Raw genomic sequence first — 144179 nt, forward strand, 5'->3', positions numbered from 1 at the left:
AAGATAGACACCTGCAGACCCGCTTCACCGATTGTAAAGCGACTCCCCTGCAGGTGGGGAACTGGGGCTCAAGTTTTGTGCCACCCCGTGCTGCTGCCTGACTCCCCAGGGTCCAGATTTTAATCCTCAGCACCAGTTAAATCAGAATTGAGCTATGCTCTGGTTTCTTTCATCTCATTCACTTTGTCTCTCTCATGATAAATAAATCTTAATATATATATATATATATATATATATATATATATATATATATATATATATATATATTTGCCTGTTCCAGAGAGGAACTGTCAGACCCTCCAAACTATCAGTCACAGATCAGTTTTTGCTTTTCTTTTACTCAGAGAGCCCATTTCAGCTTTATTGGAGAACAGAAGGGGCACACAATTGCAAAAATTGTGAGTATTTGACCACACAAACCCTAGTTTGTTGTTGGATTAAAATGACTGCTTTTGTTTATATCAACACAACACAGAAGTGATTGAAATTATTATTTTACCCTTGTTATACAAATGCACACACAGCATTGTACCATATACTTCTCTCTGGAGAGTAAGCACATTGGTCAAAATAGAAGGAGGATACTCATTCAATGTTCTAATCTAATCACTTCCACCTGAGAGTTACAAGCACCTGCAGAAGCTGCTCCCAGCTGTTTAGGGAGTGGTCTAATGAAATAATTTATTCATGAGGAGGCAGAATTTTCAGTACTTTACATAGTTACAGTCAACCTAAGATCTTCACTGTACTCATCAAACTCTGGCCTCCATTCCTAAAGAAGTCATATTTCATCTCTATACCCAGCCTGAGTCTCAGTCATACAAATCCAGAATTAGCTGGGTGTCAGGTATTTGATGTTTTACATAATAAAGCAAGACTGCAATATCAAGTATCATGGATGGAGTTTGAATACCTTGGATTGATTACGTTTCCAAAAGCCAGAAATACCTGGTTGAAGGATTCAAAGAAGCAGTGAAACAAAGAGGATATTTCTTTCTATTTCTCTTGAGTTTTTCTTGGGCTAGCCAAGCAATCAAATTGTTGATAGCATCATACAGATTAGGAGGAGAAAAATGGACAAACTTACTAATCAAGAAAGTTGGACTTGGATGTGGAGTCTAAAATTAATAGGACAAAATAAGGACTGATTTTGTGAGTTAAGGGGATGGCCTAAGGGCTTGGGACTTCAATTGGAGGGGGTGGTCTTGCATGATGAGAATATGGCTGTGTGTGCTCAACCAGTGCACAACCACCCAGTCCCTAGTCAAATTCTTTTAGATGCAGGCATGGCTAAGGGAACTGGAAAGAACTGGAAGAGAACATGAGTATCTAACAAACAATGCTCTTTAATTACAAGTTTACCCTGCCTGGTAGGCAGGTTTCTCTAATAGGAAGCTTATTTCTGGAAAGAATCCTAATTCTGAGTGATGCTCCCCATCACTTTTTACTCTTTTAATAGAAGTGTCAAATTTCTCCTGAGCCTCCAGGACATTGACTGACTTCACTTGGCATGTTAGCTGATAGTCCACAGGCTTAAATGACCCCTACTCTGAACCTATTGGGGAGTTTGTTCTTCATATGGAAGCTATGTTCACCTGAGAGGCACTTAGTTATTCATTTACTCAACAGATATTTATGAGAGACCTATAAGGAACACCTGGACGTTTGGTAGGGCCTGTGTTAGTAAAAGCCTTCCCCACCTGAAAAAATCCCCTCTTATCTACATGAGTGAATGTGGTCTCTTCCCTGCCTAGAGTTTTTCAGGAAACTTCTTTTACCAAGATATACTCTGCATTATCTTGATCAGGGAAGCTGCAAGATGGCTCACTTGGATAGTGAACTTGCTTTCTCATGTGCACAACCTAGGTCCTTGATCCAGTATACTGAAGGAAGCTGTGGTATCTTTCTGTCTTTCTGTCTGTCTCTCTATCCCTGTCTTTCTGTGTCAAAAAAATCCAGCCAGGAGTGGTGAAACTCCAATGAGGAAAAATAAATAAATAAACAAATAAATAAATAAAGGAGAAAGGGGGAGGGAAAGGAACTGAAGAAGGAGGCAGAGGAGGAGGAGAAATAATATGTAAATTTGTGTCTGTCTGGAAGCAGTTACTAGAGGTGACAAGAAAGTCATAGTAAATAAGGGCTTCTTTAAGTTCAGCCTTCTAATTGATAAGAGGAGAATTGGTCTTCCCTCTCCCAATCTGCCCAGCCCCTTCAGGGTTAAAGTATAACAATACAAAGATTTCTTTTAGAAAGCAAATGTCTCTTACAAAAGGGACTATAAAACTTCTACTCAGTTTTCAGAACTTTTCCAAAATCCAATGTTCCATAAAAAAAGAAGACTAGCTCAAAATAATCCTCATGCCAAAGGGAGATATTTGAGGGGGTGGTACATTCTGTTCCCTGTTTTTGCCAGGTTGAGTTACCCTGCCCTTCCCAACCTTGCCTTTCCAGACCTTGAAAGGGTGAAAAAGCACAGAGGACCAGTGCTAGTGCTTTATTAGTTCTTTTCAGTTCCCTTAGCCATGTCTGCATCTAAAAAAATTTGACTAGGGACTGGGTGGTGGTGCACTGGTTGAGCACACATTATAATACACAAGAATCTGAGTTCAAGCCCCCAGTCTAAACCTGCAGGGGGAAAGCTTCACAAGTAGTAGAGGAGATATTCAGATATCTCTTTCTCTCCCTTCCCTCTCAGATTCTGTCTCGATCCAATAAATAAATGGATAATAATAATAATAAAACTAAATAAAAAATTAAAAGGATTCAACTTTGACTCTTTCAAAAGGATGTATTTATTTATTTTATGAGAATGAGAGACAAGAACTATCATATGCAGTGCTGAGGATTGAACCCTGGACCTCACAGATGAAAGGAAGGAACTCTACCAATTGAGATACCCCCTGATACATGGAACCATTCCAGTCCTGTCCCAGATACCAGCCCTTTGTTCCCCTGTTGCACAGCACGTGTGAGCAGGGGTTGAGCATAGAGCAACAAGCACTAAGGAAGGTTTAGGATGGGGATGGGGAAAGTGCAAGGCAACCTGGGAGGAATGCCTTGTTGCCTTAGGCACTGTCAGGTTAGGGGATGGTTAAAGGGGGGGCGGGGAGGGACTAGGGGAGCTGACTCATTGTCTGGGAATGGCCCCTTGCAGACTCCCGGGTTTACCCATACCCCAGAGAAGTTTCCCCTGCAGGACATGTACTCATTTGGCTTGACTTCACTGAAGGAAGTTTAGAGTTGTGGCTCTTCCACAGTTCCTTATTCAGTCAGTCCTCTTAACAGCCTATGAGTAGGGGTGCTCTTCCCATTTGGCAGATGGGGAAATGGTGGCCCTAAAGAAGGGAAGTCTTGCCAGTCACAGAACTAGTGAAGTAGTCTCCCAGTTCCTCCCTCTTCCAACAGTCTGTTCTGTATAAATCCTTAGAGTGTGCTTAGAGACTAGCTGGGACACAGAGGGGTAAACAGATGACATAGTAAAGCTGGGAAGAGGCACCAGTGAGAGGGCTGTGTGCTCCAGAGACCCTGTGAATGGTAATAACATAAATGGTTGGGTCCTAAAAGCAAAGCATGATAAATTGGGAGTGAGCTTGGCTTAGACGATGAGGGCATGTCCAGCCTCTATCATGAAGGGCTAGAACCCAAGCATCACCTTGTTGCCCTAGGACACTGTAATCCGAGTACTTGGTCATTGGGCATCCAGACTAGGCCTCTGACTCAGCAGCCCTTAGTATCTAGAAGGATAGAGCCCCCATAAGTGCCAAGTACAGTGCTCCCAGGAGTCGTGCAGAATTCTACAGAGAATATGAGAGTAGTCCATGCTAATTTAAAAAAAAAATGGAGGGAGTTGGGCAGTAGTGCAGTGGGTTACGCACACGTGGAGCAAAGTGCAAGGACCTGTGTAAGGATCCAGGTTCGAGCCCCCAGCTCCCCACCTGCAAGGGAGTCACTTCACAAGTAGTGAAGCAGGTCTGCAGGTGTCTATCTTTCTCTCCCCCTCTCTGTCTTCCCCTCCTCTCTCCATTTCTCTCTGTCCTATCCAACAACAACGACATCAATAACTACAACAATAAAACAACGAGGGCAACAAAAGGGAATAAATATTAAAATAAATAAATACATAAATAAAGAATAAAAAAATGGAGAAGGGGTACAGCTGGCTGGTAAATATTTAAGATCAGCACCAAAGTCCTTGTCTGGCACTAGGTAATTACAGTCACTAGTATTCTTTCTCTTTCCCTCCCTTTTGCTCTTTACTAGCTATAAGACCTTGGGCAAAATTATGTGAGTGATTTAAGCACCTGCATTTTCATCAAAAAAGACATTCATCTCTGTGAGTGGGTGTTGTGAGGATCAAACACTGGAATGTCTGTGCACAGCATTATTTACATAGATCAAGATTTGGAAACAATCCAAATACCCACCCATGTATGAGTGCTAAATATGTACAAAGAATTACTACTCATATATATATATATATATATATGAATAAAAATATATATGAATAAAACAGATTTTCCACCAATTTGAAACATGAGGTGGACCTAGGAAGTATGCTTGGTGAAATAAATCAGTTGGAGAAAGACAAACAATATGATTTCACTTGTATGTGGAAGATAAACAAAACTAATGAACAAGAAAACTCTCAGACTATAAAAACAATCTAGGGGTAACAAGAAGGGAATGGGGGTTGAGGTGGTGGTGGGTGAATGGGGAGACAGGATTAGGTAAAAGTTGGATAAAATTAATTATGTGGTGTACTGTACAATGAACCTAGATGTTTTGATACTTTTTAAAATATCTATAGATAAAGGAGCAGAGACAAAGCAAAGAATTAAAGATATCTCAGCACCAAAGTATCTTTCAATATAGTGAGGTCTGAACTATAAAAGAACTTGGATTCCCAGCATATCTGGCAAAGCATGTGTACCCTGTGAGCTATTTCTCTGACCCATGGAAAACAGACTTTTGGTGGCAAACATCACACTGATTTATAAAGTTATATGTTTGAGACCAGTGAAGTGTCTCACCTGAATCATGTACAACTTGATTTTACTATGTACATAACACAGGTTCTAGTCGGGCCCCCACAGCACTGGAAGAAGCTTTTGTGTTATGATCTCTTTCACTATCTCTCTTCAAGAAAGGAGGGAGGGGTTGGAAGCAAGGAAATCAGGAAACAAATAAGCAAAGAAACAAAGAAAGAAATATATTGGGAATTTATATGAAGTTAAAAAACAGTGTTACATAATACATAATATTGTATGTTTGCACACAGGTGATCTTGGGGAAGTCTTTCCTGCTACCAGTACTTTAATAGGGATAGTACCCAGGACCATACCCTCAACTCAAGACAGTAGTCACAGAAAAGAAAACTAGGTTAAGATACCATTGTGTCACTTACTAATCTGTTCTTTGTGGATAGCAGAACAAATAAAGACTGTCAATTAGCACTATCATATGTGAACGGAATGTTGGGAAGAAGAAAGATAACAGAATTTTGGACAGATAACAAGATTGGTAAAGTAATCAGCAGAGGAAAATAAGTATATTTCACCGGGGTACCAGACAATAGAAAACTTCAGGAACTGTCCTCAAATAATTCATCCTGAGGAAAATTGGGATTCTGAAGGGCAAGGCCACTATGGGCCTCCATAGGGCAGAGGCAGTAAATAAGGGAAAGATGGGAAGAAGCACATTGATGTCAAAAAGCGTCACTGCTAAAAATATCATTTTTTTAAAGCATAAACCATTGTGTTAATCTCTTACCCCCATCACATCTCATCTAGAGTTCTGCTTTGGCTGTGTGTTGAATGGGATCTTCAGAGAAATAGCAAAATGGAAATGCAGTGGAGGGATGTATGAGTGGATGAAAGGATGATGGGTATAGGCATGCACAGATACACAGCTGGATAAATTTGAAGGAAATTATAGGGACTGGCAAGTCTGAAATTGCTATGACAGTCTTCAGACAGAATTTCATCTCTGGAAAATTTCACTTTTTGCTTTTTGGACTTTAAACTGATGAGATAAGTTAACTAAAAGTCAACTGCTCCTAAATGATAAGCAAAGTTAACATCATCTTCAAAATAGCTTCAGAACAATGCCTAGATTAGTGTTTGGTCAAGTTACTCACTGGGTGTGGCGGTCTAGCCAAATGGACACATAAAGTTACATTTGCCTTGAGATGATCCTTGAATTGACTAAAGAAGGTGGTAATTTGTGCTGTTCAGAAATGAGCCTGCTCCTGAAGGTGGCAGTAAACTGAGGATGTTTTGTGAAACATGACCTTTTCCAGTTAAAGGGAGAGTAGATTAGAGAGTGGACCCACAAGAGAGGTGCCCAGGAAAGTGTTCTGGATTGAAGGTCACTTGTTAGGCACTATCAGTGCTTAGGACTGAGAAACTGAATAGCCAAAATTCATAGGCTTTCATAGCTTTTCATAATTTTTTATCTATGCAGTGAAGGTTGAGTAGCACAGTTTCAGGGAGGTCTAACAAAGGGGGTTGGAGAACTGACTTAGTTGAGGGAAATGCTTTCTCTCTCTCTCTCTCTCTCTCTCTCTCTCTCTCTCTCTCTCTCTCCACCAGGATTACTGCAGGTTTAGGTGTCCACAAGACTCCACTTCTCTTAGTGGCTATTTTTCTCACTTCTTAAATATAGTCTGAGAGATAGGTAAAGAAAGAGAAGGAGAGAGACAGGGAGAGGAGAGACAGTGCAGCACTGTTGCACTATTTATGAAGTATCCCCACTATGGGCACTTTTCATGGCCTAGGGCTAGAACCCAGGTTCTTGTGCATGGTAATATGTGCTCTACCTAGTGTTCCACTTCCCAGCCTGCAAAGGACTTTTTTAAGGGAAAGGTATGTTTTGAGTGAATATCTCATGATAAGGTTGAAAATCTTGCAGTTCTTGGATGGAGGTAGAGATGCCTACATGACTTTTGGAAACCACTGTGGAAACCAAGAGGTAGCTTTATGATTCCTGTGTATGTGGGACCTCTGGGTGACTTGTTACTAGTCCTTAGGTGACCAGAAATGTGGTTCCATTTGGTTATAGAGACAGTAGCCTTAGAGGGGGGTCAGGAGTCAGCATTCCTTTATAATGTTTTCAGATGCCAACTTTCTTCTTTTTTTAAATTAATCTTTATTTATTTATTTGATAGAGACAGCCAGAAATCGAGAGGGAAGGTGGTGATAGAGAGAGAGAGAGACAGAGAGACACCTGCAGCCCTGCTTCACCACTTGTGAAGCTTTCCCCTGCAGGTGGGGACTGGGGACTCAAATCTGGGTCCTTGTGTACTGTAACATGTGCGCTCAATCAGGTGCACCACCAATGGCCCCTCAAATGCTAACTTTCTGAAACTGTAAGAAACAGGAATCTGATGACGCAGTGGTGGGTCAGCACCCTCCAACCTCATCACATACATCCCTGGTGCCCATAGTTAGTTTGTTTGATCACCAGCCTGGCCACATAGTGGATCCAGCAGGATCAGAATTGATTGGGGCTACTTCTGAAGCTGATACTTAGTGACCATGTGGCTTTGAACAAAAGAGTTAGCTCTAGCTTCCTTATTTGTAAAATACAAAGAAGGGTTGCTGTGAAAATTAGTGTAGAGAATGCGTGCAATGCCTTAGAAGGCAGTCTGGATGTACAAATCTATTTGTAGCTCAGGGTCTTACCTTCTTTCCTGGGCTTCTGTAATCTTTTATTTCTAAAAATCTTTTCTTTTTAAATTAAAAATATTTTATTTATTTATTTATTTATTTGCTAAAGACAGAAATCTAGAGGGAAGGGGGAGGCAGAGAGAGAGAGAGAGACATCTGCTGCATAAGTTCATCTTTCATGAAGTATTCCCCAGGCAGATGGGAACCAGAGGCTTCCACTTGAATCTTGCACACTGTAGCAGGTGGCCTCAGCTGGGCCCCTGCTATCATTTTAGTAAGTTTCTTCTGCCTGGTAGGTTTAAGAGTTCCCTTCCAGCTTCCATAAGGTAGTGAACTGTAGGTCTTTGACCACTGCAGCCAGGACTCTGCACAGGCTTTGTCTTCTGTTCTCACAAGTCTCTGGGTTGACAGCAAGCAGAACATGAAGAAGGGAAGAGTTAATAGGTTTCCTGGGGTCAGGCACCTACCTGGTTTTAAATCTGTCCTGCATCCTGGGCTCTGAATATTTCTTTCTTTCACTCTCTCTCTCTCTCTTTTTCCCTCCTTCCTTCCTTCCTTCCCTTCCGTGTGTGTGTGTGTGTGTGTGTGTGTGTGTGTGTGTGTGTGTGTGTGTGCGCGTGTAGAACCAGAGAACAGAGAGTATCTGAAACTGTGCCTGGCACACAGCAAACACTCAAAACAGTTTCGTAAAACAGACAAAAGACCCGTTGCATCCAGCTGTAAACTGCAGCTCTATGAGATGAAACAATTTAGCTAAGAGTCCAGCTCCTAAGTGCAGATTTGAAATCTGAAACCTTGGGTTCCCAGTCCTTTCCTCTCAAGTCCACAGAGCCGCACCTTGAGGAGGGCTGCGCTGGCTGGCTGCCGCGGGGGTGGGATGGGGTGTAGGGGCTCAACCGCCAGGACTGGGTGCCAGAGGTCCTCGCCCCGCCCAAGTCCTCCGGGAGGTGGGGGTGGAAGGGAGGAGCCGGGCGCATGTGCACAGCTGGCGTCCCCCCCGCCCCAGGCTCACAGCTGGGACCTGGGCCGCGGCCAGGCGGGCGGGCGCAGTCGCTAGCGGGTCTTGGATTCACCGGCCCTCCGCTCGCTCCTGCGCCCCAGCGCCTCGGCCTCCGTCCGCGCCGAGGGCCATGGCCGCGCGCCCCGCGGGTCCCGCGCACCGCTGGCTGCGGGCGCTCATGCTGTGCTGTGCCCTGGGGGTTCTGGGCGCTCTCTCTCAGAAGCCTGGCGCCGGCTGTCCCAGCCGCTGCCTGTGTTTCCGCACCACCGTTCGCTGCATGCATCTGCTGCTGGAGGCCGTGCCCGCCGTGGCCCCGCAGACCTCCATCCTGTGAGTGCAGCCGGGGGCACTGTAGGGAGTTTAGGGACAGAGATGAGGGGCGTGTGTGTGTGTGTGTGTGTGTGTGTGTGTGTGTGTGTGTGTGTGTGTTTGTGTGTGTGTGTGTGTGTGTGTGGTGTGAGGGGCGTCCCTGGAACCTAGAGAGGTGTGTGTGTGTGTGTGTGTGTGTGTGTGTGTGTGTGTGTGTGTGTGTGTGTGTGGTGTGTGTTCATTCTTGTCTGGAGGGTGTAAAGAAGATCGTGACTCGGACGTGGGGGATAATAAGGGCGTCGGGACTCGGGGCGGGTGTCCAGCGCGCCTTTGTCCGACCTGAGCGGAGCGCGGACTTGAGCGCTGAGCGCGCGGCCTCCCATATCGCCTTTGTTAGCAACCGGAATCCCCGCCTGGACTGGGAAATGTCGGGATCAGCCCGGGAAATCCCCGCACGCCTCCGACGGGCTCCCTCCAGCCAACATCCCCAGCCCAACGCCTCTTCTCAGACCCAGACTCCTCCTGCTCGCTGCGCTTCTCCCTTCCCGGTTCTCCTCTGTTCGCCCTCTCTGCACGCCCCCCTCCTCTCCTAGCGCGGGACACCCCTCCTCCGCTCGGTCCAGAGTTCACTTTCCCCCTCCTCCTCTCCTTCTCCTGGAGGCCCCCCACCCCTTGTCTTTTTCCTCCCACTCCGGTTCCCATTTCCTCCTGCTCCTGGATCTCTCCACTTCCCTGTCCCAGCTCCAGGGAGCCTCCTTGGTGGACCCTTGGTGACCCGCGGCTTCGCCCATTTCCGAGTGTAGAGTCCTGGGGTGTCACCCAGGGCGCTGAGACAAGCTCGGTTTTCTCGGGCTTTTCCTGCACCCAGAGTGAGTTCAGTAACCGACGCTCCAGGTCTCCGGGTTCTAGGGCGACTTTCCTGCCCTGCGTCTAGCTGAAGCCAGGTCCGAGCAGAGTTCTGTCCCGCCCAGGTCCCTTATCTGCAGCCAGCGCTCTGCTATTGCGGGAGAGCCAGGTTTCCCAGGTCTTGACCGTTCAAGTTGCTACATTCACTAGACCATCCTCGCCCCTGGCGGTGGAACGCGCTCTACCCCCCTGCCCCCTCTCTCGGTGCCCCCTCCGCCTGCTTCCCAGGGCCCCCCGAATGCCTCCAGAGTCCCATTTAAGCTTCCTGGTGTTCGGGTGTGACTCTGAATCGAACATTTCAAAGCTGGCAAAGCAGGCATGTGCTTTAGGCGCCGACAATAATTCAGCGCCCTACAGCTGCCCTTCTGGATGCCAAAAATAGTTTTCACTCTTCTTGGCTTCACTGCAGTTAAGTACTTTTTGGCATCGCTGAAGAGCCTGCAAAAGTTGTAAAAGTTTTGACTGAACTACTCAGGAAGTGGGCGGTTACTGTTCTTCGTTTTTAAACAAAGCGCATTGACAGACCACCTCTCGAGTGGTCTTTGAGTTTGCAGGCAACTTCCTCTAGTGGGAGAAAGAGAAAGAGAGAAAGCAGGAGAGCCAAAGCGCAAGAGAGGGAGTTTCCCTTGCAGACTGAGCACGAGGGGTGTCCTGCTCTAGAGAAACTTGCAGAGCAGCGCGAATATAAGGCTCTTCTGGATACGGATACAGTTATTTTTCCAGTGAGTCAGTGGGAACAAAATACTTCTTGGACCCTGAAGCCACTTTTCACATCTGGCTGATGTCTAGTAACTAGTTATGTGCTTTGTCCTCTTGTCCTGTAAAATAGCAGTGTGCCAGAAGTAAAAAGGGGGCCTCAAGTCCTGCAGGGGGGGGGGGGCTCTACAGAAAATTCTAACAGTATTTGTCAAAGCTCCCAGAGTACCTTAGCAAGGTGACATGAACATTTGCAAAATTCCCAGGAAGTGTCTCTTTGCATATACTTAACACTTTATGTTTTCAGGGTGTTTGTAGTTTTCCAAGATAGTCTTTCATCTTGTAAAGCAACATTTCCTGAATAAAAAAAAAATAACATTTTGTGTATACACATAATGTTCAGATGTTTTTAAAAGTGTTGTGACCCAAATTGGGTCATATGGCTCTGTGAGGCTGAGAGAACTGCTCATCTCTCCAATCCCTAACTGCTCTAGCAGGGCATTAGGGCACAGTTTACTTCCACAGCCTGATAACACCTTCTCTGTAGGTACTGGGGGAGAATTCTGAGGCAGGATGTGACATTTTTTGCTGGGGGACATTTCATCTGTCACATCTTTTGCTTCTGGGTACATAGTGCAGAGGTTGCAGTGATGGGGAATAGTTTAGAAGAAACAAGAGAAGTGAGTTCCAGAAGTCAACCTGTAGAATGATTCTAGGGAGATGCAGATAGTGGGGGAGGCCCATGCTGGGATTTCATGTTGACTTGGTCTTTGGGGTCCCTTTGAGAAGACTTGGGGTTGCTCAATAGCTTAATGTCACATTACAAATCCCACTCACACAGAAATATTTAGTTTTCAGTTTCTACTGCCTTCCTAAGTCTCTGCTACATGTATATTTTTTCTTGCCAAAACTATACTACCAAAAACTTATCAAAACACATCTATAGATACACATATACATACGTATTTTGGGTAAGAACTCAGGACATAGGGAGTCAGGAGGTAGTGCAATGTGTTAAGCACATGACCGGAGTAAGGATCCGGGTTCCAGGCCCCTGGATGGATCCCCACCTGCAGGGGAGTTCCTTTGCAAGCAGTGAAGCAGGTCTGCAGGTGTCTATCTTTATCTCGCCCCCCCACCCCCACCCCCCACCCTCACCCCCTGTCTTCCCCTCTTCCATTTCTCTCTGTCCTATCCAACAATGACAACATCAATAACAACAACAATAATAACTACAACAACAATAAAAACAAGGACAACAAAAGGGAAAATAAATAAACAAAACAAAGCAAAAAGATAGTCATGTTACCCTAGCACATCATTTCTCTGCTTTCAAAAATCCTTCTGTTGCTTTGTCTCTTCCTTCAAAGACTGAAAGGAAACCACAGGGGACAACTGTAAACCTTTCTCCATTACAGTTTCAGGACTGTGCTTGAGCCACTGCCTGCCTGATATAGGATTGTTTTGAGTTGTGGTTGGGCTTCAGAAATCCTGGTCTAAGACTGCCTTTGTGATTCAGGTTTGATCTGGCTCTTCCCTGCCAACTGGGAAGTCTAAAGTGATGTAGAAACACTTGTGAGTTCAAATCCTAGGCCATTGTTCAGTGGCTTGTGCTCTGTACTCTTTCACTCCTTCACCCTCAGGTGTGAGCTCAGAAGTTACTGTAAAAATACTTAAGTTTTGGGAGTCAGGCGGTAGCACAGCGGATTAAGCACAGGTGGTGCAAAGCACAGGTGGTGCAAAGCACAAGGACCTGCATAAGGATCCCGGTTCGAGCCCCTGGCTTCCAACCTGCAGGGGAGTCCCTTCACAAGTGGTGAAGCAGGTCTTAAGGTGTCTATCTGCCCCCCCCCCCCCCGTCTTCCCCTTCTCTCTCCATTTCTCTCTGTTCTATCCAACGATGATGGCATCAATAACAACAATAAAACAAGGGCAATAAAAGGGAATAAAAATTTAAAAAACACTTAAGTTTTGGGTTCTATTCTCTGTTCAACCCCATGATAGGTAGACATTTTTCCCTGGGATAATTAAACAGATACCATTGAAAAATAAAGTATGATATTCTTATTGCCTCCTCCTCCTCCTCTCTCTCTCTTTCTCTCTTTCTTTCTCTTTCTCTTTCTATCTGTATCTCTATCTCTATCTCTCTCACCAAAGCACTGCTCAGCTCTGGCTTATGGTAATGTAGAGGATTGAACCTGGGATTCTGGAGCCTCAGGTATGAGGGTCTGTTTACATAACCATTATGCTAACTACCTCTGCCCCCTCTTGGTATATTCTCAATCCCCACCTTGTTTAGGAAGCAGCATTTTTAAGTGTGCACCTCAGATGTCTTTCTGCCCTGATGTTCTGGCCTTGGGCATGTGTGACCTCTGATTCTTTCCCCCTCTAATTTTTCCCATAGCCTCCACCATACAGTCATAGAAATGAGCTCTGGGAATTGGAATCCATCTGCCAGGTCAGCCATGACAAGTTACAGCATTACCCCATAGTGTGGTCAGGTTATCAGATTGTCTACTATGTGACTGGAAACTCTGGTGCCCAGAACCTCAGGATGTTGACCTGGGAAGGATGATGACCTTGCAGAGATCCACAAACTGACCCCAGAATAGGCAGGACTAGGGAGAGCATTCTTGCTCATGGGCTTTCTCCTGGGGCATGGTCTATCTGCTGAACAGCTGTTCACCTCTCCAACATTCTGATCACTTGCTCTGAGTATTGACCTCTCCAGGTTTTTACTGTCGTTCATGGAGTGCCCATTTAGTTTGTGACCTGAGCGGGGGGGGGGGGGGGGGGTCTGCCTCACCTGAGAGCATATCATCCTGTGACTTTAAATCTAGAAGGCTGGGGGCTGGGTGGTGATGCACCAGTTAAATACACATTGTTAAGTGCAAGGACACAGGTATGAGGCCCTAATCCACACCTGCAGGGAGTCTACTTCATGAGTGGTGAAGCAGCTCTGCAGGTGTCTTTCTCTCTCTATTTCCCTGTCCTCTCTCAATTTCTCTCAGTTATCTCTAACAAAATTTTGTTTTTAATTTTTTATTTACAAAAGGATTAGTGAACAAAAACATAAGGTAGGAGGGGTACAACTCCACACAATTCCCGCCACCCAATCCCCATAACCTACCCCCTCCCATGTTAGCTTTCCCATTCTTTAGCCCTCTGGGAGCATGGACCCAGGGTCATTGAGGGTTGCAGAAGGTAGAAGGTCTGGCTTCTGTAATTGCTTCCCCGCTGAACATGGGCGTTGACTGGTCGGTCCATACTCCCAGTCTGCCTCTCTCTTTCCCTAGTAAGGTGTGTCTCTGGGGAAGCTGAGCTCCAGGACACATTGGTGGGGTCTTCAATCCAGGGAAGCCTAGCCAGCATCCTGGTGGCATCTGGAACCTGGTGATTGAAAAGAGAGTTAACATATGAAGCCAAACAATTTGTTGAACAATCATGGATCCCAAGCTTGGAATAGTGGAGAGGAAGTGTTAGGGAGGTACTCACTGCAAACTCTAGTGTATTTCTGCTTTCAGGTATATATTTTGCAGTATTTATTGATACGTGTGCACACAAGCTCTCTCTCAAAGAAACTGGTGTATATATAGATTATGGGACTTAGTTAGAAAGTGAACTACCTGAGATGAAATTAGAGTGTACTATAAAAGGAAAGGTCTCACCCGAGTATTGAAGTTGAAGGGTTGTCATTCCACACGTGAAGTCTCTGGATACAGTCTGAGGTGAAGCATGTTGAGGTGGCAATCGTTGCTTTGGTTAGGTTGTGATCGGCGGATGCAATATTATTTGGTTTGGATTGGGAGATGCACACGGGAAAGTGGGCCCTATCTAAGGTTCCAGGACTGGGGGAAGTAGGGGCTCTATAGTGAAGATGTGAGGTTCCTGCTGTCTTAGGGTTCAAAAAGACAATCGATAGTTAATATTATCATCACATTATTTGTTAATTGGGTTAACTTTGAAAAGTCCCTTTGTTATGGTTTGCTGTACAGTACCCAGTATCTTGTATATAGCTGTGCTATTGGATGCTCTAACAAAAATTTTTTAAAAATAGGAAGAAAAAATATCCAGAAGGCTGCATAACTTCTGCTTGACTTCATCTTTTGTCTATGTCACTCTGCTTCTTTCTTTGTTTTGACTCAGCTTCTCTACTTGATAATAACAGGCAGCTCCAGGCTTGCATTTCATAGAGGGTTCTATGTCATGCAGCAAGGGAGGAGATGACTTGCTTCATGATGAACATAGGTTATCAGTCCCCAAACAGAAAAAGAGATAAATCCCGAGAGACCCCTTAGTCAAATAACAACTCATGTGACTACGTAGGAGCTATCACTTGTTTCATGCATTATTTTGGTCTGTTTTTCCTGGCTCAGTTACAGGGCTGGTTATCCTCCTTATCTTGTGGATTAGCTTCTTTATTCTTTTTTTTTATTGGGGGGTAGAGACAGAGAGAAATTGAGAGGGGAGAGGGACATAGAGAGGGAAAGAGACAGACGCTGCAGCTTTACTTTACCACTTGTGAAGCTTTTCCCCCTGCAGGTGGGGGCCAGGGGCTTGAACCCAGGTCCTTGCAGACTATGGTGTGTGCATATAACTAGGTGTGCCACTGCCTGTCCCCAACTTCTTTACTCTTGAAACTCTTCTGTCTCTCTTTCAATTTCTCAGGACCCTGAGGGGTAGAAAAGTGAGAGACTGACCCCCAAACAGTGTCACCAGATCATGGTTGAAGAATGACAGGACCATCCTTTGTCTGCCACAGCCACTCAGTGTCCTTCTGTAGGAGGAACTGCAGACCTCTTCAGTGGGCTTTGTTCCAAATCAATCTAATGGCTCACTGGAGACAGGAAGCATACCCAGTGCCTGTCTGGAAGTTCAACTTCTTGGAAAGTTCAGAGCAGAGAATGAGTTTAAGTGAGCAAGCAGCTGAATCATTGTTTGTTCCTTGTCCACACTGAAAAGCTCATAAGGCTTAGAAGGAGCCAGTGGGATCACCTCATCATTTGTTCTATATAATAAGGTCTGCAACAGAGGCTTAGCTAATGACCATTTCCTTATTCTCTTTGTCCAGAGGAATTTTCTTTAAAGACCACAAAAAAAAGCTGAATATATAGCGGTAGATACACAGAGCTAGAGATCTAGAGATTGATCTCTGCCAGTGTTTTTGAGACATAAATTGCTAAGCAAGTGACATGGCTTTAACAGGGCTCCAGCATGGTGGCACCCAGGTGAGGTAAAGTACAAGGACCTGCTGAGGTTTTCTGCACTAGAGAGACTGATAATAGAAGGAGAGAGCATCTGTGTGAGAGCCCAGCCTGAGGTGAGGCAGAATGTTGCCAGAGATAGTAGCCATCAATCAAAGCAATTACAAACTCAGTACAGTTGCAACTTTCTTGAGAGCTTGTATGGAGGCTCTAGCAGGGGAGCACAGCTACTTGTATACCTTCTACCGAGCATACCGGTCAGTCACTATTCTGGTAAGGCCTTCCTCTTCGACCCAGCACACATAGGTCCCAAAGACCCAAAGTCTTTAGGAAGGACACACATGGAGTGGCAAGGGAGGAAGGGGACACTTGCCTAGCCATCTAGACCAGCTAAATCAACCCTGATGATCAATGACATGACAGATGTCTCAGCCAGATCGCCCTCACATCCAGCCACAACTTTCTTAAGGGAACAGATGCAAGCCAGGCATTACGTGCTGAGACATGAAGGCATTGAGGCACAGTATCTATGCTGTTTTGCTTGGTTGTTGCCAGTGGTGGTCCGGAGAATTATGTGAGTAGGAGCCAACTGCTCCTGGTTTTGGAAAAATGTCGATTATTGCCTGCTCTCTTAGTGTCACTACACACATTCCTATTCATTTGTAAAATAAAGACCACAAAAGAGTCCAAGGAAGTCTACAGTGACCTCAGTGGAAAAGAAATAGTGAATGGTTTAGGACAAAAGCTCATACTGGAACTGGGCAGTGGTGCTCCATACAGAATACACACATCACCACGTGCAAAGACCTGAGTTCAAGCCCCTAGTCCCCACCTGCAAGAGGGTGGGGGAAGGAGATGCTTTACAAGGTGAAGCAGTGTTTCAGTTCTTTCTCTCCCTCCCTCCCTCCTTTCCTCCATCCTTCCCTCCCTCCCTCCCTTCCTTCTTCTCTACTCCCCTCTCTCTCTCACCCTCCCTTCTCAGTTTTTCTTTGTCTCTATCCAAAAGAAATAGGAGAGGGGGATAATAGGTGCCCTTGGGAGGAGCAGGTTTCTTATGTGGGCACCAAGTCACAGAAATAACCCTGATGCCACTAAAAAAAAAAAAAAGACAAATAAGAAAAAAAAAAATACTGCACTTGAATTGGGTGGAAATAGCATGGTTGAAAGAGTTGAAGCCTCAACTCTTACCTTCCCAATCTCCTTCTAATAGAGGAAATGATTTCCTCTGAGTTTGAGAACATACTTTTAGAAAGTGTTTACTGAATAGAAGCTATGGACTACCAACATTTTCAAAAATTGTGAAAACACAGATGAGTAAAACATTTCAGAAATAAATAACACTATGAGAATAGCCATGTAGATAAATATTCATTACTTGGGATTCTTCCTGACATTTGTGAGAACATTTTCGAGTAAAGGTCACTATCCAGAATTGTTTTCTCTTTATTTTTTTAAAATTTATTTATTGGATAGAGACAGCCAGAAATCAAGAAGGTAGGGGGAGATGGGGAGGTAGAGAGAGACCCCTGCAACACTGCTTCACCACTGGCAAAGTTTTCCGCCTGCAGGGGCCTCGAATCCGGGTCCTTGCACATTGTGACCTGTGAGCTCAACCAGGTGTGCCACCATGTGTTCCTCCCCACCCCCTTGCTTTCAATCTAAGGAAAAGCTCTTTCCATACTGGAAGGCAGACAAGTGAAAAAACACAATTTAGATGAATGAGAAGAAAGTCTGACTTTTAAAGATATTACGTATATAGTTTAAAAGATTAGTAGACAGATGGCATTTAAAAAAGTCCACAGGGGGCTGGGTTATACATACAAGTTCTCATATTTTGTGCTGGATGACCCAAGTTCAAGCCACTTGTCTCCACCTGCAGTTAGGAAACTTCATAAGCATTGGAGCAGTGCTTCAGATATCTCTTATTTTCTCTCTCTCTTTCTCTCTCCCTTTCTTTATCTCTCATAGCCTATTACTCTTTATCAAAGAAAGACACATACACATACCAACAAGCAGGGATAGTGAGATTAGCAGCATTATGCAGACTTGGAGCCCTAGCAGTTACCCTGGTGGCATAAATAAATAAGTAAATATATTAATAAAATAAAAGTATATACATTTTAAATGTATAAGCTTTGGTGACATAGACCTTCTAACATAGACCTTGTTAACATAGACCTTCTATGGCTGTGAAACTATCATGACAGTCTAGGTAAATGAACACATTCTTTTCCCTCCAGTGGCTCCTCTTGTCCATGATGGTCTTCCTTCCTCAGTAGTCTGCCCCTTGAATATGGAAGATGAATTTGGAAAGAGATGATCTTTCCTTGGTGGTCTTCTCTACCATTCTGCTGTTGGGGACACTAGTGCTGTGTTCAGGAGGGATTTTGGTCTTTGCCCTTCTTAGAGTGTCTTTGCTTTAGCACAACAGGTAAATCTTACTGTCAAATGGGTTGAGTGTTTTGGAAGAGCAGGGGTGGAATTGACTAAATCGTCCTTAAACATTTCATAGAACTTCCTAGTGAGATCACCTGGGCTTTGGGTTGTCTCTGCTGGGAAAGTTTTGAACTATAATCTTGATTTTAAAAAAATAAATAAAAATGGTTCAGGGTAGCTCTTTCTTCTTGAATGAATTCTAGTAGATTGTGTCCACCAAGAAGCTTCTCAGTGTCACAGAAGTTGAATGGGTCTTCATTATCCTTTATTATTTTTTTCTTTGCCATCATGGTTCATCATGGTTATTGTTGGAACTTGGTGCCTGCATGATGACTCCATCATTTCCAGCAGTCTTTTTTTTTTTCCTGAAAGATATAGGGAGAGGAAGAGAGACACCTGCAGCAATACTCCACTGCTCAGGAAGCCTCCCCCCTAACTTCGTAAGTGGTGACTAGGGGCTTGAATCCACATTCTTGCTCATGGTAACATGTGCACTCTACCAGGTCCCTACTTAGCCCCTCAAAGTCCTCTTAATAACTGGGATCAGCAGCAACACCACTTTTCTTGTTACTGTTCTGATCTATGTGTTTAGAGTTTTATTGACTTTAGCAAATGTTTTGATTCATTGATTTCTCTTGTGCTTTGCTGCTTTTTGTTCTGGTCTTTCTTATTTTTCTTTCTTAGACTTTGGCTTTTATTTGCTGTTCTGGTTTGCTACACAACTGTACTGGTCAAATACACATACATACATACATACATATATATTTAAGATAGAGATAGAGGAAGCAGAGACAGTGAAAGAAACCACAACACTGGAGCTTCCATCAATGTGGTGGAGGTCTGGCTCAGACCTGGATCTTGGAGCTTATCTTGGAGCTCTTCCCTTGAGCCTTGGAGTTCTATCTCTGGGTTCTGTTTTATAAGTCCTAGCTGCCTAGTCTCTCTAGGTCAACCACATCTTTTTCTCCACAGCAGTGACCTGGAGCAATGTGTACTCTGTTTGTTTCCAATCTCTTAGTAGTAGTTTCCATTGTTGACTAATGAATGATATCTTTAAAACAATTGTTGTATGTGTTTTGGCAGCTTTATTGGTGGTTATCTTAGATAGGAGGTAAATCTGAGCCCCATGACTCTATTTTATTCAAAAGGGAAAGTCCTCATTCACCTGGATATTAGGGCAGAATATTAGGAAGGCCTCACAGATGGAGGTGCCTGCTGTGCCATGTGCTGGACCCAAAGTAGAACCCAGCCCTCATCACATGCAGGGGAGACGTGGCCCTGTGGTTTTTTTCCCGTTGCCTGTCTCTCTGTATCTGAATAAATTAGCTCGATACAGTGAAACCCTAACCAAGACAGACAGACAGACACACACACACACACACACACACACACACACACACATAGATTTCTTTGAATTCATTTAAACAAGGTGTAGTGAGAAGAAAATAACCAGGCACCAGGCTGACCACATATGTTACCATGCTCCAGGATCTGGGTTCAAGCCCCTGGTTCCTACCTGCATGGGGGGGGGGTGACTTTTTATGAGTAGGAAGCAGGTCTGCAAGTGTCTCTCTTTTTTCTTTCCCTACCTTCCCCTTGCCTCTCAATTTTACTCTGTCTTATCAAGTAAAAAGAAGGGGAAGGGAAAGAAATGGTCTCCAGGAGCAGTGGATTCATAGTGCAGGCACCAAACTCCAGTAATAACTCAGGCCACAGGAAAAAAAATCCAAGCAAGTAACCATGAGAATAAAATAATATCTGAGTTCACATGCTCAAGTGGAGATTAAGAAAAAAAAAATCTGTTCACCCCTGCTGTGTTCAATTTTCCTTTGGAATGCTGTTGTATTAGTCAGGGTAATTTAACTTTAGCTGCTATAATAAACAATCACTAAACCCAGCAGATTAAAACAATGTGAGTTTCTACCCCACTCACAGAATCCAGTGCAGATGTGCCCGGTTGGACAGCTACCAAAGGAGGCTCTATTCTCAACCCTCATCAGCAAACCTTGGCCAGGTCTGCAGCATTGAATCACTCCTTGTCCTAGGATCAGGTGGTGGCATACCTGATCCTAATTCAACCTGATTCAACAGGTTGAAAACACCTGTTGCAATATGTTAGGACCTGGGTTCAAGCCCCCAGTCCTCACTTGCAGGGAGAAAGCATCATATGTGGTGAAGCAGTGTTGCAGGTGTCTCTCAGTCTCTCTTCATCTCTATCATCCCCTTCCCTCTTGATATCCATCTGTCTCTATCCAATAAAGATAATAACAATTTTTTTAAAAAAAAAAACATGCCCTGTCCTTTCATTCACATTTGACTATGGCTGTCATCATCTCCTCCTCTTCCTCTTTTACTTACTTCTCCTCTGCCTCCTCTTTCTCTTTCTCCTTCTCCTTCTTCTCTTCCTCCTCTCCTTTCTTTCTTCTTTTTATTGCCATCAGGGTTACTGTTGGGACTTAGTGCCTGCACTGTTCTAGTCAGGCATTTTTTCCCCCATTTCTCCCCTTTTATTTGATAGAACAGAGAAATTGAGAAGACAGGGGAGACAGATAGATACACTTGCAATATCGCTTCAACACTTTTCATGAAGCTTCCCTCCTTCTGGTGGGACTCAGGGACTTGAGCTTGGATCCTTGTGCTTGTTAACATGTGTGCCCAACTGGATATGCTCCCACTCAGCCCCTTGTGGCTGTCTTTTAACTACAAAGGTAGGAAACTAAGCTATTCTCAGCCCTGGGCCCTTCTGTCATGGATGGGGAAGCTGGATGGTGAAATTGAGAAAGGTTTGCAGAGAAGACATGATTTCTGCTTATGTTGTAAGGAGAATACTGACTGCATGTTCCAGTCTTAACACCAGTGCTCAGGAGTGTCCCTGGAATGGAGATGAATTTTGAGCATATTATCCATTTCTCCCCAGTTGTGCAGGGCTTTAAGAATTACTGTGCTTTCTCTTCAAACAGTATTTAACTTCCTTTTCCTTCTCCTTCCTTTTCCTTCTCCTGTGCTCTTCTCTGTGGTGTGATACTGTTTGCACATTCTAGAGTGGTTCCAGCTCCCGTCACTTTTCTAACTAGATGCCTGCAGTGCTGGTGTTCCCTCCTGTGCTCTGTAGCCCGTGTCTTCACAGATAAAACCTCCCTCCCTCTTCTCACAAGAAGGACGTTACTGTTTATCAGTAGCAGTAATCAGAGACTATCCACTCATCCTTAAGGCCTTGCCCAGTTTTCTTCTGTGACTCCTGGGGAACCCTGCCCATGTGGTAACCCAAAGATCAGATGTCTCACAGCCAGCAAACTAACTGGAGTCTTCTTCAAGGGACAAGACACCCTTGGCTTTGATATGATGTGCAGTCTAGACAATCAGAAAAATAAGGGTGATGTAAAGACTGGAAGGAGCAGAACTAGGAGAAATGCTTAATCCTCAGATTGCATTCTTAGCTTCTGGGAACCAGACTGGCCCTTGGAATAGGATCCCTGAATCTCCTGCCGCCTGCATGCCAGTCACAGGACGTGGTGTGATCGCTTTTGCTCCTCTTTGCTGGCTGAGGATCCCAGCTTTCCTGTTTATTTCCCATAATTCTACATTGTGTATAAATGCGCAAGATCTCTGGAAAGTTGCCCCCTGTCTCGGTCTGAGGTCCCTTAAGTGCTTCATCATCTTCCACCTCCCTTGGGCAGTGGGTTTGGTGAGATGCGCAGCTGTGTAAAATTAGCTATTCCTGCCAGGAGGAGGGCTGTGCAGCTGTTCTCCATGAACTGCAGCTCCGGGGTTGGGAAATCCGCCCTCTCTTCCACTTCATTGCACCATCCTGCTTATGTTGTTCTTTTATAATATTTGTCAAAAAAAAAGAGACATTTTTCATGCATGCTATTCATGTTCATGGTAGAAAAATGTGGAGATACAGATAAACATAGAAAAATAAATTACTCGTGACCCTCTCACTTGAGGAAAGCACTGTGAGGGTTTGTCCTTCAGATCTGGGAGGTGGTGCAGTAGGTAAAAAGCACTGAGCTCCAGAACATGAGGTCCTGAGTTCAGTCCTCAGCAGCACATGTACCAGAGTGATTTGGTTCTTTCTTCACATTAATACATAAGTAGAATTTTTAGAAAATTAGAGGAAAATATTGGCAGAACTCTTTTTCACATAAATTTTAAAGACATCTTCAATGAAACGAATCCAATTACAAAGAAGACTAAGGCAAGTATAAACCTATGGGACTCCATCAAATTAAAAAGCTTCTGGGCAGAAAAAGAAACCTCTGCCCAAACCAAGAAACCCCTCAAAGAATGGGAGACGGTCTTTACATGCCATACATCAACAGGAGTTTAATAACCAAAATATATAAAGAGCATTCCAAACTCAACAGCAAGAAAACAAATGACCCCTCCAAAAATGGGGAGAGGACATGGACAGAATATTCACCACAGAAGAGATCCAAAAAGCAGAGAAATACATGAAAAAAATGCTCTAAGTCTTTGTTGTCAGAGAAATGCAAATAAAGACAACAGTGAGATATCACTTCACTTCTGTGAGAATGCCATACAACAGAAAAGGTAGCAGCAACAAATGCTAGAGAGGTTGTGGGGACAAAGGAATCCTCCTGCACTGCTGGTGAGAATGTAAATTGGTCCAACCTCTGTGGAGAGCAGTCTGGAGAACTCTCAGAAGGCTAGAAATGGGCCTTCCATATGACCCAGTAATTCCTCTCGTGGAGATATATCCTAAGGAGCACAACACACCCATCCAAAAAGATCTGTGTATACTTATGTTCATAGCAGCACAATTTGTAATAGCCAAAATCTGGAAGCAACCCAGGTGTCCAACAACAGTTGAGTGGCTGAGCAAGTGTGATATATATATATATATATACACACACACACACAATGGAATACTACTCAGCTATTAAAAATAGTGATTTCACTATTTTCAGCCCATCTTGGATGGAGCTTGAAGAAATCATGTTAAGTGAAAGAAGTCAGAAATAGCAAGATGAATATGGGATGATCTCACTCTCAGGCAGAATTTGAAAAACAAGATCAGAACAGAAAACACAAGTAGAACCTGAACTGAAGTTGGTGTATTGCACCAAAATAAAAGACTCTGGGGTGGGTGGTGAGGAAAGTACAGGTCCTGGAAAAGGATGACAGAGGAACTAGTGGTGATTGTATTGTTATGTGGAAAACTGAGAAATGTTGTGTATGTACAAACTATTGTATTTATTGTCGACTGTAAAACATTAATGTCTCAATAAAGAAATTAAAAATAAATAGAATTTTTAAAAAGGACACAAACATATACAACCACTGATGTATAATTGCATGTGCAAAGAAATACCTGTATGACTCTCCCTACATCTATATTTCTCTACTTAGCACACACTTTCCTCTACTTATTGCTTATTTTAATTTTATTGTTTTTATTTATTTACTAAATATAACCAGACAGAAATTGATAAGAGAGGGGAGATAGAGAGACAGAGAGACAGAGAGACAACTGCACCACTGCTTCACCACTTGTGAGCTTTCCTCCTGCAGGATTAAACTGGGAGCTTGAACCCTGGTCCTTGAGCATTGTAACATGTGCTCAACCAGTTGTGCCACCACTTGGCCTCTCCCTCTACCTAGCTTCTGTGAATCACCTCTCTATCTATCTATCATCAGCTGTCTATTAAATTAGTGCTAAGATTTGCATCCTGCACAGTAGTGTACATAGCACATTATTAAGTCTAGTAGCACATTGTAGCAATATGCAATATAAAGTGTTTGCACCACCATTGCTAATAATAACCACATCTTATATGCCTGGAGTTGCCAGACTTCAATTTTTCTTTTGGGTCATATCATTGCTTCCACTTCTCTGCTTCTGTAAGCTTTTCCTGCCATTGCCATTACATACTTCAATAAATATATTATCATTTGTCTTGATCACATTAAGAATCATTTCTCTAATCTGCTTTGTCTTGGTCTATTGCAAGAACTCGGATTGGCATGCCATAGCCTTTTTCTACTCCATTTCGTTCCTAAACACAGGCTATATTTTGGTAAAGTAAATGTTTTCCATGATCTGGGCACTGATGTTTTATTTACTACAGACCTAATTAAGTCAAATCAGAGCAAGTGAGCCTCTCACAGGGGGAAGAGAAAGGGCACACAGCATAGAGGGTGTCTCTCTTGCACATGATATCATGGACATGTCACATTTGAGGGTGTGTGTGTGTGTGTGTGTGTGCGTGTGTGTGTTTGTGCCCACTTGCATGTTGTGTAAATGTCTTTTCTTACCCAGCAACTGCATTTTGGTTATTATGATTTATCTCCAAAGGTTTTGTACTTAGCATGCACTGAGTTAACCCAATCATCAGTGTCTTGATATGTGACAGAGTGGTTACTGTGTTGGACTGTTTAGCATGCATGCCCTAGTTTGATCCCTGACATCATATGTATTAAAGTCTTTGGGTCTCTCTCCTCTTGCTTTCTCTTTGTCATATATATATATATATATATATATATATATATATATAATTTCTAACCATTCATCAAGGTTGTATCCATCATTAGACTGAGGTGGCAGCTCTGTCTTTCTTTTGGATCCTGACCCTGACATTTCTTGGATTTAAAAAATAATTAATTAATCATTATTTATTATTGGATAGAAAGAGAAATTGAGAGGGGAGGGAGAGATTGAGAGGTAGAGAGACAAAGGGACACCTGCAGCCTGCTTCACCATTTGTGAAGCTTTCTCCACTGCAGGTGGGGACCATGGGCTTGAAACTGGGCCCTTGCATACTGTAACACTTAACCAGGTGCGCCACTGCCTGGCCCTGACAGTTCTTGTTTATGATTGCCTTTTTCTTGCTTGGTCTCTGCATATAGGGTTGACTATTCCTGTAGGACCTACAGTCAGTAACAATTCAGCAAAGACCTGAAGAGGGAGCACTAGAAGGGAAGAGGACAATGACTGTACACATACATATATGTATACACACACACACACACACACACGCACACACATATATGTATATATGCATACAGGGTCATCGCTGGGGCTCAGTGCCTGCATTAAGAATCCACTGTTTGAATGAAAATGAAGACACAAGCTAACAAAATATTTGGGACACAGCTATAGCAGTACTGAGAGGGAAACTCATAGCCATACAATCACATATTAGAGAACAAGAAAAAAGTTCAAATAAATGACCTTACTGCAAGCCTTAAGGACATAGAGGAAGAGGAACAAAGGAACCCTAAAGCAACCAGAAGGACAGAAATCACAAAAATTAGAGTAGAAATAAACAACATCAAAAATAAGAGAACCATACAAAAGATCAGTGAAGCCAAATATTGGTTCTTTGAAAAATTAAATAAGATTGACAACCCCCTAGCCAGACTCACTAAAAAACAAAGGGAGAAGATTCAAATAAAAAAATTGTAAACAATAGAGGAGATATCACAATTGACACCATAGAAACCCAGAAAATCATGCAAAACTTCTGTGAAGAACTATAAACCACCAAGCTAGAGAATCTGGAAGAAATGGAAGAATTCCTAGAAACATATGCCCTTCCAAAACTGAACCAAGAAGAACTACAAAACCTAAATACATCAATCACAGACAAAGAAATCAAAACAGTTATTAAGAATCTCCCCAACAACAAAAGTTCTAGACCAGATGGCTTCACAAATAAATTTTACAAAATCTTCAGGAAACAGTTAATACCCAGACTTCTAAAGCTTTTCCATAAGATCGAAGAAACAGGAACACTCTCTTCCACCTTCTTTTTTTAAATTTTTATTTAAGAAAGGATTAATTAACAAAACCATAAGGTAGGAGGGGTACAACTCCACACAATTCCCACCGCCCAATCTCCATAACCCACCCCCTCCCCTGATAGCTTTCCCATTCTCTATCCCTCTGGGAGCATGGACCCAGGGTCATTGAGGGTTGCAGAAGGTAGAAGGTCTGGCTTCTGTAATTGCTTCCCCGCTGAACATGGGCATTGACTGGTCGGTCCATACTCCCAGTCTGCCTTTCTCTTTCCCTAGTAGGCTGTGTCTCTGGGGAAGCTGAGCTCCAGGACACATTGGTGGGATCTTCAATCCAGGGAAGCCTGGCCAGCATCCTGGTGGCATCTGGAACCTGGTGATTGAAAAGAGAGTTAACATACGAGGCCAAACAAATTGTTGAGCAATCATGGGCCCAAAGCTTGGAATAGTGGAGAGGAAGTGTTAGGGAGGTACTCATTGCAAACTCTAGTGTACTTCTGCTTTCAGGTATATATTTTGCAGTAGTTTATGGATACGTGTGAACATAAGCTCTCTCTCTCACAGAAACTGGTGTATATCTAGGTTATGGAACTTTGTTAGAAAATGAACCACCTGAGATGAAATTAGAGTGTACTATAAAAGGAAAGGTCTCACCCGAGTAATGAGGCTGAAGGGTTGTCATTCCACAGGTGAAGTCTCTGGACACAGTCTGAGGTGAAGCATGTTGAGGTGGCAATCATTGCGTTGGTTAGGTTGTGATCGGCGGATGCAATATTATTTGGTATGGATTGGGAGAGGCATACGGGAAAGTGGGCCCTATCCAAGGGTTCCAGGACTGGGGGAAGTAGGGGCTCTATAGTGGAGATGTGAGGTTCCTGCTGTCTTAGGGTTCAAAAAGACAATCGATAGTTAATGTTATCATCACATTATTTGGTAATTGGGTTAACTTTGAAAAGTCCTTTTGTTATGGTTTGCTGTACAGTATCCAGTATCTTCTATATAGCTGTGCTATTGGATGCTTCTAATCTACTTGGTCTAGGCTTTTGAGAGAGTCCGCATATCAAATACACAGCCTATATATTAAAAAGATTCAGTTTGTGTTTTGAAAAACTTTGAGACATACAATTGATTTTCCCCCTCTCATATTAATTAACTACTGATTTATATGTCTACATTTTGCTAGGAGTGTACATAAACACCATTCCCACCACCAAAGGACTGTGACCCATCCCTCCCACCCACTCCCACCCACTCCCACCCCCCACTGGCCCAGGAAGCTGCATGTCTACCCCTCACCACTGGGTTTTTACTTTGGTGCCCTATCTCTTCCACCTTCTATGAAGCCAACATCACCCTGATACCAAACACAGATAGGGACACAACAAAAGAGGAAAACTATAGACCAATATCTCTGATGAACACAGATGCCAAAATATTAAACAAGATCTTGGCCAACTGGATACACCAGTGTATCAAAAAGATTGTTCGTCACAACCAAGTGGGATTTATCCCAGGAATGCGAGGGTGGTTCAACATATGTAAGTCAATCAATGTCATTCACCATCAATAAAAGCAAAGCCAAAAATCACATGATTATCTCAATAGATGCAGAGAAAACCTTTGACAAAATCCAACACCCATTCATGCTCAAAACTCTATAAAAAATGGGAATAGATGGGAAATTCCTCAAGATAGTGGAATCTATATATAACAAACCTACAACCAACATCACACTCAATGGACAGAAGCTGAAAGCATTCCCACTCAGATCAGGGACTAGACAGGGCTGTCCACTGTTACCATTACTCTTCAACATAGTCTTGGAAGTTCTTGCCATAGCAATCAGGCAAGAGAAAGAAATCTAAGGAATACAGATTGGAAGGAAGTCAAACTCACTATTTGCAGATGATATGATAGAATACATAGAAAAACCTAAAGAATCCAGCAGAAAACTACTGGAAGTTATTAGGCAATATAGCAAGTTGTCAGGCTACAAAATCAATGTACAAAAATCACTGGCATTTCTTTATGCAAATACTAAATCTGAAGAAGTCATCCTGAAATCACTCCCATTCACTGTTGCACCAAAATCAATAAAATACCGAAGAATAAAGCTGACCAAAGAAGTGAAAGACTTGTATACTGAAAACTATGAGTCACACTTCAAGGAAATAGAAACTGATAACCAAGAAATGGAAAGACATCACATGCTCATGGATTGGAAGAATAAGTATCATCAAAATGAATATTATTCCCAGAGCCATATACAGATTTAATTTGATACCCATCAAAGTTCCACCAAGCTTCTTTAAGAGAATAGAACAAAAACTACAACCATTTATCTGGATCCAGAAAACACCTAGAATTGCCAAAACCATCTTAAGGAAAAGAAACAGAAATGGAGTCATCACACTCTTAGATCTCAAACTATATTATAAAGCCATCATCATCAGAGGCACACAGACCAGTGGTACAGAATTGAAAGCCCAGAACTAATCCTCCACACGTATGGACATCTAATCTTTGATAAGGGGGCCCAAAGTATTAAATGGAGGAAGGAGGCTCTCTTCAATAATGGTACTGGGAAAACTGAGTTGAAACATGCAGAAGAATGAAACTGAACCACCTTATCTCACCAGAAACAAAAAACAACTCCAAATGGATCCAGGACCTGGATGTTATACCAGAAACTATTAAATACTTAGAGGAAAACATTGTTGGAATACTTTCCCACCTAAACCTCAAGGACATCTTTGATGAAACAAACTCAATTGCAAGGAAGACCAAAGCAGAAACAAACCAATGGGACTACATCAAATTGAAAATCTTCTGCACAGCCAAAGAAACTATCACACAAAGAGACCCCTCACAGAATGGGAGAAGATCTTCACATGTCATACATCAGACAAGAGACTAATTAATCACCAAAATATACAAAAAGTACAGCAAACTTAGCAACATAAAAGCAAATGACCCCATCCAAAAATGGGCAAAGGATATGAAAAGAACATTCACTATAGAAGAGATCTGAAAGGCTAACAAACACATGAAAAATAACTCCAGGTTGCTGTTTGTTAGAGAAATGCAAATAAAGACAACATTGAGATACCATCTCACCCCTTGGAGAATGGCATATATCAAAAAGGACAGCGGCAACAAATGGTGGACAGGCTATGGGGACAAAGGAACCCTTTTGCACTGCTGGTTGGAATTTAAGTTGGTCCAATCTCTGTGGAGAGAAGCCTGGAGAACCCTCACAAGGCTATACGTGAACCTTCCATATGACCCAGTAATCCCTCTCCTAGGGATATACCCCAAGGACTCCATAATACCCAACCAAAAAGAAATGTGTATGCCTAAGTTCATAGCATCACAATTGGTAATAGCTATGACCTGGAAGCAATCTAGGTGCCCAAGAACAGATGAGTGGCTGAGAAAGTTGTGGTATATATACATAATGGAATACTATGCAGCTGTTAAGAACAATGAACCCACCTTCTCTGACCCATCTTGGATGGAGCTGCAAAGAATTATATTAAGTGAGCTAAGTCCCAAAGATAAAGATAAGTATGGGATGATCCCACTCATAAACAGAAGTTGAGAAAAAATAACAGAAAGGGAATCTCAAAGCAGGATTTGACTGAATTTGGAGTAGGGTACCAAAGTAAAAACCCTGGGTTGAGGGTGAGGGTTCAGCTTCACGAGGCAGGGGGAGAAGGGAGGGGTCTGGGATGGGACACAGTCTTTTGGTTGTGGGAATAATGTTTATGTACACTCCTATCAGTATGTAGTCAGGTAAAACACTAATTAATTTGAAGGAGAAAAACTGACTGAATGTCTCAAACCTTTTATATCACACAGAGTCTTTTTAATACATAGGCTGAGTCTTTGCTATGTTGACTCTCTTAGAAGCCTAGACCAGGGAGAACAGAAGCAACTGGTAGCACAGCTATATACAAATAATGTCATAAATTATGGTGATTTTGGGTATGATACAATAAATCCTAACAAAGCATTTATTCAAAGTTAACCCAATTACCAAATAATGTGAATATAACCATAACTATCTATTGTCTTCTTGAACCTTAAGACAGCAGAAGCCTACCGCTTCCTTTTTAGAGCTTGTATTTCCCCCAGTTCTAGAACCTCTAGGGTGGGGCTCACTCTCCTGCATGTATCTCTCAGTTCATACCAAATGATATTGTATCTGCCAATCCCAACCTAAACAACACAAGGAGTACCACCTCAGCATCCTTTACTTTAGACTGTGTCCAGAGACATCAGGCATGGAATGTCAACCCTCATTACATGGGTAAGGCCTTTCCTTTCATAGAATTCTCTAATTCCATTCCAGGTGGTTCACTTCCTAACAAAGTCCCCAAACCTAGATATAGACCAGGTCCCATGAGATAGAGCCTATGTTCACATGTATCCATAAATTAGGGCAAAATAGATATCTGAACGCAAAGGTACACAATAGTCTGCAGTGAGTCAGTATAAAGTTCCTAATGAAATAGTATCTAATTAGACTTAGATACCCTCCTCACCTACTTCTGATTACAGTGCTCTCACTCACTCCAAAGCTAACCTTAGCAAAGCAAGGACCGCAAAAGCTGAATAAGGGCAAGAGACTGGCATACTTTAATGATAACTCTTCAGTCACTATCAGGCCAACCCATCAGCTGGGGCCCTAGCTGGGTAGTCCTGAGATTCCCAGACACGATTGGCCTAGACCTCAAATAAAGCCCTCTCTCCATTGTTACCAGTCATTCCTAGCAGGGACAATACAATAGACCCCTTTGTGGGCCCCCATAGGACCTTGCCCTCAACTTGGATCAACAATCATAGAGAATGTTCCATCCTCTGAAGGGAAGATGGACAACATACTCTATGCTACACCTGAGGAAGATGGGTTCTGATATTGGGGCAACTTGGAATGTTCCTATTTATGACCACAAAATGTGAGCTCAGATCTACAGGGATGCAGAGGTCACATAGGCTCCTAAGCTGAATATGGGCCCCAGACCAAATGAAATTGATGAGGTTTATAGTCAACAATATTTATACTCCTTTCCCATTTTAGGGAGCTACTCTCTTCCCTGATCCAGCTTTCTGGTCCTTCTGCCAGTCATGCCAACACCTCCCCACACAATAATTAGGATCCACCTGCATATCAGATTTCAAGCTCAGGCAAAAACAAACAAAAACACTAGGATAACCACAGGCCCTTTGGAATATAGCTAAAATATGCCTACTAGCTATCTACAAAATGGGAGACTCTCCAACTCTTCATCTGTGCTATTCCAGCCTTTAGGTTCATGATTGTTCAACAATTTGTTTGGCTTTGAATGTTAACTCTGTTTTCAACCACCAGGTTCCAGATGCTAGCATGGAGCCGACCAGACTTCCTGGACAGACAACCCCACTAATGTGTCCTGGAGATCCGATTGCTTAGAGCCCCTCCATACTAGGGAAAGAGAGAGACAGGCTGGGAGCATGGATCAACATGTCAATGCCCATGTTCAGTGGGGAAGCAATTACAGAAGCCAGACCTTCAACCTTCTGCATCCCACAATGACCTTGGGTCCATACTCCCAGAGGGTTAAAGAATAGGAAAGCTATCAGGGGAGAGGATGGGATACGGAGTTCTGGTGGTGGGAATTGTGTGAAGTTGTACTCCTCTTATCTGATGGTTTAGTCAATGTTTCCCTTTTATAAATAAAGAATGAAATAAAAAGAAAGAATAGGGAAGCTATCAACAGAAGGGACTGGATATGAAGCTTTGGAGGTGGGAAATGTGTGGAAATGTTCCCCTCTTATCCTATGGTCTTGTCAATATTTCCATTTTATAAATTAAAAAAAAAAGACTCTTAAAAATTACCTCCAGTAAATCTGGTCTGAGAATAAAAAAAAAAAAAAAGAATCACTGTTCAGGAGTCAGGCGGTAGTGCAGGTGGCACAAAGCCCAAGGACTGGCATAAGAATCTCGGTTCCAGCCCCCGGCTCCCCACCTGCAGGGAAATCCCTTCACAGGCTGTGAAGCATCTTTCTCTCCCCTCTCTGTCTTCCCCTTCTCTCTCCATTTCTCTCTGTCCTATCCAATAACGACAGCATAAGTAATAACTACAACATAAAAACAAGGGCAACAAAAGGGAATAAATAAATATTAAAAAAAAAAAGAATCCACTGTTCCTGGAGGCCATTTTTTCACTGTTGTTGTTACTGCTATTGTTACTGCGTTTGTTGTTATTATTGTTGTTGGTTAAGATAGAAATTGAGAGAAGAGGGGAAGACAGGCGGAGAGAAAGACACCTGTAGACCTGCTTCACTACTTGCGAAACGACACCCCCCATGCAGGTGGGGAGCCGGGGGCTCCAACTGAAATCCTTTTGCTTCACACTACGTGCACTTAACCCATTTATACTATCACCCGGCCCCTATAATAAATATTTTAAATATATAATCTGTAAATGATGAAACTCAGCTGTGTCCTTCCATATTCCAGATAGTGATTCTGTGCTCAGAGGGTGAAAGAGCTCCCATGAGACACCTCTACCCCATGATGCCCACTTTTCCTTGGAATTTGTGCTTGATGATTGATGTCCCAATGTGGCATAGCAGGACTTTTAGAATCCTTGATAGTCTCTTGCTGCCTGGGACATGGCACAGCTGGTAGGGAGCTAGAATTGCATGCATGAGGCCATCAGTTCAATGACTGCATATGCCAAAATGATTCTCTGCCTCTCTTTTCCCTTTCTTTCATTAACAAATTTATATACCTTTAAAAAGCAATTAATATTTCAATTTTTAAAATATTTATTTATGTTCCCTTTTGTTCTCCTTGTTGTTTTTCATTGTTGTTGTAGTTATTGTTGTTGTTGTTGATGTCATTGCTGTTGGATAGGACAGACAGAAATGGAGAGAGGAGGGGGAGGTAGCGGGAGGAGAGAAAGATAGACACCTGCAGACCTGCTTCACCTCTTGTGAAGTGACCTCCCTGCAGGTGGGGAGCCAGGGTCTCGAACCGGGATCCTTACTCTGGTCCTTGGGCTTTGTGCCACCTGTGCTTAACCCACTGTGCTACTGCCTGACTCCCAAATTTTCAAATTTTACAAAGAAAATTTTTAAAGATAATTGTTAACAGCCTCTACCTAATGTTCTTGAGGGAAAAAAATCTTTGAGATGATGCCAGTGTCAAAGTCATTACATTTAATATTTAGTAAGTGCTTTCACCATCAAAGTCTCAGTTTCCTCATGCATAAGGATATTCTAAAGAATAGTGAATGGTGCTGGCACAGCAGATGCTTGGGCACTAGAAAGCCTTTGTTTATTTCTGTTATCCAGGTGCACTAAATTATGTTGATCTAAATGTGGGATCATGGTAGAAATTCCAGAGGAAAGTCACAAACTCCCTCACTAGCCTTAGAGGGATGGAGCAACAGGAAGGTTGGGTATGGCTGGGCAGAGCTTGGCAGGGAGCTTCTCCTGGCTGCATGCAGGACATGAGTTCACAGACCCCACTACTTCCTCATTTTGTGTAATGCCTTTAATTGAAGCAGATAATTGGGATACAAACAGGAAATACCTCTAAGCATTGAGTTCAGTGCACGCAAGAATGGCAGTTTCTCTGCCAACCCCAACCCAAGTGTTTAAGAAGAATCTTATTTTCTCTTCTGAATCCAGCTCTTAAAAGGTACTGCCTACAAATCCAGGACCAGGAAATGCTCCCAATTGTGTTTCCTTCCTTTCCAAACTTTTCTGGACTTGCCATTTGACTTTGGAGCTAATACTAATTGTTTTAAGAATTAAGGACAATGAAACTGGAAATTCAGATTTACTGTAGATAAATATTGCACTGACATGGACCCTGGGGGTGGAAGGGAAGATTTTTGCCATAGCAGTGATTGGAGGACTTAGTTTTTGCTTTCTGTGTGGGAAGAACTAGAAGATCACAGCTCTCAAGCAAGAGAACTTTTATTCAGAAATGCTATAGAGACATGACCCTGTAGGTGTGTGTGTGTGTGTGTGCGTGTGTGTGTGTGTGTGTGTGTGCGCATTCACCAGGGGACAAGGACTGTGCTGATCCAAAATTCTTAATAAATTCATGCTCCTTTTCCTTGTTGCAAATTCCCCTAAGGAAAGAGAACCTAGGTTAATTAGGCTTGTTGCTTCCCTGAGTAAAACAATATTTTAAAATAATCTATAGCCAACTGAACAGCACTTCAACTTTTAAAATTGCAAAGTGGATACAATTAGTCATCATTCGCTACTTATTCAGACAGTGGGATGTTTGTATTGGCATGGCAACAGGTAGCTAAATATTAATCTTGAGAGTTTCTTTTAGTTATTTTTTTATTAGTGATTTAATAGTAATTTGTAAAATTATATTATAATAGGAGGATAATTCTGCACTTTTGCTTATTTTTGCTGTGTTAATTTTCTTAGGTCAGTTTCTGTGTCATCCTATCTATCCACTTATATTTTTTCTTTTATTTATAAAAGGGAAACATTGACTAAACCATCAGATAAGAGGAGTACAACTTCACACAATTCCCACCACCAGAACTCCATATCCCATCCTCTCCCCTGACAGCTTTCCTATTCTTTAACCCTCTGGGAGTATGGACCCAAGGTCATTGTGGGATGCAGAAGGTTGAAGGTCTGGCTTCTGTAATTGCTTCCCCACTGAACATGGGCATTGACATGTTGATCCATGCTCCCAGCCTGTCTCTCTCTTTCCCTAGTATGGAGGGGCTCTAAGCAATCGGATCTCCAGGACACATTAGTGGGGTTGTCTGTCCAGGAAGTCTGGTCGGCTCCATGCTAGCATCTGGAACCTGGTGGTTGAAAACAGAGTTAACATTCAAAGCCAAACAAATTGTTGAACAATCATGAACCTAAAGGCTGGAATAGCACAGATGAAGAGTTGGAGAGTCTCCCATTTTGTAGATAGCTAGTAGGCATATTTTAGCTATATTCCAAAGGGCCTGTGGTTATCCTAGTGTTTTTGTTTGTTTTTGCCTGAGCTTGAAATCTGATATGCAGGTGGATCCTAATTATTGTGTGGGGAGGTGTTGGCATGACTGGCAGAAGGACCAGAAAGCTGGATCAGGGAAGAGAGTAGCTCCCTAAAATGGGAAAGGGGTATAAATATTGTTGATTATAAACCTCATCAATTTCATTTGGTCTGGGGCCCATATTCAGCTTAGGAGCCTATGTGACCTCTGCATCCCTGTAGATCTGAGCTCACATTTTGTGGTCATAAATAGGAACATTCCAAGTTGCCCCAATATCAGAACCCATCTTCCTCAGGTGTAGCATAGAGTATGTTGTCCATCTTCCCTTCAGAGGATGGAACATTCTCTATGATTGTTGATCCAAGTTGAGGGCAAGGTCCTATGGGGGCCCACAAAGGGGTCTATTGTATTGTCCCTGCTAGGAATGACTGGTAACAATGGAGAGAGGGCTTTATTTGAGGTCTAGGCCGATCGTGTCTGGGAATCTCAGGACTACCCAGCTAGGGCCCCAGCTGATGGGTTGGCCTGATAGTGACTGAAGAGTTATCATTAAAGTATGCCAGTCTCTTGCCCTTATTCAGCTTTTGCGGTCCTTGCTTTGCTAAGGTTAGCTTTGGAGTGAGTGAGAGCACTGTAATCAGAAGTAGGTGAGGAGGGTATCTAAGTCTAATTAGATACTATTTCATTAGGAACTTTATACTGACTCACTGCAGACTATTGTGTACCTTTGCGCTCAGATATCTATTTTGCCCTAATTTATGGATACATGTGAACATAGGCTCTATCTCATGGGACCTGGTCTATATCTAGGTTTGGGGACTTTGTTAGGAAGTGAACCACCTGGAATGGAATTAGAGAATTCTATGAAAGGAAAGGCCTTACCCATGTAATGAGGGTTGACATTCCATGCCTGATGTCTCTGGACACAGTCTAAAGTAAAGGATGCTGAGGTGGTACTCCTTGTGTTGTTTAGGTTGGGATTGGCAGATACAATATCATTTGGTATGAACTGAGAGATACATGCAGGAGAGTGAGCCCCACCCTAGAGGTTCTAGAACTGGGGGAAATACAAGCTCTAAAAAGGAAGCGGTAGGCTTCTGCTGTCTTAAGGTTCAAGAAGACAATAGATAGTTATGGTTATATTCACATTATTTGGTAATTGGGTTAACTTTGAATAAATGCTTTGTTAGGATTTATTGTATCATACCCAAAATCACCATAATTTATGACATTATTTGTATATAGCTGTGCTACCAGTTGCTTCTGTTCTTCCTGGTCTAGGCTTCTAAGAGAGTCAACATAGCAAAGATTCAGCCTATGTATTAAAAAGACTCAGTCTGTGCTTTAAAAAGTTTGAGACTTACAATCAATTTTTACCCTCTCATAGTAATTAAATAGTGATTTATATGACTACAAATTAATAGGAGTGTACATCAACACCATTCCCACCACCAAAAGACTGTGTCCCATTCCACCACCCCTTCCACCCACCCTGGGAAGCTGATCATCCAGTCTTTATCCCAGCATGTCTAGGTATCTGTGATGGTTAATATTATGTCACCTTAGCTGGACTATGATATTCATGTTAGCTTAAAGATTAGTCTAGAAAATTTTCTTTTGTCACAAGGGGCTTCAAACCTGCACAATTCTACTACTCCCACAAACCTTCACCTTCCCCCCTCCCTTTCAGATAGAAGATGAGCTTTTCCCTGGCTCCTGCTCTAGAGATTTTTTTTAAGTTTTTTTTTTTTTTGGAGTAAGATGAACATTTATGTACATAGATAGTCTTTAAGTAAAGTAGATTACCTTCCATAATGTGGATGAATCTTATCCAATCAGTTAAAGGGCTCAGGAGAAAAGGCTGAGTGTATGGGGCAGGGGGTGGGAGAATGTTGTGAGTAACTGGGCGGGGGTTCTGCTAACAGGTAGCCACCATACTCTTTCATAGTCTGCAGCCTGCTGGCCCACCCTGCAGATTTTGATATTGCAAGACGCTCTCATCTCCTATCCCACTTTTCCCTCTTCCTCTTCTGTGGCTTCTGTTTCTGGAAGAACCTATAATGGATGCAGCACCCTTGTGGGAGCATCTGATGATCCTTAGCATAGAGCTGAGTAATTGACCAATGACAGAGAATCCATGTGCATATGGTCGGTCATGTTTAGCTTGATGGTTTCTCTGGAGAGCTTGAACTAGAACATATCAAGGCGATAAATATTTAGCAGTGGGGCTGTGGATGCAGAATGGCTTGTGAGAGACGCAGAACTTCAAGGACAGTCAGCAGACAGGCTGCAGGAGGCAGCTGGAGCGTGGACACCTGCACACCAGGACATCCAGAGAGATTCAGAGGAGCCCATGTCCACAGTTTTCTCCCTTTTCCTTTTCAGGACTTGCTGAATGGATTTTTACTCCTTGAGCTAGTGGTAATCTCTAAATACAACTGCTTTGCTTTGAAACATTAAAAAAGATGGAAAGAAAAATCTCCAACCTTTATTATTTTGTAGATAAGTGCATAAATTAGAATATTTTATTCATTTTTATTGTTTATTGTTTTATTTCTTTATTGGAGGATTAATGGTTTATAGTCAACAGTAAAATACAATAGTTTATACATGTATAACATTGCCACATAACAATACAATCCCCAATAGGTCCTTCTCTACCATCATGTTTCAGGACCTGAACCTTCCCCTCTACCCCAGAGTCTTTTACTTTGGTGTAATACACTGACTCCAGTCCAAGTTCTGCTTAGTATTTCCCCTTCTGATACTGTTTTTCAACTTCTATGAGTAAGATGATACCATATTCATCCTTTTGTTTCTGACTTACCTTACTTAGCATGATATCTTCAAGTTTCATCCAAGATGGGGTAAAGAAGGTGAATTTATTATTTTAAATAGCTGAGTAATATATATCATAACCTAGCCAGCCACTCATCTATGGTTGGACACCTGGGTTGCTTCCAGCTTTTGGCTATTACAAATTGTGCTGCTGTGAACATCGTTTTACACAAATCTTTTTGGATGGATATGTTTGGTTCCTTAGAAATGAGAAGATTTTAAAGTATATTACAAAAATCATTGGTAACCACACAACCCATAATCCTTGAGACAAATGAATATTAGTGTGTGTGTGTGTGTGTGTGTGTGTGTGTGAATTCACTTATATATTGATGACTTATTTCCCACAAGGGTAGAATTTCTATCTTTTGCTATACACCTGCCTTGTACTCACATCATCCATTTCATTTCTGTAGATGCCTATTTAAACACTCTGCTGAAACTGGGTTGGTGATTCCCTTCCCATGTTTACTCTCAAGGTGGTAATTTTCTGTAAATTTGTTTATAGATGGGAACATAGTTATTTGATTTGGAAATTAAAGGATGAGGTGGTTTGGGGAGTCAAGTGTGGGGAAACCAGCTACTAGCTGTGGAAATTATATGATCAAAATTGGAGACACTGGAAATCAGTACATATATTTGGGAATTATTGGCTATATGTCATTGGGAGAGAATGGAAACATTTTGGAAACCAGAATGCAGAGGGGGGTTCTTTAATTTCTGGTTGAAGATATGAGGGTCTGCAGTAGGAAGTCTTCCAATGCTGTGAGAAAAGAAATAGTGGCTTATCTTTGAAGTGGCAGATTTACATGAAAATAATAATGCCCAGGGTGTGGGTGATAATCATTTAATGATGACAGGTCAACAAAGTGCATGAATATGAGAGACAACTCAAGCTATAGTATTATTAGAACCTGAAGGTGGGAGTAGATAGCATAATGGTTATGTAAAGGGACTCCTCAAGCCTGAGGCTCCAAAGTCCCACCTTGAAGCACACACTCAACTTCAGGGAAAGGATTGACAAAGGAGAAAGCTGAAAAACAGAGGTGAAAGTTTACTTTACTTTATAGAAGGACATCTAGTAAACAATACCACCAGAATAGCTCACTTGGATAACATACTGCTTTTGCCATATATATGCAACCCAGGTTCAAGCCCAGTCCTCACCACACTGAAGGAAGCTTCAGTGCTATGGTTTCTTTCACTTTCTGTCTTTCTACCTCTTTGTCTCAATCTAAAAGAAAAAAAAATTAATTAATTAATTAAGAGATGAACATGAATCTCAGTTTCTGTCTTTATCCATTAATAATAAATAAATAACAATTTAAAAAGAACAAATCATTAAAGAAATAGAGAGAAAGACAGAGAGAGGAAGGGGAAGGAACCACAATAAGAAAGCTTCCTTTAGCTAGGTGGGTACTGAGTTTGAACCTGGGTCTTGCTCATGACAAAACAGAGCGCTATCCAAGTGAGCATTTTTGCTGGCTCACATATTTGTCTTTAAATTTTAGTATATCTATTCATTAGTCTTTGTTTGTTTGGTTGTTTTTTTTTTTTTTTTTTTTTTACCAGAGCACTGCTCAGCTCTGGTTTATGGTGGTGTGGGGGATTGATATTTTGATAACTTGCATCTTAATATGGCTCTTTCTTTCTTTCTTTCTTTCTTTCTTTCTTTCTTTCTTTCTTTTTGTTGAAGTAACAACTGAGTCTTAATTCATCAGGCAAATTTGTTGAGTCTAATATAGTAAACTTTTTCTTCCAGAGGGAATTTGCTGAGATTCTCAGCTCAGGGAAGTCTTTTCCTTTGTGTGTAGATTGCATTGTTCCTTCCTAATTTGGTTACCAGTCAGGAAAAGCTGCTGAGACCAGTTGGATCAGATTGCCCCAGGCTGAAAGTATTTGAACTGATCTACAAGCACTGGAACTAAGAACAAAGAGGCCTTGAATGGTGGAGAGACAGCTGTGGAATCTGTGCCTGGATGATTTTGCCTGGTCCAGGCTGAGAATTAACCTGTTGTTAAGAGACAAGAATTCACTGCAGTAGCTTCAACTAATAGATAGGTCACATAAGGAGAATCACTCTTGGTCATGTTTTCCAGATAGGGGATTGGAAATTATTCTAGCTCTTAAGGTAAATGACTCTGCTAAACTTAAAATTAATCTTTGCATTTCTACATGTATTCCAGCCAGGTTAAAACTGGGAAAATTTGAATAATGTTCTTTTTTGGAGTTTTGCTTGGTGATGGGCTATTCAGAATGTGCCTGGGGAAAAGAGGGCCTTAAGGGACATGGCAGGTATAGTGGACAAGACGAGCCTCCTCTGAGGCAGCAACTTGGTCTGTGTGATTTTTTTTTTTTTTTTTTTTTTTTTACACCAGGGTACTGCTTAACTCTTGCTTATGGTGGTATGGGGAATTGAACCTGGAACTTTGGAGCCTCAGGCATGAGAGTCTCTTTGCATAACCATTATGCTCTCTACCCTCTGCTGGGTCTATGTGGTTTTATGTAAACTCCTCACTTCCCTGAACTTCCAAGTGTGAAATGTAGGAGTGCTATGTGTGCGACTGGTGACCTGTCCCGATCAGAGACTGCTTGTTGCCCATCGGGCCTGTGCTCACTCCCATTCGAGGGTGTCTGTGCCCAGCCTGCTCACTGCCTCCTGCTCTTACCCCTGGCTTATAATTACCACTTTCCAACTGCTAATGTCCCTTCCATAGTATGTGAGAGTTTTTATTTTATGACTCAAGCCAATTGTAATACAATTACAAAATAATTGGATTGGAGGGAGGGAAGTCTGCATTACAACAAATCAGTGCATGTTTGATTATCAGTAAAAGGAGGTGGGAAAGATACAAACCACTATGATGCTGGCTTTAGGGGCAGACATACTTGCCAGTGGAGGCAGACTTGGGCTGTGGTTGCTGAGACCCCTCCACAGTCTTTACTTTATAGAGAGGAGTTTTTTCTCTTAGGGGAGGGGTCTTGTTTCAGGGGAAGGGGGCCAACACTTGTTTCCTCAACATTTAAAAAGTTCATTACATGTTATTTCAACAAAGAATTGAGGAGAGAGCAGGATTTTCAGGAAGTTTAAATTTTATTTGAGAAAATTAAGAACATTCACATTTTAGGATAAGAGAGAGAGAGAGAGAGAGAGGGAGAGAGTTGTTACTTACATGATGACCTGGACAGAAAGAGAGAGAGAGCCATGCCCACAGGTCTACCTATTAACACCCAAGCCCTGCCTCCACCTTTCCAAGCCACACCTGCCACCACTCCCATTGTCTGGTATAGTCTCTGAAATTCTTACTGAAGAGTTTGCAAGTCTAGAAGTCATCTCAGTTTGGGTTTCACTAGAAGCCAAATGTTGTGTCACAAGACACAGGTCAGCTTTCATGACCAGCAATGGTGGGGCTTCTGCACAGTAAAGTGTTCCCTGCATTTCTTCTGTGGCAGGCCCATGCTTTCCATTAATAAATATACCTGGCTCCCTCTTCTGCATCAGTGGAGTGCCACTCTATCTAAATGACCCCCAAGTTCTTAGCAGATGGGTGATTATACTCTCAGTGCACACACCAGTTTGGCCTGTTGGGATTATTACAATATCCATGCATAGAGCATACCCTTACCAGTTTCTTCCTTTGCTCATCTCATGGTCAGTGACACTCAAAGTGACACTTTGAAGCAGGCAGTGGTGTCATCTTCTGTGGGTGAGATGCTTAGTAAGGTCAAGGTTATACTGCAGAGCTCCATAGCCAGTGCAATGGCAGGAGGGGGATTTGAACCTAGATCTTCCTCCTGCTGCATCTGGGCAGGATTCCACCCACTTGTTCACCAAACTAGAAAAAGATGACTGATCTACTCAGAACAGTTTGAGAAGGGCTCTGCTTTGCCTGGAACAAGCATGTGAGTGTGTATGTGCACTCACACAGATCTTTTGTGGTTTTGTTAGGGGCGAAATTAGTGTAAGGAATGGACATTGCAGAGTTATCTGAGACTCAGATCTTTGTCACTTAGACTGTTTGTTTTTGGCTCCACCGAGAGGAAAGAGAAATAGCTAAGAAAGTAGAAAGTGTTATGGAATAGATGTAGGCATGGCTTAGAAAATAAGAAGAAGCTGGGCCCGTAGAAAGTCTCACGTGGAGGACAGGACCATTAGAAGGGTTAGGACATTTAAACAAACCAGTGAAAAGTTCATCCCAGTTAGACAGGTCAGGACGAAAGAGCTGAGCTTTATCAACTAGTTGCCTTTCTGCCCAGATATTCTGCATATGTCTGGACAGCTATCTTCATTTTCCTAAATAAAGTATGTGATGCCATGTTATGGATTTCCCGATTCTTAATGGAACATATCATTCTGAACTAGACAATATGAGGGAGATACTTGGATTTCATCTCTCTACAATATTTTTACCAGTAAGTTGCTGAGGTGAACAACCTTTAGTCAGTTGGCTTTTGTGAGCAGTGAGGAAGGCCCTTTGACTAGGTATGAAGCTCTGAGATGAGGCCTCAGTGCTCTGAGTCCAGGAATCTAGCTGTCTGCTTTCCTGTAGGACTTCCATCTGGGCAGGTCCCTATCTTCATCCCCCCTCCAGCTTTTGACTTCTTTGGTTTCAATGCAGACTGGAAAGCAAGCCTCACTTGGGAGCTGGCAGACCCGTCAGTACATCCTGTGACATTCTGAGACATCCTGCCAGACCCAAGGTGTGATCTTCCCTTCGGAGTTCCACTTACTTATCTGCACCTGTGTCCTGTTTTTCCAACAGGAAGAGAGGCAAAACCAAGCACTCCCCATTTCCATGTCCCAGGGTTGTATTGGCATGCTTCTTCTGGGTTCATGTACGTGTGTGTGTGTGTGTGTGTGTGTGTGTGTGTGTGTGTGTGTGTGTGTATGTGTGTGGTTGACTGTTTCTAATTAGTATGCTGTCATCCCGTTTATGTTTGCTCTGATGCACTCAGTTGGAAGAGATGGATTTCATGCTCATCTGTGCAGTTGTTTTTGCTTGCCTCCTTGATTGCTGAGAAGAGAAAGCAAAGTGGGTCTATTCCCTTTCTCATCACACTGCTATCCTCAGCTGTCCTGCATGGTGGGCTCCCTGGGATAGACAGAAGTAGCCTTGGGATAAGGCTACAGTACACAGTTCTGGACATTTATTATTTTCTAATCTGGAAATGAGGGAAAATGCTGATTTCATTTTTAAAACAGCAATGGAAGAGTTTTGGATTTCTCCCCAGAGGAAACTGTAAACATGAGCTAATATATTCATAAGGTTTAGTTGCAAGGCAGAAGGAAGGCTGCTCATTACTGTTGTGCTTGAATCTAGCTTGAGAAGCAGTACTCCCCTACTAACATCTAGAATCAGGTTACTCCCCTAAGGACAGGGGCCAGGGCCCAGGACTTCTCTCATTTCGTGCTGGTCCATACTCTGAGCCGAGGGCTGGATGAAACCCTTTCCTGGTTTTGTTTCATTGTGCATTTTATATTTTTAAGTGGTTAAAGAAATCAGGAGCAGTTTTTCTCTGATGCCAGAATTTCATGAATTCCCAGCGCCACAGACAAGGTTTCCCAGGACTCTGGAAGGCTCACATCCAAGCACAAGCAGTAGCTGCCTTCCTGCTGTGATGGCAGAATTCAATAACTGTCAAGATGCCCTGGAGCACAGAACCCAGATTCTCCCTGCCTGATGATGCCTTGTAGGAAGGGACAAGAACCTAGAAGGAACCCTGCTCTTAAAGCCACAGAAAGCCAAAACTATCAGGTCATTTTTTTCAAGAAGGGAAAGGCTCTTTATTGTCCTTCAGTGGCAACCAAGGGCAGATAGGACTCGCCATTCTCATCTACCTCCTGGTTCCTTTGTTTCTGGGAATTAAATATGCAGAAGGAAGGGCTAGAAAATCAGGAGTTGGATTTGGGTTAACAGGATGGAACCTCAAGGCCACCACATCATTCCAGTTTCCTAAATCAAGGCCTCTGGAATCATAATGGGATTTCCATGCTTTTCCTCCTAAGACAAAGCTAGTGATAGATCTGAGGCTCTGCCCTTTGCCCTAGGGACCAAGTCAAGCTGGAAAAGGGGGTTGTGCATGGGATGCAGAGGGGTGGGGTGAGGGGAGCAATGAGTTTCTGATCCAGGTCCTTTGATTTTCCAAACTCAATTTTAACAGGAATTGTTCCCTGCAAAAACAGTTCCTGTAAGCAACTGAAGGCTATCCTTATCTAACCCAGTTTATTAATTTCAGGATCCTTCCTTCCTCCAGGGTCATGCCCTGTCCCTTTGGGGTAGCAGTTGCATTTTCCAAGGGGAAGCAGGTACTGTCATTCCTTCCCCCCCCACACACACTCACACATGCAGTTGATGACCAATACCAGGGCAGCAGCTTCATAAGGGGCCTTCCTACCCCCTTTGGAGGGAAGGACTTTGATCTGGGCCCCTCCTGTACTGAATGAAGGACCCCATAAAAATGTGACATCTGAATTTACAGTAAATGACTCATGGCTTCAACAGCAACATCCTGGATGCAGGCTCTTGTGAAGTGCAGCAGATCTAGTTTTTGTAACTTTTTTTGGTCAGAGGGCATTTCCAAAGCTACCAGTTCTGAATGACTGTAGTTTGTCAAGGATGGGTGGCATTTTTTCAGGTGATAGACATGCTGGTTCTCAAGATCCTGGAGCACCATTTTCACAGGCCACACAGGTATACACAGGGGGAGCCCCGACCTCCTTCCTCCTTAACAAACTGTTCTACACTCTTTTATTGTTTTTTTGTAAGCTACACATAAACTGTGGTCAAAGAACCCTGCTGAGCATTCATATTGTGGAAGGTAGCAGCTTATTCAACTCCCAGGGCTGGACCCAGGGGACATATGAGCCTGGCCAAATGTTAGAAGTGATCATGGGAGTCGGGTGGTAGCTCAGCGGGTTAAGCGCACGTAGTGCAAAACACAAGGACTGGGCATAATGATCCCGGTTCGAGCCCCCGGCTCCCCACATGCAGGGGCGTCGCTTTACAGGCGGTGAAGCAGGTCTTCAGGTATCTATCTTTCTCTCCCCCTCTCTGTATTCCCCTCCTCTCTCCATTTCTCTCTGTCCTATCCAACAACAATGACATCAACAACAACAACAATAATAATAATTTTAAAAAAAGAAGTGATCATGCAAGGGTGATGCCTCCTGAGAAGTCCCTGTGTCAGGACTCAGCCCTGTGGCCTCATGCCTCTGCCCAGTCTGCCTGCAGCCAGCTCCTTCTGTGCAAACTTTCTTTTATTCTTTCTCTGTATAAGTACCGCACGCTAACTGATTGCACTACTGGAGCTCCTTTTTATTCCTTTTCTGAAGTGTGGCTTTAACGTAAGATTCGCTTGTTTACTTAACCAGGAAGAGAGGATGAGCAGTGATATCATTCTGGTATATGCATTGCAAGATATTGAACTGGGAGCCCTATCCCTTGGACCCCTACCTTGCTACCTGCCATGATATTTTCAAGTAGGCTCCAGAGACCCCATGCCACTGCTCACAGCTCAGTCCTGGGCAAGGGAGCCATACCTCGGGGGAAAGCAGAGGCCATGAGAGCCTCCACCACTAGTGGCTGTGGAAGTACAGTCTCTCCATCCTCAGCTGCCAGACAGCCATACAGTTTAGTTCCCTGTGGAGCCACAGGGACACAACTGCCACAGGCCCCACTCCCAGGTGTGCTTTTGTTCTGGATCTGGCCAGTTGGATGTGCTGGTGGGTGGTCCTTTTTCCTTTTCCTTGTTTCATGATTTCTGCTTCTGCTGAGGGAACCCTGTGCAGAGGCCAATGCATATTAACTACAGCAGTCTTGGCTCAACTTCTCTTCTACATAATTATAGACTGTTTTCCTAGAAATTCCATCACTTTAGCAGACTAGGGGAGCCCCAAACCTGCTGAAAAGAGCTTGGAAGGTTGAATGGAGGCCACACAGTTTATGTGCGTATGTGTGCATGTTTGTATGTGGTGGGGGTATGGTTGTTAGTGCAGAAAACTGGGAATTTCAGGTCATAAGATTTCTGTTTTATTCATTCACATCGATTTAAGGCAGTATTGTTCTCGGAAAAAAATGTGCAAAATAATCTAAAACGGAAAGTGAAAAATTGTCCCCCTCCAGACAGTCTCACTCCTTGCAGAAGCACTTTAACAGTTTGATTTTTAGTTCTGCTGCCACTTTACTTTAAAATCCTATGCCAGTCCATCTGAGTTTGCTATTCATTGCACCTAAAGACTCCCTGCTATGAAGGAAAAGACACTTAACAGACTTGGAGTCCCATCTTTCCTTCCTGCCCAAGTTCCACTGTCCTTTCCTTTCTTTAACAAGGAGTACCCTGACTGTCCACAGCAGTAGCTGTTGGTCCTGTTTTGTCTGTCAGTTGATTGTGAACATTTAGACATTCACAATGGCACAATTAAAATATCCTGTAGAACAAACCACTTGACAGTATACCCTTTAATAAGGAAGTTATATATTGATCAGTTCCAGGATGGTGTAATAGTAAAATACCCCCCGGACTTTTTTTTTATGTTCAAGTTCATTTTTTATTAAATGTTCTCAATTTTAAGTTTCCAGTATTGCTATACTTCTTAGAGGCAAATGACATTTAAACAATTACATTTTATTTCTTTTATTAATTTTTATTTTTTAATTTTTCTTGGGGAATTAATGTTTTACATTCTACAGTAAATACAATAGTTTGTACATGCATAACATTTCCCAGTTTTCCATATAACAATACAACCCCCACTAGGTCCTCTGTCATCCTTCTTGGATCTGTATTCTCCCCACCTACCCACCCCAGAATCTTTTACTTTGGTGCAATATGCCAATTCCAGTTCAGGTTCTACTTGTGTTTTCTCTTCTGATCTTGTTTTTCAACTTCGGCCTGAGAGTGAGATCATCCCATATTCATCCTTCTGTTTCTGACTTATTTCACTTAACATGAATTTTTCAAGGCCCATCCAAGATCGCCTGAAAATGGTGAAGTCACCATTTTTTATAGCTGAGTAGTATTCTATTGTGTAGATATAACACAACTTGCTCAGCCACTAATCTGTTGTTGAACACCTGGGTTGCTTCCAGGTTTTGGCTATTACAAATTGTGCTACTAAGAACATATTTGTACACAGATCTTTTTGGATGGGTGTGTTGGGTTCCTTAGAATATATCTCTAGGAGAGGAATTGCAAGATCATAGGGTAGGTCCATTTCTAGCCTTCTGAGAGTTCTCCAGACTGTTCTCCACAGAGGTTGGACCAACTTACATTCCCACCAGCAGTGCAGGAGGGTTCCTTTGACCCCACAACCTCTCCAGCATTTGCTGCTGTTACCTTTTCTGATGTATGACATTCTCACAGGAGTGAAGTGGTATCTCATTGTTGTCTTGATTTGCATTTTTCTGACAATCAGAGACTTGGAGCATTTTCATGTGTTTCTCAGCCTTTTGGATCTCTTCTGTGGTGAATATTCTGTCCATGTCCTCCCCCCATTTTTGGATGGGGTTATATGTTTTCTTGTTGTTATTGTTTGCAAGTTCTTTATATATTCTGGTTATTAACCTCTTGTTTGATGTATGGCATGTAAAGATCTTCGCCCATTCTGTGAGGGGTCTCTTGGTTTGGGTAGTAGTTTTTTTTAGCTGTGCAGAGCTTTTTAATTTGATGTAGTCCCATAGGTTTATGCTTGTCTTACTCTTCTTTGTAATTGGATTCCCTTCATTTGGATCGACCTTCTCGTGGTGCATCCCGTGAGTACCCATTCATTGGGGAAACTGACGATCCTTCCTAGCCGACTGAATCCACATGGATCCCAGTCACTTTCAAAGCCAGCAACAAGCAACTCCTGACAGCTTTCAACCTGACCTGTTGACTGGCTACGGAAGAAGGGCAAACGCTAGAAGAAGAAGAAGAAGAAGAAGAAGAATTGGAGATATCTTTAAAATTTATGGGGAAGAGTTCAATATTTTCCTCTAAGTATCTGATAGTTTGTGGTCTAACATGCAAGTCCTTGATCCACTTGGAATTTACTTTTGTATTTGGTGAAATATAGTGGTTCAGTTTCATTCTTCTGCATGTTTCAACCCACTGTTTCCAACACCATTTGTTGAAGAGACTCTGTTTTTCCCATTTAATAGTCTGGGCCCCTTTGTCAAAGATTAGATGTCCATAGGTGTGGGGGCTTACTTCTGGGCTCTTAATTCTATTCCACTGGTCAGTATGTCAATTTCTGTTCCATTACCAAGCAGTTTTGATGACAATGGCCCTATAATACAATTTGAGATCTGGGAGTGTGATGCCTCCAGTTCTGTTCTTTCTTCTCAAGATTGTTTTGGCAATTCTAGGTCTTTTCTGTTTCCAGATAAACATTTGTAGCATTTCTTCTATTCTCCTAAAAAATGTGTTTGGGATCTTGATGAGGATAGCATTAAATTTGTATATGGCTCTGGGCAGTATATTCATTTTGATGATGTTAATTCTACCAACCCATGAACATGGAATATCTTTCCACTTCTTTGTGTCTTTTTCAATTTCCTTGAGTAGTGACTCATAATGTTCAGTATATGAGACTTTCCCTTCTTTGCTTAGGTTTATTCCTAGATATTTTATTGTTTTTATTGCTATAGTAAAAGGAATTGATTTCTGGATTTCAAGGTCTTCTAACTTAGTGTTTGCATAGAGGAATGCCACTGACTTTTGAATGTTAATTTTATAGCCTGACACCTTACTGTATTGCCTGATGATATCTAAAAGATAATTGCTGGATTCCTTAGGTTTTTCTGTGTATACTATCATGTCATCTGCAAATAGGGAGAGTTTGACTTCTTCTCTTCCAATCTATATGCCTTTCATTCCTTGCTTCTGCCTGATTGCTATGGCAAGAACTTCCAACACTATGTTGAATAGTGGTGATAGTGGGCAGCCCTGTCTGGTACCTGATCTAAGGGGAAATGCTTCCGGTTTTTTACCATTGAGTATGATGTTGGCTGTAGGTTTGCTATATATAGACTCCACTATCTTCAGGAATTTTCCATCTATTCCCATTTTTTGTAGTGTTTTGATCATAAAGGGATGTTGTATTTTGTTGAAGGCTTTCTTTGCATCTATTGATATGACCATGTGGTTTTTGTTCTTCTTTTGTTTATTTGGTGGATTACGTTGATTGATTTATGTATATTAAACCAACCTTATATCCCTGGGATAAACCCCACTTGGTCATGATAAACAATCTTTTTAATATACTGCTGTATCTGGTTGGCTAGAGTTTTGTTCAATATTTTAGCATCTATGTTCATCAGAGATATTGGTCTGTAGTTTTCTTTTTTGGTTGTGTCCCTGTCTGCTTTTGGTATCAAAGTGATGTTGGCTGCATAGAAGCTGGGAGTATTCCAGTGTCATCAATCTTCTGGAAGACTTTAAAAGTAGAGGTATTACTTCTTTTTTGAAGGTTTTGTAGAATTCATTTGTAAAACCATCTGGTCCAGGACTTTTATTTTTGGGAAAGTTTTTGATAACTGTTTCTATTTCATTAGCTGTGATAGGCCTTTCGTGTTATCTAGTTCCTCTTTACTTAGTTTTGGAAGTTCGTAGGTATCTGCAAAACCATAGGGTAAGAGGGGTGCAACTCCACATAATTCCCACCACCAGAACTCTGTATCCTATCCCCTCCCTTGATAGCTTTCCTATTCTTTAACAGTTGTTGACCTTTTTTTTTTCTTTGCTCTAGATAAAGGGTGTTAAAGTAGTATGTATATGTGTGTGTGTGTGAGAGAGAGAGAGAGAGAGAGAGAGAGAGAACTACAGCATTGCTTCATCACTGGTGAAGCTTTCCCTATGTCAGAGTCCCCATGTGGTCACCTAAGATTAAATCCAGGCTCCCACTCATAGTAACATGTTTGGTTCATGCTGGCTGAGTTACCTAATGTCCTCTCTTATATGTGGCCTTCTTTTGTACTTGTAAGCACCATAATTTATTTCCACAAATTCATTTTTTTCTGGAAGTAACTTTTTCTCCTAAGTTTTCATCCCTCAGTCTTTTATTTTTATTTATTTTTTTAAAGTGTGTATTATAGAAAAGCTATTTATTTGTTGGCCTTCTTCTTTGACCTTTGTTTACATACATCATACCAATAAGTGGTGTTTTTGTTTGTTTGTTTATTTATTTATTGTCATCACTGGGGCTTCACCACACCAGGAGGACTTTTTTCAAATGGAAAGATAGTGGCAGAGCTGGAAAGAAAGAAAGAAAGACATCACAGCACCAAAGTTCCGTTTAGTGTACTGGGGACCAAACTCGAGACCCTAGGTTGTGCCCATGACAAAGCAAACACACTCTGCAAATGCACTCACTGTCTTGCTGGGGCATCTAACTAGAATTCTTCTTGGCCAGCAGATTGCTCAAAAATTGAATTAATTTATCATCTCACTTTTTTTTGAGGTTAAAGTTGGTTATACAGAAGTAAATTCAGGCATGTTAAGTGAGATAAGCCAGAAAGAGAAGGATGAGTACAAGATGATCTCACCCATAGACAGAAGCTGAAAAATAAGAACAGAAGGGAAAATACAAAGCAGAACTTGGACTGGATTTGGTGTATTGCACCAAAGTAATGGACTCTGGGGCAGGGTGGAGTGTTCAGGTCCTAGAACAAGATGGTGGAGGAGGATCTAGGTGGAAGGTTGGAGTGTTATGTGGAAAGCTGAGAAATGTTACACATGTACCACCTATTGTATTTCACTATCCACTGTAAACTGTTAGTCTCCCCAATAAAGAAAAAGTTTTAGGGGCCCTTGGATCAGTGCACATGTTACAGTGCTCAAGGACTCAGGTTTGAGTCTTTGGTTCCCACCAGCAGGGGGAAAACTTTGCAAGTGGTGAAGCAGGGCTGCAGGTGTCTCTGTCTCTCTCCCTCTCGACCAAGCCCTTCTCTCTTGATTTCTGGCCTTTTCTAGCCAATAATTAAACAAAGATAATAAATGATACTTAAAAAATTTTAAATGAAGTAAATTCAGGGTCCTTCCCAGTCTCTGTGATCTGTATACGTAGAAACATGTTCCACAATAATCCCAGTCTCTGTGATCTGTATACGTAGAAACATGTTCCACAATAATCCGTCATCCAGATATAGGTGCCTTATCATCTTGTGGTACTATTTATTATACTACTGATATTTTAATATGGTCATAAAGTGCTAAGTAAACACACAAAACAAAATAAAAAAATGGAGAGGTTAATCTTTATCCAAAGAAGTATCAAAAGAACTTAATAATATGAAAAATCCTTCTCTCCAAAGTCACTGAAAAACAAATAATTTATAATGGTAGAAACTACCATCTGCTAGCCTTACTTAATTGCTAAGGGAAAGAGAGACATTGCTTGTGTTAATCTTCTGACAAAAGGGAACATTGGGAGTGATGTCATTGCTTAGGTAAGAATCCCTGTGTCTCCGTGTTTTAAAAGTTCCAGAAAGACTCAGAAATCAGGACTAGGATGCAGCTATCAAGAACAATGAACCCACCCTCTCTGACCCATCTTGGTCAGAGCTAGAAGGAATTATGTTAAGTGATCTAAGTCAGAAAGATAAAGATGAGTATGGGATGATCCCACTCATCAACAGAAGTTGAGGAAGAAGATCTGAAAGGGAAACTAAAAGCAGGACCTGACCAAATTGTAAGTAGGGCACCAAAGTAAAAACCCTGTGGTGAGGGGTAGACATGCAGCTTCCTGGGACAGTGGGGGGTGGGAGTGGGTGGCAGGGATGGGTCACAGTCTTTTGGTGGTGGGAATGGTGTTTATGTACACTCCTAGTAAAATGTAGTCATATAAATCACTAGTTAATTAATACGAGAGGGGGAAGATTAATTGTATGTCTCAAAGTTTTTCAAAACACAAACTGAATCTTTAATATATAGGCTGTGTAATTGATATGCAGACTCTCTCAAAACCCTAGACCAAGTAGATCAGAAGCAACCAATAGCACAGCTATATAGAAGATACTGGATACAGCAAACCCTAACAAAAGGACTTTTCAAAGTTAACCCAATTAATGTGATGATAACATTAACTATCAGTTGTCTTTTTGAACCCTAAGACAGCAGGAACCTCACATCTCCACTATAGAGCCTCTACTTCCCCCAGTACTAGAACCATTGTATAGGGCCCACTTTCCCGTATGCCTCTCCCAATCCATATCAAATAATATTGCATCTGCTGATCACAACCTAACCAACACAACGATTGCCACCTCAACATGCTTCACTTCAGACTGTGTCCAGAGACTTCACGTGTGGAATGACAACCCTTCAGCTTCATTACTCGGGTGAGACCTTTCCTTTCATAGTATACTCTAATTCCATCTCAGGTGGTTCACTTTCTAACAAAGTCCCAAAACCTAGATATACACCAGTTTCTGTGAGAGCATATGTTCACACATATCCATAAACTACTGCAAAATATATATTGAATGCAGAAGTACACTGGAGTTTGCAGTGAGTACCCCCCTAACACTTCCTCTCCACTATTCCAAGCTTTGGGCCCATGATTGCTCAACAAATTGTTTGGCTTCGTATGTTAACTCTCTTTTCAGTCACCAGGTTCCAGATGTCATCAGGATGCCGACCAGGCTTCCCTGGACTGAAGACCCCACCAATGTGTCCTGGAGCTCAGCTTCCCCAGAGACACACCCTACTAGGGAAAGAGAGAGGCAGACTGGGAGTATGGATGGACCAGTCAACGCCCATGTTCAGCGAGGAAGCAATTACAGAAGCCAGACCTTCTACCTTCTGCAACCCTCAATGACCCTGGGTCCATGCTCCCAGAAGGATAGAGAATGGGAAAGCTATCAGGGGAGGGGGTGGGATATGGAGATTGGGTGGTGGGAATTGTTTGGAATTGTACCCCTCCTACCCTATGGTTTTGTTAATTAATCCTTTCTTAAATAAAAAAGAAAAAAAAATCAGGACTAGGAATCAGGATTTAGCACTTGTAGGCAGGTCTTCTGATGTGGGCTCAGGTACTTCTCATTATCACCAATGCCATTTCTTTTGCTGACCAATACTTTTTTTTTCCTTTTAATATTTTAGAGTTTTACTTGTTTATTTATTTATTTATTTTAATTTAATTTTTTATTTATAACAAGGAAACATTGACCAAACCATAGGATAAGAGGGGTACAACTTCACACAATTCCTACCCAGAACTCTGTATCCTATCCCCTCCCCTGATAGCTTTCCTATTCTTTAACCCTCTGGGAGTATGGACTCAAGGTCATTGTGGGATGCAGAAGGTGGAAGATCTGGCTTCTGTAATTGCTTCCCTGCTGAACATGGGCATTGACAGTTTGATCCATACTCCCAGCCTGTCTCTCTCTTTCCCTAGTGGGGAAGGGCTCTGGGGAAGCAGAGCTCCAGGATGTATTGGTGGGGTTGTCTGTCTAAGGAAGTCTGGTCAGCATCATGCTAGTATCTGGAACCTGGTGGCTGAAAGAGAGTTAACATACAAAGCCAAATAAATTGTTGACCAATCATGGAACTAAAGGCTGGAATAGTGCAGATGAAGAGTTGGGAGGCCCTCCATTTTGTAGACAGCCAGTAGTTGTTTTTTAGTTATATTCCAAAGGGCCTGTGGCTATACTAGTGGTTTTTTTTGTTTGTTTGTTTTGTTTTTTGCCTGAGCCTGAAATCTGATATGCAGGTGGATCCTAATTATTATCTGGGGAAGTGATATCATGGCTGGCAGAAGGACTAGAAAGCTGGATCAGGGAAGAGAGTAGCTTCCAAATATGGGAAAGGGGTATAAATATTGTTGACTGTAAACCCCATCTATCTGATGTGATCTGGGGCCCATATTCAATTTAGAAGCCTCTGCATCCCTGTAGATCTGAGCTCACATTCTGTGGTCATGAGTAGGAACGTTTCTAGCTGCCCCAATATCAGGACCCATTTTCCTCAGGTGTAGCATAGAGTATATTGTCCAGCTTCCTTTTGGAGGATGGAACATTTTCAACCATTGTTGATTCAAGTTGAGGGCAAGGTCCTATGGGGGCCCACAAAGTGGCCTGTTGTGTTGTTCCTGATAGGAATGACTGCTAACAATGGAGAGAGGGATTTATTTGAGGTCTAGGTCCATCATGATGTCTGTTTAGGAATCTCAGGACTCCTGGAACATTTACTTCTAACCTTCTGAGTGTTCTCCAGACTGCTCTTAGCATGGGTTGGACTAATTTGCATTCCCACTAGGAATGCAGGAGGGATCCTTTGTCCCCACAGTCTCTCCAGCATTTGTTGCTGCTACCTTTTCTGATACATGACATTCTTGCAGGAGTGAAGTGGTATCTCATTGTTGTCTTTATTTGCATTTCTCTGTCAATTAGTTGGAGCATTTTTTTCATGTTTATTGACCTTTTGGACCTCTTCTATGGAGAATATTCTGTTCATATCTTCTCCCCATTTTTGGATGGGGTCATTTGTTTTTTTTTGTTGCTGGGTTTGGTGAGCTCTTTATATATTTTGGTTATTAACTTCTTGTCTGATATATCCTTTTAATTTTCTTGGTGTTGGCTATGTTGCACCCTTTTAGTGCCAGACATTGAGCCCAGGACCTCACTCATGATAAGGCTTGTTCTCTACTTGTACTTGTTTATTTTTATGACAGAGAGGAGACAGGCAAGGTCAACTATGGTAGATGTGGTGTCAGGGGTTGAGCCTAGGGTTTCAGGCATGCAAATCCCATGGAATTTTTGTCTTTTCTTTATTCCTTCCTTCCATTATCAGAACACTGCTCAGCCTCAGGAATTAAAGTCTTATATAACTATTATGCTATCTACCCTGCCCTCAACATTTTCAGCGAGAGAGAGAGAGAGACAGAGAAATAGAGAGAGAGAGAGAGAGAGACACCAGGGCACCAAAGCTTCCAGGGTTGGGCTCAAACCTGGGTTTTTCCCACGACAAGGCAGATAGGCTATCCACATGAGCGATCTCAGGAAGAGCTTATAACTGCTGGCATTGAATGAGATAGTAACTCATGCCCTAGGCATACAATGAAGGGTAGAGATACCCACACAAAATAGGTTATTGTGCCTTTTTTCAAGATTCTATTTACTTCAATTGTGTATTTAATGCTTATGAGGATCCCGTGAAAAAATTGTGCTATATCTTAGTGTTAGTACTTCCCCCAGACAGTTGGGTCAGAACTGTTTGAACATAATGATTTTTATGTTTCATCGAATTCTCTCTTTACTTGGTTGCTAGGCTGCTTAGAGTTAAACTTGTAACTGCCTCTGTTTTCTGCTTGTTAATCTCCTTTTACTGTCATTGTCTTCCATTACTCTCCCCCCACCCTTCCATTCCTTATACTAGTGAGCCTATTGTTTCTCTTGCAATTTTTTGGTCTGTTGCTTCTAATTATTTATGATGAGACAAAGGCCTGAAAACAAGAATAAATTAGTCATGGTGTATAAAAATCCTGTGATTCCTAGTCATGACCCTTACTTTTTTTTTTTCTTTCAAATCTGCTTAGTAGATGTTAAATTGTGTTTAACTGTATTTCAAACTTCAGCTGTGTGAGTACTATATGAAGAAGGATGGAGGGAAAAATGTAAATTAAAAATGACTTTTCTTGATAAGCTTCATGAACATGGGATGAACCAAACTCAGCACAGTAAAACAAGATTTGAATGACAGAACATCTAGTGCACTCATGTGCTCTGAAAGAACAGAACTCAGGGTTTGTGGTTCCAAGGTCACTTCCTGGGGCAGGGATAGAGTGATGGGCTGGTTCACTAGGGAAGTAGGATTCACAGAGTGAGACCATGCAGTGTCAGCAAAGACTGCATGGCTGCACAGTCTATAAAGTCAGGGTGGAAGGATGGCTTGGATTATAGGATTATATTTGAGTCCCAAGTTCTATGTCAAATACTACACTTAGCAAAACCTTTTCAACAACAACCTTAACCAGTCTCATGTCTAGTTCCAAACTGTATGTGTTCTGGGTGAGTTGTGTTTATATGTGAAATGAGTGGGTCAAAGTGAATTTTTGTAAAAGTAATGTAAAATGTAAAACTATATATATATATATATATATATATATATATATATTGGAAGCTTGGGTTTGCTCTGCAGAGATGTGAGTTTTTTACCTCTGATTTTAGAAGAAAAGGTTCTAGTTTTTATTTTATTTTTTAATTGGGGGTCTAATGGACTACAGTGTAATTATTGACATGGGCATAATTATTTAGTCTCCCCATGACGAATGTCTGGAAAACACTCTCACCTCCAATTCAGATCTTTCTCTTCTATCATAAACCCAGGCTTTTCCTTCCCTTCCCTTCCCTTCCCTTCCCTTCCCTTCCCTTCCCTTCCCTTCCCTTCCCTTCCCTTCCCTTCCCTTCCCTTCCCTTCCCTTCCCTTCCCTTCCCTTCCCTTCCCTCCCCTCCCCTCCCCTCCCCTCCCCTCCCCTCCCCTCCCCTCCCCTCCCCTCCCCTCCCCTCCCCCTTCCCCTTCCCCTCCCCCTCCCCCTCCCCCTCCCCCTCCCCTTCCCCCTTCCCCCTTCCCCTTCCTTTCCTAGGATCCTTTGCTTTAGTGCAACACCTGTGGGGAGAAGTTATGATGTGCAGTGTAATAAACTAAGGAGCCTTGCTGGAGTTTCTGTCTTGCACAACTGGGGGAACTGCTGAGAGTTGGGGGAGTTGGAGGACCCATCTCCTATGTCATCCATTTTCATGGGTAGGAAATAGACCCTTTGACCTGGGCTTCTGCCCCTGAAAAGATGATTTTAAAAAATCCTTTGACTTTACAATTTCTATTAGGTTCCTTAGAAAAAGGAAGATGTGTGTGTGTGGGGGGGAGGATAATGATTGAGAAATGGGGAACTTCTCACAAGAGGTTGCATAGGCTCTGAGGGTTATGAGCCCCCAAATCATACCCGAATGTGCTTTTTCTCCGCTCAGGTGTGTGGGAGGAGTGCAGTATTTCTCTCCAACCAACTCAAGGGTATTAAAACCCTCTGACTGAAGGGATAAACAGACCCTAAACCAGAGTGCAGAAAGTGCACAGATTGTTAGTTCAAGTTCTAGTTCCAGAGCCAGTGACTATGGTTCATGTCATTTAGAGAAGATTCTGGAAAGCACTACTCAGATCCGCCTGGGTATGCCATCCCTTGTCCCTAGACAACACTACTATTCTAGCTAAAAGTGGCTCTGTTTAGAACTTGGGGCTTAATTGCCATTTTTTTTTTTTATATAGTGGGTACACCTGAGAATGAAGCCCAGGTCCTGAACGTGTGTTTCTGTAAATGGCAATGTGAGTTAAAGTCCTTACGGCATGCTCCCAGGGATGGTATCATAGATTGGATCCTGAACCTCCTTTAACAAGAAGCCAGAGCTCTTATTCACTTATTCATTGCCTGGCAGGGAAGAGGGGAAGAGAATGTTTCTTCTTGGTCCCCCAGAGGCAAGTCTTGCCTCCCCACCGTGGAGAAACACTACTTCAGAGATTTGATGCTGTTCCACTTTGCAAGGTGTTGGCAGCATTGTGTTTCCAGAAATCCGAGTGTTAGCTTTTGGACAAAACTGGGTTGTGTAGATTCATTACTTAAACAGAAGTTGCATGTATCTACCATTAAAACATGATTGCTTTTTGGTCTGGGGAAACAGTATAGTGGTTACAGGAAAAGCTCTCATGTCTGAAACTCTGAGGTTCCAGGTTCATTCTTTTGCACCACCATAAACCAGAACTGAGCAATGAGTGCTCTAGTCTTAGTCTCTCTCTCTCTCTCTCTCTCTCTCTCTCTCTCTCTCTCTCATAAAAGTAAAATAAAAAAATATCTAAAAGTGTGATTCCTTGTTGGGAACGTATTCATGATAACTTCATTTTAAAAGGTCTAAAGCTGTGATCTGCACACGGTGAATAAAGAACTAGACTCTTAAGCACGAGGTCTTCAGTTGGATCCCTGGCAACTCATGTGGCAGAGTGATGCTCTGATTCTCTCTTCATAAAATAAAATAAATAAGATAAACAAAGGCATCAGATAGCCATCTATCTGGGAGTAGCTGAAAACATGCCCTTATCTAGAATTGAGCTTGGCAGACGTTGGAAGATGCCAGCTGGATGGTGTGGCTGTGATTGTGCTAGGTCTTTCTACAGTGACAAGTTTATATAGTTGTCATCTCCCAGGAGCCTTTGCAAGAAGCCAGATGATTTAGGGACCAGGGTTATGACTTATGAGCCAGTAGATGAAAGGAGACAGAGACCCTCTCTCAGAAATAAAGCTCTGTGCTCTGGACTGAAGAGCCATGATTTCATATAATAATCTCTGGGAACTTCTATACTTCACTGAAGTTCAAATGCTGAGCTCAGGACAATCCAGTACTCCTGGAGGCCATTTTTTTGTTTTGTTTTGCTTCCATTTTATTGTATAGGACAGAGAAATTGAGAGGGGCAACAGAGAGGGAAAGAGACAGAGAGACACCTACAGACCTGCTTCACTGCTTGTGAAGCGACCCCCCCTGCAGGTGGGGAGCTGGGGGCTTGAACTGGGATCCTTGCACCCATCTTTGTGCGAGTCCTTGTGCTTCATTCTATGTGTGCGTCACCTGGTGTGACACCACCTGGCTCCCCCTAATAATTTACAAAGTAAAATTTTAGTTTAATAAATGCAGCATTGCTTCTAAGAGTTAATTATTTTTGTACACCTGGGCAACTTCATTGTTGTGCCTTGAAATTATAGAGTCTTCTATGTGAAAAGACCACATTGTCTTGTTTGGTTGGATGTTCTACACCACAGAGCAATTGAATTTGTTCTTCCTATAGAAAACAATAAAGAGCAGTAATTGAAAGAGAAAAACACCCACCTGCTCTTCAGCCCTTATTTAATGGGCTTTTGTTAGTTCCTTGTTAATTCCTTTGGAGATGAAGTGCCCCTGTCAGACCTTAGCACCTCAGCCTGATTATACCTCAGCATGGCGCTGTTGTGTCTCTATGGGAGACCAAGGGAGGCTACAGATGGCATGAGCTAGTCTGACTTCTTGACTAGTTTAGTGTAGACAATTGAGTGCAGTCCACAGGCAGGCATTACCAATGAGGCCAGCTTGGTGGGTGTTTTGGGAACTCTGAGAGTTGAGTTTTACCCCTGCAAGAATTTTCCTCTTGAGGGGTGAGGAACTTGCCCCTCTCATTTGTGACACTCTTGGGTCTTCACTCAGAGAGCTCTCCTCACCTTTGTGAATTGTAACCTGCTCAGAAATCCCTACTTGTCCTCCATCTCTTCTTCTCATTCTTCCAGGGAGGTCTTCAGTTCTATGACTGTCAGCTCAGCCCCACCAGGATAGCAAGTAGGCCAACTCAGCTTCCACCTGGCATTTCCTCTGAATCCAGGTACTTGCTTGTAACACTTTAATGTATACCTCAGCCTTTCATACCTAGAACTATACTCCCCCACCCTCCCACTTCACATCAGTGATTTTTTTTTCACTCTTGTCCTTTTTTCATCCCTGTGATACAAATAATGGTCCTCTTGATTCTGTCCCACAACTCATATTGTCTTCATTTATTTTAGTTCTCTCCTGAGCCCCCCTTTTTTTCCTGATGGCTACCTTTACTGTAATATCCAGTTTACCACTTTGACTTCTGACTTCTGTCTTTCTGCAGGTGTTTCCCTCTAGTATATTTTCTTTAGCCTCAGCTACTGTATTATTATTTCTGTTAAGATTTCTCTCATACTTTATCTGATTGTTGAATTTTTCTTCCACTTTGGTGAGTATCATTAGCACCATAATTTTGATGTTCTCCTTAGATGATTTACATATCTGTTGAATTTGGGAGTATTCTTCCAGTTGTATTCTTTGTCCAACAATGTGAATAATTTCCTCTTAGTCTGTTTGATGTTTTATGAAGGAAAGTGGTCTGTACTTGAACTAGAGTAGCAGCCAGGAGTATGAGGATGTAGAGTTCAGTACCCTCCAGATGTCAGTAGACAAAGGTGTTAGGTCTAATATGCAGCTGAGACCTCAGTCAATGTGGTGACAGCTTTTCACCTGTTCTAGGGTTGAAAACAATATGGCAGGCTGCAAGCCTACAAGGAACCTTATCTTTCAGAATATAACCCCTAAGGCTTGTTATTATGGAAACTGAATTCCAGTATAGAGGCTTCCAAAGAGGGCTGCTCTGGGCAAGTTACTGGCAAGCTATCCTGGTCATTGGATGGCTGCTGCCATAATTCCTCCCTCACCCTCTTTATATTTACTTCCTATTCTTACATTGTTATGGCTTTGTTGGAATAGGATAGAGGTGCATGAATCTTGGTATAGCCCACCCCCTATTGCCAGATTAGAGTTGTATACCTTTTAGATATTTTCTGGTTGTTATTTGTTGTTGAGTTAAGGAACATTTTTCATCTTAGGGGAGGGCAGTTTCCTGTGTCTTGCTGCCTGGATGTTGACCTTCTGTTCTATTTTGTGGAAATGTGTTTCTTTGTGGGTTTTTCCGTAGATTGTATTGCAGCTTTGTTGTTAGTGCTGGGAAGAAGGAAACACAGGACCTACTCTATTCAGCCATCTTTGCCATCCCCACAATGTTCATTTCTTTTAAATGTCCCAATATTTCAATTCCCCCTTGAAAGTCATAGCAAGTTGTTCCACAGTCAGGATGATGACATTTCCCCAGTGCTGGTTAGGGAAAGTGGCGGCTCATTCGCTTAAATTATATGAAGCTGGGAGTAGGGCTGTAGCTCAGCGGGTTAAGCGCAGGTGGCGCAAAGCACAAGGACCGGCATAAGGATCCCGGTTTGAACCCCAACTCCCCACCTGCAGGGGAGTCGCTTCACAGGCGGTGAAGCAGGTCTGCAGGTGTCTTTCTCTCCTCCTCTCTGTCTTCCCCTCCTCTCTCCATTTCTCTCTGTCCTATCCAACAACGACAACAACAATAATAACTACAACAATAAAAAAACAACAAAAGGGCAACAAAAGGGAATAAATAAATAAAACAAATATTTAAAAAAATTATATGAAGCCCCTGTATGTCATCTGTTTATCCAAGAGAGTGTAGTTCCAATTATTTGTCTTTAAAGTTTAAGCAAGTCAGAAGTCCTACCATATTAATAAGCAATCCGTATCTTATAATTAGCATTTTTAAAAATATTTATTTCCTTTTGTTGTTTTATTATTGTAGTTATTATTGATGTCATTGTTGTTGGAAGACAGAGAGAAATGGAGAGGGGAGGGAAAGACAGAGGGGTCAGAGAAAGATAGACACTTGCAGATCTGCTTTACCACTTGTGAAGTGACTCCCTGCAGGTGGGGAGCTGGGGGCTTGAACCGGGATCCTTCCGTTGGTCCTTGCGCTTTGCGCCATATGCGCTTAACCCGCTGCGCTACCATCTGACTCCCATAATTAGCATTTTTATGCATCGGAATGTTGCCTTCACTCCCTCCTCACAATATTTCCAATGCTCAGTGAAGACAGGCTCCCCATGCTAACCCCACCCCTCATATTCCTGGCAGTCAGAGCCTCTTCCATTATCAATGCTATAAATGTGAGTCGTGAATTACATTCTTGTTTAACAACCATGTCTGTGTATGGAAGTAGCATTCCAATGGAACAAATGTTAATGGAGAACTGGAATCATTAAGCAGAGTGAAACTAAATGAGGACTGCAGACTGGAATCTTGGGTCAGTGGTTACTCATTCCTTAGTGGGAAAAAAATGCCAAAGAATTTGATATAAAACAAGGAAGTAAATTTCTGAATGACCACTCCTAAGCTAGACATTTTTCATTTTAGTGACTCAGGCAAATACTTTTTTAGAATCCTCTTATGGCACCATAAAAATAAAACCAATTTTATAAATCACATAATAGTTATTAAACTGGCTCAAAATAATTGTCAGATTATAAACATTAAAAATATTTGATAAATATCACAGGAGATGCATCCACTCTTGAGTTTGACCATGTGTTGTTCCAAGATCCAGTATCAGATCCTGAGAACGCCATTAAAAGCACACAGATAAGAAGGGATTTCAATAGAGATTTATCTTTTCCCATTTTCAGAGGCTGGAAGTCCCAGACCAAGGGTTTGTAAGACTAAACTATTCAGGGGCTATAAGTTAGAAATCTTTTCTCAACCTCTCCCATTTCCCACTTCTTGGTGGTTGACCCTCATCCGTGATGTTTCTTGGTTTGCAAACATGTGCCTCTAGTCTTCACATGACTTTTTCCTGCGCCATTATCCACAGAGGTCCTATTTCATTAGATAACTATCATATTGAATTATGGCCCCCCCAGATAATTTAATGGAATCTGATTAGTTCTATCTCTAAAGACTATCTACAAATAAGGTCACATTCTAAATATGACTTGCTTTGAAGAAATGCAAGCCAAGCCTATGCTTATTGTCTTAAGAATTACTGGCATTGAGTTTTTGGTGGATTGGCAGATAGTGGATGGGTAGGTAGTACATTTTTTTTTTTATCTCCCTATGATTATTACCTAAACAAATTCTGTGGTGGGGATTGTTCAGACAAAGTAGATTTATTAACTCAATGAAGGATGGATTCATCTAGGGAATAAATTGTGTGATTTGATTTCTTAAATATCTTATCACCTTTCTGAAAGTGATTATTTTTAAATGACACTAAAGTAGTGAAGGCTGCAGATTTTTTTTTCTAAGTACATTTCTTGTTTCTTCACAGGGATCTTCGCTTTAACAGAATCAGAGAGATCCAGCCTGGAGCATTCAGGAAGCTGAGAAACTTGAATACACTGTAAGTCTAGACATTCTATTGAGAACAATAGGAAAATAATAAGAGAAGGAATTGTGCTAGTTAGCTGTAAATGAAATTTATAATACTATGGTCAAGCCCAGTCATTCTTAGACCTGAATAGGGAAAATAAGATGGAATTTGAGACAAAAATGTGTAAAACAAAATACTTTATAGCCATTGTATTGTGTAGTTTATTGTGTCTGTTGTCTGACAACCATGAACCTCTGTATCATGTTTTGAATACTTTACATTAACAACCATCTGCTTTTCCTTATGCCAGTGTCTTTCTCAGCTCTTGTTGGACTAGCCACATGTCTCAAACTAAGGGGAGGGTTACTGGGAGGGATTGGGATACTCTTGTTGCAACCCAGGATTTAGATTCCAAGACTGGGGTCTCAGAGACCAATGGCCAATGCTGAGTGTGTCTGCTGCAGAATCAGATTGCTGTAGAACGTTCTGAGGACATTTGAGCTGTTTTCTCTCTTCTATTTCATATGATATGACAGAGAAATTGAGAGGGGAGGTGAGATAGAGAGAAAGAGACATCGGCAGATCTGCTTCACTGCTTGTGAAGCATCCTGGCTGCAGGTAAGCAGCAGAGGCTTGAACGCCAGGTCCTATGTGAACTTAACCAAGTGTATCATCACCTGCCCCCTTGAGCTGGTTTCTCTAGTTCTGCTGTTCAAGGACAGTGAATGAATGAATGAGTGAATGAATGAATGAGTGAATGAATGATGTATAATGGGAATTAAGGTCTGTTTGCTATTACTATGGTGAGCAAGAAGGCAGCTCCCCTGTGTTTGACATGAGTTCTTTCTTTGTGAAAGAAATGTTCCTGACCAGAGAACCGACTTTCATGATATCTGGATAGACCCCAGGTATTTTTACCATGACCTTTCAATTGACCATAGTCTTGGTTAAAGTAAAAATACTAAGTGGTTAAACATAGACTTTCCTGTGTGCAACAGAAAAAGGTTTATGTCCCTGATGATGCAAAGGCAACTGACAAGGAAGGATAGGGTTCTCATTCCCTGGGAAATTTATATTCATAAATTTAGACACTGAAAATAATCTCTGTTGTGCTACCTTAGCACTTATTGAATATTGCTACTGATGTCTTAACCATTTGGCGACCTTTTCCAAAGTTACAAGAACTTTTTTTTTTTTTTTTTGGAGCATTTTGGAAGTGTACCTATTTCTAATTCTTTTGAAAATTTTCATAGGCTTCTCAACAATAATCAGATCAAGAGTATCCCCAGAGGAGCTTTTGAAGACTTGGAGAATTTAAAATATCTGTGAGTTAATGAACATTTCTTTTCTTCAAAAACCCTTGTTAACTATATTTGGTCTGTTTAGTGATCAACCTAGATTTTATACTTCTTAAAAATTACAAAATATTTTGTTTATTTTTTTTCAGAAGGTGAGTGGAGTTGTGGTTGGGATTTAAAATACAAGTTGACATCATATCTAGTGCTACATCATATCTAGTGCTTCTGTGATTTTTTTTTATTGTTTAACTACTAAGCTTTACATAAATTAACTAGGTGCATAGAATTAAAAGTCATAACTTCTGGAAACCGTTATCAATATTATAATGCAATACTGCTTGTATTCAGTGGTGATAACTTGTATTTAGTTGTGAACAGCTGGTGTATGTTTTGTAAGATATCAGCTTTCAGAACCAGTTTAAGCTCCTTTTGCAACTGTAGGTATAAAATATAAATCTCTTCGGAATTCCACTAGTTCCAGCTAATCCCCCTTCTCCATCTCCCTCTTTTTGCTTCACTTCTTATTAATGTTATGTAATTAAATTTCATCTTACTTTAAAAAAAAACCCCAATCTTTTCCTTATATTTATTTATTTATTTATTTTCCCTTTTGTTGCCCTTGTTTTTTATTGTTATTGTAGTTACTATTGTTGTTGTTACTGATGTCATCATCGTTAGATAGGACAGAGAGAAATGGAGAGAATAGGGGAAGACAGAGAGGGGGAGGGAAAGATAGACAGCTGCAGACCTGCTTCACCACCTGTGAAAGGACCCCCCCCCCCCCCTGCAGGTGGGGAGCCGGGGCTGGAACCAGGATCCTTACGCCGGCCCTTGCACTTCGTGCCATGTGCACTTAACCTGCTGCACTACTACCTGACTCCCTTCATCTTACTTTTTAAAAGTAACTTTAGATCATTAGTTTATTGTCATCTGAAATGTTTACTCGGTCTGCTTTTTGGAGTCAGGTTTGCAATTTGTAAAATAGCCTTACAGAGAAAGTGGTTTCACATGTTCACAGGCACTTAAGTTTTAATTTTTATTCTGTTGTCATTTTGCCATCAGGGTTCTGGCTGGGACTCAGGGCCTCCGTGAATAATCCATGGCTTCTAGTGGCCATTTTCTCTTTCTCCTTCTTTTCTTATGAAAGAAACAGAAGTAGAGCTAGAGAAATGGCAAAAGAGGGACAGAGATAAAGAGACATCTACAACCTGCTCCATTGCTAGTGAAGCTTCCCCCTGGCAGGTGGGGGCCAAAGGCTCAGACAAGGGTCCTGGGTAAAGGTAATACTTTACCTTTACCAGTTGTGCCACAGCTAGGTACCAGGGAATGCTTATCTTAAAATGGAAATCATTAGTAAAAGCACTCCAGTTAGGCTCCTTATTGACTCTAGACAGGTGAGAAATGTGGTCATGTGATTTGAAAAAAATATTTTATTAGTAGTATTTTCTTTCTTTATATTTATTTTTTATTTTATTTTGCCTCCAATCTCTGGGGTTCAGTGCTGGCACTATGGCTCTAGGTGGCCATTTTTTTCCATTTTATTCGATAGGACAGAGAGAGGGTACCATGAAGAGGGTAAAACATAGACACCTGCAGGCTTGCTTCACTACTTGTGAAGTGTGGCTCCTCCCTCACCCCCCACTCTGTAGGTGGGGAGCTCAAACCCAGATCCTTGCACGGATTCTTGTGCTTCATCTGATGTGCACTTAACTAGGTGCACCGCAGCCTAGCCCTGTTGTTAAAGTTTGGGGCTCCAGCAGGCCGGGCTAGCTTCGCGGCAGTAGACAGAGATTCGCGGACACACGGCTGGGCAGGGAAGCTGTATTTCTTTAGTCACGAACAGTGATTCATAAACTAACCCAGACTAATCACCACACAGATCTGTCCTGCATCCTTCTTCTCTCACGCGGCCGTGCCAAGAACTCTGGAACTCTGTAGGGGTCCCAGGAGCGGGGAGAAGGGTGCCCGCGAAACTAGCAAGGGCCAAGCCAATTTCTCCCAGAGGTGGGGGGAAGGATACCAAACCAATATGAAACATACCAACAATTCCTCCTTTTCTTTTTAACTAAATGACCACAGTGTCAGGGGCATGGGGTGAACAGAAACCTATATCGTATAGGCATTTTCAAAAAAGAAACTGGCACAAACATGGAGGAACGTGTAAGACAAGAACCAGTGTGCTGTCAAGGGAAGGCCTGAGGGGGACCTTTTTTTTTGCCTCTGGGGGGCGTTACTTGCCTCGACGGGCATTTTTTTTTCTTCTCTGTGGGCATTACCTAGCATGGGGGCGGGGATATGGCCTAGAGTCTCAAGGCAGCTGGCTCCAGTCAGTCTTTGAGAAACCCAGCAGCATAAAGGGAAGCTGCAAAGTATCCAAGAGGTGTACCAATTGAGTCCGATAGAAATGCCAGTCCAAAGCAGATGTCCACAGAAGAATGCCAGGGGGACAAACGTTGTATGAGGAAGGTCAGCTGCTGGAATTCTGCTTTTCTGTAGAGAGCTTGACAGCTGCAGTTTACTTACTATGAAACAAAACTTGCAGCAGGTTAGAAGTTTACCACAATTGATGACTCTATTACAATTGGAAGTCCCTTCTAGCACGATTCCAAGGCTGTTTAAAGTTCAAACAATAGAATGTGGAAAGGCAAACATAAGAACCATAGAAAGAAAAAAGCCTCAGGCATGAGAATCATTAGCATAACCATAGCATAATCTAACGTTTCTAATTGAGAAGGAATTTGAGACTTTTACATATCAACAACATCTTTTTAACCTTTTGTTACACCCATTCAAAATGGAGACACACCCTAGGTGTGCGCAGGTTTTTTTTTTTAGACTAACTTAGTTAAAATATATTGATTTTTAACGAATTTTTAACTCAGACTTTAAATGTAAGTTAATTTTACCTTTATGAGAACTATGTTGAAAACGTTTTTCATTTAACTCTGTCTGGTAAGAATATAGCCTTAAAGTTACATTTTTAACCTTAAAGTTAATGTTTACCAAACTTTAAACACATGTAAATATGGTCTTCAATATACAAGGAGGAAAACTTTTGAAACGAAGACATGTCATTTTAAACACGAATTTAGATCTGTATTGTCTTAGTTGTTGGGGGGGTCACCATCCAGAAGTGGCCTCTTGAGCAACTTCAGCTTCAGGAATTGTAGGTAGCGATCTCTGGACGAATCTCTGTGTATTCTAGCTCATCTGCCTTCAGACCCAAGCTGGAGATTTCGGCAAGGGGGCTCAGTTTCGGCAGGGAGCCCGTGGTCTCCAGGTGGTCCGGGATCTGCCCAGACTTCATAGCAGGAGGGTGGGCAGGCCATCCGTGCAGAAGGCGCGGGCTGAGGTGTGTAGCCATGAGAGGCTGCAGCTTTGCCTGCCCTGCTCCACACCTGCAGACTTGCTTCACTACTTGTGAAATGTGGCTCCTCCCTCACCCCCCACTCTGTAGGTGGGGAGCTCAAACCCAGATCCTTGCACGGATCCTTGTGCTTAGTCTGATGTGTACTTAACTGGGTGTGCCGCAGCCTAGCCCCATTTTTATTATCATCATTCCACCCAGCCCCATTATCATCAAAGTGGTTTCTTTGCTCCAGGCTAACTATTTCAGAATGAAAGGCAAAAACAGTGTGACAGAAATATACCACAACACAAAACTTACTTTACTGAGGTGAGGGCCATGTTTGAAACTGTGTCATGTACTTGACAAAGCAAACAGACTGTGCTATCTTGCTGTCCCAAGAAAAACATTCTTACCTTTAAGGCTTAGATAACTTTTCAACAAACAGAATCATGGAAGGTTTATGATATAAGTGAATGTGCACATCTTTAAATGATACATCAAAGTCATGTTAGTGTTGAAATGTTTGATATTAAATGTCAGTGGCTTTAAATGGCAGAATTAACTTTAACTTCAATTACTGAAATATTATTTCCTCAATCAAGATATTCAAATGACACAGTGTTACACACATTTTTGTTCTTTCTAATTTTATTATCTTTATTTATATATTGGATAGAGACAGCCAGAAATTAAAAGGGAAGGAGATGATAGAGAGGGAGAGTGACAGAGAGATGCCTGCAGCCCTGCTTCACCACTTTCCCTCTACAGGTGGAGACCAGAGGCTCAAACCCAGGTTCTTATGCGTTGTAACATGTGCTCTCAACTAGATGTGCCACCACCCAGACCCTACATGTGTTTTTTCTTTTCTTGGTTACTTTTGGAATAGTTCATTTGTAGTTCTGCATGAACAGTATTTATTCTTGTTACTCACTTCTAAAATGAGAGAGACACCTCCTATCCATCCTGAGTATTTTATTGCTATCCTCCCAACCACCCACAAAATTAAAAACATTTTAAGTACTGTGAATCTTCCAGAAGAAAGTTTTTCATTTTTTTTTTTTTTTTGGAAAGCAGATTCTACTAACAGATATCATTGCTTGTGTGTATGTTTAGTTTGGTTTTTATTTATTTTTCACCTTATATTCTGCTTTTGGTTCGAATTACTTAGGATAATTTGTGTATTCTTCAAGAAAATATATTATTTTGTGATATTCTAATTTTTAAAGATATATAAGGATGTATTTTACTTATAAGGCAGGGAGTGTAGAGGAAGAGAAGAGGAGAGAGAGAGAGAGAGAGAATGCAAACATGAACGTGCCAGAGCACTACTCAGCTCTGACATTATGTGGTACCAGGGATTGAACCTGCAGCCTCTGGGACCATGGATGGGAAATTGGTGTTCTTTTTTTTTAAATTATTTCTTTATTTTCCCTTTTGTTGACCTTGTTGTTTTTCATTGTTGTTGTAGTTATTATTGTTGTTGTTATTAATGTCATTGTTAGGACAGAGAGAAATGGAGAGAGAAGGGGAAGACTTGAGGAGGGGAGAGAAAGACACCTGAAGACCTGCTTCACCGCCTATGAAGCGAACCCCCTCTAGGTGGGGAGCCAGGGGCTCAAACCAGGATTCTTAGCGGGTCCTTGTGCTTCGCACCATGTGCACTTAACCTGCTGTGCTACCGCCAACTCCCGAGGGAAGTTGGTGTTCTAGCAGGTTGTGTTGTCTCCCTAGCCTAAACAGCCTCTTTTAAGTGTGTGAGTGTGTGTGTGTGTGTGTGTGTGTGTGTGTGTGTATGTGTACATACACATGTGTGCTGGTTACTGGGGAATGAGTTGAGACTGATCATGCCACCTAACTGGTTAATTCTTTCCTCCTACTTCCTTCCTTCCTTCTCTCTTTCTCCTCCTCAGTTCTTTTTTTCTAAAGCTGTGGTCTGACACATATGTGATATCAATTCTCCTGGGTCACCTTTTCAGAGATAGAGACAGAGAAGGGCCTGGGGGTGGGGGGAAGCTTCTCCACTTCCATTGCACCTCCCATGTGGCATGTGGTGCTGGGACTCAAACCTGAACCTGCCTGCATAACTGGGCACAGCCCCTACCAAAAGAGCTATCGCTCTAGTCCTCACTATTTTAGAGAGAGAAGAAGACACAGAGAGGCAGAGAAAGACAACAGGAGAAGGTAGTAGCACTACTCCACTATCCATGTAGTTACCCCAGTGCTATCTATCTGTTCGTGGGCCTGGAGCTCAGGGCTCTGTTTATGACATTGTGTATGCTCTACCAGGTGACTTAGCTCCAGAACTCTTGCCAGTTGGCTTGAAGGCTCCAAACTTCCCTCTCCTCTCTCTTGCTAAAGTATGCTGCATGCTGCCTGCTTGCAGTAGTGACAGGTGACTGGGATAGATTAAGCAGTGGCCAGTTAACATAGTAGAGAGATCGCATGAAAAGGAACATCAGGGAACAGAGGTTGTGTGGAGCTGGAAGGACCCAAAGACACAAGCATCTCCCCTCTTCTGTGGCACAAACACTTGGACCTCACTGGAAGAGGACATGCTAATAAAATGCCGGTTGAAAGGCTAGAATCATAGTTTAATATTTAAGAACTCTTCCAGGGGCCAAACAGTAGGGTTCATATTAGAGTGCATACATTATTATGCTCCAGGACCTGGGTTCAAGTCCCCGTCACACCTGCAGCAGGGGAGCTTCACAAATGGTGAAGCAGGCTTCCCCAGTTTCTCTCTTCTATTTCCACTCTTTCTCTATCAGGACAAAAATAGCCACTGGGAGTGGTGGTGTCACCATGCAGACCCCTAAGCCCTAACTGGTGGCAAAAAATAATAATTATAACTCTTCCAGAATGTATTGATTATTATTGTGTATTTAGTCAGTGTCATAATATATTTCAGAAATTGAGCATTCTTTATCTGCTGGCATGCAAATTACTTCTGATAGTTCCCTTAATTAATGTTTGCTCTTGATGAAATTAACTCTTGTATTAGAACTCACATTCAAAGGGTTAGCTCTAATAAAGTTCAGTTTATTTAAAATGTATTATAAAATGAATCACCAGTAATTCTTAGAAAATAGCACCCTTACAAGCATATGCTATTCATATTAGTTTGGTTCAGTTGTTGTACCTATTCTTTAAAATATTCCTTTGTTCTCGACATTTTCAAATGCATGCAGTGATGCTTGATGTTTTGTCTTAAAAAAAATTATTGATTTAATTATGATCAACAAGTCCGGTGGCTAAGAGGGGGTACAAACTGCACAATTCCCACCACCAGAGTTCTGCATCCCATCCCTTCCATTGGAAGCTTTTTTATTCTTTATCCCTCTGGGAGTATGAGCCAGTATCGTTATAGGGTACATAAGGTGGAATGTCTGGTTTCAGTAATCGTTTCTCTGCTGGACCTGGGCATTGGCAAGTTGATCCATATCCCAGCCTGTTTCTGTCTTTCTCTAGTGGGACAGGGCTCTGGAGAAGTGGAGTTCCAGAACATATTGGTGAGGTTGTCTGCCCAGGGAAGTCATGTTGGCATCATGGTAACATCTACAACTTGGTGGCTGAAAAGCATTAAGATATAAAGCAGAACAAATTGTTTAATAATCAGGAACCTAAAGGTAAAAATATGACAGATGAGATTTGGGGTCTCCATTTTAGCAAAAGTTAGGAAGAATATAAGAAGAAAATTGGGGTCTTAATGTTTGAAGGATCTATTTTACATATATTCCAAGGGGCCCATGACTTTACTAATTAAGAAATAAGCACAGAAACCTCAATCAGGCTTGCCTTTGGAAAGAGCTAAGACTCAAAATGAGTGGTAGTTATATACTGCAGAAATGCTGGATAAACTTATTTAATTGCAGTGATCCTGCTAGTTACCACTGTTCTCTCCAGTTTACTCAGGAAGAAAATGAGGCAGCAAAAGATTAACTTCTTATCTGCACTCATACAGGGTGGCAATGAAGGATTCAAACCCAGGGATCTCAACATATAGTCATAGCGGTGAAGCCTCCATCATGGAAACTCCATTACCACTGCTGGGTCATCCTGGCTGGCTTGTGACAAGGCTGGAAGTTCCTCCTGAAGTCACTGAAGCAAAATCACACAGGGGAAGTGAGAGTCACTTATGTGCATTGTGACAATTAAGGATAACAGAGTGTATCCTGTGAAACTGAACCTTCTCCAAACATCGTTAAAAATATTGGAACATGTTTTGGAAATGAAGTGTGCAATCTTAAACAATCATTGAGACAAAATATGCTATATATTTGGTAGAACAGCTTCTTGAAAACCCAGCCACTGAATAACCAGTTTGAAAAGGAACTTTTGTCTTAAGTTAAAATATAGGAAAAGGTTTTGATTTGTCCGGCTGATTCTGTTAATGATGGAGAAGTGTCCAGGCATTGGTCTCTGTGATTCACTGTAGAAGTGATTTCATTTAGACCCAGATGTAGGGTGGCACTGAGGTCTGCTGTGCAGAGATGTTTTAGGAGAACATGAGCAAAATATGTCATGTCCAAGGTAAAGGCATGCATCCAGCAGCCATGATGTGGTGTTTTGGGAATTATGATCTTTTTGCATGAGAGTTCTCACCCTTAAGAAGTCTGTTCACTCAGGAGTTGGCTAGGATTTTCTGTGAAGGGCAGGCCATTATATATATATGAGACTCCAGGACCGCATAGTCTCTCTCTTGACTGTTCGACTTTGTCATGTGGCACAAGTGCAGTTAGATGTCATGCATATGGGTGCATGTAATTATGTACCAACCAAACTCTCTGTAGACACTGAAATTTGCATTTTGCATAATGCTCATATCCATGCTTTCAAAAGACTCAGGCATTTAAAAATATAAAAGCTATACTTAGCTTGTTGGTCACATAAAGCTTGGTAGCAGGTCAGTTACCTAATTCTCCTGATGTGCCTTTGTAAACTCTGGATTATTATTAGCATTTTGTTTGGGGACAAGTGGAGTGCCAGGAACTGAACCCAGGACCTCATACATGAGAGGTATGGGCTTATCACTGAACTATATTCCTATCTTGTGGTTTCTCTTTCATAGGAAGATTTTTGGATGGGTGAATGATTTAAAATACACTTAGTCTTCGTGTTGATTTCTGGAAATTATTCAACTGTATCAGTTGAAGATTCTCAAAATCAACACACTTTACATGTTTGTGGGAGGAATGGTTTTGTTTTCTTCAGTCTTTGAAACAAAGGCTTTGACAATAATAACTTATAAATCATATGCCACTAATCTGATTTTTCTCAAATGAATATTAACAGTTAGACTACCTTCATCTGGGACCAGTTAGTTACCTGGTTACCTTTGATCTGCTTAAAGCTTTCTTTTGAGAAAGGGAAAAGGAGCCTTCATGAGTGCTAAGCTCACCATGTACATGTTTTGTGTGTATTCTAATGCAACCATTAATTTAAAACTGGCTCCATGTGTCAACTTATTTCTTTCACCTTGTTTGTGTGCTAATCCTCCCCAATGTTTCTTGTTTCAGCTATTTGTACAAGAATGAGATCCAGTCAATTGACAGGCAAGCGTTTAAGGGACTTGCCTCTCTAGAACAACTGTAAGTGCCCTGCTCTGCAGTTTGCTTCTTGGATATTACCAGCTCTGCTCCCTCACATAGAGAAAGGCCTTCCTGCATGATGCATGTCTGTACTAAGTGGGATGTGGGTATTTTGCATGTGCATGAAAAAGCTGTGACTGGTTAGCTGTTCTGTCTATCAGGCTGGGCCCACCATTCAAGGGTAGTCAACATTTGTGGGTTTCTTTATGCAACAGACCCTGTGCCATGCACTTGTGAACGAACATTAGGAAAATGGACTGACCTCAGTCTCCATGCTCCTCCCAACTTAAACGAGAGACACATTTACAAAGAAAAAGACCAACTGATTCCTCTCTCAGTGGACTCCAATTTAAAGGAGAGGCAGACTGGCAAACACATTGAAGCAAGCCAGGATTTGCTTTCATTTCTAAGAGAGGTTCTAGGGAAAAGCTGATGAATAGGTGCCTTTCCTTTGATGCTATTTCTAGTTTGTGAGTCTGCATGTTCCCAGTTTAATTTCTTCATTCATGAGGTCATTATTTTGGAGAAGTGTTTTTCATGTGTTTCTAGTTAGTATATGCTGGATGTTGTTTCTTTGACTGTGTGTAACTTGCTATGAAGTCAGCATTATTCATTTAAAGTAGAATTGCTGGTAAAGGGAATTTATTTTCTGTTTGCTCAGCTGGTCACCTTTCAATCAATGGTTTGCAGCAATGCACCAGGAGATTTAAGTTATCATAGTTTTACTGACAGCCATTTCTTATAATGCTGTGTGACTCCCTTCAGCTACAGCTGTCAGTGTGTTTTTGTTTCATTGGTTGACTAAGCACAGAGACATTTCTAGCATTTCCAGAGCTATTTAGGTAGAGCTGGGAGAAGGCACATCCTAAAACCAAGTGCTTTAGAAAGTCACACAGTGCTCTTGTTTCAAATAAGCTTTTATGTATTCAAGTGGGGAATGCTTTCCTGAGTGTATTGTGCACAACATGGAATATATTTGGAAAGGAGTTGTATGGGCGATTTGTTTAATCCTGGTCTAAGGAGAAGGAAACAAAAAATTTCAGCTCATCATAAAGTGCATGGAAATAGCTGCAAAACATCCAAATAGAAGGAGAATTCACAAAGAAACTAGCTCTTGTATCCACCATGTCTTTAATGTAAGGAAAGATGAAATATTCTGTGCATACCATAGCAAGCTCATGGTCCTATTAGACAAGCTGGAAAGATCAGACTTGGTGATGCTCATGCTGAGCATGTGAGAGGGGGTGAGTCAAGAGGGAGAATCTAAGAAATGTAAAGGTACATCTGGAATGGCATCTAGGAGGCATCTTTTGTGATATTCTGGGCACATACTCTGCAGATGGGTATCCTGAGTGTTCTTGCTTTGGTATTTAGGACACGGATACAAACCAGGACAGGACATGGGGAGTTGAAATCTCAGGTCCTGCACTCAGCATTACTGGAAGGGTGAAGAGACCATGAGGGCCAGGTCCCCCCACCTTCAGTGAGGGACTGTAAAAAAAAAAAAAAAGGAGTTTGAGTGCCTGCAGAGAACTCAGCTGTTGCTACACTGCATACTAGACACTAGGTATCTCTTGATGGCATTTCATGTGGGTCTCAGCTAACATCCTCCAGAAGGGAGGCCAGGGGGGAGATGAGACAAGAATACCTCTAGAATGTCTGTATATATATATTTTTCAAAGCTTTTTGTTGTTTATGGGGCTCCTTAAGAGGTTGCTGGCATACTTCAGAGCATGTGTGTCCAGAGTCAGGATACGCAGAATAGAATTTTTTTCTTATCTGGGTATCAGCTTTCCACTTTTTCCAGGGAAAGAGTAGAGGACACCTGAGGCTGTTCCAAGCTCCAACTAGTGTAGAATCTGAGACCCTTTTGCTCTGTGGTCACCTGGTCTATCTTCTTGCTGTTAGATAAGGGTCTTTAAATCAAAACAGGAAGTCCTCCCTTTAAAATATTTATTTACATGTTTATTTATTTATTTATTTATTTACTATCATCATCAAGGCTTCACCACTCCAGGCTGACTTTTGCAGACAGAAAGAGAGACATACACAGAGGGAGAGACACCAGAACACCAAAGCATTCCTCATTGTCATAGTCCTCCTGTGTGGTGTATCTGGGGCTTGAACCTGCATATAGCAAAGCAGGTATTTGCTCAGGTGAGATATCTCACTGACCCCTCCTTTAAATATTTTTGTTAAGGTTTATTTATTTCATGATGGAAAGAGACCAGAACAGCATCCCTGCATAAGCAGTGCCAGAGATCAAACCTGAGAACTCAGGCATGCACATCTTGTGCTCAACCACTGAACTATATCCCCAGCGCTCTCTCTCTCTCTCTCTCTCTCTCTCTCTCTCTCCTGCCCCTCTCTTTTTTTCTCTCTCTCCTCAGGATATATATCCTGCTGTAGCTAGCTTAAAATCTCTGAGTAGCACTGCTTAGTGTGTTTGTTCTAGGAACTGCCACTTTCAGATTCTGCCCTGTAATGTTATTGGTGGAGGACTTGCACCCCCCACTTATCCTGCATCCACTCACCCTCTGAGACATTCCCCATTCATCTGTGGAGCGATTGGCCCAGTCCTGTCCTGAGGAGGTGGCATGGTGGGAGAGAGTTGAGGCGACATAGTGATGTGAAGCTGTGCACACTGGTGGCCTGAGCTCTCTTGGTGTTTCCCCATCCACTCACCCACCACCTTAAGACCGAGACTCAGAAGTTCATTTGTGGTTTGCCTGCTGAGCTGGCCCAGGGAGAGACACGGATACAAACAGGACAGGGCGTGGGCAGCTGAAATCTCAGTAATTTCTAAAAGTTAGGGCAAGTCTCTAATCGGTAGAGGGTGTGTTTGGGAAGCTTTCTTTTGTTTATATTTATGATGAAGATCTGTACCTCCTTGTGCTTTGACTCTCACACTGTTTTTGGTCCTCAGCATCTTCCCAGCAGTCTGACATTAAAGTGTGTTTATTGGATGGGTGCTGGGAAATCTTCTAGTGTGGTTGTGATTGTAAGGGTGGGGTGGGTCACTAGCAAAGTACCGCTTTAGAAAGTGACTTTCGTGTTTTACTTAAGGAGGGGAAATAAATCACTTTCAAAGGAAAAAGCCATATGCGGAAATTAGAAAGAGAATAGTTATCTCAAAATATATAGATTAGAATGTATAGGTGCATCTTAATGGGAAGAAGTATAAACACTGGGTAGTCTGTAATTAATAGCCAGTACAGGAAATGCATTATCTTGCCTGACTAATGCAGTTTTTCTTTTATAATTCCGGTATTTGTTTCTGTGGCTGACACTGTGCTCAATGTCAAATTAAAGTATAAATTAGTCCCTCTCCCAAATCCATACACAGGTTACAATTTTGAGTAAATTTATTCTTATATGTGTATCATAATTAATATTACAGTCGTGCATAACTTAATGACAGGGACAAGAGCTAAGAACTATGTAGCCAGGGGATTACATTATTGTGCGGATAGTTATAGAGTGGGCTTATACAAATGCAGACAGTGTGTTCTGCCATATACTAGGTTGTAAGGTAGAGAGTCTCTTGGGACAATAATGTGTATGCATTACATAATTCAGTGATGACTATACATTGATTTGTTTTCTAAAAATGTCTAGGTGTTTTGAAAGTGGATCAAGGGGTCTGGCAGTCAATGCCTTTTCCCTGCTGGGCATTAAAGAAGAAAATTATCTGTGTGTCTGGCCATTGCCATTGTTCAGTCAACATAGGAAAGTCCAGACTCAACTTTCATTTGTATTTACTCTTTTTTTATTAGATTGCTTTATGTGTCATCCTCATAATGTAAGAATTCTAGAATTGTTTACTGACATGAATTGGTATGACCTAGCATTAAGTAGAAAATCCAGATAGGAAAAATGTAACATAAGTTGTTTGAATGTTGTTCTCTCTTCTTTTTTTTTCTTTACTTTAAACTGCTTTAGATACCTGCACTTTAATCAGATAGAAACTTTGGACCCAGAGTCATTTCAGCACTTACCAAAACTAGAACGACTGTAAGTTGTATTTTGTTCTCTGCTTTATTTTGTATGGATCCTGGGCTCTGTCCATTTGTTGTACAGGGCTAAGGTCAATACCTAAGCCATACCCGAAAGTTATTTCAGTAGAAAATCTACTCCTAGTCTAGACCTACTCTGTTCCTAGAACTTCAGAATTGAGACTTATAATTTTCTTTTAATTTGGAAGCAGCGACAAAACAGAGAAAAAAAATCTTGTTCTTTTCTATGGTAATATTCACAAAATCATTTGTTTTAAGTAAATACAATTAATCAGGCAATTTTTAAAAAACTGATTTTTTTCTGATTATAAATGAGCATTTACATATGTCTTTGAATGATAATTTTTTAACTGTTTTGTTTTGTCTTTTCCCAAAGGTTTTTGCATAACAACCGAATTACACATTTGGTTCCAGGAACATTTAATCACTTGGAGTCTATGAAAAGATTGTAAGTGTAGTGTCTTCTGTGGTCTTTTCAGGTAAACCTAATTTCTCCAATCCCTCCATTTGCCTTGACTGGTGAAGTAGTATCATAATATGCACTGGGAGAGACTATCTGCATATGGCAAGTCTCTTTGATCCATTAGAACACAAAACCTAGCTGGCTCCAGGAATGTTAGCGATTAATCCTTTAATGATCTGGCAAGACATAATTTTAAGTTAGTTTTAAGCTCTTCGAGTCCATTTTTAATTCTGTGTTGTGCATTGTACTGGTGGAAATGAAATCTGATAGAATTTCTATACTGTGCTATTTTATTTAGGCAATCACAACTAAGCATTTTAAGTGGACTGAATTTTTTTAAAAGCCTGTAAAAGTTGTCTTTTTTAAAAAGTTTATACTGAATATTTCCTTATAAGAAGATTAACACAATTTAGTGCTAATGGAGAGTGCTATTTATTTATTTAATTTTTTTTGTATTTATTTATATATTCCCTTTTTGTTGTCCTTGTTGTTTTATTGTTGTAGTTATTATTGTTGTTTTTACTGATGCTGTTGTTGTTGGATGGGACAGAGAGAAATGGAGAGAGGAGGGGAAGACAGAGAAGGGGAGAGAAAGATAGACACCTGCAGACCTACTTCACCGCCTGTGAAGTGACTCCCCTGCAGATGGGGAGCCGGGGGCTCAAACCAGGATCCTTCCGCCAGTCCTTGCACTTTGCGCCACATGCGCTTAACCCGCTGCGCTACCGCCCGACTCCCGAGAGTGCTATTTATGTCCTGTGTTTTCTCTCATGCTCTGAAAGCATTGTGTCTAAGCTAGATATTACTATGATTATACCACTGAGCGCAACTTGAAAGAGAAAAAAAAAAAATCAGAGAATCTAGCCCAGATACACAGTGGTCTTTTTTTTTTTAAATATTTATTTATTTATTTATTTTTGCTGTCCTTGTTTTCATTGTTGTTGTAGATATTGTATTTGATGTCATCATTGTTGGATAGGACAGAGAGAAATGGAGAGAGGAGGGGAAGACAGAGAGTGAGAGAGAAATATAGACACCTGCAGACCTGCTTCACCGCCTGTGAAGGGAACCCCCTACAGGTGGGGAGCAGAGGGCTAGAACCGGGATTCTTACGCAGGTCCTTGTGCTTTGTACCACGTGCGCTTAACCCGCTGTGCTATCACCCGACTCCCCACAGTGGTCTTTTGTTTCATTTTACAGTGAAATAAGGTCAATACCTTCATCCTTGTTCAAAATTCTTTTTTGCTCTAAGATAAAGGAATGACTAGCCAGACAGAACATGATACTTCAGTAGGGTGATAGAGCAAACACTTTTATATTGGACAAGTAAGAGAGAGACTGGGTCAGAAATACCTGGTTGAGTTCAGGGAAGGCTGGTGTTTGGAACTTCTGTTTAGAATGCTTTTCCTTATATCCAGCCTCCTTTGTTCAGAAGAAAACCAATCATGTAGTTTCAACACTCCCTTCTGCTCTGCCTGTTCCTTTGTTTGACTCAGTTTAGGAAACCCCAGTTTTATAGTCTCCTTGAATTGCCTTTTTTTCCATCAGGGCCTCAAGGGGGTTGGTGGTTTCCTTCACTTGCATCTCTTCCCAGAGAGCTGGCCAGATGCCACACACCTGGCCTCTCCATCTAATTCATCCTTTGCACTCTGGCTCATCCTGACTGGCCTTGTCTTTCCGAGAATTGTGGGTCAGCCAGAGCTGGGCATGTCAGGTTCTCTGCCTCCAGTGCCATATTCATGTTGCTGGTTTTTTTCACTCTGGGTTTCTTTAACTGTCTATTGAAACATGGCTTTCTGCCTGCTTTTTTTTTTTTTTTCTCACGCAGCTGGACCAACTTAGATAAAACTTAGCTTGATGTCCTAGATAACCTGCCTCAGCAACCGTACCTACCTGCTTGTTGATTTGGGTTTGTCTGAGATGGTTGTTCTGTGTCATCCTATGTCTCACCACCATTGACTGCTTCATTTCAATTAGGAGGCTGGACTCTAATGCACTTCACTGTGACTGTGAGATCCTGTGGCTGGCAGAATTGCTGAAAACCTATGCCCAATCAGGGAACGCACAAGCAGCAGCCACCTGTGAATACCCTAGACGCATCCAGGGCCGGTCAGTGGCCACCATCACCCCAGAGGAGCTGAACTGTGGTAAGTGACCACTGAGGATTCTGATTGGTGCAACAGAGTCCCGGACATGCACAAGCCTGTCTTCAGATGTCTCTGGCAAATACCATGCCAGGTGTTGGGACCTGGCAAGGTTCTCCTTTGCACAGTCCTGCTCTGTAGTATGTGCAAGAAACTATTAAATGTTAAACATGAGTTTTATTTTCAAGGTCTCCTGAAAAATTTTTAATGAAATATGACACAGTCAGTATCCCTGTTTGTTCCTTCCAGGCCTCTTCATAGAAGGACTGGTAGGACTCCTGGTGATTATAGAAATCAGGATAGGGACAAGACTTTGTAGGGGTAGGGCAAACATTATGTGACATCTTATGTAGTGATGGCTACACAGGGTGTAAGGAGGCTGAAGTTCATCTGTGCCTTGTTAAGAAAAATCACAAGAAAGTGTATCAAACCAAATGATACTGCAATCCTAAGAACATCAAGGATTTTCTTGACTTTTTCCCTCTATCACTCTTTTGGGTACAAAATTTAATTTTCTCAAGGCATCATTATTAAATTGTTTAAGTGTTAAAAGAAAACTTCATGTGGTCCGGGAGGTGGCGCAGTGGTTAAGGAACTAGACTCTCAACCATGAGGTCCTGAGTTCAATCCCTGGCAGCACATGTACCAGAGTGATGTCTGGCCCTTTCTCTCTCTCCTCCTATCTTTCTCATTAATAAAATAAATAAAATCTTTAAAAAAAAAAAGAAAACTTCATAAAAATGAAACATTTAAGACCCAACAGATTGTTTACCTGGTAGAATACACACTTTATCTTAGTACTCAGGTCTTAGCACCTGACACAGAATGGGAGCACCATACATAGCACCAGGGGAAGCTTCACGAGTGACAGAGTGGTACTGTGGTATCTCTCCTTTTTATCTCCCTCTCTATTAAAATAAAAAGAGAAAACATATGAAAAATTAAAAGCAAAATGTCTTCTAGGCATAGTGGACTCTCACAGATGTGAAAACCTAGCAGACAATAACAAGAAAGAAAGAAAGAAAGAGAGAGAGAGAGAGACAGAGAAAGAAAGAAAGAGACAAAGTAAGAAAGGGAAAGGGAAACTCTATGGATTTCCTAAACCACCCCACTGATGATGATGCCTAACTACCCTTGACATCATCATATTCCTTTACAAAGATTTCTTTACATAAATATTTTATCTTACTGTATAGAATTTCCAGGTATCCATAGTGTTCAATTCCCAGTGCCCCCAGGCAGTGTGAACTTGGTCATGATATCAGTGTAGTCTGTGTCAGGACCTGCTCTGACAGTTCCTTGACATTCATAGTGACATTGAACTGAGTATACCCTCTTGACAAGAGAAACTCTGCTTAGACTTCCAGGGATGGAGGTCAGAGGCCATGACTGAGTGTGCTGCTGGCTGGCCTCCATTATCTAAAATGGGTGGTGTGTCAATGCTTAGTGCAACTGGGTTCATTTCCCTGAGGCATCCTTGGCTCTTCTCTCTGTGCTAACACTCTTCACAATTGACTGACTGTCTTCCTAAGAGTCTTAAGTTCTCCTGGTGCCTGGCCCTGCCTAGCTCTGACTTTGTCTGGAGAAACCAGACTTGGAGGCAGAAGAGAACAGTGCCTTCAGTTACTACCTTGAGTTAGGCAGTCCTGTTAGTGTCAGTTGTGTCCTGTGGGACAGATGCTCATAATGGTACTCCTGCCCCTACCGTCCAGGGAGAACTTTAAGAGTCACTGAGAGGCTGGTGGTTCCCTCCATCTGTTGTCTCTACCCAGTTGACTTGTTTATGTAGGAAGCTGAGCTTTCCTAGCATTCCCCAATCAGTTACTATGTCAAGAATATCAGACAAAAATGAGTGAGAGGACACTTAGATGTGACCACTGCTGAGATATGGGGACCAAGAGGAGCCAGTGTTTCTAGATCTGTAGAGAAGGAAAAATCCCAAAGAAGCAGAGTACAAACTTGGTTGGGGGGTACTAGGTGGTAGATGACTCTTGATGTGGGCCCCAGAGTGCTAGGAGGTTAAAAAAAAATGGATGACACACATTAGCATAGGAGAGTTAGCTTGCACACAGTGAGTTTAAGGGTTCCCTTTTGACAACCTGGTGGTGCTTACAATATTGACCATATGTTTTCCCTGTAGGTTGTGGGATATTGTGTAGTTACCACAGGTATCCATGTACAGACACATGCACACGCGCGCGCACACACACACACACACACACACACACACACTTGCTTTCTTCTTAGGTTGTTCTCACAGCAAATGTCCTTGATAAAGAATGAGTAAGTGGAGGTTGGGAGGTCAAGTCTCTTCTCAGATTTGTTGCCATTGATAAAATAAGGATAGACTGGGGGCATAATTCTCAATGTCAGTGTCTCTCCTGCTGCAAAGAGTCCTGCACTGCACTGAGTGTCATTATGACAACCAGTAGTGTGGGATTAGCTGGCACTGAGGAGGCACCAGGAAGCAATCGTCCTGAGTGCAGACTTGGGGAACAGGGACACCCAGTATTCACCCATGACAAGGACCTACATGGAGATGATACTGGTACCCAGTTGCTATATGTAGCCCCATGGCAAAATTTTTTTAAAACCATGGCAAAATATTTTTCTGTCTTCTATTCACTGAAATGATTCTTCATGTTAAAGCCAGTTTTTGTGGGATTCCCCCTTCTAGGGGGTGAATAGACTCTATGATACTGGACTGAGACCAGAGTCAATTCATCATTAAGGTTTTTACAGACAAGTCTCTGAGTTGTCAGGAAGCCCTGTGTGACTCACACAACCACATGAGCTCCTGTAGGGATGCCTGACTATTATTTTTGTGGTTTGAACATTTGTGATTTTCTTGGTTTGTATTCTTGTTTTATTTCACTCAGTGACTGGTTTAAAACCAAGAATGTCTCTGTTTCCTTATTGATACAGAAAGGCCCCGGATCACGTCTGAACCCCAGGATGCAGATGTCACCTCAGGGAATACTGTGTTCTTCACTTGTAGAGCAGAAGGCAACCCCAAACCTGAGATCATCTGGCTCCGAAACAAGTAAGTGAGTGATGGGCCGATGCCCTGGAGCTCATTTGGGACTCCACTTCTCCAAGTTTTGCTGGGCTGTACCTTTCACCACCCCCATGCTCTTGGGAACCCATCATAATAACTTCTCTTCCATGCATGGAGAGCATAAAGGAGAAAAAAAAGATGCACACTTTCTGCTTTGACACAGAAGCCTGAGATCAGGAGATGACTCAATTTGTAAAGCACATACCATTCTATGGGTGAAGTCCTGGGCTAATTAATCGCCAGCTCTACATGGGCGCACCATGCCAAACATCAGTGGGATCCCCATGGATGGTGAATCAGTCTTTTCCATTGTTTCCCTGTCTCTCTCATAATTTTTTAAAAAAAAATGGGGCAGAGGTGTCAGTAGGCTCATTCTATGTGATTTCATTTAAATAAAAAGAAAAAAGGAGCTAGGTTAGAAAGAGTTTCTGCCGAATTAAAGTCTCCACAAAGTGCCATTTTCTGCTCAGTGGGCCATGCTCACACTAAAAGGGATATGTTGATCTCTTTGTCTAGAGTTAGAGGTGAGGAGGAACCTTGGTTCTTCTCTGCCTGCCTGCTTTTCTCTGATGGAAGCTGTGTATGTGGTAATTGGCCTCACAGCTTTTGCATCTGGAAGTCTGTCCTAATTTGATGGCAGAGGACCCTTCAGGGGATACCCGTGTACTGAGCTCCTGAATATGTCAGATTCAACTTCTGAGCAAAGGAGTCCCTTTCATCCACAGGAATTTCTATGTGGGAAGCAGATGCATTGGTTGAGGGTGGGTCAATTCACTGAAGTGGCACCTGGTATTGGATGTAGAGACAGATGACTCCTTGGTCCTGGGCTTAATCTGTGTTAAAGTGCAACACTCCCATGCCTACAATTCAAAACAAAACGCTGGAAGGAAATCCTTAAAGTAAGACTGCCTTGTCATCACATCCTATGTTTATTTGTGTGTGATTCTGCCTGCATCCACTATGAAAGGATTTGCTCCAGAGATCTTGGCACTCAACATCTCCACACTGAGCTCCCTGGCCATGTTAGTCCTAACAGAGCAAGACTGGAACCTAGATGTTGCTTAAGTCATCATCCCCTCTGGACCTGGGCCCGACACCCAACAGAAATATACTGGGCTGTTGATTCAAGCTGTTTATTATGAGCACAAAAGAAGAAGAACAAAGGTAGTATCTGAAAGTTGTCAGTTACAGAAGTGAAGGTGTAATTCTTCTTGTCAGACATGGAAGTTTGTTCTGCACCTCAACATGCTATCCCCATAGCTGAACTGAGGATGGAACTAGGACCCAGTGTGAATGAGGTGGGGGGAAAAGTGAGATACCATCCCAGGCACCAGATAACTTGTTGCCTTGCCTATTCTGAAGGTGAAATTTAAAATTCAGAACATGGAGAAAATCTGAAAAGTTATCAAATGTGCATTTAAAGGGCAATGGTCCACAAATTTGACCCACGTCCATTGCCCGGATATTTTATAGATGAACACATTGATGCTAAAAGTTACAACTGCAATGCATGTTGTGGTGGAACAAGAGTTGAAGGCCTGGGGCTGGAATCCTCTGCTACAGAGCTCTGCCCTCCATCTATGGGAGACCTGCTATCCAGCTCCCTCATGGGTCTTGGGCTCCCTCCTTTGTGGGTCACCTTCACCTGTAGACCAACCTCAACTACTGGCTGACTGCGGAAGAGAAAGGGCAAAGCCACATTGGTGCCTGTGGTAACTCTTGTTTCCTGGAAACTGGTGAGTGAGGACAGATTTCACTGGGCCAGGTAGACAAGTACTTGTGGAGCACTAGTGAAGATAGAATGGGCTTTGGTCCCACATGGTAGGATCGGCTACTGTTTGGGAGACTCCTTAGATTTTTGGCAGGGCTGTTATTATGGAAATATTCTCAAGCAATGATTTTTTTTTTTCTGTTACCACATGTAATCTTTTGGCTTTACCCATGTAAAATGTTTCTACCCCATTATCTTGAATTAATTTGCTATAAGCAAAGGGGCATATTATTTGAGTTTTCTCCAGTATTTGTCCCTTTGAAACCAGAACCCCTTTAAGACATTTGTAGCTGGAACAGGTAGTTTTAAAAGCAAATGCATGAATTCAATAAAGATACAAATACATACACATTTTCCCCAGAAATGCTAATTATATCAGAGATGATCTGGAAAGGTCAATTTCCTGGAAAAGCAGGGATCTGTACCCTATAATCTGCTTTAAGCCTTCAAATTTACCAGACTTTCGTCTTCCTAGTAATGAGCTGAGCATGAAGGCAGACTCCCGCTTAAACCTGTTGGATGATGGCACTCTGATGATCCAGAACACGCAGGAGACAGACCAGGGGATTTACCAGTGCATGGCAAAAAATGTGGCTGGAGAGGTGAAAACGCATGAGGTGACCCTCAGGTACTTCGGGTCCCCAGGTATGTGGAAAGTATTTTTCACATGAGGTTTCTTCCAAATGTGTCATTCCCCATAACCACTTTGTTTTTCCAGTTCACCCCAAGGAGTAAAATCTGAGTACATTTTCAAGTCTCCAGGGACAGCTTAAGTAGGAGGTCAGGCCCAGGTTTCAGCTTTTGAAACCAGAGTCATTGGTGATTTATGACAATTGCTCTGTCACCCGAATCAGCACTTGCTACTACTAGGACAAGATGCTGAGAGGGGATACTTTTGACAGGTGATGCCGTGACATAGCTATCCAGAGGGACTCGTGCCTTGCTCTGACCTAACGTGGTCTGATGGAGTGATTATGCAGTGACAGCCACTCAACTGCCACTAGGTACTAGGGTCTCATGCTAAGGTTTTTGATTATTCCAAAAGAAGTCTCAAACTTGTCTTTTGTTGTTTTTTTTTGTTTTGTTTTGCCTCCTGAGTTATTGCCGTAGTTTGGTGCCAGCACTCTGAATCCACTGTGCCTGGTGGTCATTTTCTCTTTTTTCTTTTTTAATTGGATGGGACAAAGAAAAATTAAGAAAGGATGGAGAGAGAGACAGAGAGATACCTGCAGACTTGCTTCACCACTTGTAAAGCTTCTCCCCTACAGCTGGGGGAGCTAAGAGCTTGAACATGGATACTTGTGCAGGTCCTTGTGCTTAGTACTATATGTGCTTAACTGGGTGTGCCACCACCCAGATCCTTCAAATCTGTATGTAAAATCTCTTTGTCTAAAGTATTGGTGCCTGATCTAAAAAAAGTCTAGCCATAGGAAGTATAACTGTGGTTTTATAAGTTCGGATCTCACTAGGTTCAAATTCTGCCCTTGTTCGTGCTTTTAATCCATGACTATTGGTCAAAAGTAGAAATGTTCCTTGGAGAAGAGCCCATTGGAGTGGTCACATCTGCCACTATGGTTGGAACCAGGGGCTATGGTGTCCTTCTTGGTTGATACAGAGTCTTATTTGTCCACAATAGCTGTCTTGTTACTGCCTCTAGAAATACTTGCCAAGGCCAGGCAGTGGCACACCTGGTTAAGCAAACATGTTACCACGTGCAGGGACCTGGGTTTGAGCCCCCATTTCCCGCCTGCAGGGGAGACAGTTCACAAGAGGTGAAGCAGATCTGCAGGTGTCTTATCTTTCTCTTTCCCTCTCTATCTCCTCCTCCCCTCTCAATTTCTTGTCCTATAAGGAGAGAGAGAGAGGGAAAGAAAAAAGGAGAGAGGGGGGAGGAGGAGGGAGAGGGAGAGGAAGAGGAAGAAGAAGAAAGGGAAGGAAAGGAGAGGAGGGGAGGGGAGGGGAAGGGAAGGGAAGGGAAGGGAGAGGGGAAAGAAATGCTTGCCACCTACTCTTAGCTTCATTGGTCAGTCATCTCAGGGTTTGATTTTTTTCCCTGATACTCTGTTTCACATAATTTTTAAAATCTGTTGGATGGCAATATATAGTTTGTATGTATTCTCTTGCTTAGAGTCTTTGCTCCTTACAAGCTGGCCTGGTTGTTTGTCACTTGATAAACACCAGCATAGACACAATTAGGATTTATTAATGAGTGAGAATTCCTAGCAATCTAATTTGTCAAAAAAATCAAAAATAATATATTGCCACTGAATCAAAACCCTTAGTTAAATTTTGTTTCTTTTAAGGTATACTAAGAAAAAGCATACTACTATAAACTTATGCTTGTGTTTTATTTGTAAGGCATAAGACAAACCACAAAACAATGAGCAAAGTAATACTATACTATAAATGCTACAGAACTCAGGAGGATGATAGAACATGAATAAGGAGTTATTTAAGGGAATTGCAGAGCCAGGTGGTGGCGCACCTGGTTAAGCACTCACATTACAGTGCATAAGGACCCAGGTTCAAGCCCCTACCCCTCACCTGCAGGGGAAAAGCTTCACAAGTGGTGAAGCAGAGCTGCAGGGCGCTCTCTCTCTCTCTCTCTCTCTCTCTCTCTCTGTCTCTCTCCCTCTCTCTCTCTCTCTCTTCCTTCCTCCCTCCCTCCCTACCTATCTACCCCTTCCTTCTCAATTTCTCTATCTCTGTCTAATAATAAATAAATATATTTAAAAGAGTTGCTATGTTACCAGTTTAATCATTTTTTTAAAATTTTACATTTTAATAAGGGGGTCTAGAAGTTAGGTAGAAAGGGAAAGAGGGTTATCAGAGTACTGCTTAGCTCTGGCTTTTATAGTTGTGCTAAGGATTGAACCTGGAACCTCAAAGCCTCAGGCTTGAGAGAGTCTTTTGTATAACCATTATGCTATCCCTCCAGCCCAGTTTAATTGATTTCTTAACAAGAATATTTATCCATCTTTCATCACCTGAAAAAATTCAAAATTAACCTCTTCTGACCTGCATTTTAATTCTTAGGATAATAATAACTAACACAAATAAGTAACAGATTATAGGTAACAATAATGATATTGATGTTAGCAAATAATAAACATCCCTATTTAGTATACTAGCCTGCTGTAACCTACTGGCATCATTTTCTGAAACATACATCAGTGGTCTTCTATGGCCTGTGACAGGGCGTTCACACTACTCTGTTTCACATTTTTTATGACTTCGTGTTTGCTACAAGTACAGAATCAAATAGTAGCAACACAGACTATATGGCCTGCAAAACCCAAAATATATACTCTCTGATCCTTTTCAGACATATTGCCAGCCCTGCCTATTCCCAAAATATGGCAACAATTTGTGTTTCTTAACAGATTCTGTCCCTTTATCTTTCTCTTCTCCTTCTTGTACCCCTATGGCTTGAATAATATTCCTCTTGGTGTTAATGGCAATAATTTACAATAGAAATCATAGCCCAATTTGTAGGTTTCCAGGAGACTCTATTTTGAAGCCCTGTTGTTAGACACACAAGTTAACATATAGAATGAGCAGCATGAAAAGAGAATCTGAGCAAAATCCTTCTTATTCAGCTAGAAGACATTGAGCCAGAATTTCTGTTTCATTGCACAGCACGGCCCGCTTTTGTAATCCAGCCACAGAACACAGAAGTGCTGGTTGGGGAGAGTGTCACACTAGAGTGCAGTGCCACAGGCCACCCTACGCCACGCATCACTTGGACAAAGGGTGACCGTACACCTGTGCCTATTGATCCACGCATCAGCATTACGCCGTCTGGTGGCCTGTACATACAGAATGTCGTGCAGGAAGACAGTGGGGAGTACATATGCTTTGCAACCAACAGTATTGATAGCATTCAAGCCACAGCCTTTATCATTGTCCAAGGTAAGTGGCAGGATGATGGAAGCCCTTCCTTTTGCTGCTCTCTGATGCCCTGGTTCCCTGCAAACAGGATCATGACTTTCTCTGGCACTTTCTCCCTACTCCTGTCCCACTTTTTCTACTACACAACTCGGTTTAGTTTTACTTTTGCACTTAACCACCATCTATTCCAAGTGACACTTGGCCTATTTCCTGATTGGAGCTTCAGGACAGCAGGGACTGCATTTTGTCACTGTCGTCTATAGCACCCAGAGCACTGGCATGTGTAATTATTCGCAGAATACTCAAAGGTGAGTGAGTGAGTGTATGAATGAATGTATTAAAACTAATCAGCACCCATCAGGGAATTTCTCTAAGAGAAATTTTTGTATATAAGGTGCTGAGAGTATATATCCTTAAGAATAGTACTCTTTTTTTTCAAATTTCTTAACTGACTGTATAATGAGTTCATTAGTTATTCTAAACAATTATTTAAATATAACTACAAAGGAAGGGCATTAGTTCAGAAGCAATAAAACAGTTTTGAAGTATAAAATACAGAGACATTCGTTCATCTCTCTAGTGTCTGTACCATCTTTCCTTGCCTCTAGCAGAAGCCTTTTCACTACCAATTTGCTGTTCACACTTCTGCTTATTTTTCCACAAATCTATTTGCTTGTTTTGGTTACTACTTAAAAATGAAGTCATATAGAGTATCCTATTCTGTCACCTGTTATTTTCAACTTCTTTTTAAAAAAATATTTATCTATTTATTTATTTATTTATTTATTCCCTTTTGTTGCTTTTGTTTTATTGTTGTAGTTGTTGTTATTGATGTCATCATTGTTGTATAGGATAGAGAAATGGAGAGAGGAGAGGAAGGCAAAGAGGGGGAGAAAGATAGGCACCTGCAGACCTGCTTCACTGCTTGTGAAGCGACTCCCCTGCAGGTGAGGAGCCAGTGGCTCGAACTGGGATCCTTAGGCCGGTCCTTGCACTTGGCGCCGCATGTGCTCAACTTACTGCACTACCACCCAACTCCCTTATTTTCAACTCTTTTTTAATATTTATTTATTTATTTATTTATTTATTTATTTATTTATTTATTTATTTATTTATTGTCCCTTTTGTTGCCCTTGTTTTTTATTGTTGTTGTAGTTATTATTGTTGTTATTGATGTCATCATTATTGGATAGGACAGAGAGAAATGGAGGGAGGAGGGGAAGACAGAGAGGGGAAGAGAAAGACAGACACCTGCAGACCTTCTTCACCACCTGTGAAGCAACTCCCCTGCAGGTGGGGAACCAGGGGCTCGAACTGGGACCCTTGCACAGGTCCTTGTGCTTTGCGCCATGTGCGCTTAACAACTCTGATCTCTAGACACAGTTGTGCTAGGTAATATTTCCTAACCATTTGCAGACATTAATTTTGATGAAGAGTGAATTGTACACTTTTTAAAATGTGTGTTTTATTAATTTTTTTTTTTCTTTATTTACCAGAGCACTGGTCAGTTCTGGCTTCTGGTGTTTTGGGAGATTGAACCTGGGACTTTGGAGCCTCAGACTTGAGAACCTCTTTGCATAACCATATGTTATCTACCCCCCACTTGATGAAGAGTGAATTGAATTTTTTTTAGTCAGTGTATTCCTATAGTTGAAATAGGACATTAGCTGAATCTTCATTTGCTGTAGCTAGCAGTGTTATAGAATAATAGTCTTTCTGTACTTTTTCAGTGTGCTGCTGAAAAAACCCAAAGTCTAATATTCTCTAATTAATTTCTTTTTCTGTCTCAAGTGTCTCCTGGGCCTCTCCTGGGTCCGTTTCCAAGTGGACGGGGTTCTATACAAGTCTAGTCATTTATTGATGATGATAAAGGCATGTGAAGAATTTTCTCTCTAAACCATCTTTTAAATTTTATTTCTCATTTTTTTTCTTCTGAAAGCTCTTCCCGAGTTCACTGTGACTCCTCAGGACAGAGTTGTTATCGAGGGTCAGACAGTTGATTTCCATTGTGAAGCAAAAGGGTACCCACAGCCAGTCATTGCCTGGACAAAAGGAGGTGAGTCAACCCTGAGCCTTACTCACCTAGCTCCTTGCTTCTCCTGCTCCACTTTTGGGACTCAACTTAGAAATAGGTTCTATTTCCCAAGAGATAGTTAATCCCCAGTCTTTGGACCTGGGCTGTGCTCTTGCAGAGCACCACGTGACCCAGTGTTGGCAGAAAGATAAGGCATCTATGTCCTAACCACTGACCTCATTCAAGTATCCTGGCAGGACATGTATAGAGATCTATCCTCACTGAAGGGACTTGGGTGTGGCCTTTTGTTTTCTTACTCCCATCTTTCCCACACAGTCTCTGCGGCTTGCCTTCAGTAGAGTCTTAATTAACATTTTGAATGACATTAATGAGCATGTAGCACAGACCTTGCTGGAAGCTGCTAATGGAATGACTGTTGTCTTCTTTTTTATATAATTCTTGCTCTCATTTCATTGTTGGGTTTTCCTGTTATTTCTCCATCCTGTATTAATGACTGCTGATCGATTCATTATTTGAATATAGCCTAAGAATAAATCGAGAACCCTAGCCTATGCTTTACCCTGAGGAGGAAGACAGCAGACTAGATGGAGAAAGCTTGGGTATGGGCCTTCAGGAATCTCTCCTGGGATAAAGGCAGGTGCCCTTGAGATCCTGAGAATGATTCCCAACTTGAACTCCTGGCCCTCGCAGAGATCCTGAAAATTCTCAAAGAGGACGCAAATGTTCACACTTCAGGCCTGTACCCTTATACAGGGATAAGAGTGGCTTATGCCCCAAAGGAATGTGTTAGGACTTTACTTGGGGCATCAGCCTCCATGCTATTTCCCCCACTTTTACTGTCCATTTAGACCCAGCTTTTCTAGAACCCACCAGTGTGCCCAGAGACCTCTGAATTCCAGCTTCCTGACTCTTCCTTAATTAGCACCAGATCTCTGTTACCTGTCCTCTCACCCTTTTGGAGGGCAGGCAGGGAGTGTGTTCTCTTTGTCCCCAATTTGGACAAAACAACCTGTGTTGCCACTTTATAAGATGTTTGTGGGTATGTGTGTGGGTACATGTGTAACTTACTAACCAAGAGTGGGACTATCTAGACCCCGACTCGTATAACGATAAGTCTCTTTAATCCACTCATTTGCTCAGATAAGTCCTGCTTGACCCCTGTTGTTTTGCTCCCAACTTTGCTCCTGTCTCATGTGTCTTGTGTGACTGAATGGCCACCCTGCCTTCTAGGGAGCCAGCTGTCTGTGGACAGACGCCACCTGGTGTTGTCATCAGGAACACTCAGGATCTCAAGTGTCGCCCTCCATGACCAGGGCCAGTACGAGTGCCAGGCTGTCAACATCATCGGCTCACAGAGGGTTGTGGTCCACTTGACGGTGCAGCCCAGAGGTAAATGTGACAGTAGATCCTTTAAGAAGCAGGTGATTCACGCAACCTGCGACCCTGAGACCAGGAGCTGCAGCTGGCATCATAGCACCGCTGAGTGCAGAGCTCTCCTTTGAGGACACTTGCTTTCCCATGCTTTTACAGCACAAGTCATGGAGTCACTTTCTTTGAGCTACTTAGTATATTTATCTTTTTTTTTTTTTAATGATACTTGTACCCTAAAGCCAATTTGTCTAAGTAATATTGGATGTTTGTTTTTTTCCCATTGACTTGTTAATCTTCTGACAGAGAAAGGTTGTTCTACAGGCCTTTTCTTACAGGGTGGATATTAAAGCAGTGCTAACTATAATAAATGGGAGCCCAGGACCTGAGCAATTTCTCTTGTGTCCCCGGCCTTGTGTCTTTTTGTCCCCTTTGGATGCCCATCTGATTTTTCTGGCGGGGATAAAGATGCTGTCTCATGTCAGAACATAGAGATAGGATGGGAAGGCATGAGGGAGTCCTGAAGTATAAAATCACAGAGGAGAAAGGAGTGTATAGGAGTCTGGCTAGGACCTCCGGTCCTGAGAAGAAGCCCTGAGTTATGAATGGCTTCCTACCCTATGTGTTTGTAAATCAGCTTTTGGCTCAGAGTCTTTAAACTCAGATGCAGGCTCTTGAGCAGATCTGAACTTGTTGAGACTTGTAGTCACTCTGTGAACCCCACACTCATCCCCAGCCAGGCTTCTTTGCTTAGTACATCACTACTGGGAGACATAGATGTGACTGTGGCTGAGATCTCTGGGTGCCTGGGGTCCACCTTTACCTGGGACAGGAGGGACTCTGCTGTTTTGAAACTTTTTGGTATAAATGAGGGATTCTCTGAGTTCTCCAACTTGTCAGCGGGTATCCCTTGCCTTCCAGTCACCCCAGTGTTTGCCAGCATCCCGACCGACATGACAGTGGAAGTGGGTACCAACGTGCAGCTCCCATGCAGCTCACAGGGGGAGCCTGAGCCAGCCATCACCTGGAACAAGGTACACACCTGGGGAGAGTGGGTGACTACAGCTGACACCTACAGATTCTTCTGCAAAACTCCTATCCCAGAAAGACTGACTGTGTAAATTGTGTAAAAACTTCAAGTGTAAATTCTGGGGGCATCCTTATAAATAGGTTAAGATAAGACAAACCAGCTCAAATATTCTCCTTCCCACATCTTCTTTGTAGTATAAACAGAGACACACTCATGTTTACTCCTCATCCCTTAGTCAGTAGACATTGTGTTTGTTGATTGTTTTTATTTATTTATTTTTTTTGCAGCTGAGGCATTACACAAATGCTATTTCTCCACTTCGGACTGTTTCTCCATTCAGTTAGAGAGGCAGAGACACCACAACCTCAGGGCTTCCTTTGGTGTGATGGCACTTCCACAGCAAGGCATGTTTCCTACACAGTGAGCTATTCGTGGCCTAGTAGAGAAGGGTTTTGATTGCTACTTATTTTCCCTCTTTCTTTTTTTTTAAAATTCTATTAAGTGTAATATAAAATACATAATAGTGTGATCAGGCTTTGAGGCTGGTCAAATTGTGCCCCTTCTGTGGTCTCCAGCCTGCTTCTGGTGCAGGAAGGACTCAGGGGAGTCCCTCACACTGGACCTTCTGGTGGTGAATCTTCCCCCAGCCCCAACCTGAAACGCCCACAGAGCACTGTTTGTGTCTTATTCTTTTTTGGGTGTTTTATGAGCATGTTAGAAAAACCCATCTCATAGAATTAACCCCGAGCAAATTGAAATCAATTTGTTTCAGATCTGAGCCCAGGCTATGTTGGCAAATCCATTTGTGAGATTTTAACCAGTGGTACCCCACCCCAGGATCAACAATTTTGGCTTCTTTGTTTTCTTCCATCTATTTCTTTTCTTTTTCTTTCTTGCTGCAGGATGGGGTTCAGGTGACAGAAAGTGGAAAATTTCACATCAGCCATGAGGGATTCTTGACTATCAACGATGTTGGGCCTGCCGACGCGGGCCGCTATGAGTGTGTAGCCAGGAACACAATCGGGCAGGCTTCTGTCAGCATGGTGCTCAGTGTAAACGGTGAGACCCAGTATTCAGGGCACAGGTCTTGTTCTGGTGTAGTCTCCCTTCGTGCAGTCAGAGGAGACAAAATAAGTGTACAAGCCCTCAGTGCAGTCCAGGACCACTCATGTTTGCAGAGACAATACACCCCTGGTTTGTAGGGGAGGTCTTGAGTCAAAAGGTGGACCTCCTGGGGCATTGTGCACTCCGTCACTGAGTAGATGTGTTCCGGCCAAGCATGCTCTGTGGAAGCTTCTGCTTTCCCTGAGACCACAAACCACAGTGGCAGATTCACTCACTGGGACTTTCCTCCTTCAGTGATGTGGTGGTTGGTTTAGTGGTTGCCCAAATCCATGCAAATCATACAACATGTAATTTATGGTCATTTGGCAAACGTTTGAATGCCATTGCTGCTGTATCTTCTCCTTTGCTCTCTACTTGGGGTATAGTCATGTATATTCCTCACCCTCCATTGTCTTTTAAAAAAGACTGGGTTATTTTATATGAAACAGAGTTTTACATAAGAGAAAGGAGTGAGGAACAGAGCACTGCTCATGTGCATTCAGCTTCAGGGATGAAACCAACAGCATCAAGGCATACACATGCTCAGCTCTACTAGGCAAGCTCCTTTCCCGGCTGCTCTAAGTGTCTTTAAGGTAAACTGTCAAAGACTCAATAATAATTCTTTCCCTGGGTCACACCAATAGCCTTAGAAACAAGCTGCTCCTCACCACTTATCCCCTCATATGTTCTGTTCTGGGCTTCAGTAGTTGATCTTGGTGTTGATCTTGACATATTGCCTCCATCTTCATAGAAATGCAAACCTGAAAAGGACTTACTGACATTTCTCTATGTCAACTGTGGCCACCAGTATACAAGCCATTCCCTTTCTCTTCGGTGTTTGTTCCCTGATACAAACCTGCATCTCCTCTTATTCGTGTCCCAGTGCTTCACCAGGTGGCACTGTGCCTGCCACAGGCCTTTAAAGAAGTGCCAGCTCTACCTGGTTTTAAGTAATAGGGAGATAAGTGGAAGGTCTTTTATCTTCTTTTTACCAGAGCAGTTCCCAGTTTATGCTGGTGCTGGGGATTGAACCTAGAACTTCTGGTGCCTCATGCATGAAAGTGGATGGGAAGCTTTTTTTGACTAGCCACCATACCACCATATCTCTCTCTCTCTCTCTCTCTCATTTTTTTTTCCAAATGAACCAGAGAGACCAGAGCACTGTAGCAATTTGACTGTGTTGCTGATTACATGGCATGGACTTCTTCAATAAAAGATAACAGATTGGCTGGAGGAAAGGTTGTTTTATTTGGAAGAATCGAAGCCCTAGACAAATATTAATTGAAACAGAAAGTAGAAGAATGTGAGACTGGATGATAGTCCACTTGGTAGAACGCACACTTCACTGGTGTTGAGCCCCAGGCACCATATGGGAGCCCCGTGAATGGCACCTGGGCCGCTCCACCGTAGTGGTAGAGCAATGCTATGGTGCCTCTTCCTCTCCCTCCTCCTCCTCCTTCTGCTTTTCTTCTTTCTCTTCCCCTCCCCCCTCCTCCTTTTCTCTCTCTCTCTCCCTCCCCACCCCTCTTTCTCTTCTCCTCTCTCTCCCCCTCCCTTTCTCTCCCTCCCCAAAAAATAAAGTCTAGAAAATTGATTGGGGGGAAGTAACTCAGTAGTACTACACATTGCAAGGCCATGGGGTCACTTTTTGGTGCCATGTATTAAAACAATAAGGGTATTAACCACAAATTTTAAATTAAAGGTTTTTTTTAAGTGAATTGAAAAATAAATATTAAAAAGCATGGGGGCAAGAGATGATTCCCTGGTTAAGCATACATTTCACCATGTACAAGGACATAGGTCCAAGCCCCTTGGTCACCACACTGAAGCACCTGCACAGGGAAAATTTCACAGTCAGTAAAGCAGTGCTTTGGTGTCTCTCTTCTGTCTGTGTCTCCTTCTCTCTCTACTTCTTTCTTCCTCTCTGTCTCTTACCCTTTACCTAAAATAAATAGAGCCTTTCAAGAGCAATGGGATTTTGTAGATTCAGAACACAAGCTATGATTCTGGAGGCCAATAATAGTAAACAAAATCACAATAATGCTTTAAAAATAAGGAAGGAGGGGCTGGGTGATGGCACACCTGGTTGAGCGCACATGTTATAATGCGCAAGGATCCAGGTTCTATCCACTGGTCCCCACCTACAGGGGGAAAGCTTCACAAGTGGTGAAGCAGGGCTGCAGGTGTCTCTGTCTCTCTCCTTCTCTATCACCTTGTTCCCTCTTGATTTCTACCTGTCTTTACCCAATAAATAAATAAAGATCATTTAACAAAGGAAGGAGAGGAGCCTGGTGGTCATGTACCTAGTTGAACACCTAAGTTACCATGTACAAGGAGCTGAGTTCAAACCACTGCTCCCCATCTATGGAAGAGAAACTTTAGGAGTGGTGAAGCAGGGTTTCATATGTCTCTCTTTCCCTCTTTATTTCCCCTTCTTCTCTCAATATCTTTCTGTCCTGTCAAATTGGGGGGAAAAAGGCAGGAGTGGTCACCTCGAGTGGAAAGGTGGATTTGTCATGTGGGCATAGAGCCCTAGATAATCCTGGTGGGCAGAAGAGAGAAAGGAGGGGGGCTGAGGGTGGAGGGAGAATGGAAGGAAGGAAGGAGAAAAAATAAAGGAGAACAGGAAATTGCAAAGGGAGCAGTAGCTTTAGAGGATCAACAGTGAATATATATGCGTGTTCACAAACATGTCTGCATGTACACATGTATGTATATGTGCTCACATACTGAAAGTGTGAGGGCAGACTGTGTGTAGTGACAGATCAGGCCGTAGGTGGGATAATGGATGGAGCCATCCATGAAGAGGTGATTGGGTGAGGTGTAGACATCCATGAAAGTTTTGACCTTTGGAGAAACAAACAAAATATGCTAGGAAATAAAACACCTCCACTGGCCACTCTCTGTCAGGCCAGCCACTCACTTAACATTGCCTTTGTGGTCATGCCCTGGTAAAAGAACTTCAGAGTTCTTTAACTTCCTTCTCCATGTCCTTTATTTATGTGCTCTCAAATCTCAAAGTCTGTAATTCCCATACTGTTTTGAAAACAGCTTCTCATAGAATAAAATAATTTAAGTGATAAAATAATTTAAACTTTGGTTTGAGGAAAAAGAAATTTTTTTTTTTTTTGGAGAGAAGTATGTCTTAAGTCTAAATGATGTAGTGTCTAGACATTATTTTATGAGTCACTTGTACTTTTCTGGTGACGTGGGACTTCCTGTTTTCCTAGTGCCTGATGTCAGTCGAAATGGGGATCCATTTGTAGCCACATCAATTGTTGAAGCAATTGCTACAGTGGATAGAGCTATAAACTCGACCCGGACACATCTGTTTGACAGGTATGGTGGAGAAAGAAGGGAAATTGGGAAGAAAGGGGGGGGGAGGGTGGCATTAAATAATGCATGCGAATCTAATTTACAAGGTTTTGACTGGTTCTGTTTGAAGGAAAAAAAATAATTCTGAATTTAAAAATCTCAGAAAGAAAGACATTCAACTTGCCGGGAGACTAAAATAACAAAGATGTGTAATTTCTGAATAGGAGCTTGAATATGATTCATTAATAAAAACAACCCTGTTTTGAAAAAAAGTTGGTTTTTTTGTTATCTTTATTTATTTATTGGACAGAGACAGGCAGAGATTGAGAAGGAAGGGAGTGATAAAGAGGGAGAGAGACAGAGAGACACCTGCAACACTGCTTCACTACTTGTGAAGTTTTCTCCTTGCAGGTGGGGGTTTGGGGGCTCGAACCCAGGTCCTTATGCATTGTAGCGTGTGCACTAAACCATGTGCTCCACCATCCAGCCCCTTGTTTTGAAAAAATACAATTTATTCTTTGTCTTGTGATCAAATGAAAGCAAAAACCAAAATGTCAGCAGCCTTTAGTGTATTACTCACTTCAGCAGTTCCAAAATGCTTTTGTTGTTGTTTTTTGGCATTGTAATTGAAACAGATGTATGTTCTCTCTATTGACTTAATTAATTATTTGTTTTTAGTGTCTTTTGGTTTTATTTGTTTGTTTCTTGCCTTCCACTTCGGATGAGTAAGGTACAGTACTTTTCATCCATAGACAGTAGTTACAGAAATATTACAAAGCAATAATTATCCGTTCGCTGCCAGTTATTTGTCCTCACTAATTCTTTCAACCTTCCCTTTTTGCTTCCTCAACTCTAATCAGCCGTCCCCGCTCTCCAAACGATTTACTGGCCTTGTTTCGGTACCCAAGGGATCCTTACACCGTGGAGCAGGCTCGGGCAGGAGAGATATTTGAACGAACGTTGCAGCTGATTCAGGAGCACGTGCAGCATGGCCTGATGGTGGACTTGAATGGGACAAGTCAGTACCAAGCCTGTCCTTGCTCTTCTCTCCCTCCCTGAGCCTTGTGTTTATACAGATCATAGTGGCATCACTTTCACTGTAAGAAGTTAGAATGGATTCTGCAGTGGTGGATGATAGTAGTTTGTAAAGTATAATGTATAAAGATGGTAGTAGTTAATGTTTGTACTGCTTGGGGTGTACTGTGACCCACTGTGACTGTCCCAACCTTGGAGAAAGGAAATTATTAGAAAACTTTGCTGGATAACAGTCAAGAGTAGCTAAACAGCCCTATTACCACAGCAACATGTGGCTGGTAGAAAAGTATCTTGTTTGGGTTTCAGCTGGGAAGCAGCTGATGAGCTTTTGGATGGCTTGGGATAACAGACACCCTCCTTCATCTGACATGACTCGTAGTGATGCCAACAGCAGGAGGTGCCCTAACCACATCAGGAGTGGTGCTATGCTGTTAGGGATAGCTGATGCATGGTTCTCTAGTGTGCAAAAGCCTCATTTCAATGAAGGCTCTCTCTCTTTCTCTCTCTCTCCATAATTTTTTTATTGGGAAGTTAATAGTTTACAGTTGACAGCGAGGACTCTCTTTTAAGTCAACATTGTGCCTACACATAGCACAGTGAATAAAGCCAACCATAGCCATTTTTTGTGCAATAAGGAGTGATTTTAAACTCTTTGTTTTATGACTTCTTGGTGTTTTTTTTTTTCTTCTGTTGTTTCAATGAACATATTTTTTCCTACCAAAATATAAAGTAATTCAGGAATTTAAAGCTGATCTTACAGTTTGGTATGTGAAGTGGCCATGAAAGCTTTATTTTATAGGAAGAGTAATTGCCTCTTCTTCCCTTTCCTAAAGCTTTCCTTTAAAAAAATTGACTAGCTATTTAATAATGATTAACAAGGTTGTTAGATAACAGGGATACAATTCCATATAGTGCCCACCACAAGAGCCCCATGTCCAATCCCTTCCATTGGAAGATTCCTTATTGTTTATCCCTGTGGGAGTACAGAGAAAAATTTTTTCTGGGGTGCAGAAGGTGGGAGGTCTGGCTTCTGTAATTGCTTCTTCACTGGACGTGGACATTGGCAGGTGGATCTATAGCCGCACTCTGTTTCTGTCTTTCCCTAGTCGGGTAGGGCTCTGAAGAGGTAAGGTTCCAGGACACATTGGTGAGATCATCTGTCCAGGAAAGTCTGGATGGTTTCATAGTAGTGTCAGCAGCTTGGTGGCTGAAAGGCAATAGGATAGAAAGCAGAACAGAGACTTCTAGAGGCGAGGCTATAGACTAGCAGCAGCTGTGTTTTGTTTTCCCCAATGAACTACAAAAGGTAAGGACAATCATTCGAAGGTTCAACAATTTACCACCAGAACTCACCAACCCATAGCCACCAAGTTGCAGATGCTATCATGACACCATCTTGACCTCCCTGGGAAGATGATCTCAACAATGTGTTCTGAGACTTCACCTCTCCAGAGCCCTACCCCATTAGAGAAAGACAGAAACAGACTCAGGGGTATGGATCCACCTACCAATGTCCAGGTCCAGCAGAGAAGCAGTTACAGAAGCTGGACCTTCCACCTGCTGTACCTCAAAAAGAGTTTTGGTCCATACTCCCAGTAAGATAAGGAATAGGGAAGATTCCAGGGGATTGCACACAGAACTCTGGTGGTGGGAACTGTGTGGAATTGTACCTGTTATTTTACAATCTTGTTAATTATTATTAAGTCACTAGTACGTAATTTTTAGAAAGATATAAAGCAGGACAAATTATTTAATAAACAGTAACCCAAAAGTAGGACTAGAGCAGATGAAATTAGGAAGTCTATTTTACTTATGGACCAATGGACCCATGACTTTAGTAGTTTTTGCCTGAGCCCTATAGCTAAAATACAGGTGGACTAAAAGTATTGTCTGGGAAGATGGTATAAAAGTTGAGAATAGGACTAGAAAACTAGGGCAGAGAGTAGCCTCCAAGTATAAGGAAAGTATATAAATGCATTAGCTATTAGCTCCTTGATCTGACCTAGGGCCCATATCTATTTATATTTAGCACAGAAGCCTATGTAACCCCTGAGTCCTTGTCAGTCTGAGCTCAGAGTCCATGGTAACAGGTAGGCACATTCTAGGCTGAACTCATATCAGGACCAGTCTTACTTGAGTAGCACAGTAGATTGACCCAGCCTCCCTTCAGAGAGTGAGGCACTCCCTACCATTGCTGCTCTACAGTGAGGGCAAGGTCCTGGATCCTCTCCTAAGTCTTGTCACAGCTGGGGCCAGTTTATGACTATGCGTTGGGATTTTAGGTATCTCTGTATGCACAGAGGAATTCTCGTCCAGGTTGATTTGGTCTAACTACCATACAGCCTGTCTATTCTTACTTATAGCAGCCCTAGCCTCACTCATAGTCATACCCTTGGGAGATATCGGAGAACTCTATCATTCTCTACCAAGTCTTTTCCAGGAAATTTTCACCTTCCAGGTATGAGAGGCAAGATGTTTTGGACATGTAACTTATCTCTGTAGCATCTCTCTGCCCTCCCATGTTTAGTTTTAGCATAAAGAACTGCTTCTTTTCTGGTAGGTACAAAGGACTTGCAGGTGGTGGGTGTGTTATTCTTGCCACCACTTCTTTTTTCTTATTTGGCTAATGGCTCAGATATTGACGTATGTTGCGGTACCTCCGCAGGTGGTATGCATAGACCTGCTGCCATGTGCAAAAAATAAAACCCTTCTTCAGATTGCTCACGAAAAGAGGACCCCATATTGATTTATATCAGTAAGTGCCAAAACTTTAGAAATTCGAAGAGAGAAAATAGAAAAAGTAAAATGATTCAAATCTCCACAATATGGAGTCACGTTACTAGTTCCCTTTGTTATCGAAACAGAAGGGAATGTGGCATTTCGTCAATCCACCTGTCTGTTCCTTCAGCACATGTGTGTTGGGCATCTGCTCTCTGCCATGGCTGGGAATGTAGCAATGACAAAGAGAGAAACCCTTGAACCTCAGAGGTGTGGCTTCCCACTGAAAAGAGGCAAACAACAAAGGAGCTGATTGGAGCACAGAACCACCAAACAAGAATGCAACCTGAGGTTGCATGAGCTGGGAGCCATGGGAGTTCTGTGCAGTGAAGCACTGTGACTTAATGTGGGCTAGGATGCTGGGTGACAACATTGAAGAAGCAAGTGCAGGAGATGTGGCAGGCTGTGAAATCATCGAACAGGATGTGACAACACTGGTCTGGGTGGCGAGTGAGAATCCTGAAATCCAGGTGTGTCCTGAAGCAGAGGGGACAAATTGACTCCTGTCCTGGACACAATTAGTAGTGACAAAGAGTCAGGATGACACTGAGTGAGATGGCAGGTTGGATAAGGACTCATTTAGGGTTAGGTGAGGGACTGTCTCATCTATGAATGCATACACAGCTATAAGCATGAATCTTCATTTCCAGGCACACTTACATCATGAAAGTTTAGTTCACATCCTTATTCATATATGTTCCTTTCATTATTACTACCCAAAGTTGGCTGCCCATGTCCTGTATTTCCTGCCCCCGCCAAAGCAAACTAGAATGAGTTGAAGTGACTTTTTTCCCAAAATTGAAACCTATACCTCAGATGGTCAGCACTACCTGAATTTTTGCTTCTGTTGCATTTTATCCATGAAGTTTCAGGACTCTCTGGCTCCTTAATGCAGCTAATGGTTCCAGATATATATATATGGAAATTATCTTTATGGACACCTTCATGGTGGGGCTGGCCCCTGCCCTGTGCCTGGGCTCTGCCTGGCACCTGCCTCTGCTCCAGTGAGAACAGTAGGGCCCAGCCTAGAAAGCTGACTGAGGAACCACTCTGCTCTGATGTAGTATCTGTCCTTGCTAAGCCTAGGGCCCATACTTGCAAAGTGCTAGTGTCATAAGATAACTCCTGGGGCTGGTTCAGGGTTCAGGCAACATTGGGAGGAAGCTTCTTTGATATACAAAACTGAGAACTTTCTGAGACTTCCTAATAGGAAATACAGCTAGATGTTCCAGCCTGGTTGATCTAGTCTTTTAGGAATTGTGTCCTGAGAAGTGTGTCCTCAGGTCTGATGAGCCCAAGTGTTGCTAGTGGGACAGGAGCGTAGGTTCTGTCTGACAAAGATTTCTTTCTTGACTGTGCATGAGTTTATATGTCTGACTGTCACCACCCCACACCATAGAAAATCTTCACCTGCAGTGTTGTACTGTATTCTTTGGTGGAAATATCAGACACCACCCGCTACAATGGAGGTAGGGAACTCTCATTTCCTCTAAATGTGATCAGAGTTGGTCTCCATTGGATCTGACCTACCTGGGAAAGTACAGTGAGCACTGAGAACACAACATTGCCAAGGAACGTGGGGTGCAAGGGTATAGGCACGTGTAGTGTGCAGATGTGTCTGTGAGTGTGCTCCACACAGATGTGCATGAATGTGTATATCCCCATGGGGACATGCTCTGTGGGAGTCCATGTAGCTGCTTGGGTGAGCATGAATCTATGAGTGTGTCCTACATGGGTGTGATTGTGTACTTGGGTGGTGTGTGTGAGGGTGTGGGGCAGTTCCCTTTTGTGCATATGTATAAATGTGTGTGTGTGTGTGTGTGTGTGTGTGTGTGTGTACGCAGGTGCACTCTTCCTACTGCAAGGAAATGGAAGCAGAGTTATCTAAACTCCACTATTAATCCACTAGATCTGAAGTAGGGTGGGAAGGGAGAAGAAAAGAAGGGTTTTGGGGCCAGATGGTGGTGCACGTTACAATGCACGAGGACCCAGATTCAAGCCTCCAGTCCCCACCTGTAGAGGAATACTTTTCAAGTGGTAAAGCAATGCTGCCAGTGTCTCTCTGTCTCTTCCTCTGTATCTCCTCCTTTCCTCACGATTTCTGACTGTCTCTATCCAATAAAGTGGCCAAAAATAGTTAAAAAGAAAGGTTTGACCCAGAGATCTACTGTTCTTTTTCCAAATATGAAAAGCTGCCACTCAGTTTTACAATAGAGTATAAAATTTCAGTCTTAATTTGTTCTAACTTCTTCATGATTTTCTTCCTTAGTAACTGAAAAAGAGGACTGTGCTTACATGAGCTCTGGTGTAGATGTGTTCCTGTATACGTGTGCATATAATTGTGCACATGGGTGTTAGTTGGTATGGGTTTGAAGCTGTTTCTAGAGCTCTTGAGCACACTGATCAAGGAGGAGCAGAGACACTGTCCTGTATGCATTGGACACAAACCTTTCCCCAACCCACCTTCTTGTTGAATTCTCCCACTTGATTACTTAGCTCACCCCACCAAACTCTGCCTTCCCACTCATGGCATCCTGCGGCCCTTGAAGCACACCGGTTCCAATAGGGATGATGAGGAAACACCAGGAATGGCTGGGAAACCCCAGGGGACCCAGGCCTGGCCAGCTTAATCCCAATGCCCAGCCTTTTGCCTGCTCTGTTTCAGGTTACCACTACAACGACCTTGTGTCCCCTCAGTACCTGAGCCTGATCGCCAACCTCTCGGGCTGCACAGCCCACCGACGGGTAAACAACTGCTCAGACATGTGCTTCCATCAAAAGTACCGGACCCACGATGGCACCTGCAACAACCTCCAGCACCCAATGTGGGGAGCCTCTCTGACTGCCTTCGAGCGCCTGCTCAAGTCTGTGTATGAGAACGGGTTCAACACCCCTCGGGGCATCAACCCCGGCCGGCTGTACAATGGCTACGCGCTGCCCATGCCACGCCTGGTGTCTACCTCGCTCATTGGCACCGAGGCCATCACCCCTGACGCGCAGTTCACGCACATGCTGATGCAGTGGGGCCAGTTTCTGGACCACGACCTGGACTCCACGGTGGTGGCGCTGAGCCAAGCCCGCTTCTCCGACGGGCAACATTGCAGCTCCGTGTGCAGCAATGACCCCCCCTGCTTCTCTGTGGCCATCCCTCCCAACGACCCTCGCGTCCGGAATGGGGCACGCTGCATGTTCTTCGTTCGCTCCAGCCCAGTGTGCGGCAGTGGGATGACCTCGCTGCTCATGAACTCTGTGTACCCTCGAGAGCAGATCAACCAGCTCACCTCCTACATCGACGCCTCCAATGTGTACGGGAGCACCGACCATGAGGCCCGCGCCATCCGGGACCTGGCCAGCCACCGGGGCCTGCTGCGCCAGGGCATTGTGCAGCGCTCGGGCAAACCCCTGTTACCCTTTGCCACCGGGCCGCCCACGGAATGCATGCGGGACGAGAACGAGAGCCCCATCCCCTGCTTCCTAGCCGGAGACCACCGTGCCAACGAGCAACTGGGCCTCACCAGCATGCACACACTGTGGTTCCGGGAGCACAACCGCGTGGCGGCCGAGCTGCTGGCCCTGAATCCCCACTGGGATGGGGACACCATCTACCACGAGGCCAGGAAGATAGTGGGAGCACAGATGCAGCACATCACCTACCAGCACTGGCTCCCCAAGATCCTGGGAGAGGTGGGGATGAAGATGCTAGGAGAGTACCGAGGCTATGAGCCCAGTGTCAATGCCGGCATCTTCAACGCCTTCGCCACGGCCGCCTTCAGGTTTGGACACACGCTCATCAACCCCGTGCTCTACCGGCTGGACGAGCACTTTGAGCCCATAGCCCAGGGCCATGTGCCCCTGCACAAGGCCTTCTTCTCGCCGTTCCGCATCGTGAACGAGGGCGGCATCGACCCGCTCCTGCGGGGCCTGTTCGGCGTGGCAGGGAAGATGCGGGTGCCCACGCAGCTGCTCAACACCGAGCTGACCGAGCGCCTCTTCTCCATGGCGCACACGGTAGCCCTGGATCTGGCCGCCATCAACATCCAGCGCGGCAGGGACCACGGCATCCCGCCCTACCATGACTACCGCGTCTACTGCAACCTGTCCTCCGCCCACACGTTCGATGACCTGAAAAACGAGATCAAGAACCCCGAGATTCGGGATAAACTGAGGCGGTGAGTCTAGCGTAGGTGGGACCTCCTGTGCTGCTTCTGTAAAAGTCAGGTGGAAGACAGAGGTGACCCTGGAGTTGGGGTTGGGAAAGTTTAGTTACTATTGGTTTTTCTGGATTCGAGTTTTTGCTTGTGTCTTGGGAAAGGGTTGAGAACTGGGTTGCTGGAGGCCACGGGGTGACACACCTGGTTAAGCTCACACATCGCAGTGTGCAACGACCAGATTCGAGCCCCTGGTCCCCACCTGCAGGGGGAAAACATCACCAGTGGTGAAGCAGGACTGCAGGTGTCTCTGTCTCTTTCCCTCTCTACCTCCTCCTCTCCTCTCAATTTCTTTCTGTTTTTGTGAATAATAAATAAATGATATAAAGAAAAAAGAGAGAAAGAGAACTGAGTTGTTGCGATGCAAGAGGCACAAAGCCAAGTTGGCATGGTTACAGCCAAGTCTGAGATGAGTTTGGAGCAATGTGTGTGCTTTTCTTTCATTAAAAAAAACTATTATTTTAAAATTTTATTTATGTATTTGATAAGGCAGAGAGGAATTGAAGGGGGATGTGGGGAATGAGAATAGAGAGAAAGAAAGAAAGATAGCTGAAACATTGCTTCACCACTTGTGGTGTTCCCTTCCCCTGCAGGTGGGGACTGGGGGCTTGAACCCTGGTCTTTGAGCATAGTAATGTGCACTCAACCAGGTACACCACCACCAGGGCCCCTTGTGCTTCTTAGGCAAGGACCTAGTAGGAGAGAGATATGAAGGATTTGTAGGGGGATCATCATGGTAGATAGCCATTTTAGGGCATCAGGAAAGTAGCCCTTCTTGGTATTGGCAGATGGAACCTTAAATCACCAGCTCTGAGGTTAAGACTTAAGGGCTTTTCTTAAACTCACTGTATAACCATGTCCTCAAGGCTGTCATTGACTTTAAGAGTCCCTGAAGTTTCTGAGAGGCAGCTTCATTTTATCCTGGGAATGAAGGGAATGAGAGGCTCCCCAAGACAGGGACACTATAATCAAGGACCTAGGGAGCCCAGGGAGGCCCTTCCCTTCCTTAGATGAACAGAGATGGCCCTCTGGCCTTTAGTGGATAATGGAGTGGAGGGGGGTGGGGGCTAATAAGTCCAGAGTGGGGGCTTACAGGATTATCCTTCCCAACCCTCTGCATTCCCACTGCTAATTAGACAAACAGTCCTCCATAGAGTCATCTGCTTTGCTTTCTCTTCCTGTCCCATCTGCCCATCCTTTGCTCACTGACTTCCTCTTTTATTATTTTTTAAAATTTTCATTGCCACTGGGGCTCAGTGCCTGCCTAAGGAATCCACTGCTCATGATGGCCATTTTTTTTAAATAGAGATAGAGCACAATTGAGTAGAGGGAAAGAGAGACAGAGAGAAAGAGACAGAGAGAGAGAGAGAGAGAGAGATCTGCAGTACTGCTTCACCACTCACGAAGTTTCTCTTCTTCAGGGAGGACTTGGGATTTGAACCCAAGTCCTTGCACATGGTAATATGTGTACTTTACTAGGTACACCACTACTCCAGCCCTACTGGTTTCTTCTTTCATAGTATTTATGCCAATTCGTTTTATGAGGTCTTTAATGAAAACTACCACTCATTCAGATTTTCTCATAAAGATTCCTCATAGATCTTGGGTCTATGAATCAAGGGTCATTATGTTTAAAGCCCTTCCATTCAAGTGGAAAGAGTTGTTTTAGAAACTGATTTTTGTCTTGAGACATATGTTACTCACTCTCTGAACTCCAGTTCACTGAAGGGTGAGTTTCTTATTCTCAAGATACTTAACACTGAAATTAGATATCCTCTAATTCAGCTCCAACCCATGCCTTCTTCTGGAGGAACATTATGGTTGATGCAAGTTTTGAATAAATGAACATGTGTCCTACTAAGTTAAATGTGTCCCAGTACTCCTTTAAATAAGATGATTAAAATTGCTGGCATAGACACACCTGTACTGCCCTGGAACAACATACATTGTCCTGCTTTTGCTTAATTAGGATTTCTGTAGACTGTCTGAAGTTTGTGCTTAAATACCCTTCTTTGTTCTTGTCTAGACTATGTGCTAACTTTCCGACTCATTTCTCCCACTTGCCAAACTTATATCAAAGCAGTTTTAAGGGTCTGGTGCTTCAACTAGCCTTTCCGGATTGGAGGGGGGGGCTGAAAAAAGAATTCAATATTATTTCCCCATGAACAAGTCTCTCGTGTACTCTTCTCCCCATCACCAGTTACTGATAATGTAGAAAAATGGGAGGAATATACAGAGCATTACATATGAAATGGTGGATCTGAACCAACTTGTAGGCAACAGTAGTCTCACCTATTTTATTGATACATAATTAAAATCTTTTGCATTCAAGGAGCATAAGGGGAGAAGGGTCAAGAATAGGATCTGACTGAGCACTAGCTGTGGTGCAGTGTGCTCTAAGTATGTGGGCATTCTGGTCAGTTCTGTTCCTTTCTGGAAAGACTCTCCTTGGAGTGGAGTTTTGTCCCTGGCTTTATCTGCAACATGCTAACAGCACAGATAGCTGAGGTGCACTAGTGAGTCACCCTGGGGCTTGGGGAAGTGAGGGAGACTCCAGACTCCTTGTTTGTATTTGCATCCCAGCTGGAATGTTATTGAATGTCGAGAAAATGAACCCCATTTATCCTTCTTCAAAGGACTAAGTGACAGCTGAAACAAAATACCATTCCTTCTGTAAAACATGAATAGTCACTGAGGACAGAGGCTCTACAAACCTCCCAGCTTTTTTAGAAAGGACAGTCTGGGTTGTAGAATCCATTCTTTTAATTTGATTTTTATTTTTGTATTGATTTGATTATGATCAACAAGTCCATTGGATAAGAGGAATACAATTCCCACCACTAGAGTTCTGAATCCCATGTAGAATTCATTTGTTAATAAATCTAGTTGAACCTTGATAGCACTTGAAACCAAGCCATCTTCTTTTGTCTATTAGTTCTTTAGAAATCCAGAACTTAGATTTGATTTGTTACTGAGGTTGTCAACTCTTTGCTTGCAAGTATGTTTTTACAGTTAGAAAAATTTGCTAAGTGTTTGCACCCGATCATTTTAGTGTTACTGTCTTAGTCTTTTATACTATTTCTGCTTCATAAATAATTTATTATAGGAAATACAGATTGCTGTTTATTTATGTTTCACCACAAGGGTTTATTGCTGGGACTCCACTTCTCCATTGGTGATCTTTTTTTTTTTTCATTATTATTCTTTATTAAGTAATTTAATTTTGATTTACAAAATTATAAGATAACAGGAGTATAATTCCACACTGTTCCCACCACCAGAGTTCTGTGTTCCCATTCGCTCCATTGGGAACTGCAGTGTTTTTTTTTTCAAGGTCACAGATGTGAGCTGACTTTTTAAATCTAAAGCATGAAAGACAGAGAGGTAGGGAGAGAAGGAGGGATATCACAGCCCAGGTCCCCCATTGCAAGCACTCCACATGGTGACCCTGGACTTAAAGCCAGGTCCTTGTGCATCATAGTGAGTGTGAGGTACCACTTGCTGACCCTTCAGAATACATATTTAAAGTAGAATCTCAGCACTCTTTTAAAAATGTGTTTCTAACCGTATATAGTTTATTACTTCTGTGTATTTATCAAAACAAGTTTGGGAGCCTAACAATTATACTTTCACTCATGATAATCTAAATAGTGAAAAAAGATGTGTCTTGGGGCCAGGCAGTGGTGTACCCAGCTGAGTGAGCACATTCTCATGCTCAACAACTGAAGTTTGAGTCCCAACTCCCCACCTGCAATGGTGATAATTCACGAGCAATGAAGCAGGTTTGCAGATGTCTGTCTTTCTCTCTCCTTCTTTCCCCCTCCCTTCTCAATTTCTCTCTCTTCTTTCCAATAAAATAGGGTTAAAAAGTGGCCACCAGGAACAGAGAATTTATAGTCCCATCTCCAGACCCCGCAGCAATAACCCTGGTAGCAATTTAAAATGAAAAAGATATGTCTTAACTTTCCTCTTTTTCTCTCCCCACCCCCACCTCTCGTTTTTGTTTTTATGAACCTTTTGCATCTTTAGTATCCTTTTTAGGTACAACTTGGTTAAGAAAACTTAAAGCTTGCCTTGATTTTTATAGGTTATATGGCTCCCCACTGAACATTGACTTGTTCCCTGCCCTCATGGTAGAAGACCTGGTTCCTGGCAGCCGTCTGGGACCCACTTTAATGTGCCTGCTGAGCACACAGTTCAAACGTTTACGAGATGGAGACAGGTGAGCACACAGGATCACTGAAGAGAGGTTCTGGAGCAGGGAGACAGCATAGTTGCTATGCAGATAACATTGATACCTGAGGCTGTGAGGTCCCAAGTTCAACCCCTGGTACTACAAAAAGCCAGAGCTGAGCAGTGCTCTTATTAAAGGAGAGAGAGACAGAGAGACAGAGAGACAGAGAGAGAAATTATTTTTAAACGACTTTTATTTATTTATTTATGAGAAAGATAGGAGAGAGAAAGAACCAGACATCACTCTGGTATATGTGCTGCCAGGGATCGAACTCAAGACCTCGTGCTTGAGAGTCTAGTGCTTTATCCACTGTGCCACCTCCCATACCAAAAGAGAGAGAAATTCTGACATCAAGTACACCTCCTCTGTGGCTCATTAAAGAGGTGTGAGATGGGGTGACATTTGGTGACTCTGTATCCAGGCTAAGAATAATATTTTTAAAAATTCTTACCCTTACGATAACTGCGACCTTTCCTTGATTTTGGGGACCTGTTATCGCCAAAACTTTCGAAGTCAGCAACAGAGTAATTAAGGAACACTTCTCAGGCCCCTTCCCTCAATAAGAATGTTTTTGTTCCTAAAAATATATCAGACAATCCATACAGTTAAAACCATTGTAGGACTTTAAAAGAGTTCGAACTTTTAACAAACTTTAAAGTTTCAGGTTTAATGCAGCGTCATAGCCTTAATGTCTTAGAGAGGGAACTCCAACTATGAGTAATTCAGTAATTCGGCAGGCGACTATATGCCTTGCCTCTAGCTTTCAAAAGAGTTCTGTGTACCCCAATGCTGCTTCTTCATAAAAACAGAGCCTCTGCTGTTTTCAGAACAGAATGTATTATTATTTTTGTTTTTTTGAACATGTAGTATGACCATGTGGGAGTTCCCTTTTAAGTAATACCTAATAGAAACCAGTGATGTCTGTCTTGCTGGAGAACTGAGTAGGGCACGCTCATAACTCCCTATGGCTTTTGAACCTCCGTGTTTTTTCTGATCTTGTTCTTACCCTGGGGAAATACAGGTTGTGGTATGAAAACCCGGGGGTGTTCTCCCCCGCCCAGTTAACACAGATCAAGCAGACGTCCCTGGCCAGGATCCTCTGTGACAACTCAGACAACATCACACGTGTGCAGAGGGACGTGTTCCGAGTGGCAGAGTTCCCACATGGATACAGCAGCTGTGATGAGATCCCCAGGGTAGACCTGAGGGTGTGGCAGGACTGCTGTGAAGGTGCGTCTCAGACTCCCGTGTCACTACCACAGACTCTTTTTGCCTTAGCTTCCCCTTCACTGTGGTCTGTTCTGGCCTGGTTTCCCTTATACTGAGCTTTGGTCACCTACCTCACTGCTGGATTGGTGAATGATGAATGTATGTTAAAGGACATGCAGGTATCACGAGGCCAGTAAGGATGGAAACAAAATAAATAGCTTTAGGCCACTGTTGAGTTATGGTATGCCCATCTGAAGGATATGATGCAGCCTACAAAATTAGAATTGTTAGCACTGGTGAGATAGCTTACCTGGGAGGGTACCGGCTTTGCCATGCCTACAACTGAGGTTTGAGTAGGATCCCCACTGCACTGAGAGAGTTTGGTGCTATGGTATCTTTTTCCTTCTCTGTCTCTGTCTAAAACAGTTGGCCTGGAGAAGGAAAGCTTTGAAAAGGATAAAAACAAAAGTCTGATTTTGAAGAAATTGTGCAAGTATTTAGTTTAAGTAAAATGCTAAGTAAAAAGAAATAGAAAGGTGATGGTTCAAGCAGTAAAGCACATGTTTTGTTGTGTGAGAGGACCCAGATTCAAGCCCCGGGCCCACCATGAGAAGGGAAAGCTGCATGAGCAGTCTGCAGTGTTGTGGTGTTTCACCTCCGTTCTGTCTCTGTCCCTCTCTCCCTCTCTGCCTTTCACACTTTATCTGAAATCACCTAACAGAAAATCTATCAGGAGCAGAAGTAGTATGCAGACACAAATCCCACTAAAGCCCTGGTATCAAGAAAAGGAAATAGATACAGAAAACAAACTATAGGGGCCAGGCAATGGTGCACCTGGTTAAGCACACACATTACAGTGCACAAAGACCCAGGTTCGAGCCCCTGGTCCCCACCTGCAGGGGGAAAACTTCACAAGTGGTGAAGCAGGGCTACAGGTGTCTCTTTGTCTCTTTCCCCTTCTATCACCCCTTCCCCTCTCAATTTCTCTCTGTCTCTATCCAATAATAAACAAATTAAAATATTTTAAAAAGAAAGAAAACAAACTATAAAAGGTATTCTTCAGAAGATCTTTACAACCTAAGTCAGCCATCAAATGTGGCTTTTAAAATCTGATACTTTGTGTTCTGAATGTTTATAGTTTGCCTTATCAGAGGAAAGACTGAAATGTCTATGATAACTTGTGGCCAGAGAAAGTATCTGAATAACTGAGTGCCTTTTAAAGGCATAGGCTCAGGTGACAAAAGTGCTATCTGCTGGGAAATTGTGCAGATGCTGTCACAGCTGCCATGTTGTCCCCTCAGGGCATTGTCAATTCCCAGCAATAGTTGGAATGCTTTGTTTACTCCTCCCCCTTACCATCCCTGCGAGAACTATTATCCTATCCTGGAGTGCTTTGTTTACTCCTCCCCCTTCCCATATCCTATCCCCGAGTGCCTTGTTTCCTAGCCAATCACTTCCCGACTTTCTCCCATAAAAGCCCTTCTTCTTCCGCCCCTAGCTCTATTGCCCGCTTTTTACCTTGGTGATTAGATGCAGAAAAGGGTGCTGCATGAGGTGGCCATTTTTGCTAGCTCCACGTGGCCCGAACTGCTGCGCTCTCACCCAACTCTGAGATGCCTGGCAAATAAAGAATTGTGTTCCCTCTCCGCTCCAGATCTCCTCTCTCTCCTCTGTGTTACAGCCAACAGCTATCAATCTGGGGAAAGGACTTCCCTGGATGTGACTTCTCCACTTGCTTTCAAGGCCATTGTCCTTGCTCTACAGCCCCTGCTTTTTCATCCAAAAGATGTGTTCATAGTTCATTTCTATTGCAATTTTTCTAGATTAACTGTAATTTTCGTTTTATGCAAGCTATAAGCAGATACCTAGGATGTATCAGAATTGGGTGGGGAGGTGAGTTCAAGAATTTCTTTTATCTGTTATGGTGAAGGATTCCAGGTAGGGTAGGAGAGAGGGAACAGAGTCCATGTTCCTGGTCCAGCAGTGCTGTTACATCTGTTAAAAACATAAATTGGGGCAATGGAAATAGCATAATGGTTCTGCAGAAATTCTCATACCTGAGGCAAGGTCTCAGGTTCAGTCCTTCCCCCCACTTCCCTATCCCCTCCCACCCTACCCCCACACTACCACTAGCCAGAGCTGAGCAATGCTCTGGTTTAAAAAAAAAAAAAGATTATGTGTGTGTATCATCAATAAGAAAAGTTTTAATAGTTTTGTTTAAGTTTTGGGTTTTCTTATTATTTCTACTGGCTTATTATAGAAAATTTTATTCTTGTATTTGCAGATACTGTTCTCTTTAGAGATCATTGTGAAAAGATAACTTTACCATATGCAAAGATAGCTTTGCCAAACTCCCTTAACTCTTTTAAGATGTAGCAGAGCCAAGTTTCCTCTTTTTTTGCATAGAAAATTCAAATTCCTGAAGACTTCATCTTAAAAGAGGTTCTGTTCCCCATATATTATCAGGCTTCCCTACTGTCTGTTGGCCTGCTGGATAAACTTATCTACTTGGAGAGATTTCTGACATCATTTCTTCTGGATATTTTTCCCTCTTAAAAAAGCAAGCTTAGATAGTCCTAAGTGGACAAAATATATAGAACCCCTTTCTAAGCTTTATCTATTTCTTACTTTAGCAGCCCCAAAGTCATTTTCTATAATATAGCAGAAAAGAGTGAATTAAGATTTTATAGGATAGTATATCAGTTGTCATTTAATTTTCAATTCAACTTAAAATTTAGTTTTTCTACTTTATGAGAAAGAGGCAGACAGATGGATGACTCTTCTGGCATTTGATATGTCATAGATTAAACCCCAAAATTGAGACTTGCAAGTCCTTTATTCCAGCCATAATTCTAGACATTCAATTCAGCTCTCAGAAATAAATAAATAAATAAATAAATAAATAAATAGGCTTTGTTTACTCTGAGTAGACCTGATACTTGCATTTGGGACATTGATACTCAGTAAGCAGACTTGTGTTATTCCAGGAAGAATGCATCCTCCTCCCTTCAGGAAACTAAGATGTTTAGTTGTCCTCTTCATGATGACAGTGACTAGGGTGACATGATCACAAGGTGCTGCCCCTGTTTATTCTGAAACAGGGACTATGAAAATGTTCTCTGAGTTAAGAAGCAGACCATATTTTCTCAGTCTTGTTGTGGCCAATAATACTTGACAGCAAGGAACTTTGTGTGAGCCAGTGGAACTGAACAAGTGCGACCCTGTGTCATATTCATGATTCTGCAGAGTACTTGTCTGAAATCTGCACAGGTGGAGTTTGGTGGGATGGCCATGCTAATACTCATTTGACTTCCAAGGTGTTTGCACACAGGTTGGCTGCATATGGGGACACTGAAGAGTGAGCTCCAGTGACAAGGAGAGTTTTGCTTAAAGCTGGAGTGCTGCTGGGGGTTGAGTTCCCTGGGTCCCAAGAGCCATTTGAGTAATTCCATCCAGGGTGGGGGAAGATAGCATAATGGCTATGCCAAGAGTCTCTCTTGACTGAGTCTCAAAAGTTCCAGGTTCAGTCCCCCCACAACACTAAAAGCAGAGCTGATCAGTGCTCTGGAAATTAAAAGAGAGAGAGAAACTCCATCCAGACTTAAACCAGATGAGGAAGTCCACAGCCTAACTCCTAGGACCAAGAGGGTTGAATCCATGGGACACAATCACATGTGTAGAGAACCAGCCACTACCTAACATGAAGCATCATAGTTTCTACCATAGACATGTCATTAAAACTGTCACAGGGAAGCAGGCCATGTCACACCCTATAAAGCACACATATAGGTCCTGGGTTCAATTCCCTGATCCACATCAGCACCAGAGAAACTTCATGGGTCATGGAGCACTGATGCAATTGTTCTTCCATCTCACTCTCTTTTCTCTGAATCCATCAGAAAAAAAAAAAAAAAGAAAAAGAAATGACCATCAGGAGTGTTGGATTCATTCAGTAGATACCAAACCCCAGTGATACCCTGGTGGCAAATACACCACACACACACACACACACACACACACACACACACACACACACACACCAGAAAAACTGGCTCTTTCCCAAGATGGACTTCATTTCTCTGAACACAGCCCTTTGTCTCTTTGCACTTTTATTTCAGACTGTAGGACGAGGGGCCAGTTCAATGCATTTTCCTACCATTTCCGAGGCAAGCGGTCCCTTGAATTCAGCTACCAGGAGGAAGAGCCCATCAAGGAAACAGAGTCAGAGCAGATGATGAGTACAACTGCACGCGGGTAAGGCTCCCTAGAGATTGTCTCTGGTCAGGACATATGGGACTGGTCCTGGACTGGGTTCTGGCTAGGGATGTCCTTCCTTAGCCTATCAGCCTTAGCCTCTGTCACTTGGAGAGGGCCCAGCCATTTGAATGCCCATGATTCAAATGCATGCAAATGATACCAACTGTCACAAGCCTAGAGGAGCATATGCCACATGCTATATTTGCTCTTCACCCCTTTTCTCCCCTACAACAGAGTGGTGAAACACAGTAAACGCCCCAGCAATGCTACATCCACTTCCTGTGAGCACTCAAATGTGCCAGAGGCAAATGACTTCAAGGAATTTACTCTGAAAGTACAGGAGATCATTACAGGCCTCAGGAAACAGGTAAGAGTCATCTAAGCCTCCCTTTGAGTTTCAGTAGAACGTATTTTCTTCTTGCCTGAGAACAGATTTCACCACTTTTAAGACGGTCAAGCTATAATTTCTGCCCCCTAATTTCCGAACAGTCCCCAGCCTTGGGGCCTCAGTGATAGGTCACTTTTGTCTGCATTGCTGCTTGGACAGTTTCCACACTAGCTAGCATTGGGTTTCCCAGCAACTGGGGAGACTAGAGCACTGTGTTGTATGCTGATACTGTGTGGCGGGCACATACAGGCCCCCAAAGTCCCTGGGGAAGATCTCAGGTCCTGGGCTCCATGTAGGCTAAAAGGGCAGAGATAGGAATTCGACCCACAGAGTCTGTTCCAAAACCACTTCAGAAACAACTTACTAGTCATTGTTTCTTAGAAAGGAAAAGGAAGTATTTTAAGGCACCTTTGGAATAGGGTAGCAACACTCTAGAATTTGGCCTCTGGGACAAAATGAGGATCAGATTTCCTGGACTCTTCGCAGTTCTCAGCAGGGTCACCCCACATCCTTTAGTACCAGTGACCCCAGTGTCCATGTCCACCATATCAGATCCAAATAACCAGATACCAAGCAGCGTCTGTAAGTGCCCGTGTCTACAGGTGTGAAGTCTTCCACCTGCATGATGCAAGTAGGCATGGTGCTCTGTGCCCTTCATTGGCACTCACCCTGCCTTGAGGCTCTTATCATCATGCATGATTGTGAGAAATGCAGGTGGTGGAGTTTCTTTGTAATTTTTATAGCCATTTGTTATATGGAACTATAAGCTGCTGTAGTCCTCCTACCTTCAAAACTTTTAAGTGGGGAGCTGGGCAGTGGTGCACATATCACCATGCATAAAGATCTGGTTTCAAGCCCCACTCCCCACCTGCAGAGGGGACACTTTACAAGTGGTGAAGCAGCTTTTCAGGTGTCTTACCTTTCTCTCTCCCCTTCTCTCTCAATTTCTACCTGCTCTGTCAAATAAAAATAAAGTAAAAGGGGGAAAAATGGCCATCAGGAGCTGTGGATTCATAGTGCCATCACTGAGCCCCAGGTATAACCCAGTTGGCAGTTAAATAAATAAATAAAACTCAAGTGCAGAAGGTTGTCATCATCTGGGTAGTGCTTATTTTCAAAATCCTGAGAGAGCATCTCCTCAATTTCCAAGGTTCTCATCTTGAATATTTTTTTTTGCCTCCAGGGTTATTGCTTGGTCTTGGGTGCCTCCACTACGAATCCACTCTTCCTGGAAGCCATTTTTTCCCTTTTGCTGCCCATGTTATTTATCGTTGTTGTTATTTTTTAAATATTATTTATTTATTTCCTTTTTTGTTGCCCTTGTTTTTTATTGTTGTAGTTATTATTGTTGTCTGTCTTCATTGTTGGATAGGACAGACAGAAATGGAGAGGGGAGGGGAAGATAGAGAGGGGGAGAGAAAGACAGACACTTGCAGACCTGCTTCACTGCTTGTGAAGTGACTTCCCTGCAGGTGGGGAGCCGGGGGGCTTGAACTCAAATCCTTATGCTGGTCTTTGTGCTTTGCGCCATGTGTGCTTAACCCGCTGATCCCGCCTGACTCCCCATTGTTGTTATTTTTGTTGTTGTTGTTACTGTTGTTGAATAGGACAGAGAGAAATTGAGAGAGGACAGGAAGACAGAGGGGAGAGAGAAAGATAGACACCTGCAGGCCTGCTTCACCACCTGTGATCCTTCGGCCGGTTCTTGCACTTTGTGCCATGTACACTTAACTCATCTTCTTTAATTATTAATACCTATATTTATAGGACAAGTCCTTCTATTGTCAGATGAGGCAGAGTTATATCAGGCATGTTCTGGGGCTTCTGGCAGTATGACTCATGACTGTCTGACAAATGAATTTAAGAATCTGTGAAAGTTCTTTAGAAATGGTTCTCTGGCCATGTGGTGGTACACACAGTTGAGTACAATTGTTACCATACACAAAGATCCTGGTCTCCCCACTGGAGGTGAAGCAATGCTACAGTGTCTGTCTTTATCTCTCCCTTTCCATTTTGCTCTGTCCTACCAAATAAAAGAAAGGACCTATAGGAGTCATGTTCTTATCATGCAGGCACCAAGCCCCAGCAATAACCTTAGTGGCAATAAAAAAAAGAAAAAGAAAAAGGAAAAGAAAGGGAGGAAGAGAGAGTTGCCTCAAACACTGATTATTGTATGGCCTCATTTCTGAGGAAGTAAGTGCAATACATGGCCTAAAACCCTTAATCCTAAAGTGACTGGTACATGATTTTGCTTGGCTACAGATAAAGAATCTTGAATCACGTCTCAGCACCTCCGAGTGCACTGATTCAGAAGGCAAGACATATGCCAACAGGGACAAGTGGAAGAAGGATGCGTGCACTGCTTGTGAATGCCACGTGAGTACAGGGGCCTGACTCAGTAGACCCTGGGTGCTTGGCCTCTGTGAGCTTTGCTCACCTTGTTGGCCTGGTCCCTCTCTCCTTGGAGATATGCACACCACTACCCCATTTCAGTCATGAGGTGTGTGTGCTGGCAAAGAAGAGGAGTCCTGTGATATGGAACATTGGAAAGACAGGATGGAGGCTGAGGGGACAAAAGGGAGAGAGTACTGGTCTAATTGGTAAATCTATGTAGGATCAGTGTAAGACAAGGAAACTGTGGGACCCCTTGGTGCTGGAGTCTCAGTGTGGAAGGGTTGCAGAGTGAGAGCTGGAAAGGGTGAGAGTAAACACCCCCAGAAGAAGTGTGGTGTCTCTTGGATGCTTACCCATGATAATCACACCTCTACTACAAAACCCACGTTTGTGGGGCCAGGCGGTGGCACACCTGGTTAAGCACTCATGTTACAGTGCACAAGGTCAAAGGTTCAAGCCCCTGGTCCCTACCTGCAGGGTGAAAGCTTCACGAGTGGTGAAGCAATGCTGCAGACGTCTTTCTGTCTCCCTCTCTATCTTCCCCCTCCCCTCTCAATTTCTTTCTGTCTCTAGCTAATAGATGGATAGATAGATAGATAGATAGATAGATAGATAGATAGATAGATAGATAGATAGATAAAAGTATGTTTGTGATATGGGCATGAAAGACTGTGGTTATCCCAGTTCCTGACAGCCTGATGGCTCTCTTCTCCAGAATGGACACATCACCTGCTTTGTGGAAGCCTGCCAGCCAGCTAACTGCCTGACACCAGTAAAGACGGAGGGAGTGTGTTGTCCAGCCTGTCTAAAGTCCAGTCCGGAAAATAAGCCATAGGCTTTTCATTGTTCCTCGGAGCATCTCACGTCATCTCAGATCAGATGGCTGGTACAGGGAGCTGCAATGGAAGAACCACCATGACCTGGATATTGCACACTACAGAGCCAGAGCTGTTTCAGAACATAGCACAGGAGCCTTAGGAAGGATTCACAGAGAGACCCCAGAGCACATGCACAGGCAGGATGCAGACATGGGTCCTGACTTCATGTTCAATTCTCAGGTTTTATTTAACTTTTCTAATGAACAATTGGTGCTACCATTAAATTGCACAGTCAAATCATTTAGGCTTCTAAATTGATTTCACCCACTGTCATCATTTCTTCTCAACTAGAAGTTCTGCTCAGTTCTGATAACAGGTGTTTCGAAGCATGTCAACACAAGGTAGGGCAGACGTTTGCCAGAGCCACCAGCAGGACCCACGCTACAGTTAAAAAGAAGTCATTATTTGGGCAGAGGAATGACATCTCTTAACTAGTGTTTGGGATGACACTGCTTCAACAGGAAGCACAGGCTCCCTTCACCACAATGTAACCTATGACAACGCTCCCCTCTGGTTCTCTGCCCCATCTCAGTCTGTGTACACTCCCTGCAGCTTCCTCTCAGCTCTTTGCCCCACATGATGGCAAGATTACTAAGTCACATTTAGAAATAGGATTGTTTTCATGTGTAAGTTGCATCCTTATTGCCAAGTTGGGAATCAAATGTGAAAGTCCTTCATTTCCTGCTGGATGACACCTACTGAACCACCACCTGTATTGCCCAAATAGTCCCCAGCCAACACTCTACTCATGTTCCTAAGGCACTGTTTTAGTCTGGAGAGCATGGGAAAAATCACAATACTCCAGTTTCTTCTTTCCACAGGAAGGATGCTAGCATTGGGAACTTTCTATTCAGGTTGTGTGAGTGCTTTAAAGAACAAACATTAATAATCCCTTTACCTCATTTGTATTTTTAATGCATGATGTTTAATGAAATTTTGCCCTGCATTTAGATGTTAGATATGGCAGAAAAAAAATATGTACTATGCAAAAGTTCCTGTTAAATTCAGTGAAAAGCAACTATCATACCTCATGATCTCTCTTTTTTAATTGAACAGAAATCTCCTGTTTTGCCTTAAAGAAAAAATTATTTAGTTCTTACAAAAGCAGTACCCTGAATGTACAAGTTGAGTCCTACGTATACTTCCTTGAGTGTCCACTGCATGTCAACCATCACAGGGTACCTTGGACATGTAGGACTCTCCCTGCTCCCACTAAGGTCCATCTAGGTGAAGGGAGGCCCAGGGGAATATGGGTAGTTTCAATCCAAGGTGGAGATGTCCAGGACTAGTGACTTCATGTTGAGTCCATAACTGGGGGATGAGAGGAGGCTAATCTCCAGGCAAAATGGCAGGAAATGGGCAGTTTGAAAGCCTGCTATTAGTTCAGTGAGAGCTTTCTGGAGCAAGAAGATTCCAGTGCTTCATAAACCAAATGGCCACCTCTGTCAGATGGAGGTAACAGCCCAGCTGTGAGGATCTTTGCAGTAGACTCCAAACACCACCATCTTGATTCTAAACAATAAATAGAAGCTGTTTTTTTTGTGTGTGTGGAATAGTGGGGCTTCTTTTGAATACCACACCAAGTCAAATTTAATTAGATCTTGAAATGAATTTCTATAAACTAGGAAATGGAATATTTGGGGGGAGACAAAGCTGGGTAACTCTTGGGTCAACTTTTTCATTCATATAGACAGGGGGAAAGATATCATAGCACCAGAACTTCGCTTGGGTGTCATGGCAGACCATGTGATGTCAGGACTAGAACCTGGGCTGCAAGCATGACAATGCACATGCCTTACCTGGTGAGCTCTCTCTTAACCGCTAAAATGAAAAATTTTTGTCCACAAGTTCCGTAGCTATACAAGTTGCTCAGGTATGCAAAGAAAACAAACCCCACATTCCATAAGGGCCTGGGTATCTCTCCTAGGTTCTTGGGGGTTGGCATGTGGTCTCCTTGCAGATCAAACCAGCATGTGAGGTTAAACTGTGGTTTGGCTAAGTGTAAAAGGGGCTCTTCTCTAGGCCGAAGATTTACAGTAAAAGTCCCTCATTCCTGTTGAAATGTTTGCAGATTCACCATGCTATCAAAACAGTGGGCAGCTTCCTCTCAGCCACTGTAAGGTGATTGCTGTAATACGAAGCAAGTGTATATATTTATTTACTTTTCTAACTGTTGCCACCAACAAGTGCCTTTTTTATGTTTATTGTAATCAATACATTACCAAAGAAGTGTTTGCACTATCTAATGATGCCTTTCAGCTCAAATAAATGGGCCACGTTTTCCAATGAACAAAGATGTTTTTTTTTTTCCCTTATGCTAATCACCTGGGCTTTTTTTGTTTATCTCATGAGAACTAGACCATGCTGAGTAACCAGGGGCTCTGGAGAGAGCCCGGGGACTGCACTGATCACTATTTTCTTTTCTTGTCTTTTATCTTCTCTTCTTTTCTTCTCTTTGCCTCCAGGGTTATCGCTGGAACTCAGTGCCTGCACCACAATTCCACTGTTCCTGGAGGCCATCTTTTTACATTTGTTGTTGTTGGATAGCACAGAGAGAAATTGAGAGAGAAATGGAAGAGAGGGAGGGGAGAGGATTGCTTGTAAAGTAACCCCTCTGCAGCTGGGGAGTCAGGGGCTTGAACCAGGATCCTTGAGTGGGTCCTTGCACTTCATACTATGTGTGCTTTACTCTGCACATTACTGCCCACCCCCCCATCACTATTTTCTAAGAAAAAGGTGCAAAATATAAAAGGAAGAAAGATTAGTTTAAAAAAAAATCGGAAGGAACTGACAGAAGAAGGTAGCTGCTTTTGGTTTGGTCTTGGACAGGTTGGAGTTGAACTCTTAAAAAACTAATAGTTGTTGCTGCCTCCTAGAACCTTTGCAATACTCATGATCCAGGTTTATGCCTGGCCCAGGGTAGTGAAGCCCTGGTAATGACAGATAAATTTGGTGTTTTGAGTGGGAGGAGGAAAGGTATGGCGTGTCACTCTCATACTATCCTTTGCAATGGTGATTCACACATGTGACAGAGAGTGGGCATGAATTTGCTGTGACACAGGTTTGGGATAGGGAAGGAATAGACATATGGTTGTCATTATATGCTCTTTCCTTTTCCGACATTACACATCGACTTTAAGTAATACAAAAAATTTTCTATAACATTATAAAAAATCATATACTGGGAGTCAGTTGGCAGCGCAGCAGGTTAAGCACACATGGCACAAAGCGCAAGGACCAGCGGAAGGATCCTGGTTCAAGCACCCGGCTCCCCACCTGCAGGAGAGTCGCTTCACAAGTGGTGAAGCAGGTCTGCAGGTGTCTATCTTTCTATCCTGCTCTCTGTCTTCCCCTCCTCTCTCCATTTCTCTCTCTGTCCTATCCAACAACAGCGACATCAACAACAATAGCTACAACAACAATAAAAACAAGAGCAACAAAAAGGAAATAAATAAATATAAAAAAAAGTAGAAGTTTTTTTTTTAAAAAATTGTGTACTATAGTTTCAGTGTGCTTTTTACCAAAATTGAAACTCTCTTGGCTATTTACCCTTTACTGAAAATCCTAAATTAAATACGCCTGTCACTGTTACATGTTTTTTGTTTTAAACCAGAGCACTGCTTAGGTTTGGTTTATGTTGGAGCTGGGAATTGAACCTGGGAGCTCTGAGCCTCAGCATGGAAATAGTTCTTCATAAACATTATGCTGTCTCCCCAACCTGCATGCTTTTTAAATCATCCTTATCCTTTCCAGACCACGAACTCCTTGTCTTCTTGTTTTGTCCTCATGAAGCAAACAAATTAGTATACACAGATGAAGCTTCTGTCAAGCAACTTACCACACAGCTGTTCTTACAGGAAGCGCCTGGAAAAGATCATGTTGGCTTTCTTTTCTTTTTCATTATCTTTATTTATTTATTGGGTAGAAATAGCCAGAAATTAAGTGGAAGGGGGGATGTAGAGAGGGAGAGAAGGAGAGACACTTGCTACACTGCTTCACCATTCACAAAACTTTCCCCCTGCAGGTAAAGATAGGGGTCTTGAACCTGGGTCCTTGAACATTGTAACTTGTGCTCAACCAGGTGCGTGGCCACCACCTTGTCCCATCATGTTGGCTTTCTTTACAGGTTATGGTACCAGAAAATGGTTGTCTTCACTTAGAATATTGCTTCACAGTAGTCATTTGGATGTGAGGGGGGTTAGACATAGATGCCACCATTGCATTGTGACTATTAAATATTCTGAGCATGGACTGTGCCCACCACCCTGACCCTAAACAATCACCAAAGTCCAAAGACCAAACCCCTGTAATGCTTAGGTCAACATTTTTTTTCCATTTCACCAGACTTAGAGAAACTGGACATCTACATATATTTGATTATGTTTTAAAAATATATTTATTTATTTATTGTTGGATAGAGGCAGAGAGAAATTGAGAAGGGAGGGAGAGATTATGGAAAAAGAAAGAGACAGAAAGACACCTTCAGCACTGCTTTAACACTCGTGAAGCTTTCTCCCTGCAGTTGGGGACAAGGGCCTTGAACTGGGGTCCTTGCACACTGTAATGTGTGAGCTCAATCAGGTGTTCTACCACCTGGTCCCATATTTGATTATTTTTTAATTTCTTATTTTTCTGCCTCCAGGGTTATTGCTGGGGTTTGGTGCCTACACTACGAATCCACTGTTCCTGGAAGCCATTTTACCCATTCTGTTGCCCTTGTGGTTACCCTTGTTGTCATTGCTATTGTTGGAGAGGACAGAGAGAAATTGAGATAGGAGGGGAGACAGAGAGGGAGAGAGAAAGATAGACACCTGCAGACCTGCTTGCCGATGGGGAGCCGGAGCTGGAACCAGGATTCTTGCGCTGGTCCTTGAGCTTCACATTATGTGCGCTTAACCCACTGCACTACTGCCTGACCCCCTTGACTGTTGTTAGGCATTTGGGCTGTTGCCATATTCTGGCAGTTGCAAACAGTGCTACAGTGAGCATAGGTGTGCTCCTCTTTGCAGATTAGACTCACTTACATTTAATTAAAACTTTTTTGTCCCTACTGTGCCCAAGATATTGAAAGAATTACATGGTTCAGGGCCAGGCAGAGGTGCACCTGGTTAAGTGCACACATTACAGTGCTCAAGGACCTGAGTTCAAGCCCCTGGTACCCACCTGCAGGGGGAAAGCTTCATGAGTGGTGAAGCAGGGCTGCAGGTGTCTCTCTGGTCTTTCCCTTTCTATCTCTCCTCCCCCTCTCAATTTCTCTCTGTCTCCAATAATAATATAAAACAAAACAATATTTAAAAATATTTTTTTAAAAAGAATTGCTGTTTCATTGAACGTGCCTAATGGAGGAAGGTCACATTCTGTAATTTTGGGCAACTGAATGCTTGTCATGAAACATGTGCTGAACTGCAGTCATGTACAAGTTATCAGTTACTTCATGTTTGCAGAGCCTCGGTATCTGTTCCTATATAATATGTGTCATTGCTCTGGAGACAACTCCTCTTTCTTCTTCTTCTTCTTCTTCTTCTTCTTCTTCTTCTCCTTCTTCTTCCTCTTCTTCTTCTCCTTCTTCTTCTTCTTCTTCTTCCTCTTCTTCTTCTTCTTCTTCCTCTTCTTCTCCTTCTCCTTCTCCTCCTTCTCCTTCTCCTTCTCTTCTTCTTCTCCTCCTCCTTCTCCCCCTCCTCCTCCTCCTCCTCCTCCTCCTTCTTCTTCTTCTTTTCCTCCTTCTTCTTTTCCTCCTTCTCCTCCTTCTTCTCCTAGATAGAGAAAGGGAAAATATGGGGGTGGATGGGTGATGACACACTGGGTTAAGTGCACATAGTACTACACACAAGGATGTGCTCAAGGACCTGGGGTCAAGCGTCCACTCCCCACCTGCAGGGGAAGGCTTTATGAGTGGTGATACTGGTCTGCAGGTTTCTATCTTTTCCTCTATATCTCCCTGACCTCTCAATTTCTCTCTGTCCTATCAAATTTTTTTTAAAAAAAGCTGCCAGAAAGGTGGATTCATTGTACCTAGTACCAGCACCAAACCCAAACAACTGGAGGCAAAGAAGAAAGAAAAAGAAGAAAGAAAGAAAGAAAGAAAGAAAGAAAGAAAGAAAGAAAGAAAGAAAGAAAGAAAGAACCATACCACCAAAGGTTTCTTCAGAACTGTAGAGGCCAGACTATACTCAAACGTGGGTCATGAGCATAGACAAGCAGGCACACTATTAAGGTGAGCTGTCTTGCCAAGGAGAGAGAAAGAGAGAGGAGGTGATTTTTTTTCCTCCTGTAAAGTAGCAATGATCAACCACACACACCTTGCAAATTTTCTGCACAGTCAACCTGAGTTGTTCTACCAACTGCCTGACATAAACACACATTCAAATAAGCATGAATTCTGAATTTAATTCTACTTGGGGGGCCATTTTCATACAGTCTCACTCTGGGGAGGTCTGAAATAGAGGCAGCCCCCCCACACACACACACATTTCAAAACTTCTGAAAAAAAAATACAGTGACAGGATGTTTTCATACAAACAAGAAAGGGAGATGCTGGACTCTGTCCTTATTTCACATGCTGCCTGGATTAAGGCAACAGTTATAATTAAACCCTCCTCCACTGGATTCAGGACATCTTGAAATCAGAGGCTAAGGACCAGAAGTCCAGGACTTCCAGAGGCCAGGAATGTGTTTATAGGAGATGAAGCACCTGCTCCTAGAAGAAGCTCTCCAAATTCTTGGTCTCCAGACCACCCAAGCCTCCTTCCTGTAGGAATGAACCATGTGTTCTCCTAAGCCCCTTTCTTATCTTTAAATCTTCTCTCCCCATCCAAGGATGGGGGGACTCCTGGTGAAGTCTCCCAATGTCCCTCATGCACTCCCTCCTCAGACCAGGGTGGCCAGACTCCAAGTAAGTGACCACTTTCTTGTGTACAACAGCAGGTCACCAGCTTTATCTCAAGCTCCTTGTCATTACCTATTCTTCTCTTTCATTGGCAATACTGCCTTAATGTTTTTAAATGATTTTTTTTCTTATAGGCTGATTATAAGGCAATCTTATAATTGTTTGGATACCATATCTGATGATGTGTTATTTGGCTTGTTGCTTCTAGATTATGTCACCCTTTGACTAAGTAAAAATGATCTGTCTAACAAAAATGTATTTGTGGTAAGCAAAGTAGTGTCAGTGTAGAAGAAAATAACATTTGTATGAACAGATAGGGAACAATTTGTTCAGCAGAACTATAGTGATTGCTGAGCTCTGCTTGCTCAGCTGGGAGTACCCTAAGCATCTCACTTGCAAAGAAAGAACATGACCCCAGGATTTCTGGCTTTCTGCAGTTCTGATACCTGTGAGGTTAATTAAAGAGACAGCTTTCCATAATTTGTTTAATGAGTAGTGTACTTCTTTATTAATAAGAGAGAGGAAGGAGTGAGAGCAAGAACCAATGGACCACTCCGGTACATGTAATGCCAGGGATTGAACTTGAGACCTATGCTTGAGAGTCTTACATTTTTTTTCTACTGTGCCACCTCCCCAGGCCATGAGACTAGCCTATGGGTCCTGTGTATAAACGCCATCCTCACCCCTGTTCTCGTACAGAAGGGTAAACCAGACTTGGGTCAGTGCACTTAGCTTCAATAAGTATGGATCCTTTGTGAGTCAGATTGTGACAGTAGAGACTGTTATTCATCTGACATTGTTTCCTAATGGTTAGTAGATAGAATTCAGCTAGACATGATGGAGACTACATTTAGGTAAGCCAGTCAGTGGAAGTGGACTAGGTATAGACTCCATATACACTAAATGCAAACTAGAAATAGACTTAGGTGTGAGCTACATATAAACTAGAAGTGAGTAGATATAGATTGGAAATAAACTAAATAAAGATAAAATATAGTTCTTTCTGTACTTCCATAAAGAATTTTGGGTCATAATACCAGAGGGAGAAAAATAATAAAAGATGATGACCAGAGCGCTCTGAATTCCATCACCCAAAGAGAGAAGAGGAAAAAAAGGAAGAACATTCAATAGTAGTAATAGGTGTAGGTGTGACTTAGAAAGGAAGAGAAGACAGGACCATAGAATAAAATGGGCAAATATATATAAAGATAGATATTTATAGAAACAATAGTCAACCACCATATATTTACAACCTTGGAAGAACAACCATGGTTTCCAATGGAGGGCATGGGGATGCAGAACTCTTGTGAAATGAATGGTTCAGAATTATATTCCTGTTATCTTATGATTTTTTTTAAATTATTTTTTTCCTTCAGAGTTATAACTGGGGCTTGATGCCAACACTACAAACCCACTGCATGTGGTGGCCATTTTTTTTCATATATATATAAATAGGACAGAGAAATTGAGAGGGGAGGGTAAGAGAGAGATAAACACCTGAAGACCTGTTTCACCACTTGTGAAGTAGTCCCCTGCAGGTGGGGAGCCAGAGGCTCAAACCCAGATCCTTGCATGGGTCTTTGTGCTTCATATAATCTGTGCTTAACCCAGTGTGCTGTCCCCTGGCCCTTCTTACCTCATGCTTTTTGTAGAATAATATTAAGTCACCAATAAAATTATATATATAGTTTAAACAAAGACTGGATATAAACTAGATACTGTCTTCATAAAGACCTAGTTTGGACCATATGGACTTAGTACTGTTCAGAACCCCTGGGGTTGGAGGGGAGGTTGGGAGGAGATAGGTACCTAGAAAGTTTGGGTGCATGTGACAAACTGTGATGAGGGAAGCCTGTTTCCTGTGAAAGGAACCAGAAAAATAACTCACTGGGTAGGACTTATGATTTAGTATATTCATGGCCCAGATTTAACTCAGATACCTCATGTGAGGTGCTATAGCATTGAACTGAACTTCACTACTGTGGTGTCTCTAACTTTAAAAAAAAAAAAGAAAAGAAAGAAAGAAAAAGAAAAAAAAAACTGGCTCAGAGCAGAAACTTGGTACATGAATGATGCCCCAGACACACACATGTAGTAATCCACAGAGGCCTCCTCATCATTTTAGAATTCAAACCTCCTGTCACATTATCTCCATGCCCTGAAAATCTCTCATCATAAATGCTCCAGCATTCTGTAGTTACCATATGAATCCTACATCCAGGGCTAATAGGCAAATTCCCTGACTGTAGCCATAACTTGGGGACCTGAGTGTGCAGATAACATCACTTCTCTGAAGAGTTTGTTCAGCATTAAAGCAGGTCAGGACATGTCTCACTTATCTTCACTTTCCTTCTTGCCTTGAGGCGTCGATACAGCCTCATTCATGTGATCTGACAGCTCTGGGCTTTGTTGCTTTAGAGTCTAAACTCTCAAAGGGAGAGTTAATCAGTCTTGGCATATGTTTCTGTGCTCAAGACATTTTCCAGACAGTATAATTTGAAGGGGAAAGATAAGAGACCATGTAAATACTGAGGGAGTGTTCATCTTGCCAAAGTTTCAGACCAACAGTCCTAAAATGCAAGTTTTCAGAAGTGGGAGTCACGTGGACTCATCTCTCCAGCTCCTTCCAAAACATTGAGAGGAGATCACATTGCAGCTGATGCAAATGGCCATGTGTCTTCTTGTGTCCAAGTCATAAGAAAGTATTGTTGAGCTTCCAGTTGGACAAATGCACCCCAGCCCACTCTTCACACCCTTCCTAGGAGCCCCACATATCTTCCCACATAGTCATGCAGCAAGTCTGCTTTTATGGACCCTAGTGTAAGCTCTTTCAATAAACTGTTTCTCTGAGAATAGAGATCAGTATCTAATTCATTCCCTATATCCCCAGATTGAGCACAGTTTCAGATCCAAACAGGCAATAACTCTTTGACCAAATGGTGGATACGCACACAATTAAGGATTCCCCTGATCATCTAAATAACCTAGATGACATTAGAAAGAAGGAGTCCTATGCTGGGAGACCTAATAGGATGATTTTGATCAAAGAACACTCCTGTCTTGATTTTAACTGTCACTGTGTGCTTTCTAACTGACCAGGACACTGTCAATTAGTTTGAGGTGAGAGCTCTTTGCATGAAACTTTGAACTGGACTGAAAGACCATACAAGGACAAGTGCATGCCTGATTAACCACAGAGTTAGTCTTTTCTTAGTTGTTTCTGAATACAACCAGGCCTCATTATCCCTGATTTTCATGAACTCTATTTTCAGTTCCAGACATGAGGGAATTGATTTCTAGCAAAAGGTTCTTTCTCCAGGATTAGACCAGCAGTTGTGTATCAACATAGAGACCAACAGATCTAGATGATGAAGTCAAACAAAAATTCACAGTCCAGAGCTGCTGAAAACCAAACTTGCACACCAGGTTCTGCATGAAGGGAAATCTGCTATAAATGCTCTTTGAACCAGCTGTATGGGGAAGGGGTGGGGGTGAAATTCAGGAGTTCAATTTAAGTGTAGTCAGGGACAGGACAAAACTTCCCAAATCTTCTAGCCTTCCACAGCTTCTCAAACCATAATCCCTTCTAGAACAAAAGCCCATAGGGAGCCTCAGCTTCTCTCCAGTATAACAAAAGGATAAGGAAAGGGATGTATGTGTGTGTGTGTGGGGGGGGGGAAGGGCAGTAAATTCTCTAGGTTAACCCTATGTTTCCATAATCCAGCCTTGGAAAAATAAATTCTGAAGTTAAGTTCAAGTCAGTTTATCAATTCCTTGCTATCTCCTCCTCCTAAGGCAACATCAGACAGTTTAAACCTAGTCCTTCTGGGGCTTTATTTAAGTGAGAGAAATAGAATTTCCACTACCTCAAGGCCACTTACCAGCTGTCTTGACTCACAATAGGGATGAGGGAGTTCCTGGCACACAGAAACACATCTATGAACTTGAATGAATTAATGGCCTTAAGGATAGAGAATCACTGTTGAGTTGTGTCACGGGGGAGCGAGAAGAGATCAGGAACTCTTGGTGGAGCTGAACACAAATCTTTATATTCACACAGATGCCCCAGAGTTGGGTGTGAGCATAGCGGTTTAGGCCACTTGTAGCTAGCAAAATGGCTGCCTTCCACTATGCCCACCAGCTTCTCCAGGTCTTCTCCAGATCAGAGCGCAGAAGAGAAAGAGGGGCAAAACCAGAACAGCAGCAGGATTTATAGGGTAAAGATGGAACTGGCAAGTTGGGAATGGGATTGGCTAGGAAAGGGGGTGGAGAGAGGCAAAAGGCATGCTGGGAAGGTGGAAGCCTCCTTAGCAATTTTTGCTATGGTTTTAACTCAACTAGCAATACCCTGAGGGGATGACGTGGTGGGGATATTTCAGGCAAAACAATGATTATGTAAGCAGAGTAGGGGGGCTGGCTTTAAGGCCCAACAAATCACCTGCCATATTTCTAGCCCTATTATCCTAGAGCAGAGTTTCTAGCAAGCCCCCTCCCCCCTTTACTATCTTGCCAAGAACCGATTTTAAGCACAGTATTCTGAGTCAGACTCGTTTTCTCCCATGACATAACATTGTCACAAAAAGATCATAAATGCTATACTGTGACACATGGTCTTGAAGCTATTGCCCCCAAAAGGACAGGGTGATCCAACATAGTCTTTGAGGAAGTGATCTTGAAATAATAAGTTAGAGTGAAAGTTGTCAGTACTTTGTCATCAGTTAGCATGTCAGAAGTGAATTTGGAAAGCAAAAATACACCATCAGGGCTACACATCCCTCAACCCACTCCTGCTTCGTTGTCCTGTTAAAATAGCATAACTGAACATAAGCGTTGGCAGATCGATCTATACTCCCAGCCTGTCTCTTTCTTTCCCTAGAGGGGCAGGTATCTAAGAAGATGAGATTCCAGGACACAGTGGTGAAATCGTCTACCCAGGGAAGTCAGGTTGGCATCATGGTAGGATCTGCAACTTGGTGGCTGAAAAAGAGTTAAGCTATAAATCAGAACAAATTGTTAACTAATTGTGAACCTATAGCCAAGAATATTGGAGGTGAAAATTTGGGGTCTCCATTTTGAAAAAAGCCAGTAGGTCTATTTTAGGTACATTCCAAGAGGCCCATGACTTTATTAGTTTTTGCCTGCGCCTGACACTTTTTGATGCATAGATGGAAAATACATTTTTAAGAACTTATAATTGTGGGGCTGGGTAGTTGTGTACTTCGTTGAACATATATGCTACAATACACAAGGGTTCAAGCCCCCAATCCTCACCTATAGGGGGAAAGCCTCACTAGTGGTGAAGCACTGCTACAGGTATCTCTCTTTCTCCTTCTCTGTCTCTCCTTTACTCTCAATTTCTCCCTGTCTTAATAACTAATTTTTTTTTAAATTAACAACTAAGACTTGCTCTCATTGACACAGCCATGTTATCTTTGTTTGAAATAAACTATTGCTTGGTGTTCCCCAGATGTGAACCAGCTGCTGTTCTTCTAGAAACACAAAGCCTAGAGCAAACTGGGAGCAAAGCCCCCATATGCAAGGTTGAGAAGGCAGAAGACAAACTCTAGCTTAGATTGCAAAGTACCTTAGATATTTCCAGCCATTATTTTTTAAAAAAATACTTGAGGACTTTATTTTCATCCTCAATTTCTGAGTTAAAAGAAAGTTCTTGGAAGTTCACAGTCTGTTCATATTAGTGATAGTATGAAGATGTTGTTTGGGAGAGAAGTGGTTTCTTTCTTCTTCTCTTATGAGATAGGTGGCTGGGGATTGACTAGAGGAGCACCTGGAATAGCATACAGGTTACCATGAGCAAAAACTTTGGTTCAAGCCCCTAGCTCCCACTTGTAAGGGGAAGCTTCATGACTGCTGAAGCAGAGTCATAGGTGCCTCTCTTATACTCTCTCTCTCTCTTTTTCCCTTCCCTCTCAGTTTCTTTCTGTCTCTATCAAAGGATAAAGAAGAAAAAGAAAGGAAATAAGTAAGACAGATAAAGAAAGGAGGAAAGAAAGGAAGAAAAAGAAAGAAAGAAAGAAAGAAAGAAAGAAAGAAAGAAAGAAAGAAAGAAAGAAAGAGTATATGGTATGGATTCCAGCAATAACCCTGGTGGGATTAAAAGAAAATGCCTATGCTCTGGGACTTAAGAAGTGTCATGGTGCCTTTTGAGAAGCTGCCCCACCCCTCACAGGGAAGGGAGAATTAAACTGAGAATGTTAAATGATGAATATTTTATTAATTTAAACTCTCTACAAACTGAAGTCTTGTTTAGGTATATCTCCATGAATAACCAAGTCCTCTGTGTCCTAACTGAAGGAAACATATTTTTATTATTTTAAGTAGACTCTGCTGGGTTGCTAGGCAAAATCTCTCACCCCTTAAGTGTGTTCTTCTCCAACTGAATGACTATCTCAAACAATATTATACAGGTCAGCAAAGGGCAAAATGTCCAAACTTTAGTAATAGTGTGCACAGCAGGAGTACAGTGAAATGTGAAATGTAGGACACATATTTCAAAAGAGGAGTGAATTGTACTACTGAGAACCACTTTGGGGAGTTTAAGAGTGGGGAAGGCATTGGGAGTGGAACACAGAAAGGGAAAACGGAATCAATAATCCCTTCCTTTTGGAAATAACAGGATGCTAACTTGATAAGTGGACATAATGGCTAGAGAATCCCTGCCTGACTTTGTATGGGCATTTTTTTAAGCTCCAAATAGTCTTCATGCCAAAGAGGGATGCTTTGAAAACCAGTGTGATGAGTTCCACCTATAATGCCTTCAGCTTTATTTGAGCAATTTAAAACTCTGTGCAGTTATTAAATGGAATGAGGAGGTCTACATTCTCAGAGTGGAAACAGACTTGCCAGACCACAAACCCTCCCTTCCAGTCTGCATGTGACTCTCCAAAGGTCACAGTGGTGCTGGCCCTATATAGAAAACATTCTTAGACTACTCATTCCTTGGAGCAAAAATATAATTAGGTCAGAGATCTTTTTTTTTCTAACACTCATGTTTCATTCATATCACTCTTAGGTATTTATCCAAAGGACATGAAAATGCTCATTTTAAGGGGCATGTGTACCCCTATGTTCATAGCTGCACTACAAACAATAGTCAGTAAGTGGAAGCAGCTTAAGTGCCTATGGACAGATGACTGTCTAAAAAAGTTATGGGATATATACTCCATGGAATACTACTCTACAATAAAAAGATGATATTGCTTCCTTTGGAACAGAATGGATGGATCTGGAGGTGGCTATGCTTAGCAACATAGAGATGTAAGACAACTACCAGACAGTTTTACTCTTGTGGAATGGAGAGAACTAACACACTTGAACTTGCAAAAGAAAAAGAAGGAGGAGGAGGAGGAGAAACCAAACTGTTTTTAAGACTATGAGAAACATGGTGCTTCTTTATTGGGGAATTAATGCTTCACATTCAACAGTAAATACAATAGTTTGTACATGCATTACATTTCTCAGTTATCCATGTAACAATACAACCCCCACTAGGTCCTCTGTCATCTTTCTTGGATCTGTATTCTTTCCACCCACCCACCCCAGAGTCTTTTACTTTGGTGCAATATGCCAATTCCAGTTCAGGTTCTACTTGTGTTTTCTTTTCTGATCTTGTTTTTCAACTTCTGCCTGAGAGTGAGATCATCCCATAGTCATCCTTCTGTTTCTGACTTCTTTCACTTAACATGAATTTTTCAAGGGCCATCCAAGATCGGCTGAAAACAGTGAAGTCACCATTTTTTATAGCTGAGTAGTATTCCATTGTGCATATATACCTCAACTTGCTCAGCCACTCATCTGTTGTTGGACACCTGGGTTGCTTCCAGGTTTTGGCTATTACAAATTGTGCTGCCAAGAACATATGTGTACGCAGATCTTTTTGGATGGGTGTGTTGGGTTCCTTAGGATATATCCCCAGGAGAGGAATTGCAGGATCATAGGGTAGGTCCATTGCTAGCCTTCTGAGAGCGCCATTTATGTCTGACCTTTGTACAGGGTCCTGGAGCTAAGGGAGTAAGCAAATGAATGGACTTTGGCCTATGCAACTCATTCTCCACTAAGTCCCACAAACAGGAAGCAACTGAATCATAACATCAGGTCTGTATTTGCAAGTTGAGCAGCAGGCTGGGGATTGGCTAGAAGAGGAGCCAGAGCAGGAAATCTCACTACCCCAGTCAACCTTCTCCACAGATAGCTGAGTATCTTGTGAAAATGCAGAGTGAGGGAGCTGGGCAGTGACATACCCAGTTAAACACACATGTTACCATGCATGAGGACCTGGGTTCAAGCCCCAGCTCCTCACCTATGGATGAGAAGCAGATCTGCACGTGTCTTTCTTTCTCTTCCCCTCTCTATTTCTACCTCTCCCCTGAAAGCTCATTGTAAACCAGTCCCTTGTCCCACTCAGCCCTTTTCCTACTTGTTGAGGGTAGCTGAGATCAAACCCTTACGGGGTAGGGGAGGTCATGTAGTAATTCATTTTTGTTTCTTTATCACTTTAAAATATTTAACATGTTTAGGCTTGAATTTAACTTGCTCTCCTAAACAGGCTTACCTTTAATTCTTCTTCTAATGAATTTTCCCAGTGTCTCTGTGCTAGCCATGCTTGTGTTTAGTAAAATCTTTTCCTAACACAAGAAAATCACCTCGAAATTCCTCCAAAAGGGGTTGTGAATTATTCAATGACACAATCAAAGGGAACTGTATTAAAAATAGAAGAAGAAAGAAAGAAAGAAAGAGAGAGAGAGAGAGAGAGAGAGAGAGAGAGGGAGAGAGGAAGAAAAAGAAAGTGTTTCAAGAAGAGGAGGGAGAGTGGCAAAGAAGAAAGTTGGGTGTGAGAAAATATGACAAAACTGGAAATTGGGTCTTCTGGGCCAAGTGAGACAGCAGCTCACTTAAGACTATTAGGGCAAGATTAGCATCAAAAGGACCCTGAACTCCAGTCCCACTGGGACTATACCTGTTTGTGTAAACAATGGGAAAGACACGTCAGTCTCATCCACCCGCAACTGGACCACCCCTGCTTTGCCATGTGTATGATCCAAGTTTGAGCCAGATCCCATGGCATTGGAGGAAATTTCAGAGCTATGCTTTATTTGCCTCTCTTTCTCTACGTGAAAAAGTCAGGAGCAGTGAAGTCTCCATGAGATTTTTTTTTCTTTTTCCTCTGAGTTCATGGCAAAACAGCTTAGTACGTAAAGCATACAGTCACCTCAGTGAGCAGGTTGAGCTTAGAAATGAAACCCAAAATAGAAGCAACATAAAGCTCAGGTGGAACCTGAATATGCTTAAGATTCAAGTTCTCAGGAAAGCAATAAACACTCAAAATTCTGGGGATGAAATGGTTGTCATGTGTCATAGAATTGCTGCTCTCCACTGAGTTTATCTTTGGTCTCTTCCTGTCTAATAACTTTAATGAAGGAAAATTAAATTTTCCAGGCAGGAAAACTCCACACCCTCTTGCAAGCCATTAATGAGCACATGCACTGACAAATTGGTCTCTTCTGATACAGAGGATATCCCAGTGAACTGCTTTAAAGCAGACAACTGTTCTTCTTTCGTTATGTTAATTATTCAAAAGGAGGAAGGCCAGTGCTCAAGAAATTAAAAGAAAATCACCCTTCCCATTCTCAAAGTAAACATCACTCTTGCCATTTGTCTATAGGGAAGTGGTTTTTATTCCTTAAAAACTACTCCTGGGATTCTGGAGGTAGTGCAGTGGGTTAAGTTTAGGTGACACAAAACTCAAGGACTGGCTTAAGGATTCCGGTTCGAATCCCCAGCTCCCCACCTGCAGGGGAGTTGCTTCACAGGCAGTGAAGCAGATCTGCAGGTGTGTATCTTTCTCTTCCCCTCTCTGTCGTCTTTCCCTTCTCTCTACATTTCTCTCTGTCCTATCCAACATTAATTACATCAATAATAACAACAATAATAACTACAACAACGGCAACAAAAAGGAATAAATGAATAAATAAAACTACTTTTTGTGACTGTCTTTGAGCCCACTCCTCCCTTTCTCTTTCATTTTTTTTTCCATTTTGCATTGGAGAGGCTAATAGTTTACGGTAAATAAAGTTATTGGTACATGTGTAAAATTTCTCAATATTCTGCATAACATTACCACTCTCAGGCTAGGTCCTCCTCCACCATTATGTGCCAGGACAAAAAAGACTTCCTTACTCCCATCCCCTGCCTCCCCAGAGTCCTTTACTTCAGTGCAATACACCCACCCCAAGTTCAACTTTGTGTTTCCCATTTCTGTTCTCATTTTTCAACTTCTCCTTATGAGTGAGATCACTCCATATTCATCCTTCTCTTTCTGGCCTATCTCACTTAACATGATTCCCTCAAGCTACATCCAAGATGAGGTAAAGAAGGTGACTTCATGATTTTTTTTTAAATTTGTTTCTTGGGGAATTAATGTTTTACATTCAACAGTAAATACAATAGTTTGTACATGCATTACATTTCCCAGTTTTCCATATAACAGTACAACCCCCACTAGGTCCTCTGTCATCCTTCTTGGATCTGTATTCTCCCCACCCACCCCAGAATCTTTTACTTTGGTGCAATATGCCAATTCCAGTTCAGGTTCTACTTGTGTTTTCTTTTCTGATCTTGTTTTTCAACTTCTGCCTGAGAGTGAGATCATCCCATAGTCATCCTTCTGTTTCTGACTTCTTTCACTTAACATGAATTTTTCAAGGGCCATCCAAGATCGGCTGAAAACAGTGAAGTCACCATTTTTTATAGCTGAGTAGTATTCCATTGTGCATATATACCTCAACTTGCTCAGCCACTCATCTGTTGTTGGACACCTGGGTTGCTTCCAGGTTTTGGCTATTATAAATTGTGCTGCTAAGAATACATGTGTACACAGATCTTTTTGGATAGATGTGTTGTGTTTTGGAATTGCAGAGGATCATAGGGTAGGTCCATTGCTAGCCTTCTGACAGTTCTCTAGTCTGTTTTCCACAGAGGTTGGACCAACTTACATTCCCACCAGCAATGCAGGAGGGTTCCTTTGACCCCACAACCTCTCCAGCATTTGCTGCTGTTACCTTTTCTGATGTATGACATTCTCACAGGAGTGAAGTGGTATCTCATTGTTGTCTTGATTTGCATTTCTCTGACAATCAGAGACTTGGAGCATTTTTTCATGTGTTTCTTGGCCTTTTGGATCTCTTCTGTGGTGCATATTCTGTCCATGTCCTCCCCCCCATTTTTGGATGGGGTTATTTGTTTTCTTGTTGTTGAGATTTGCAAGTTGTTTATATATTCTGGTTATTAGCCTCTTGTCTGATGTATGGCATGTAAAGATCTTCTCCTATTCTGTGAGGGGTCTCTTGGTTTGGGTAGTAGTTTTTTTCAGCTGTGCAGAAGCTTTTTAATTTCATGTAGTCCCATAGGTTTACACTTGCCTTAGTCTTCTTTGTAATTGGATTCATTTCATTGACGATATCTTTAAAATTTATGTGGAAAAGAGTTCTGCCAATATTTTCCTCTAAGTATCTGATAGTTTGTGGTCTAACATCCAAGTCGACTTCATCATTCTTAATAGCTAGCAAAGAGTTGGTGGTAGTGGTGACCATAGCTGCCTTCCATTATTCTTAATATCGGAGTAGCATTCCAATATATATGGAATATATATCAAAACTTATTTATCTTTTTAAAGAATATTTTATTTTATTTTGATGAGAAATACTGAGAGAAGGATAGGTAGATGATAGATAGATACCAGAACATTACTCAGCTCTGGTTAATAGTAGTGCTGGGGACTGAACCTGGGTCTTCAGAGCTTCAATCATGAAAGGTATTTGCAAAACCATTGTGCCCTCTTCCTAGCTCATAACTCCCTTTTTATTATAATTATTGCTATCATATTTTTTAATTGAGAAAACTAATGGTTTACAGTAAATACAGTTGTTGATATATGTGTAATATTTCTAAATATTCTGCAAAACACTCCTCTACCATCATGCACTTCTCTCTTCTTAACTCAGTGCAGGTCAGAGGGATGAAGGATTTTACCTACAGGGTCCCTATTCCTTATGTTTCCATCGAGATCTTGCAATAGAATGTGACTTGAAAAAACATCAACAAATCCAGATCTTCTATGAAGAAGCACATAGAACTTCATACTCTTGACGAAATGGCTGGCTGATACCTGGATTATGTTGCCTGGAAGTCTAACACCCACTCGCTCAAGAAGATCAAAGAGACTTCTGTGGACCCTTATTCATGAATTCTCGAACACACACCTTCCCTCTAGCTCCTTTAAATCCCCCTCCCTGCCTTTTTGTGAGAGAGAAGCTAATTAGAATTTGCAACACAGGTTTTTCTCCTAGGGATCCTCCCCTCTGATATTAAAAATAAACTTTTCCTTTGCAAAAAGTTCCCTTACTATTGATTCATTAATTTTGGTTTTCTGTGCAGCTAACTTTAGACCCAGTTTTCATGGATAATTTCATATGCTTTTTAGGGAAAGTCCTCTCTTTCTCTCTTTTACTTTCTTTTCAAGATTTATTAATTAGAGAGAGAGAGAGAGAGAGAGAGAGAATACTCACTCTGCCACCTTATAAGCTGCACAAAGATATCTCTTAAAATATTTTAACTTTGAGTGCATAGAATGTTGACAGAACTAAATCATTAATAGCTACCTCTCTCTTGTTTATTTATTTATTTATTTCCCTTTTGTTGCCCTTGTTGTTTTTTACTGTTCTTGTAGTTATTATTGTTGTTGTTATTGATGCTAGCATTGTTAGATAGGACAGAGAGAAATGGAGAGAGGAGGGGAAGACAGAGAGGGGGAGAGAAAGATAGGCACCTGCAGACCTGCTTCACCACCTGTGAAGTGAATCCCCTGCAGGTGGGGAGTCAGGGGCTCGAACTGGGATCCTTAAGCCAGTCCTTGTGCTTCGTGCCACGTGCACTTAACCCACTGTGCTACTGCTAGACTCCCAGCTACCTTTCTCCTAGGAGGACAAAAAAATCCTGGGGGATTCCAGAAACTTTTCTCAGGGTGCACTTTGTCCTGCAAAGCAAATGCTATTGTAATATTGTTAGCTCGGATTAATTTCACCTAGTTTTGAATTTTACACAAATAAAATCATCACTTATCTGTATTTTCCTGTTACCTTTCATGTAGTATGTCTAAGAGTGATCCCTGTGGCTTTCTATCTAGGCAGTCTGTCCAATATTCTGATTCCTTCGTATTTTACATGGGATATTTCATAGTTCATGTAGTTATTTCAATCCTGAAGTACTTTTTGTTGTTATGTTGAGATATTGTAAAAAATATCCATATGGATGAGACTTTGGTATAGATATTTAAGCATTTCAGTTTGGGGTATACTTGAAGGCAGATTCATGTTCACTTGGCAAGAAACTACCAAAAGGTTTGCCTTTTTTTTTTTTCTTTTATGAATTCCCATCCCACAAACAAAGAAGAAGAAGAATTCAACAAGCCATTTCTACCACTCAATGCCAATGTCACTCTTTAGTACTAATGCTTCAGGTCACTTTCGGTGGTTTCTCATTTTGATTTTGCTTAACCAGGGACAGATGGAGGACTTTTTTTTGAAGGCTCATTTTTTAAAATTTATTTATAAAAAGGAAATATTGACCAAACCATAGGATAAGAGGGGTACAACTCCACACATTTCCCACCACCAGAACTCGGTATCCCATCCCCTCACCTGATAGTTTTCCTATATTTTAACCCTCTAGGAGTATGGACCCAAGGTCATTGTGGGATGCAAAAGGTGGAAGGTCTGCTTCTTTAATTCCTTCCCGCTGAACATGGGCATTGACAGGTCGATCCATACTCCCAGCCTCTCTCTCTCTTTCCCTAGTCGGGTGGGGCTCTGGGGAAGCAGAGCAGATGGAGAACTTTTACACGGATACTTAGTGATTGTGTGAGCATCATTTCTTGTGAAGCCTCATTCTTACTTATTATTAATTTATTTATTGTATAAAGACCAAGACAAATTGAGAGGGAATGGGGAGATATATATGGAGTAAGAAAGATACCTGCAGTACTGCTTCACCACTTGTGAAGCTTCACCCCTGCAGTTAGAGACCAGGAACTTTGAGCCTGAGTCCTTGTGCATTGTAATGTATGCCCAGCACTACTACTTGGCTCCCTTTTTTATTTAAAATAAGAGATTTCATTGGTTTGGGTGGCAGGTCAGTGATGGTAATGAGGTTGCATGCTGGAGGTCCTAGCTGTAATTACTCACATGAAATGGCAGCATAGTGCTCTAGTCTATAATGAAAACAGTGAAGCTTGAGAGATTTATTTATCTCCCTATTTTTATGACCTAACATGATGGAATTCAGGACTTTACATATGTGCTTTACCACCGAGTCACCTCCCTGACTATTTGCCATGTAAGAAAGAGAGAATGAGAGACCAAAACATTATTCTATTATCCATAGAATTCCACTTGTTTTGTCTTTGTTGCTGTTTCATGTGGTACCAGGGATAGAATTGTCCTGCGTTTTTATTCTCTCAATCAGATTTTTTTAATTCTTAATTTTAACCAATTTCTATTTGCCAATGTTTTCCTTTATGGATTTTCCCCTACACTATTTGAGAAAAATTAACAAAATCTGAAAGATTTAAAGAAAATTGCATTTTATCTATTTATGTCCCAAATAGTACATACACTAGAGATATGTCAAGTTGTGAACTTGGAATCATTATCTTTTCAGTCCTATCTAATCATCTCCTTTTCTTTTTCAACTGTGGAATTTTTAGAGTGGCCTGTGGGTAGATTTTGCTATGGGTTCTCCACAGTATTGAAATAGTTGCTCCAACAGTAACTTCCTAATGTATAGACAACCCTAATGTGCCCAGGGGAACAAGCAGGGACTAGCTGGCAGGAGGTCACTGGGCTGTGAGAAAGAGAGAGGACAGGGTTCTGACAGTCCACATCATAGCCAAGTGGAATTAGCAGTTTGACTGGACTGTTTCCTCTGGTCAGCAAATTCCAACACCAGGCTTTGCTTTTTGAGGCCTTGGGAAAATGAATTCATTGTCAATAGTTCACTCACTCAGCTATACACTGGAAGTAAAAACAGTGATTCCATATGAGTTGCACTTGAAAGAAATCTATGGTAATATTCAGCTATAATTTTTTTTTAGGTGGGAAGCCAGTAGGGCTTAGAGAAGAATGAGCTATGAAGACTAATAAAGAAGCAAGATACAAAAGCATTCATTAAATGAGGTGGCAGTGAGAGAAGAAAGAGATAAGAACTTTGAGTTAGAAGCTATGACTTCCTTCTTCACGCATGGACTGTGTTTTTGGTGGCAGTTGATGTGCTACAAACTGAACAAAAAGAAGCCCAGGGTACAGGGATAAGCAAAGGAGAATGGACATGGGCAGTTACAAAGACATTTCCTGGAGAGCTTGTTCCAGGTGAAAGAAGAAGTGTGATTGGAGGTGAAAACAAAATAACTCAGAAACACAAGAAGGAAAAGTCTAAGGGCCTTGAGTGTCTGAAGGATGGAGGGAGGTTGAGGACTTGGGCTGAGGTCCACCATATCCAGGAGAGCTCTTACTGTTCCAGCTGTTCTTATAGTAGCCTTGAATTGTCAAATTAGCTATAATCCACCACCCTCTTTGGACATATATGTGAGACAAGAGTGAGAACTCAACTGAACTGGTTTTGTGAAGAAGCTGAACCCCTGCCATCTCCTGAATATAAAGAAGCAAGGGCACAGTGATCTGAGACATGATATTCATCAATAATAAAGGATACACAACAACTGATGACCCATAACACCAGGGCCTTAGGTCCATGACTTCAGGCTTTTAGTTCCCAAGAAAAAAGAAGAGTAAATAGAAAAAAATTTAATGACTCCATTTTGTTGTCTCAGCATACAGATTGCGCCAGATAGGAGACATGTCTGAGTCACTCTACTTTGCAGAATTCCTGTAAAACATTTATTCTAACCTTCCATCACAAATATACAAATCTGTACACTATTGTAGGAATTAAAAAGATTCTTTTGGGAGCATTTAAAACTGATTTATTAGGTTCTTAAAAGCCAAAGTAATGGAATAGGTAAAGGTGGAAAAGACTTAAACACCTACAAGGCTGACACACAAGATGAGTTACTTTCTGCAATAAGTCCATTCTCCAGTCATCATCTTCCAAGATGCAAGGAGGTTAGGGGGCAAGTTGGAGAGTCAAGTGGCATAAGTAGCATGAGCACAGAGACTAAGAGAAGTAAGAGAGCATTTTCTGCCAAATGACCTTTTAAGCCCCCTCAGTCCTAGTGAGTTCACACAAGGTTGCAACACATGTTAATGACATTGGCTAACCACCCCCACAAGGCCAGTCTTCCTCTTTGTTTAGCATAATGTGTTTAGCATAACATACTCCAAACACCTTACCAGGGCATAGTCTTTGGTCTGGGCTCAAGTTCTCAGTTTATTTCTTCATTAAACTCAATTTCTTTATTACATTTTAATAGGATTATGCAATATCAAATTAGTTCCATTTTTGGCTAATAAACTTGATATTTTGGGGGAAAAGTCAATGGAAACTGACCTTTGGGGAATCCTTAGAAAAAATAACTGGGGACTGCAGGGTCCTGAATTTCTTGAGACACTGATCCCTTGAAGAGCAAACTTCTAGCAATGGCTCTGGGTTCTACACAGATAAGCAAGTGGGGAACAGGATGTGGAGGTCCCCTGAGGGGATGCCATCTGTACCTCCCAGGCCTGACACTCCTTGCACTGAATGAACTGACCAAATGGAACTTACAGTCTGTTCTTTTTTGTGCTCACAGAACAATGATAGTATTCTGGACAATGGAAATCCATTCAGAGGAACACATCTAAACTTTTTAGAAAAAAACAAAAGCCACAACATTTACCAAAATCCAGGAGCCATCCCGCAAAACTCATTTATGCTACTCTGAACTAGCTTCATGAGTCGAGGAGCAGGAATTTCTCTTTGACGCTATCTGTCTCGAGGACACACATACTCACGTTTCACTGTTTTCTCTAGCATCAGTCTGCACACATCTGACAGTCTCTAATTCTATTGAAAGGGAAGAGAATCCCAGCTGCATGTGACAGAGCCGTCTCTTAGCACACCACAGGGGTCTTTATTTCTCTTCTCTCTGTTTCATCTTTCTCAGATTGCACCCTGTAAATGGATGAGGGGGGGTGTTTCCACTGAGCATGTGCTTATAATCCCAGGGTGATTTCATCATCACATTTGCAGGGACAAAGAGGCAGATGGAGTAATTCAGGCTCAAAGATTCTCACTCCTGGGAGAGAAATCACCCTTCCAGTCTCTGTGAAGCACCCCTTCTCCTTCACCAAGCCAGTTTTCTTTTTTGGAAATGGACCACTTTGCAAATTATTCCTTGAATACTTAGCACCTACTGAGAATAGTACATACTATACAAAGCAGTACTATCTGCTTTTTTTTTTTTTTTTTTTTTTAGATTCCCTCAGTGATTACAATGCTAACTGTTTTGGCAAAGCTAATAAGTAAGAAAAAAAAAAAAGCAGACAATGACCTGCCAAGATGCAGGTCACTCTCCTGTGACTCTGGTCCCATTACACCAATTCCTCCTCAGGATTTTTAAAACTCCATCACTGAGCACGGAGGGGCTCTGGTTTCAGCAACTAAAAAAGATGCCCCTGTTATGCCCATCCACTTCAGCGTCCCTGACACTGAGCCCAGGGAAATTTGGGCTTCAGGTTTGCATCCTAAATGATTAGAAACAACCTCTAAGGCCCTGCCTCAGGGTTCACTGCTGTAGATAGAAGTTGGGGGACTGTTGTTGGGGTGCATTTGTTGGTGTAATGTGGTATCATAGTGGTGGGCTCACTTACGTAATGATGGGGTTACTGTGTCATGAAAAATTCTGTAATATGGTTCTCCAGTGTTACAGCTCTAAAATAACCAAAGAAAGAGTCTGAGGCCACAAAGTTAGACGTAAGCAGTGTTAGCATGGAGGGCAGGAAGTTACATTTATTTTTTGCTAAGGGTTCACAGGCTGATTCCTACCATACCTGAACAACACTGAACCATAGTACTCAGCTTTTATCTTGTTTCACGTTGGGCACGGCACAAGCTGATTGGTTAGAGTCCATCCAGGTGCTGACAATAAAGGTGCAATCAGAGTCCGCCACTCTGGATAGTGGAAAGCAAGCGGAAGTGAGAGTCCACCAGCAGCAGTTTTCTCATTCTTTTGCCTCTGAATTTTTCATTTCAACTGTATCATGGTGCAGGTGCTGATGTAACTGAGGTGACTTTACTCATATAACTAGACACTCACTTCCCTTCTCTTAGTCACTCACTGATACCTATTTCTGTGACATTTCTTTTCTGAACACTTTGGTTCAACCAGACTGACAGGCACAACTTGGTCAGAGTTATTTATAAATTTTGATGACAAATCTTGCCACTTATTCTAAATTCCTATAAAAAGAAAAACACCCAACTTGTCAAGCAATTAAAGTGTCAACTGCTATTCTAGTAAATTTCATTTATTTTAAGTATATAGTTATCCAGGGCCATTTCTTTAGAGAGGTAAATGTATAATGCCAAAAATAATCTTGGAAGGATTTAGTATCTCTCCTTTCAAATAGACCTCAGAAATGTCTGTACTTGGTATGTTTCTATTACTGACTTTCCGTTTATGTGAAATTAATACTATTTTATGCTCAAACATGGTTTCTAAGCTCATTTCCCCTGTACAGTAAGAGATATAGGGATGCCACTGCTTTAGAAGGGAGAGCATCTGATCATGTTCTCTTTTATATTTCCTACCCCAGCTGGGCTAGAATTCCCTGAAATTTTAGATCTCTTTATTTTTTTTAAGCATTGTTAAGCATGCTATGTCTTCAATTTCAAGGTGTATTTACAACATGTAATAATC

The 144179-nt window shown here is 42.3% G+C and overlaps 1 protein-coding gene across 4 annotated transcripts; it reads left to right on the forward strand.

Annotated features, from left to right (window-relative positions):
• Nucleotides 1-8642: 8642 nt before the first annotated feature.
• PXDN (peroxidasin) lies at nt 8643-120662 on the forward strand. Of its 4 annotated transcripts, XM_016186338.2 has the most exons (23): nt 8647-8997; nt 62516-62587; nt 63811-63882; nt 72721-72792; nt 76735-76806; nt 77185-77256; nt 79249-79418; nt 82341-82458; nt 84720-84889; nt 87884-88156; nt 90075-90191; nt 91401-91559; nt 92460-92572; nt 93471-93627; nt 96903-97011; nt 97848-98005; nt 103466-104969; nt 109096-109230; nt 110264-110472; nt 114570-114705; nt 114943-115075; nt 117359-117472; nt 118206-120662. In XM_016186338.2, exons 1-23 carry the CDS (start codon nt 8798-8800, stop codon nt 118323-118325), a joined length of 4455 nt encoding a protein of 1484 aa, XP_016041824.1. In that variant the 5' UTR covers nt 8647-8797; the 3' UTR covers nt 118326-120662. The 4 variants fall into 4 exon arrangements, with proteins under 4 accessions (XP_016041825.1, XP_016041824.1, XP_060043032.1 ...); XM_060187049.1 differs by lacking the exon at nt 72721-72792; XM_016186339.2 differs by lacking the exons at nt 114570-114705; nt 114943-115075; nt 117359-117472; nt 118206-120662 and having other exon boundaries at nt 8643-8997; nt 110304-110367.
• The last annotated feature ends 23517 nt before the right edge of the window (nt 120663-144179 follow it).

This window comes from Erinaceus europaeus, chromosome 3, assembly GCF_950295315.1.
Source record: "Erinaceus europaeus chromosome 3, mEriEur2.1, whole genome shotgun sequence".
Taxonomy (NCBI): Eukaryota; Metazoa; Chordata; class Mammalia; order Eulipotyphla; family Erinaceidae; genus Erinaceus; species Erinaceus europaeus.

What these genes read in the sequence shown, in the direction of transcription:
- PXDN (XM_016186338.2), top strand. Translation starts at nt 8,798, where the DNA reads ATGGCCGCGCGCCCCGCGGGTCCCGCGCACCGCTGGCTGCGGGCGCTC. An exon ending in CTGAGAAACTTGAATACACT is followed by an intron (nt 62,588 to 63,810) that starts GTAAGTCTAGAC and finishes AAATTTTCATAG; the next exon opens with GCTTCTCAACAATAATCAGA. An exon ending in ATGAGTACAACTGCACGCGG is followed by an intron (nt 114,706 to 114,942) that starts GTAAGGCTCCCT and finishes CCCCTACAACAG; the next exon opens with AGTGGTGAAACACAGTAAAC.